Below are 116925 nucleotides of genomic sequence, written 5' to 3' on the forward strand. Positions count from 1 at the left end.
AATATTTTTTAAAAAATGACCGCAATTAGATTGCATATAAAAACAAAGTACTCACCAGAGGGATTCATTACGTCACATCCACCACTTGTTTCAAGTATAGAAAACACCTGAAATCTGGCATCACCTTTCAGCTCCTGACATTTGTCGAGAAGAGGTTTTAGACAACTCCAGGCTGCTTTTCCCTCGTCTCTGAAAAGTCATGAATTAGTTATGAATTATTTTACAAAGGAAATACTTGTTTGAAACTTTTGAACTTTTTAAATGAAATATCTTATGATATGATTGTGTCATTATGGTGTTTTTGTATTTCTTAATTATCTAAATGTGATTGCTAGATGATTTATGTCATGATGGTTGCCGTTTGTACATTTCTTAAAATGTTATTTTATGTAGATCCCTGTCAAACGGCACTATCATAAGCACTATGATAATTATTATTATGAATTTGTCAAAACATCTGAAAACAAACAAAACATATAACATAAGTTGTGTACATTTAACCCAATCATTCAATTAATCTATACGACAGATGTAAATTGATTTCGTACGTGCATAGTTTCACCATGATTTGTGAAGAATCTGCCCCGCTTTGGCCAAGGTTTGCAAGATACGTATTGTAACTATCAAAACAAGCCTTGTTTGCCGCCATTAAATCATCTTTGCAACCAGCTTCGGCGTTATGTACAACTGCTACATCTGAAATAAATAAACATTTGTCTTACAGTTGATACACGGAAATATGGTAGTATATTAAATTCATTTAATATCTCGTAAAATATCAAACTCTAAAAATTTTGATTTGTGAGACATAATAATATTTTAAAAGGTTATTATCTATATATAAGAATTTTAATAAAAGAAGTTAACAGTGTAAGATCAGTTTATTCAGTATTTATATGTTATCTGTGAATACATACACTTTTGTGTGTCTTACACCAAATATAGAGATTAAAAAATTCAAATACAGATATGATAACTTTGGTAACTTTCGACAAAGGCATTCACCAATTTCAGTAAGAAACCACTGTTAGTCTCAAATTCTGATATACTTGAAGATTTTACAGATGTGACTGTTAACAGATTTATTTCTTAGGCCAGATATGTCAGAAAAGTGAAAGTGACTGGAAATAGATGTGTTTCTAAGACCAGAGTACTCAGAAAGGAGACTCGAAATGGATGTGTTTCTAAGACCAGAGTAGTCAGAAAAGTGACTGTACTAGGACCATACTAGTCAGAAAAATGACTGTTTATAGATGTTTTTCTTAGGCCAGCATAGTCAGATAGTTGACTGTTTATAGATGTATTTCTAAGGCCAGCATAGTCAGACCGATGACTGTTTACAGATGTATTTCTAAGGCCGACATAGTCAGACAGTTGAATGTTTAAAGATGTATTTCTAAGGCCGACATAGTCAGACAGTTGACTGTTTACAGATGTATTTCTAAGGCCGGCATAGTCAGATAGTTGACTGTTTATAGATGTATTTCTAAGGCCAGCATAGTCAGACCGTTGACTGTTTACAGATGTATTTCTAAGGCCGACATAGTCAGACAGTTGAATGTTTAAAGATGTATTTCTAAGGCCGACATAGTCAGACAGTTGACTGTTTACAGATGTATTTCTAAGGCCGGCATAGTCAGACAGTTGACTGTTTATAGATGTATTTCTAAGGCCGGCATAGTCAGACAGTTGAATGTTTATAGATGTATTTCTAAGGCCGACATAGTCAGACAGTTGAATGTTTACAGATGTATTTCTAAGGCCGGCATAGTCAGACAGTTGACTGTTTATAGATGTATTTCTAAGGCCGGCATAGTCAGACAGTTGAATGTTTACAGATGTATTTCTAAGGCCGACATAGTCAGACAGTTGAATGTTTTAGATGTATTTCTAAGGCCGACATAGTCAGACAGTTGAATGTTTATAGATGTATTTCTAAGGCCGGCATAGTCAGACAGTTGACTGTTTACAGATGTATTTCTAAGGCCGACATAGTCAGACAGTTGAATGTTTACAGATGTATTTCTAAGGCCGACATAGTCAGACAGTTGACTGTTTATAGATGTATTTCTAAGGCCGGCATAGTCAGACAGTTGAATGTTTATAGATGTATTTCTAAGGCCGGCATAGTCAGACAGTTGACTGTTTAAAGATGTATTTCTAAGGCCAGCATAGTCAGACAGTTGAATGTTTATAGATGTATTTCTAAGGCCGGCATAGTCAGACAGTTGACTGTTTATAGATGTATTTCTAAGGCCGGCATAGTCAGACAGTTGACTGTTTATAGATGTATTTCTAAGGCCGGCATAGTCAGACAGTTGACTGTTTATAGATGTATTTCTAAGACCGGCATAGTCAGACAGTTGACTGTTTATAGATGTATTTCTAAGACCGGCAGAGTCAGACAGTTGACTGTTTATAGATGTATTTCTAAGGCCGGCATAGTCAGACAGTTGACTGTTTATAGATGTATTTCTACGGCCGGCATAGTCAGACAGTTGACTGTTCATAGATGTATTTCTAAGGCCAGCATAGTCAGACAGTTGACTGTTTATAGATGTATTTCTAAGGCCGGCATAGTCAGACAGTTGAATGTTTATAGATGTATTTCTAAGGCCGGCATAGTCAGACAGTTGACTGTTTATAGATGTATTTCTAAGGCCGGAATAGTCAGACAGTTGACTGTTTACAGATGTATTTCTAAGGACGGCATAGTCAGACAGTTGAATGTTTTAGATGTATTTTTAAGGCCGGAATAGTCAGACAGTTGAATGTTTATAGATGTATTTCTAAGGCCGGCATAGTCAGACAGTTGACTGTTTATAGATGTATTTCTAAGGCCAGCATAGTCAGACAGTTGACTGTTTATAGATGTATTTCTGTTACGGACAAGCTTTGTTAGACTTGGCTCGAATAAAGAATGGAGTGCTTAGAAACGCCCTTCAAGGAGTGAAGTAACAGATGTATAGCTCACTTCGTCTTATTACAGTCAATATTTTTGTCTGTAACACTTAAGCTAGTATTTGCCTGTCAAAACTGTCGCCGTATGTTCGTGCTCCATCATGTTCCTTATATAACAACATTATCATGGTTGATTATCATAGATATCAAATAGCCCCTATTATAAAGAAATACTAAATCTATTAAACTATCATGTACTTAATTTAAATTTAAACTTTATTCCCGCTCAGCTGTTTGTACGAGCAAAGTCAGGGGGCATAAAGAAATACCACCTGGTCATTAATACATACTTGTTACAGGTGAACGTATTTATAAATCTTTTCAAGGTTACTCATCTGATATACACGCATCAGATGTTAAGGAAGAAAGTATTTAAAAAGTTCATTAAAGCGATGTTATTTAGTGGTTACAAACGCATTCGAAAACAACGTAAACAAATCTCGATCAAGCTGAGAACTAATTAGATTTTAATTAGAAATATGCATTATGAGTCACTTTGTCATATTTTCGTTTTTTGTTTGTTTGTTTTTGTTTTATTTTTGTTGTTGTTTTTGATGTTTTTGTTATTGGTGGTGGTGTTTTCGTGTTGTTGCTTTTTTTGTGATGCTTTTTCGGACGAAAATACGACATGGCACAAATCAGCCACCAGTATGGTATATCAGCTGATTTGTGCCATGTCGTATTTTCGCTCCGCGGGGCGCAAGGCGAAACTGATTTGGAACATTTTGTGATGAGGTTAGCGACAGCACGCGTGTTGTCGCGATGTCACATTATCTCTAGGCTCAAATCGAAGGATTGGCTTTTTTCATATATATATATATATATAAGCCATGCGGCAGGGCGACATCGCGAGAGCGCGCAACACGACAACGCGTTGTTTGGCGTGCTTCGCTAGCGACAGAACGACAAGACGATAGTGCGACAACGCGCCTTTTGCTTATATGCGATAACGATATAGGTTGTGTTGTCGCTAACGACAACACAAAGCGCATAGTGTACTAAATCAGCCACCATACTATGACAAAGTCACTTCGTGGGTATATTTTCTCTCCGAGGGGCGCTAGGTGAAAACAGGAAAAGTCACCACTTTGTCATATCTTTGTGACTTTTCCTTTCGCCTCGCGAAACGCAAGTACGACAAAATCGCAACTTTGTCCTATTTTCGTTTCTTTTTTCAGCGGCGCCACATGGCACAAATCAGCCACCATACTAAAACTGTTACCACCATACTGTAAAACTATACTGTTACTAAAACCTATGACTCATTAAACACCTCAGATGTTGAGCAAATTATGTTACAGGTATTACAACTTAGTCGGAATATTATGCTGTAGGTTTGTTTTGCTCTCCAGTATTGGAGAATAATACTTAAAGGCACATTATGCGTCAGAAATGCTATAATTTTTATTTCTCAAAATTTTAAATATTTGGTGTCTTGTTACAAGTTTCACAAAAATACTTATCTGCCATATAAATGAACTATCTTTATATCTTTTGCTTTGCTGGCAATTGGTATAATTATAATGATTTAGTATTTTGTATGGAAGTCAAAATACTATTTATTTACATTTTGCTACCTTTACAACACATTACTGCACATTCAGCACTACTTTCTTCAGCTGTTAAATATCCTACATGTTCTAAATCCATTATTAAAACATTATTAAACATGTGTTTTACATTTCTAAAGAATTTAAAAAAAAGGATTTCTGAGGCATAATGTGCCTTTAAATATGCATATCTAGAATGGAGAAAAAAGGAAAAAAGCACTTTATAATAATTGCATAGGCCTGCAGATGTCGCCGCGAAAACTGACGCAGATGACGCATCAATTAAATATGACATTATTTGTACGTTCATCCAAGGACGCTTTTAAATAAGCTTGAAGTGGTTTTCTGATGTAAGTCTTGAAGTTTAAGTGTTGTGAAAGTCTTAAGTTTAATTGTTGTGAAAGTCTTAAGTTTAAGTGTTATGAAAGTATCATCTAGCTGAACCTTTAGTCTCTAATACATGTCGTCTCATACAAGTGAACGCTCTTGAGACGCTGAGTCATAAAAGTTAAATGCGCAACGCTTCGTTTAAATGCCACGTGTAGAGGCTGGTATGGTTTTGTTTTAGCGTATAGCATAGATATTTTGTATGTTAGTTTGTGGCCGGCAAGTTGAAATAAGTGACAGTTTTTTGAGCGAATTTGAGATAATGTATATAAAAATATCTTAAATTAAGTTTGGCGTAACCTCAGTTATTAACTCAGATATTGTTTATATAGACTAAAATGATAAGTTAGTTTAACAAATTTATTTACATCCAGTTGTGATTTAAACAAAAACTAGGCTTGAATCATTCTCAAGTCTTGTTCATGAAATTTACAAATGTCATATGAGTAAAAAAATATTGCATTATTTAGTTCACTATACTCGAAGAAGTTTTTGAATACATTATCAAATATTAAGTCGTTTTTTAATGAATCATTAAACCTTAGAATATGAACGATGATATGGGAACGAAGCCTTCTATATTGTATGGGAACGATGAATGTGTCGCCTTCTATATTGTAGCGCTCACAAGTTAAAAAATATTTATCAATAGACACAAATACAAATCAAACAAAAGCGTTGTAAACGATTTTACTTTTAAGAATATAATAGAGATCATTTTTTACAAGCGCAAAATAATCCATTAAGAAATAATAAAAGGTTTTCGGACGGCAACTGGAACTGACTGGACTGTTACACTACCTCGAATTATTCTTCTTTCTCGATAAGTCGAACTAAAAAAACAATAATTATATTACCGAATACATGCCACTGTATGTCTAGTTAGGTTATATGTAAACTAGCATCATACAGTGATATATATGTCAATATTTCAATATTAACATTTATATGAATCTAAAACAGATGTTTCCTACAATCGATATCCACTACTAACATTATATAGTGAGCTTTGTTCGTATAAAATCATTGGTAGAGTGGTGTCTATCACCACTGTGGGAAATCTGTTTCTTCTCACTTGACTCACTTATATGAGATATGCAGGTGATCAATATAGCTCATAGCAACATGGACCACATAATCTCCACAACTGACACGACCTTTATCTTATCTGTTTCTGTCAAAGTAAAAGTTGTATTGCATTGTGCAATGTTCAGTTGATTATGGTGGCTGATTTGGTATATTGCGCGTTGCCTTGTCGCTAGCGCCAACACGACGCACAAAGGCGTTCCAAATCAGCCAAATCAGTTGATCTTTCATATTATATTATAGTTAATATATGCTTACACTTTTTGTACTCAATTTACTTGCGAAAACATTTCTTTGGTAATGCATCGTTTTTCAGATGATTAAAAAATTAAAAATAGATTAAAAATAAATAAAATAGCGTTGATCATTAAATTGTCATTTTCAGTTGTTTAAATTTGAAATTAATTTAAAGAATTCACGTTTGTTTAGAACGATTGGTGAATGAATTTTGAAATATTTATGCAACTTTCCAATCACTTTTATAACCAATATACGTAATGACTTTTTCTTTTATCTTTTGTTATACCTTAGAATTTGTAACGCAATGTCTGCCCGCGATTTACACCAGGAGTTATAAGCTTATTGCGTACTAATTTATTTTATAATGTACTTGCATAAACTATTCGAAGTTTGCCAATAAAAGACCTTTCAGTGCTTTGATTTCTATTGGCACTAAACCAAACCTCTCTCTCCATGTGTTACACAATCTATGGATAAAATATTTGCAGAACAACTGGCAGTATGGCTTTGAACAATCAATATGTAAAGCATGAAAGACCTTGAATGACTCATATAGAGCTTTAGATATTAATTGTTTTATTGGTTTTATTATTGAATTGGTAATTTTTCATGTTCAACAGTTCAAACATATTGTGCTGTGGAGAATATGTATATCAATTTGTTATGATGATAATTCAACTGAATACATTAAGTCAGAACTTAGATGATGTCATAATGTACATGTATAATCATATTGTTGAATCCACAAATCCCTTTAAGTTGTCAGAAAATGAACTAAATACAAAGTCTTTTTTGTACAAAGTGTAGAAATCTTGGCAATAACTTGGGGGCATTTTATATGATACACCAGTATTGTTCACGATATGGTAAATCTTGCCAAACATGCTTGAAACTAATTTGGCAAAATCATTATTATGGAAATGTTGGTAATCGATCGGTTCTTGACAAAATGTCTGCCATTTAGAATCTGTTTTTGTCCGTAAAAATACTGATATTTTTATGCGATGCCCAGACATCCTGCAATTCATCATAACCAAGTAAAAATTGCTAAACGGCGTCTGACAAATGTACGTCAGATAGAAATATACGAGAGGAATGTTACTTGTGTTACATTGTGTTGTATACAATAGTTTAATGTAATGATGAACATGCAGATTTTACCAGATATATTTTAACAATATGTAAGCACGAATTCATACCCATGACTTGGAAGATTTTGTTGTTTCAAAATTTAAGATTATTTTATATAATAACGTACTTGAAGAGAGCTTATTATGGATTTTTATGACGTGTTGATTGACTCTTTTTTTACACTCAAATTAATCATACAGCTAAATTATAGTTTTTGTAAAAGAACATGAATTTATTTCTTTGTTAAAACTCTGTCTTTTAATCGCCACTTTGACAACAATGGTACTTGAATTCTTGGAATTTTATTTGCAAAAACAAACGTGGGTGAATATAAATAATGAATGTAGTTACAAACATTATGTAAAACCCTGGTAATATTTATATTTTATGTAGCAGTTATATGCTTCAGTGGTTTAACTATATGAATAATATACGCAATAAGCTCAAAAATAATAATAATAGTAAATCCACACATTAAACATAATTTTATACAGAATTGCAATATCCTTGTGACATTTTATTCACAACGATATTTAATGCACATTTTCTATTGCTGAGTGACATATATAATTACACATACATATATTATTTAATAATTTATTTAATCGTTTGTGATTTTCTTTGATCGTAGATAATCGTTACGATGAGTCTGGCTGTTGAGGCAATTTTATAATTATTCTGCTATTTCCCATTAAGTTAGTTCCATGCAAACAATTTAGGTAATTGTTTTATCGGATCTTTCTAAATGTCACAGTCAAGTTTTATCATTACAATCAATACAATAAATTCTATATTGTATGAAGCTTGATATTTCCCACGAGCCCTTCATAAACTAATTACATGTCAATTATTATTATCATGAATTGATGAAATCTTTTTTTACACATATTGTTTTCTACAGTCTGTCCTAGTTGAACCGGAAAAGACTACTTCATTCTCTTTATTTCTAAATAAGGATATTTTGGTTGCAATACGATGGACAAATTTCATATTTTGTAATGTCAAATGAATATTTAAGTACAAATTATCCGATGTTACAAATACAATACAAATATATTATTACATTGTTCTGGACCAATATCAAAAGGTAATAAAAACATAATTTATATATTTTGCTGTGAAGGCAGTGTATATGACATGTATAATAAAATGTCCAGATGGGAAATAACGTTCTTTGTGGTATGTCTAGATAAGGAGTGAGTTTTTCGGATATTATGAATAAAAAAGTTTTAAGATCGGCACAAAATTACCGGAAACACATGGTGCATTATTGTGTATAAAACAGTATGAGTTCGTCGTGCATTGCCTTTCCATGGCGTCAAAAGTATCACCATTATTTAAAACTAGCTTATCTAGGAGTATATAAAATATGATTTGATTCAAGATTTCGCTGGAAGCTGAATGATTTATCTTCATCAGTTTTAAAGGCCTATAATGACCAACTAAAACATTGCACTTTCTCCCCCCGCCACCCTCCCTCCTGCTGTTTTTGGCATAGGCGATTTAAACGATTTGCTTCCTTGCCGACACTATCTGTTGAGATGTTGAAGAAGCTCAGACAGTACAAACAAATGTCATATATTTGCATACCAGTGTAACTTGGTCAGTTGTAGAGATATTAAATATTGGAAAATCAATGCTTCCAACAGACAGACTGGCTAATGTAGAGCGTATATAATTCAAGAAGAAGAAGAATGTACATGTAGTACCAGTCTATAGCACACAATTTACAATATGTAGGAAAACACCAGAATATGTATATAGAGCAAGTTCTGATGGAATCAAAATTTCAAATTATATTTTTCACACAAAGTGTAATACGCGGTGTAATAGAAAAATAGCAATGAAATAATTCTTGGTGACGGTAACCAAATATTTCGATTGAATATGTATATATTCTAATTGGGGAGAAATATTTCAAGTAAAAGCAATATCTCTGGAAGTAAAAATAAATCATGTAAGGTTGATTAAAGTGTTATATAGAAACGTCCACGTGCATGAACCATACATCAGTTACTGATGAGATGTTGAAAACACTGGAAAAGGTCATACATGAAAACACCGTTTTATTTCTTTATAGTCATTTAACCAAACGTTCAGGTCGATAATGCCATAAATTCGTGAATATTTTATGGATATTAGACTGGGATATAAGGTTACAGTCGTGCTAAGTAGACCCCTGGCAATTAATCTAATAGACTTATCATCGATCTATTTGCTGGACCAAATAGAAAGACTGATTTGTGCAAAGTTCATGCGATGACTTTGTGATCCTTGTTACTAACTAAACCTAAACAAAAATGATAACTGAACCTAGACAATAATGATACCTGAACCCAGACAATATTGATAAATAAACCTAGACAACAGTCATAACTAAACCTAGACAATAATGATAACCAAACGTAGACAATAATAATAACTAAACCTAGACAATAATGATAACCAAACCTAGACAATAATGATAACTAAACCTAGACACAATAATGATAACCAAACCTAAACAATAATGATAACTGAACCTAGACAATAATGATAACTAAACCTAGACAATAATAATAACTGAACCTAGACAATAATGATAAATAAACCTAGACAATAATGATAACTAAACCTAGACAATAATGTTAACTAAACCTAAACAATAATGACTAAATCTTGACAATCAACAAAATAATGATAACTAAACCTAGACAATAATGACAACTGAACCTATACAATAGACTATAGTGATAATTGAACTCAGACAATAGTGATAAAATCTGAAATTAAATCATCAAAGTTTGTAAAAGCAGTAAAAATTGTGCAAGAAAAAAGGAAAAACAGTGAGTTATTGCTTTTTGCGTCTAAAGAATTTGGATGATAATCATGAACCCAAATTTTAGAGTTATATTCAATATAAGAAAGTAGGCCTGAATGTAAAATAATTTATCATGAAACATAACAAAATGTAATGTTAACAAAGTACGCTCTTTCTTGAGTTCCATACCAACTGTGTTAACAACAGAAGAAAATAGGCATAATTATTTACATTAAACACGGTGTTAAATGGTATGCACAGAATGTTATATTAGACACGCAACAACAATTATTATAAACTCTCGTGTGTAGATCTAACATCTTTTCTATATTGTGTTTCTTCATTTTCTTGCTTTTCCCTTTTTTTTATTTTTTTTTATTTTATTTTCATTTTTTTTGGTTTTATGCTTTTTTGTGTGTTTTTTTTATTGATGTTGTTTCTTTTAAGTTATGTTGCAAATTGTTACTTGTTTGCGTCACAACAAAGAAACACATTCAGACATTTTACCCAGTATTTACACAGCATATAATTAAACAGGTAAACAGTTAATATTTCCCTATCAAAATAATGATTAAGAAAAAACAATTCATTATGTAAACATTGTACTTACAAGCTATCACACAAATCAGAATATATGATTTTAATTCCATCTTTTGTTAGATAAAAGGTGATGATTCTGTTTGCAGCAAGCAGGCGAACTCTTCCCCAGATATCGATTTATAACTATGGAGGCCGTAAAGTATCACTCTCTAAATACCGAAAGCGAAAGTAAAAAGGATGTGAATAGTTAGCAGTGAACAGTGAGCTAAGCAAAAAGGCATTTCAATTTATATAGGAAATCAATGATCTGTTGTAATGCTCAGCTGTTTTGGAAATCTAGCAGGGCATTGCTAAATATAGTGTATAAATGCTCTGTTGGAATGCTCAGTTGGCTAGGCAATGTAGCGGGGCACTCCTAAATACATGTATAGTGTAAAAATGCTCTGTTGGAATGCTCAGTTGGCTAGGCAATGTAGCGGGGCACTCCTAAATACATGTATAGTGTAAAAATGCTCTGTTGGAATGCTCAGTTGGCTAGGCAATGTAGCGGGGCACTCCTAAATACATGTATAGTGTAAAAATGCTCTGTTGGAATGCTCAGTTGGCTAGGCAATGTAGCGGGGCACTCCTAAATACATGTATAGTGTAAAAATGCTCTGTTGGAATGCTCAGTTGGCTAGGCAATGTAGCGGGGCACTCCTAAATACATGTATAGTGTAAAAATGCTCTGTTGGAATGCTCAGTTGGCTAGGCAATGTAGCGGGGCACTTCTAAATACATGTATAGTGTAAAAATGCTCTGTTGGAATGCTCAGTTGGCTAGGCAATGTAGCGGGGCACTCCTAAATACATGTATAGTGTAAAAATGTTCTGTTTGAATACTCAGCTGGCTAGACAATCTAACAGGGCATTCCTAAATATAGTTTGAAATAATGCTCAGCTAGGTAGGCAATATAACAGAGCATTCTGAAATGTAGTGTAAAATGTTCTGCTGGAATGCTCAGCTGGCTAGGCAGTCTAGCAGGGGGTTCCTAAATACATGTTTAGTGCAAAGTGCTCTACTAGAATGCTTAGCTATCTAAGCACACTAGTAGGGCATTTTTAAGTAAAGCACAAAAGGCTCTGCTGAAATTCCGAGCTAGTCATTTTAACTACATTTCACTCTATATTTTGGAATGTTAAGCTGTATTTCTCTGCCAGCAGAGCATTCAAGTTGAGCCTTTTTACTCTTAACAATTTATTTAAAAATGCTCTGCTAGATTGATCTGCTAGCTTAGCATTCCTGTGAGTATTTTTACACTTTATTTTAGAATGGACTGCTAGATTGCCTAGCCAGCTTAGCATTTTTTACACCTTTTTTAGAAATGCCCCCCTAGATTGACCAGCAAGATGGCATTTCAGCAGACAATGTACACTGTATTTCGGAATGCCATTGTAGATTACTTAGCAGAGCATTTTTACACTATATGTTGATATGTCCTGCTATATTGCTCTGCCAGCTGAGCATTGCACCAAAACATTTCTTGCACTACATTTAGAGATACCCTGCTAGATTGCTTAGCCAGTTAAGCATCACAGGAGAGTATTTTACACATAATTTAGGAATGCCCTGCTAGATTGGCTAGCTAGCTGAGCATTCCAGCAGCAGGGCATTTTTACACGTTATTGTGTAATGTCCTGCTATATTGCTCTGCCTTACCATCTCAGCATTCTAGCAGAGCAATTTTATACTATATTAAAGGATGCCCTGCTATATTGGTATGTCTGCTTCGCATTCCAGGAGAGCTTTTATACTATATTAATGGATGCCCCGCTATATTGGTCTGCCTGCTCAGCATTCCAGCAGAGCAATTTTATACTATATTAAAGGATGCCCTGCTATATTGGTCTGCCTGCTCAGCATTCCAGCAGAGCAATTTTAAACCATAATAAAGGATGCCCCGCTTTATTGGTCTTCCAGCTCAGCACTCCAGCAGAGCAATTTTATACTATATTAAAGGATGCCCCGCTATATTGGTCTGGCAACACAGCATTCCAGGAGAGCAATTTTATACTATATTAAAGGATGCCCTGCTATATTGGTCTGCCAGCTCAGCATTCCAGCAGAGCAATTTTTACACTATTTTAAAGGATGCCCAGCTATATTGGTCCGCCAGCTCAGTATTCCAGCAGAGCAATTTCATAATATATTAAAGAATGCCCCGCTATTTTAGTCTGCCAGCTCAGCATTCAAGCAGAGCAATTTTATACTATATAAAAGGATGCCCTGCTATATTGGTCTGCCAGCTCAGCATTCCAGCAGAGCGATTTTAAACTATATCAATGAATGCCCCGCTAAATTGGTCTGCCTGCTCAGTTTTCCAGCAGAGCAATTTTATACTATATTAAAGGATGCTCCGATTTATTGGCCTGCCAGCTCAGCAATCCAGCAGAGCAATTTTATACTATATTAAAGGATGCCCCGCTATATTGGTCTGGCAACACAGCATTCCAGGAGAGCAATTTTATACTATATTAAAGGATGCCCCGCTTTATCGGTCTGCCAGCTCAGCATTCCAGCAGAGCAATTTTATACTATATTAAAGGATGCTCCGATTAATTGGTCTGCCAGCTCAGCATTCCAGCAGATCAAATTTATACTATATTAAAGGATGCCCCGCTTGATTGGTCTGCCAGCTCAGCATTCAAGCAGAGCAATTTTATAGTATATTAAAGGATGCCCTGCTATATTGTTCTGCCAGCTCAGCATTCCATCAGAGCAATTTTATGCCATAATAAAGGATGCCCCGCTTTATTGGTCTTCCAGCTCAGCACTCCAGCAGAGCAATTTTATACTATATTAAAGGATGCCCCGCTATATTGGTCTGGCAACACAGCATTCCAGGAGAGCAATTTTATACTATATTAAAGGATGCCCCGCTATATTGGTCTGCCAGCTCAGCATTCCAGCAGAGCAATTTTTACACTATTTTAAAGGATGCCCTGCTATATTGGTCCGCCAGCTCAGTATTCCAGCAGAGCAATTTTATAATATATTAAAGAATGCCCCACTTTTTTGGTCTGCCAGCTCAGCATTCAAGCAGAGCAATTTTATACTATATTAAAGGATGCCCTGCTATATTGGTCTGCCAGCTCAGCATTCCAGCAGAGCGATTTTATACTATATTAATGAATGCCCCGCTAAATTGGTCTGCCTGCTCAGTTTTCCAGCAGAGCAATTTTATACTATATTAAAGGATGCACCGATTTATTGGCCTGCCAGCACAGCATTCCAGCAGAGCAATTTTATACTATATTAAAGGATGCCCCGCTATATTGGTCTGGCAACACAGCATTCCAGGAGAGCAATTTTATACTATATTAAAGGATGCCCCGCTATATCGGTCTGCCAGCTCAGCATTCCAGCAGAGCAATTTTATACTATATTAAAGGATTCTCCGATTAATTGGTCTGCCGGTCAGCATTCCAGCAGATCAAATTTATACTTTATTAAAGGATGCCCCGCTATATTGGTCTGCCAGCTCAGCATTCAAGCAGAGCAATTTTATAGTATATTAAAGGATGCCCTGCTATAATGTTCTGCCAGCTCAGCATTCAAGCAGAGCAATTTTATACTATATTAAAGGATGCCCTGCTATATTGGTCTGCCCGCTCAGTTTTCCAGCAGAGCAATTTCATACTTTATTAAAGGATGCCCTGCTATATTGGTCTGCCAGCTTGGCATATCAGCAGAGCAATTTTATACTGTATAAGGATGCCCCGCTTTATTGGTCTGCCAGCTCGGCATTCAAGCAGAGCATTTTTATACTATATTAAAGGATGCCCTGCTATATTTGTCTGCTAGCTCAGCATTCCTGCAGAGCAATTTTATACTATATTAAAGAATTCCCTGTTATATTGGTCTGCCGCTCAGCTTTCCAGGAGAGCAATTTTATACTATATTAAAGAATTCCCTGTTATATTGGTCTGCCAGCTCAGCATTCCAGCAGAGCAATTGTATACTATATCAAAAGATGCCCCGCTATATTTGTATGCCAGCCCAGCATTCCAGCAGAGCAAGTTTATACTATATTAAAGGATGCCTGCTATATTGGTCTACCAGCTCAGCAATTTTATACTATAATAAAGGATGCCCGCTATATTTGTCTGCCAGCTCAGCATTCCAGGAGAGCAATTTTATACTATATTAAAGGATGCCCTGCTATATTGGTCTGCCTGCTCAGCATTCCCGCAGAGCAATTTTATATTATATTATAGGATGCCCTGCTATATTAGTCTACCTGCTCATCATTCCAGCAGAGCAAGTTTATACTATATTAAAGGATGCCTGCTATATTGGTCTGCCTGCTCAGCATATCAGCAGAGCAATTTTATACTATATTAAAGGATGCCTGCTATATTGGTCTGCCTGCTCAGCATATCAGCAGAGCAATTTTATACTATATTAAAGGATGCCCGCTATATTGGTCTGCCAGCTCAGCATTCCAGGAGAGCAATTTTATACTATATTAAAGGATGCCCTTCTATATTGGTCTGCCTGCTCAGCATTCCCGCAGAGCAATTTTATACTATATTAAAGGATGCCCTGCTATATTGGTCTGCCACTTGAGCATTACAGCAGAACATTGATTTCCCTATATAAATTGTATTGCCTTTTGCTTAGCTCACTGTTCACTGCTTACATCTCACATACGGTTTAGTTTATACAATCTTTTGTTAGTTCGATTGTGTAGTAAGCTATAATTTTATTCAAATACTCTCGAATCCGTTCCTTGAACTAATTACTTATAAGCAATGAATGTACAGAATATCTGGAAAAAGTTTCTTGCCAAAAGAAACAACGGCTTGCCGCTGACAGGGTTGGAAACGCGTTTACCACTTGGTCATGCCGCCATTCAAAAAGGTTTACGTTGGGTTCACCCAAGATAATGTTAATTAGATTGGCAACAAATTGTAGCGTATTTGTTGACATTTGCAAACGATGTCGACATTAACCACAAAATCAAATCCAAAACGCATTTGTTGTATCAAAATCCGTAATAAACATAAAATATAAACTTTCTTCTGTTTGTGTTTGAGCGGTCATCCATCAACTTGAGCTGCTTTCAGCAATTTTTTTGAAATCTAAATCAATCCCGATACAGCTTACGAAATATTAATTTTAGTAAACCGTTTTTATCCTGCTATACCACTTTTTATGCGTGACTTCGAGTTAATAGGAAAGACTGTAAAACTCAGTAAACCTTATTTCATTATAGATTCATAGGTAGAACTTAATATCAAAATTCTCTTATTTGTCTTAAACAATATCGAATCGTGTTCAAGTTATGCATTGTGAGCTAAAGATAATAGCTGACCACATATAACTATGCAGTATGGTTACGCAGCATCGTCGAAGTATACGTAGAATCTAAATGTTTAATAGTCTGTCAAATTAAAATCGTTCAACTCAATTTATCTCAAGTCTCAATTCAAACTCTAGCTTATGCAAGGTGGCTAATAATTAATTTTAAGTGTCGACCGGTTATCGACCCGTCTTTCTTTTCTGTGCTTAATGATGGTCCATCCGCCCTTTTAGGCACTAAATGTCACCAGTCATGCCCTTATATAGTATTTAATATTGAAAATGGTGAACTTTTTTATTTGAATTTAGTAATTCACTGAATAATACCACAGAATATGCAATAATTTTCATATTTTAATTGAGAAATTACATGAGAGACCAATGGTATCATTAAATGCATTATATTCATGTGCTAAGTGTGTCGATGTCTAAATAAAGGATTTTAAAAGCGGACTTGCAAGGTGAACGGACCGACTCACGGACAAGCATAGGTGCTTCGGTCAGATGTTTTGGGTCGGTGTCACAGACATGTGTTTCTGACAGAAAAGTTCACCTGCACAACCATATGATCATGGACCGTTTCCCCAATCTGATGTATGTTGAAGATGACCTTCTCGTCTTGGTCCTCGAAAAAATCTTCTTTGACCCCCGTTATGTCTACTTTGAGAGTGCGACATTCTTGGGGCTCAGACAATGTCTTCTCATCCCCTTAGAGCGGTCTACTTCAACCCGTCAGGCTGTTCTTCTCGATCCTCCAGATTTTGAGATAATCGCCTCAAGCGTCACCATCACTCGCATAGTGATCCAGCTGCCAGAATGCCACAGACAATTTTGAATTAAGACTTCAATACAAAAGGTCGAAAAAGTATATGATGCTTTTATCGGTCCAATTTTTATATTAATGTTATAATACTTATATGGAAAGCCACAGACACGTTATGTAAAAAGCCAAAAGTTCAATATAGCCATTTTTTATCCAAAATTTTATAGCCAAGACTGTCACTGAGTATATCCAACATATCGAAGTCACAGACCTCCGTTGCCACAGACAAATTTTGATTTCAAACAATATGGTAGTTTTTTTGTCGGTGCAACTTTGATATTTTTTAAATAAATATAGTCTTAAAGCTGTGCATTTCAGTACATTTCAAAACGGCCCACTCACGAGCAATTTTTAGGGCGATTTGCATTTTTTTCCAAACAAAAAGATAAAATATGCATTACATCAAATAACATTAAAAACAGTAACAGAGTGTGATTCGACAAATGATATAGAATGATGAAAGTACATTATGTGCTTTTTTCTTGAAGGATTGTTTCACTCATGGTTGGCAATGTTTCTTTTGGTGATACAGTAAATTGCAATCAAGCCCCGCCATCTCTTGGACTTAACATGTCGTATGGGATGATGGTGGTTGAAAATATAGCATACATGCAATTAAATTACTAAAAGCGGCTCCGTGGTCGAGGGGTTGGAGTCAATGACTTCTAATCCAGTTACCTCTCTGGCGTGGGTTCGATCCCCGGGAGATGCTTTGGTAGTTAAGCACGGAGGAAGGTAGTCTAGTACTGTTGTAACTCTCAAGGAACGATGGTTAGGAAACTACCCGCCTATATGACTGAAAAAAACAAAAAACAAAACTAAAAGCGGCATTTTATTTCATACAAATGTACTGGTAATTAAACAAATTTATTTTTAAAGGGACTCCACTGAGGTTTTTGACATGATGGGACTGAAAATATTTTTTTCCAGGTAAATGTACCATTTGATGTAGGTGTAGACCACGAATCTTTCTGCAAGCTTTCAGATCATTCGCGACTTCGTTTTTCCATAATAATTATTCTAACTGAAAGAAATGACCCAAAATGAAAAGCGTTTAAACGCTTTTCACTCAAATTAGGCTGAGAAAAGCATAAAACTACGATTTTCGATGTATTCTAAAGGTATATTTCTTAACTATCTTTGCATATAATTTCTGTTTAAAGCGCCCCAGTTCATTTATGTTAGAAATTCTAATGTTATGTTTTTAGGCTTTTAAACCTCAGTGGAGTCCATTTAAAACTTGTCTTGGTGTGAATCCGATGGTAAATTAAGAGAAATTAAAAATTTTATTTACAGAACACACGTGTTTAATATTATTTTGTATATTAGTGGATTATTAATAAATCCCTTTACATATATACAATAAGTGAATGGTACATGGCATAAGTAAGAATACATAAATCATATACTTCACACAGGTGAAATCTTCAGACAATATCAGATTAAATCAAATGTATATGACGATTTTATTTATCATAATCAAAAACCCCTTTTCTTTTTTCTTTTTTTCTTTTTTTCGAGATACAAAGTTTTGGTGAGTAAATTGTCTGTAATTTGATACAAATATTTCGAGTACAGAAGAGTACGAAAATATTGAGTACAAACAGACTTGAAATATAAATATTGTTTCCTCTTAAGTACGATAACTTTTAATATCCCATTTCAAACATTTTTTTTTAAAAGCTTTACTTCAAGTTTTCACTATGTTTTCGATTTACCATGATAGAATTATATTTTAAACAACTTGATGGCAAGTAGAATCTAAAATAATTATTGTATCATAGTTTGAAGACATGGTGTTGAAAATGTGCTAGACCAATACATGCACAGTGCGTCAGGGCTAAAAAAAATGCAAGCTCGTTGATTGGCTAAACCTTTTCTGTGTTTACTTATAACTTATAAAAAAGTCATATTAAGATGCTCGTACAATGGTTACTTTTTCTGGGGTTTCATATTATAACGACATGGAACCCCCTCGTACAAATCAGATAGCCTCGTTCTTCGATGCTCTTTCTATTTCTTAAAACGTTATAAAACTTGTCCATTCTGTATACAGAAGGAAATGTGTTCGTTCTTAAAAGAAAAGGGGACTTGTTACGACAAATATTATACAAAACAAAACCAGCACTGTATTAGTATAACACTTTATATTAGTGGTCGCCAATTTTTCTAAGCCAATCACCGACGAGGATTTTTCAAATTTTCAGGTTTCAAATCTTAATAGAACATATTTTATATAAACTGGACTTTTTATATTATAAAACGCAAGTGGGCGGAGCACTTAGCAGGTTAGAGTGCATATTGGATGTTCTTCGTACATAAGAAAGCTACAGTCGCTTCGCAAGCTCCGCTCCTTTTTAGCTTTCTTATTTACGAAGAACACCCAATATGCACTCTAACCTATACATAAAATGCTGAATATGAAGCTATAAGTGATAAGGAAAAAACGTATATGCTATAAACCGTATAGCTAATGAACAGAAGAATTCTTAAGGAAGATGCATTCAGGTCTTCATTTACCTATCTACATACAATATATCAAGTCTTACATACTCCACTGAATTTTTTAAATTATAAATGTAGAAATTCTAATATAAAATTGTTAGAACCAAGCCGCCGAGCAGCCGACAACAAAGGTTCTGTTCCGACTGTCTGAATTTCCAGGCTGGTCCGACGGTTTTATACTAGTGTCCTATATATGAATTCTTGTGGTCGTTAATGTTCTATGAGTAAATATTTACAATTTTGTTACAATGTTTTTGTTGTTTGGTTGTTTTTTTTTTTAATTGTTACAATATGTAAAACAGAGACGATATAAACAGTAGTAGTCCGAATGACGTCGAAATCACGCTTCCTGAGTTTCCTTTATTTCCGCAATCATCTGGGACTCCCGGAAATATTATGTGTGTGTTGCGAACCAAAAACTCCGCCATTTCTTTTCCACATTTCGGTTGCACGGTTGCAGTGACGCACGTTTTACTGAGATCATATACCCTAAAAAGAATATAATTGTAAAAAACAGATTTATAAACTTATAATCATGTCATTGGCTTTGATTTTCATGTCATTTGTTCAGATTATCATGTCACTGGTTAATTTTATCATGTCCCTGGTTAATTTTATCATGTCACTGGTAAAAATTATCATGTCATTGGTTTTGATTATCATGTCATTAGTTCAGATTATCATGTCACTGGTTAATTTTATCATGTCACTGGTTAATATTATCATGTACCTGGTTAAAATTATCATGTCACTGGTTTATTTTATCATGTCACTGGTTAATATTATCATGTCACTTGTTTTAATTATCATGTCACTGATTAAGAATATTATGTCAATGGTTAAGACTATCATTATAGCGCAGGAACGCTGTCGAATTACTGAACATGTATGAAATTCATTATCATGACACTTGTTTGTATTGTATCATGTCAATGGTAAAGACTGTCATGTCATTGGTTAAGATCATTATGTCACTTGTTTTGATTATCATTATCGTATTGGAAAGAAAGCGAAATACAATACTCGTATTCATTATAATTCCTTGGCTTATTACTTGTCAAAATATTTAGAAATGGTTTACAATTGTCTCTGATGATATACATGTATATAATAAGCAGTACGTAATACATATATCTATAAAACATGCGTAATCTGTCAAAATCAAGAAAACAATAAAATATCATATGTATTCTAACTATTATCACTGGTAGTTTTAAGATTTGAAAATAGATGTACTTACTTTTTGTAAATTACATTACTTACATGTAACAAAAACAAGTCAGAATCTTAAAATGCTCAGCAGTAGTGTACTACGTAAGAAAACAAGACCCTTTATTATGCTCAAACCAATGTTACTAATGTTAGAGGCACATTAAATAATAACATGACAACAAACAATGATAACACCTTAACATAATCAGTATTAAGTAATGCCAAAATTAGAACTTACTTGCAAGTTCTGGTCTCGGCGTAGTTTGGTAATGGCAAAATTAAGATAAAACTTACTTGCATGTTCTGGTCTCGGCGTATTTTGGTAATGACAAAATTAAGATAAAACTTACTTGCATGTTCTGGTCTCGGCGTATTTTGGTAATGACAAAATTAAGATAGAACTTACTTGTATGTTCTGGTCTCGGCGTATTTTGGCAATGACACAATTAAGATAGAACTTACTTGCATGTTCTGGTCTCGGCGTATTAGGATAGAACTTACTTGCATGTTCTGGTCTCGGCTTATTAAGATAGAACTCACTTGCATGTTCCGGTCTCTGCTTATTAAGATAGAACTTACTTGCATGTTCTGGTCTCGGCGTATTTTGCAGCAGCTTCTCCGCTACAATTCACAAATTCCTTGGAAACGAATACATTCTTTACACATGTGCTTGCTGAAAAATCTGATAATGAAATAAACATGTAAGTAAAATTCTTTCAGTCATGAGCAATATTAAGGATATTGTTTCCCGAAAAAAACAAAAAAAATGTTAATATCAAATATGTTTGTTTTATTCTAGCATTGTATTACCTAACACATTTTGTTATATGTATCATTGATATCATTTTTTTTCCAAGTCACTTCTGCTTGAAAGTTAACAATTTCACCTTAAGGTTATTGTAATGTTCAAGGAATATTTACTTTGAGAAGAAACTAAAGCATATATGAAAATGGTACCTTTTGGCATTTTGGGACATTCATTCCTGATAAAAAATTTTGCATCTTCGATTGTGACCGCGCCATATGGGTTCGACATACTCGCCTTCAGAGCGTTCTCAAACTGTTCTACAAATGATTTTGAACATGTTTCCAAAGCATTTAACATGCACGTCAATTGTTCTCTCATAGACCTGAAAATGATTGTTGAATGATGACAAGTATTGACAACATATTCATAGAGGCATTCTCAGTAAAATGTGTTGTAATGTTTTAATGTTATTATTTTTGTACGGACATTTATGTGTGAAGGTTTTATTAAACTTTTTCACTTCAACAACTTGTATACGTCCGATATTAATAAGGACATTACATTTATTAGTACCTCAGGATACTAGTTTCAGTCAGAATTTGTTTAATTATGTCATGTTTACATTCAGAAATCATAATTTGAAGAAAAAAAAAGAGAAAAAAACTTAAGGTTTTAGTTAAGACAGTTTTGTAGTCTGAGATAAAAACTGCAAAATTGACATAAACAACTAAATACAAAACTTGTGAAAATATTCGAATTTTAAAGATTTATGTTTAATTAATTTTGAAATTTAATTCAAGCAACTTACCCACATGTTGTTCCGGCGCTTTTCTGGAAAAGCAGGTAATAGTTATTTGAATTTGGAACAGCTCGTTTTACAATCCCTCCAGTATTTCCGGTCTGGGGTGCTGCAAAACATTTTAACACATCGCTGCATGGCTCTGAAAACGAAAGCAATTCATGTTTATTTAAAACAGACCTAACATAACACGCTAATGTGTATCAATAATATAAGATATTCACCTTTAAGCTGCAGATATTGTGTAATGCTGCCATTGTGTAATGCTGACACTGTGTAATGCTGACATTGTGTAATGCTAACATTGTATAATGCTGGTATTGTGTAATGCTGACCCTGTATAATGCTGACATTGTGTAATGCTGACACTGTGTAATGCTGACATTGTGTAATGCTAACATTGTATAATGCTGACATTGTGTAATGCTGGCACTGTGTAATGCTGACCCTGTATAATGCTGACATTGTGTAATGCTGACACTGTGTAATGCTGACATTGTGTAATGCTAACATTGTATAATGCTGACATTGTGTAATGCTGACATTGTATAATGCTGACATTGGGTAATGCTGGCATTGTGTAATGCTGACATTGTGTAATGCTGGCACTGTGTAATGCTGACCCTGTATAATGCTGACATTGTGTAATGCTAACATTGTGTAATGCTGACATTGTGTAATGCTGACATTGTGTAATGCTAACATTGTATAATGCTGACATTGTGTAATGCTGGCATTGTGTAATTCTGACATTGTGTAATGCTGACATTGTGTAATGCTAACATTGTGTAATGCTGACATTGTGTAATGATAACATTGTGTAATGATAACATTGTATAATGCTGATATTGTGTAATGCTGACATTGTGTAATGATAACATTGTATAATGCTGACATTGTGTAATGCTGGCATTGTGTAATGCTAACATTGTATAATGCTGACATTGTGTAATGCTGACATTGTGTAATGCTAACATTGTATAATGCTTACAGTGTGTAATGCTGACAGTGTGTAAAGCTGACAGTGTGTAAAGCTGACACTGTGTAATGCTGGCACTGTGTTGTGTTGCTGACACTGTGTAATTTTGGCGCTTTGTAATGCTGACATTGTTTAATGCGGACCTGTGTAATGCTGACCCTGTGTTATGCTGACATTGTGTAATGCTGACACTTTGCAATTACTACACTGTGTAATACTTATATTATGTTATAATGACACTGTGTAATGCTGACACTGTGTAATGCTGCCATAGTGTAATGCTGACCCTGTGTAATGCTGACCTTATGTTAATGCTGACATTGTGTAAAGCTGACGCTGTGTAATGCTGACATTGTGTAATGCTGACCCTGTGTAATGTTGACATTGTGTAATGTTGACTCTGTGTAATGCTGACCCTGTGTTAATGCTAATATTGTGTAATGCTGTAATTTGCAATAACTACACTGTGTAATACTTACATTGTGTTAAAATGACACTGTGTAATGTTGGCACTGTATAATGCTGCCATAGTGTAATGCTGACCCTATGTAATGCTGACATTGTGTAATGCTGACACTTTGCTATTACTACATTGTGTAATGCATTGTGTTATAACGACACGGATGCTGACACTGTGTAATGCTCACCCTTTTTAATGATGACACTGTGTAATGCTGACACTTTGCAATTACTACACTGTGTAATACTTATAGTGTGTTATAATGACATTGTGTAATGTTGGCACTGTATAATGCTGCCATAGTGTAATGCTGACCCTGTGTAATGCTGACATTGTGTAATGCTGACACTTTGCAATTACTACATTGTGTAACACCTATATATGACACTGTCTTATGCTGGCACTGTGTATTGCGGAATTTGTATAATGCTGGCATTGTCTAATGCTTACTTTGTGTAAGGCTTATACCGATATTGTATAATGAATTTGTCATGTTTTAATTTGAAACATTCCAAACATCCAATCAAAATGAAGGGATTTCAATATCAGAGTACAAACATGATTTGCCAACAGTATAAAGACATCCTTACCTGCCTCCATACTTGGAAGTAATGTTATCATTAACAATTTGACTGATGGAAAAATGCCGTAAACCAATATAACAAAATACTTTAAAATTAAGAAATAAGGACCAGGGTTTTACATATAATGTTAAATGTTAAGTGATACATATCATTGATTCTTACCAGATCTAATCGAACAGACGACATCGAGTCCATCACTGAGAAGCGACTGTACATCAAACCCGGGTATCTTTCCCAAAACGGCCAGAGTAGCCTCACCAGATGTCAACAATTCCGGACATTGCTTCACGTATCTTAAAACACAGCCTTCCTTCACTTTAGTGCTGGAATGGAAGAGGTACGTCTTTTGAAAACAGAATGTACATGTATCAATGTCCGTTTATGAATAATATGTATCAATATCCGTTTAAGAATAGAATGTATCAATATCCGTTTAAAAAAGAATGTATCAATGTCCGTTATAAAATAGAATGTATCACTATCCGTTTAAAAATAGGATGTATCAATGTCCGTTTTAAAATAGAATGTATCAATGTCCATTTTAAAATAGAATGTATCAATGTCCGTTTAAAATAGTATGTATTCAATGTCCGTTTAGGAACAGAATGTATCAATGTCCGTTTTAAAATAGAATGTATAAATGTCCTTTTTAAAATAGAATGTATCAATTTCCGTTTTTAAAAAGAAGGTATCAATGTCCATGTATAAAAAGTTTCGACATTCGTCTGAATATAATATATCAATGTCCATTTACAAATTATCAACGTCCGTTCAAAAATAGAATGTATCAATCTCCGTTTAAAAAAAGAATGTATCAATGTCCGTTTTAAAATAGAATGTATCAATGTCCGTTTTTAAAAAGAATGAATCAATATCCGTTTAAGAATAGAATGTATCAATGTCCGTTTAAAACAGAATGTATCAATTTTCGTTTTTAAAAAAGAAGGTTTCAATGTCCGTGTATAAAAAGTATCGAAATTTGTCTGAATAGAATATATCAATTTCCATTTACAAATTATCAACGTCCGTGTATCAATGTCCGTTTAAAAACAGAATGTATCAATGTCCGTTTAAAAAGAAATGTTTCGACATACTATTATCAACGTTCGTGTATCAATGTCCATTACAAAAAGAATGTATCAATGTCCATCTAGAAATAAAATGAAACAGTGTTCGTTCAAAGGATAGAGTAAAATGCCCGTTTAAAAAATAGAATGTATAGACATGCGTCTAGGAATAGAACTTATCAGTGGCCGTTTAAAAAAGGGAATGTATCAGTGACCATTTAAAACAAATAGGGTGTATATTCGTTTCAAATCAAATGTATCGAGAAAGTCTTGAAATAAAATGTATCAATGTCCGTTTAAAAATAAAACGTACTTGCATATTAACTGCGCTATGCCGTCAACACTACTTATATTTGAACCGACAGTTCCAGCCTCTGGTTTGTAACCTATCTTCATGAAACATTCTAAAGCATATTCGTCTTCCATTATTTGTTCTTTGCACCCGCCGCTCACAAACGGCACAAGTACTGTAAAAACAAATCAAAGGGAACTAAACACAGAAATAAATGTATCAGCGGCATGCCGGTTATTGTTATTTTTTGCCTGGGAATATTTCGTTTCGTCTAAATATTTTAAAAGTAAAAAAACTTGTTAAATCACGTAAATTTCGTGTTTCATACTAGTTACTTAAAACTCATGGGGAGAGGAACTGTTACACGAAGGATGGAGTTCTTATGATAACTTGTCAAGAGTTCTTATGATAACTGTCACTGTAACTGTTCGGATTTCGTAGGAAAACTTTATTGTATACTAGAAAAATACAACTAAAAATGGTATTTTTATCTTTAAATGGAGAGTTTGAGGTGCTAAATTAAACTTTGATGATTAAGCTTGCCTTAAATATTGTATTATTTGTCAGAAAACTTTGAAGTCCTCTTGTTTTAAAGGGAGACACAGGCAAAATTTTCATTTCTTAGTTTTGAAATTTTCATTCATTATTCTGTAAATGTCCTCAAAATGAATACACTAAACAGTCAAAGGAACAAAACTTTTCTCCATATAAAGAATAAAATGGTGTTTTCCTAACTTGACCCGCGTGGGTCAGGTTAGAGCGCTAAAATTTCACAATAGTTGTCACTCTGTACTCTGGAAACGTTAAAAAACATGTCAAATCAATTACTTAGACTTGTTTCAATCATACAATATCCACAATATTTGTTATTGTAACTTCCAGGGTTTGTTCAAATCGCATGACTTGTTTTTAAACTATTCGGTGATTCTGTTCGCGTCAAAATTTCGTTCAACATATATAGATATATTTAAACTTCAAACCCAAAATATATAGAATTTATACAGAAATTCATGTTGGGGCTTTAGAAATGTCATTTTAGGGTGATTTGAGTACAGAAAATCATTTTTATATTTTTGCCATTATTTTGCCTGAGTATCCCTTTAAATCTAGTAGTTTTGAATAAAATTTCCAAATTAATTGCTCATTCGTACATATTGACCTTTTCATCTGTTACGAGGCACGAAAACTGACCTGTTTGCATGTGCAGTGCTCATAAATGTGACATTCCTTTTGAAAGTATAAAAAACAACAACATGATAACATGATCCCCGTTTTGCAAACATAGAGCATAAAAATGCGGCCTTTGTTTTATAAGTGAAAGTGAAAAACACGAAGACTTGTCTCGTCTTGTAAGTACAAAGCGCAAAAAAAAAATGGCCTATCACGAAGCCTTCAAGTCGTTACACAAAGCAAACTTAGTAAAATATTTTGGCTCCCAAACTTATTTCTTTTCTTAACCATTAATCTGCTCGAACCGGAAGTGTTCAGAATTTGTCAACAGTATCAGTCTGACTAGGCTTTATACTGTTGGTAGTCTAAGTTTTGTTTTTTGATATTGAAATACCTGAAACTTCAAATTGACCTTTTTTGAATTCAAAGAAAGGCAAATCCATAAAACTACAACAGGTTACCGGTTAATTAAAAGCAATCTTCATAACAATTAGTGTTTAATACTCTGTGTGTAGGTCAATCATAAGTGTAACCATTTGCATTCATGTGAGGAAGTTACTAAGCTAGCTTATGGAACTAAGTGGCTCTGCTCAGGTTCCAGCCTCTGTCTGAATAATTACACGAAGGAGCACACAAGGTCTCTGCTAACAAGTAAAACTGGAAAGTCGCAATATGACCTTTAAAGTGTCGGTGTGACTTAAAGCCAAAAACAAACGAACGTATGAGTGGTTAACTTACAATTATATGTTTAAGGTCACAAAGAAAACTAACTCGAGATTTAACTTAGTTTTGTAACAATGAAGTATATTATTGTTTGCATTGCAATTATTTGGCCACTGTATGCTCTTCAGTTGTTAACTTAATGGTACCGGGATTTAGCCTCGTTTTTTTTTAAATGAATTACGTGTAAATTGTTAAGAATATGTCAAGGCCACAGTATTGTAGGTCCCATCATCGTGTTGTTAAGTTGTATGATGTGTTGTAAATGCCACATCATCTAGTTGTATGATGTGTTGTAAATACCAGGTCATCGTGTTGTATGATGTGTTGTAAATGTCATATCGTCGTGTTGTATGATGTGTTGTAAAGGTACCATTATCGTGTTGTATGATGTGTTGTAAGGTCCCATTATCGTGTTGTATGATGTGTTGTAAAGGTCAGATCATCGTGTTGTATGATGTGTTGTAAAGATCACATCATCGTGTTGTTAAGATCACATCATTGTGTTGTTAAGGTCCCAATTTCGTGCTGTATGATGTGTTGTATAGGTCACATCATTATGTTGTAAAGGTAACATCAACGTGTTACAAAGGTCAGATTATCGTGTTGTATGATGTGTTGTAAAGGTCCCATTATCGTGTTGTATGATGTGTTGCAATGGTCAGATCATGGTGTTGTAAAGATCACATCATCGTGTTGTAAAGGTCACATCATATGGTTGTTAAGGTCACATCAACGTGTTACAAAGGTCCCATTATCGTGTTATCATATTCATTTCACTTATTTCATGTAAAACTTCACCGTGCAAAATGTATGTGTCTATTAGTTTTAAAGAAATAATAAAATAAAAACACTCCTTTCTAATGTACGCTATTAAAGTATGTGCGATTTACCTATGAAATTTGATTGACGCATATAGCTACATAACATACATAACAACGTTGTTTTTATTCCGTTGCGTCGCTCTAATAAATGCAATTAGTAAGTAAATCTTTCCCTCTTATATAGGACATAAGATTAATTGTGCTGCAAACAATATAGTTTTTGATAAATGAGCTCTTAATAAAAGGAGAAAACATAGTTTTAAACAATGAGTGTGATATTTTTGTTTGTGCTCCGAAAAGGAAGTATATGATTCATTTAAAGAATACACATACTTCCGGTATAATAAAACACATCTCCTAGCTTATGTCTACTTAACCTTTTACACCGTGAGCTTATTGTGACTGAACGATAACCTCTGTAACAACATGCTCAATCTTAAATTTCCTGTTACCATGATAACGGCGGGACGTCTCAAAATTGCGAAAAATCACTATTTTGCATTGCTTTTTCCATTAAAACTTATTTCAAAGTGCTGAAACTTCTCAATGCAATGAGATAGAGTAAAAGGGATTTCAGCGTTGGTTACACGTCATCTTAAGATCAACCTGAGGCCATTTTTAGCCCGTCACATTTCCAAAATTTTCTTGGCGATGAGGGGGACTATGTCAGAATGATCGTGCAGTTTCACTGTAGATATTTTTTTACAAAGAGTTAATAATGTTTTTCTACACTGAAGTGTATCATATTTCAATGTAAACCTATTGCTATGCGTATAGTAAACTGTGTTTACATGTTTTAAATGTCAAATCGGTTTAAACAGTAACATTTAGTAGTGTGTAGCGTTTATTTTTTTTTGTTGAGAAGAGAATGGAGTTTTGTTGATTTGTTGAAGTTGGTTGAATGCTATTTTTGTGTTCTTCATTTTGTGGTGATTCTATTGATTTGTTTGGTCATAAGTTGTTTAGAGCTTGGGCTCGCCAGGTGTCTAGTTTTGTTTCGTTTAAAAGACGTATACGTGAAAAGATATTTCGTATAAGTGGTTGGTAAATGACGTGTGTTTATTTTGGGTGTAAATAATGATCAGAGTTCTTTGTTTTGGGTGTAAATAATAAATCAGAGTTTGTTGTTTAAAAATATTTATGGATTTGAGATAAAAAAAAGGATAAAATGCCTAAAAAAATAGTATTAACTAAACACTTACATTCTAGTTTTCAAACTGAAAATATTTCAATCTTATATCAGGCGGTGCTGCCTAGCCCCCATATCTTGGAAATTGGTTCCAGTATTTATTATATATATTTTTTTTATTTTTTTTTTGTAAAACCAATTAAGACTCTTTAGTTCATATAAAATTAAATTAACTAAAAAATATTCAAGAAAATGAGTCAAAACCACCGCAAATCTTTCAGTTATGAGATGATGCAATAAACAATGATCGATTTACTTAATCATTATGTATTCTAATTATTCTCTATGAATTTTATTGCTTTAATATGCATTATATACAGGATATTTGATACACGTATAGTTGTGTACTTGTGTTTATTATATACTTATAAATACTTTGAAATATTGTGAACTTTGATAAAATGAAATGCGTACAGTAGAATCCATACTTAAGACCAACTCAGATTTAAGACGACCCCGTTATTAAGACCAGTTTTTAAAAGAACGGAATTTTCTGTTCTATATGCCAATCGTTACATGCTCCAGAATTAAGACCACCCCGGTTATCCACTTTTAAGACCACCATATTCAGTCCCAATTCTTTGATTTATTCTTTATTTGAACTCACTATTGAGACACTTATTTTGAAGTCAACACCAGTCCAACCAAGATCACATATTTGTTGTTATTATCTGCTTGAATGCTCTTAGGCATGACACTTGATTTAACAAGGTGCCAAAAACTGTTATTGTAAGGTTATTGTATGATATAAGGTCTGAAAATTTTAGAGTTACTGTGGTTCAAAATTACTTTCAGCACATTTATTTTGAAAAGAATTAATTTCTTATAATATATTATAAAATGTACATTACATAATAATAAATATTGAAATCAGACCAAAGAGAATGTGATATTAAATTTCTTCAGAAAAATGGTTTGCTCTCATCTGATCAAATATTAAAACATATATTGTAATTGTAGTAAACTAAGATACATATTGTTTTTTTCATACAAAATGACTAAAATAAACATGGTCATAAAGTATGAAAGCAATGATAAGAATACTCAAAACTAAGACCACCCGCAATTAAATACACTTTGGTCCAGTCCCGATATTTTTTTAATTGAGGGTTTTTACTATCATTTTCCGTATTTTCACTGTAAAATTCTATTTTGCACTGCAGTGAAACACATTTTCCGTATTTTCACTGGTATCTTGGCGGACTACTTTCTTCTTAATTCAGCCAATACACAAAAATAAACGAGAAGTCAAGAACTGTAAGGTCAAAAAAGAGAAAAAGTATATGATAAACAGAAAAGCAAGTTCTTTTCTATCAATACAGGATTTATTTTCATCTTGTGATAAGAAAATCACCATATTTCACTTGTGGCTACCCCCACTCGTGAAATATTTATTTTCATACCACTCGATGAAAATAAATACTGTATTTAAAGAAAAAACTTGAATAACCTTTGTATATCTTATGTCTGAAATCATTTTTTTAGGCCCCATCTGGACAACCCCGTTTATTTACCCCGTAATAGGTATGAGGGGGTCGGGGTCATCCTTTATCATACCTACATTGTAAATATACAATATATATATATTGCAAAATAATTATATTAATGTAAATATTGTCAAATACATCTACAGTATATACTTTGTATATAAATATAAACATACATACAATAAACCTATCTATTTTCCAAAATATTTTACCAATAAAAATACTACTAATTATTAAACAATTAAATAATCTGTTATGAGGTAAAGTTCTTTTTCACATATTAAGTGTAGTTTAAACAATTAAGGATCTTATAATTGACCATTCATTATTTTCATCATCTGTCAAATTTGTATTTCGATAGATATTCCATGCTAATTTCAAACTATTTTTAAAACCAATACATGTAGGTAAAAAGTTTTTTCTCTTGGACAAATAAATATATCTTTTCAATTCTAGAAACAATGTGTCATATTTAAAATCTTTAGTTTCTGTACTTAATATGAATGATTTACAACATAAAACATCATCAAAATTATGTAAGTTTCTTCTAAGGTATTGAAATAGGCTTTGAATTTTCTGGCATTTCCAAAATAAATGTAAAAGTGTTTCTTCACAACATTTACAAAAAGTACATATTTAATTGTCAACAATTTTCATTTTAAGCAAAAGTGAGTTTGGAGCTAAAGTTCTATTAATAATTCTTGTTTGGAACAACTGCACATATGAATCTTTAGAACATTTGAAAACATAACTATATATTAACTGCCAATTATTGTTATTGTCTTTAAAACATGTGTTCCACCTTTCTTGACTTGTAAGTATGTATGAATTTTTAGCCATAATTTCATAAACATATTTCTTATTGTTTTTCATACTTAAAATATGTTTAACATAACAATTTATTTAAGGATATTGAACATTAAGCAAAATGTTACTAATAAAAATATTAAACTTTTGCATGTACAATTTTGTTGCCTGTTTTAAACCATGATACTGTAAAAAGTTCACAGGTTTGCCTGTGACATGTTCTAAATATATCAAATCTACAAAGTTACCCTGTTCATTTATAATATCTTTTACAAATCTGATTCCTTTATTATATAATGTCTGAATGTAAATATATCTATTTCCTGCTAAAAAGTTGTGATTGTAAAAAAGTTGCATATGTAATACTTGCTCTATATTATCTATACAAAGTTTATCTACAAACACAATATAAGCTTTTAAAACATCATTCCAGAAAGAATTTGTTATTTTACTAATAATCAAATTACAAAACATCTTTCCAGTGTTAAAATTTTTATTAATATTAAACAATGTGTTTACTAGCTTATAACATTTACTTTTGGTCTTAATTGACCTAGTACTTTATGTAATAGAGCCTTTCCAAATAACCTTAGTTTTGTCAAAATTTATATTTAATCCAGAAATTTCTGTAAACTTACTTAATAACTTTAAAGCATTATTAAGAGATTTTTCTTAACCATCTAATAGAAGTGATGTATCATCTGCAAATTGATTAATTTTATATTCTTTCCCATCTATAATTAAGCCTTTAACATCCTTACATTGTCTTATTTTTACTGCTAATATCTCTGCACATAAAATTAAAATATACGGTGATATTGGATCGCCTTGCCTACAACCTCATCTAACTTTTAAATAAATGGATAAAAAACCATTTTATATGACACAAGTTTCAGTATTGTATAAAAACAGAGATATCCATTTCCTAAACATAGGAGAGAGACATTTCTCAATAAATGTAAAAGGCAGAGTAGCTTTTTTAAAATCTATCATCATTACTAAACCTGGCATATTATTATCTTCAGTAAATTTCATTATATAGTATTCTCACCAATATATCTATTCTTAACAAATCCAGTTTGATCTTTTGACACTAAAATATCTAAAAAAGTTTTCAATCTATTTGCTATACTACCTGAAGCTAATTTATATACTACATTTAATAAGGTAATTGGTCTCCAATATTTTAAAAATTGTTTTAGCATGTTTTCTTTCGGAATACATGTTATGGTTCCTTATTTCTGATTTCTAGAAACTGAATGAACATTATATGCATAATTAATAGCTTTTCACAACAAAATGTCCCATTCTATTCCAAAAGGTTTTAAAAAAGTTAACTGTAAATCCATCACATCCAGGACTTATCATTTTCATATTTGTAATGTAAAAGAGACTTCATCGTACGAAAGGAGACCTTCTAGTTTTGCTGCTTGATGCTGAGACAACATAGTAATATCACAATTCTCTAATTCTTTATCAATATCAGAGTCATCAGTCAAAACAACATTTTTATATAAGAACAAGTTCCTGTAAGTATATCTTTTTGATCATATATAAAAGTTTCATCATCAAGTTCTAGGAAAGGAATTGTTTTAGCTAAACAATGTGATGTTTCTAAATTTAAAAAATAGTTAGTAGGTTTTTCTCCTAATTCAATCCACTGTGACCTGATCATAGCACCTTTAATTTTACCGCATCTAAGTTCATTCAATTCATTTTGTGATACTTGTAAAATTATAAAATTTCCAGAGTGATCAGTTTTAACTGAATTAATTTTAATACCTTAATTTTTCCTATATAAAATGGCTACACCCTTAGCATTAGATCTTCCATGACTTAAAAGACATAATCCATCCCCATCGGAGTTAAATTTTTTTCAATTTCTTTAATAAAATGTGTTTCTTGTAGACAGAGTATATCAGGTTTTTTGGTATGGAATAAGTTAAAAATATCACGCCTCTTAATGTTACCATTTAAACCTCGACAATTATAAGAGAAAATTTTAAGATTACTCATTGACAATTGTTATTTTAATACATTCATCATTATATATCTATTGTACAAAATAACTACACTTGGCTGAAATTAATACATAATCCCAGTGAAACAACTCTAAATAATCTGGCCTCAATAATGTAAAATTATATTTAAGCATGAATAAACTAAGAAAAATTAAAGTAAGAAAAAAGGAACTTGCAACAACATCCATTATGCAAGAAATTACATATGGAAAAAAGAACAGAAGACAAGTTCTCATACAAAAAAGGGAAAAATAAAGAAAAAATCTTTACATACAAGAAAATGAAATAAGCTTTAAGAAAGTCAATGATAATTCATGTGTTAATGTTAGTATAAATAAGTCGGGATTTTTTAGTTGTTTATTCATGACACCTTTAAATTTTTGAACCAAAATTGATATGAACCTGACTTTAATTACTAATTAAAAGAAAATTTTAAGATGTCTTTAAAACTATGAATTTAAATCTAAAGAGAAAAAAGATAAAGAAATGTTATATAGTTAATGATGTTGTAACTAGAATTGCGAAGAATTGTCTTTTATAGTATGATTTTACGTGCAACATCAAGACATCTTTTAAATAAATATCATCAAATTCTAATTTTATAGATGTTCCATAATATTAGTGTCATAAGCAAATGACTGGTTATAATATACTTGTATACTTTTATCCTGAACCAAGCAATTTTTGTATACTCAAAAAAATCACAATTTTTTATTTGAGATTGTGTGAAAAAAAATGGTTACTGTGTACAGTACATAAACAATAATGTATTATATGATTTTATATCACATACATAAATGATTTTATAGTACATATATAAATGATTATGCAACATAACCATAAAAGATTATACAGTTCAAAATATACCTATACAACTGATTGTATAGCACACATATACATGATTATATAGTACATGTACATATGATAGTATACAATGGTATAGTGTACCTTTTATATATACACATGACAGTATAGCACATATCATTCAGTCCAGCGCCGCAACGGGCCAACTCTCATTAGATTTAAAGGGAATTAACCCACCAATGCACCAAGCCAACGACCCACACACAACCATACGCCACAAATTAACACCATCTTTTACATGTAGTACATATATCTTCAAATATACACATGCAATCCAATATTTTACTAATATACATTCATGGATACGCCAAATAAAACATTATATAGCTTAACAGCGTTCTATATGAGATCTGTAGTTGTAAAAACAGCATGAGATTCATGCAATTAAACACAATAAAAGTTTATGTCTGAAATCATGATAACTCACAGTGTATAAATTTAATTTGAATTTTCAAATATAATGCGTTTATAGTTATATTCGAAGAACTGTAGTGAGGTGCTTGATTTTATACTAAACGTAATATTTTCCATATTTTTATAATGGTGTAAGATAATGTATCGTTCTATAACATAGATTGTACGCGGTCTGTAATTTAATAGATGATACATCGCAGTTTTCGAAACGAGTTCCGCGTACTTATATCTTATTTTAAACGTTTAGAACTGGATAGAAACGTGTTTCAAACTTGTACAGAAATTTTGATTTTGATTTATTTTATTTAGACGGAATTACAACGTACTAAGAAAAAGTTTCGTCTGTTTGTTCAAGGGATGAACGAGCTCCAAACTCTAACTGTCAATCGTCGCCTGATTCTCATCACGTTATTTGTTTTGTTGTTTTATTTTCTATTTACTAATCGATAAATTGTAAATATAATTCTAAGTAGTAAATATGACATGTTGAATTTTGTATGGTCCAAATATGAACATAATCCGTCCACAAATAACCTACTTATACTGACAAATGTAAGTGTAGGGTTATAAGTGCCTCTAAGTGTTGTATAGAGTATGTGAGATGTGAGTATATCATGCCTGAAATCATGATAACGCACAGAGTATATAAATGTAGTTTGAATTTTCAAGTAGAATGCGTTTATACTTATATTTGAAGAACTGTAGTGGAGTGCTTGCTTTTATACTTAACGTAATATTATTCCATAAGAAAAATCATAATGGTGGAAGAAATTGTATCGTTCTATTAGATAGGTTGTACACGGTATGTACTTTAATGAGATGATACATTGTAGTGCTCGAAACGAGTTGTGCGTACTTATTTTAAGCGTTTCGAACAGGATAGAAACGTGTTTCTGTAACGTGTACCGAGTGAATTTACAACAAATATCTTATAAATTTTTCTTCGGGCTACCTGCCGTTTGATTAGATACAAATGATTATGAAATTATCATATATCATAAACAATCAGCTTGAATTAACATTCCGAAATACACTATTAAATTGTCAAAAGTCTAAAAATAGTAAATAAAAATTATGTTAACAATATAACACTATGAATAATTCAAAAGCTATAGATATCAAGCTGCAACCTGGTAATTACCTATAGTCCAGCAACAACCTAGCGAGTCTTCTATTAGACAGGAAGATAAGCTGCTGGTAGGGATTTATAACAAAGTTCCAGCTAGAATATATAAAATATTTATATTGTTTTATTTATGTTTGGATTTTAATACTTATACGTTACCAATTCCCTGATAGCAAGGCTTTCAGAAAATGTGGAGGTCTATAAGTAACCAGAGTCAAATGCAATTTCACAAACTTTAATATAACGATACTATATTCATGAAGCGAGGCTTCAGTTGGAAATATTTACTTTGGCAAATTATTCTTTTATACCTATGAAGCTAGGCTTCAGTTAGATAAACACTAGAATAACCTGGTCCAGGTGAATTCCTCTGCATACTGTCTGATTTTTCGCTCTAATCGCCGTATTTATACCTGCTGAGATGATCGCATAAGCATGACTTTATTTTCATTGGCTGATTAGAATGATCATAATCACTGAGACGATTATTACATTATATGATATCAAACGTTTATTGAAAATACGTATATCAAACGTATATTTTAAAGTACCGTAAACTAAAATATATTGTCGCAATATAAACAATTAACATAATAGTAAAGTTACACTAAATCATTTCAGTAAACGATAATATTTATTCAAAACTAGCTTACTATAAAAAATGACGGAATTACAACGCACAAAGAACCTACTACGGCCGAGAAACGTTTGTCTATGAAAGGGGTGAACGAGCTGGTGTAAACTCTTACTGCCAATAGTCGCCTGATCTTATCACGTTAGTGCGCGTCTCCACACGGTAACTGCGTCGTAATACGTTCATCACGTTTTAAGAACGTTGCAACTCCGTCAAATTGGAGAACGGGGTGGCCAACCAAACATTTATAGTAGGCTAAAAGTTCTGGAGCACATTCCAGATCAAACATGTTTGTGTCCGTCCATGAAATTCTTAAATATACCGTGAAGATTTTCATTTTCGCACAGTTTAAGGCCGTTAATCCACATATTTTATAACGTACTTGGAACCTGCTTGGTGTGACAGGAGTATTAAAATCTGATTCATGTTTGTCGGTTCTTAGTTTTGTATACAAGTATATAGCGCTATGTTATAATTCTCTATAAATGCATCTGCAAAATATCAACACCAATTTTAATTTCTTTGCTGCAGTTGATGGAAATATTTTATGTTACATGTGTTATTACTCTCTTTGCAGTTTTAACATACTGTAATATTCCCCTAAATTAACTAATGCCGCAGGCACGTGATCGTTTTATATGTTTTAGTCAACAAAACAGTTAAACTTACCGTCAAAGAACATTTAACTGATTTTTTGAACAGGTTTAAAGACAAATGGACAGAAAATGAGCTAATATTCTTACCTGCAAGACATATTACTGTAATCAACGAGTTTCTCAGTGAAAAATCCATTTTTCAGTTCAAAAGCTACTTTCGCGCATTACACAGAGTGTACATTAAATATTGAGTGAGACTAAAAAAAGGTTTGGAGCACCACACTAAATACTGTATTCCAGTATATACCGGACACGGCGCTTGAATGATAAAATGTTAAAATCTTGGCTTTTTACCCAACGGAATGAACTTTAAAAGGTCTATTTCATCTTTTCACACCGATGTATGTTCGATAATGAATTAAAATTTAAAAATCGGCGAAAAAAACGATATTTGTCTATTTTCTGATAATGATTTCTGCAAGCGTCTAGAGGTACTGCTCCAAATCTGTATTGAGTTAAATCCTTAAATATTGTGGCATGTCATTGGCGAACGGCCGAAACGAAATAAGGCCAGATGCAAAAAGAAAAAAGCAACATTTTGTATAGCACACATGTTAGAATGTGCCAAATTTATATAAATAGACACTAAACAAGAAGATTGCCTTTTTTATATAAAATAATTAAATACGTGATAATTTTTTTATTGTTATCCCTCTAAATGTTTAAAAATCAACAATTTATCATTGACGGCTTTTGTTTGCATTAAAATTAATAGTGTTGTACCTAATATGTAGTCTGAGTTTATCATTTTCTTGCCTGTGTTCTGGTGTTCTGGTATATCTGTCACATTTTGTAGTTGGCTTGCTTGTGTTCTGGTATATCTTTCACCTTTTGTAGCTGACTTGCTTGTGTTCTGGTATATCTGTCACCTTTTGTAGTTGGCTTGCTTGTGTTCTGGTATATCTGTCATCTTTTGTAGTTGGCCTGCCTGTGTTCTGGTATATCTGTTACATTTTTAGTTGACTGACTTCTGTGCTGGTATATCTGTCACCTTTTGTAGTTGGCTTGCTTGTGTTCTGGTATATATGTCATCTTTTTAGTTGACTTGCTTGTGTTCTGGTATATCTGTCACCTTTTGTAGCTGGCGTGCTTGTGTTCTGGTATATCTGTCGCCTTTTGTAGTTGACTTGTTTGTGTTCTGGTATATCTGTCACATTTTGTAGTTGATTTGCTTGTGTTCTGGTATATCTGTTACCTTTTGTAGCTGACTTTCTTGTGTTCTTGTATATCTGTTACCTTTTGCTGTTGGTTTACTTGTGTTTTGGTATATCTGTCACTTTTTGTAGTTGACTTGCTTGTGTTCTGGTATATCTGTCACCTTTTGTAGTTGACTTGCTTGTGTTCTGGTATATCTGTTACCTTTTGTAGCTGACTTTCTTGTGTTCTTGTATATCTGTCACCTTTTGCTGTTGGTTTACTTGTGTTTTGGTATATCTGTCACTTTTTGTAGTTGACTTTCTTGTGTTCTGGAATATATGTCACTTTTTGTAGTTGGTTTGCTTGTGTTCTGGTATATATGTCTCCTTTTGTAGTTAACTTGCTTGTGTTCTGATATATATGTCACCTTTTGTAGCTAACTTGCTTGTGTTCTGGTATATCTGTCACCTTTTGTAGCTAACTTGCTTGTGTTCTGGTATATCTGTCGCCTTCTGTAGTTGGCTTGCTTGTGTTTTGGTATATATGTCACCTTTTGTAGTCGGCTTGTTTGTGTTTTGGTATATTTGTCACCTTTTGTAGTGGGCTTGCTTGTGTTCTGGTATATCTGTTACCTTTTGTAGTTGACTTGCTTGAGTTCTGGTGTATCTGGCATCTTTTTTAGTTGGCTTGCTTGTGTTCTGGTATATCTGTCACCTTTTTCTAGCTAACTTGCTTGTGTTCTGGTATATCTCTCGCCTTCTGTAGTTGGCTTGCTTGTGTTTTGGTATATATGTCACCTTTTGTAGTCGGCTTGTTTGTGTTCTGGTATATTTGTCACCTTTTGTAGTGGGCTTGCTTGTGTTCTGGTATATCTGTCACCTTTTGTAGTTGACTTGCTTGAGTTCTGGTGTATCTGGCATCTTTTTTAGTTGCCTTGCTTGTGTTCTGGTATATATGTCACCTTTTGTAGCTAACTTGCTTGTGTTCTGGTATATCTGTCGCCTTTTGTAGTTGGCTTGCTTGTGTTCTGGTATATCTGTCACCTTTTGTAGTTGACTTGCTTGTGTTCTGGTATATCTGTCACCTTTTGTAGCTGACTTGCTTGTGTTCTGGTATATCTGTCACCTTTTGTAGTTGGTTTGCTTGTGTTCTGGTATATCTGTCACCTTTTGTAGTGGGCTTGCTTGTGTTCTGGTATATCTGTCACCTTTTGTAGTTGACTTGCTTGTGTTCCGGTATATCTGTCACCTTTTGTAGTTGACTTGCTTTAGTTCTGGTGTATCTGGCATCTTTTGTAGTCGGCTTGTTTGTGTTCCGGTATATATGTCGCCTTCTGTAGTTGGCTTACTTCTGTTCTGCTATAAATGTCACCTTTTGTAGCTAACTTGCTTGTGTTCTGTTATATCTGTTATCTTTTTAATTGAATTTTTTTCATGTACATCTGTCACCTTTTTAGTGTTAAGTAACCGTTGATTTGCCCTTTTGTTCTTGATTACACTCATCGGAGCCGGTGTAAATTATGTTGTATTCTTAGTGAAAGCTCATTGTTTCTTAACTCGAGCTGTAACTTTATCGGAAGAGATTGGGTAGTTACCGAGAAGGTATAAATCTGACAAGTGTCAATATTTTATAGAAAGTTAAAAAATATTTTGATGACAGATCTGGCTTTTAGCTAGTTTTTCGTCTCTGTTAAAACACAAACAGCAAACCGATTAACTGTTTTCCTAAAAGTTTAAGAGCATTAATCTTTGTTCCAACTTCACGTATTACTAGTTGAAAAGGTTACATATATGGCCATTCAATGTAGCATGTTATGATTATAATCTGCTGGTGGTGGTGGTGGTGATGATGATGATGATGATGAAGATGATGATGATGATGATAATGATGATGATGAGGAGGAGAAGGAGGATAAGGAGAATAGAAAAGATCTTAGATAACATAAAATAATTTATTGAACCTTTATAGTAATCATGAACATTAAAAGAAACAATCATTAACAAAAAAACACTACTATATTGATATGAGCCATGACATTGCATTTCAAACATAGTAAATAAATTTGACATTTTACTTCTTTCAAAGATTCTCAAAATGCAACCTTTTTTTAATCATTCAAAAAAATAATATTATGGACAATGAAAACTTAATTTATAACGTTTTTGAATATTATTAGTGACTTCGTTTTATTTGACGATAGTGACGATGTCATTAAAAATGCTTTGATTAAACTGAATCATCGTTTTGCTTGACATATACTCCTATATTCATGTATCTTAATACGTAAAATTATTAACAACGAAGCTCCAATTTTTATTGTCCAATTATGTGTTGTCAAGGTCACATCATACTGTTGTATGATGTGTTGTTAAGGTCACATCATCGTGTTGTATGATGTGTTGAAAAGGTCCAATTATCGTGTTGTTTGATGTGTTGTAAAGGTCACATCATCGTGTTGTATGTTGTGTTGTAAAGGTCCCATTATCGTGTGTGTTGTATTATGTGTTGTCAAGGTCACATCATTTTGTTGTAAAGGTCACAGCATCGTGTTGTAAAGGTCCCATTATCGTGTTGTATGATGTGTTGCAAAGGTCAGATCATCGTGTTTATGATGTGTTGTAAAGGTCAGATCATCGTGTTGTAAAAGTCAGATCATTTTGTTGTAAGATGTATTGTAACGGTCCCATTTTCGTGTTGTATTATATGTTGTAAAGGTCAAATCATTATGTTGTAAAGCTTACATCATCGTGTTGTAAATGTCCTATTATCGTGTTGTATGATGTGTTGTATAGGTCACATCATTATATTGTAAATGTCACATCATTGTGATGTATGATATGTTGAAAAAATTCCCATTATCCTGTTGTATGATTTGTTGTAAAGGTCAGATCATCGTGTTGTAGATCACATCATAAAGTGCCCAATTTCGTGTTGTTAAGGTCACATCATCGTGTTACAAAGGTTCCATTATCGTGTTGTATGATGTGTTGTATAGGTCACATCATTATATTGTAAATGTCACATCATCGTGTTGTAAAGGTCACAACATTGTGTTATCATAATCTCATTTATTTCATGTAAAACTTCACCTTGCAAAATTCGTGTGTCTATTATTTTTAAAGAAATAATTAAAATAAAAACACTCCTTTCTAATGTACGCAATAAAAATATGTGCGATTTACCTATGACATTTGATTGACGTATATAACTACATAACATACCTAACAACGTTGTTTTATTCCGTTGCGATATGTAGACAACGCGTCGCTCTAATAAATGCAATTAGTGCGTAAATCTTTCCCACTTATATACGACGTAAGATTAACTGTGCTGCAAACATTACAGTTTTTGATAAATGAGCACTTGAGTTTTAAACAATGGATGTGATATTTTTGTTTGTTGTCCGAACAGGAAGTATATGATTCATTTAAAGAAAGGTTAAAAACCTGCAACAATATACTTTTACGGAGAAATATCGTGTATGTACGATATTATTCATTTTGGGAGCATTTTTATCATTAACGTATAAAAACTAGTATTAACAATGAATCAGTCATTAAAAAAAAAACATTAACCAGTTGATATATACTTGAACTACATTTTATTCAGTCTTTATACAGAAGTTTGAATGTGTGAAAAGACAAACCACTCAACGATATTTAAAACACTCGTTATTTTACGTAGGACGCGTACTGTACTTCCTGTGAACAATACACATACTTCCGGTATAAAAAACACATCTCATAGCTTATGTCTACTTAAAAAAACAATAACCCGTAATGCAGCATTTGTCTATTAAGGTAAACCTTCCTTGTATCATAGTTATGGGACCTCTCTGTTGAAATGTGTCAGAATTAAATCGTATACATATACATGCATAGTGCGTTAACTGGAGTTCAGGTATTAGTTACCCGCACTCCAGAAGATGCCTTTTGATTGGTTCAATTTTGCTGGGGTTTACTTATTGTGACTGAAGAGAAAGGGAAAACGACAGAAATATCATATTCAGATGCTCGTTCATTGGTTACTTTTCCCCGGGGTTTCAGATTGTGACAACAGGGGACGTGTTTTTATGTTTGACTATGATTCAAAAGAGAAAGAACATCAAAACATTCGGCAATCTGATTAATACTCGGGTTTCGATGCTCTTTCTATTACTAATCCTCACATAGGAAGTTTTTTTTTGTAAAACCAATTAAGAACTCTTGAGTTCATATAAAACTAAATTAACTAAATGTCTCATTACTAAGGTATGTTTAAAATTATTCAAGAAAATGAGTCAAAACCACCGCAAATCTTTGAGTTATGAGATGAGGCAATAAACAATGAACGAGTTACTTTATCATTATGTATTTTAATTATTCTCTATGAATTTTATTGCTTTAATATGCATTATATAGAGGATATTTCATACATGTAGAGTTGTGTACTTGTATTTATTATATACTTATAAATGAAATATTGAGAAATATTGATCAAATAAAATACGTACAGTAGAATCCCTACTTAAGACCAACTCAGATTTAAGACGACCCCGTTATTAAGACCAGTTTTTAAAAGAACGAGAGATTTTCAGTTCTTTATGCCAATCATTACATGCTCCAAAATTAAGATCATCCCGGTTATCCACTTTTAAGACCACCAGATTCAGTCCCAATTCTTTGATTTATTCTTTATTTGAACTCAATATTGAGAACACTGATTTTGAAGTCAACACCCGTCTTACCAAAAGGTCTCGAATTTGCGGTGGGTTCATTTGTCCAGACACCCGATTTTTGGGAAAGGCACCCCAATTTTACAGGCAAAAAGGTTTTAACACTTTTAATTTTCCCCAAAAGGTGCAGGGCCCCATTTGGGGGAATGGTTATTTGGGGCGAAAAAAGTGTTCTATAAATGTTTGTTTTTAAAAACCCTTTCTCCGATGTTTCAGGTTTTTGTTCTTCATGTATTAGGGAAAAAAGGTTTTAAACTCCCTAATCTTTTTTAAATCGGGGTAAAGTGGGAAATTTTAAAAAAAGGAAAAAATTATTTTTAATAATTTAAATATAAAATTCTTTAAAGTCTTAGTACTGATTTAAATTTTTTTTAATTTTAATCATTTTGGGGGAAACCGGATAAACCCCCTGAATGGGAAATTTTCAAACAAAGGCAAAGGAAAAAAAAATTAAAATTAGTAATCTTTGGGTAATTTTTAAAACGATCAAAAATCCATTTTTTTCTGATTTAAAGTACTTTTAAAAAAGGGTTTTAAATTTCTTTGTTAAAAAAAAATAAATTTTAAAAAAACAGCCCTGTTATAAAAAATTTTTGTGAGAAAACTCAATTTAAAGTAGGAAATTTTTTTTGTTTATCTTTTTTATTTCATTTTTTAAAAAAAGAATATAATAACTTAATAGTTTTAAATTAAAAAAGTTAAAGTTTTAAAAAAATTATTATTTTTATAAAATTTTAAGAAAAAAAGCAAAGAAATGGGAATAGGGAAGGGAAAAAAGTCATTTTCAAAAGGTTTTCCCCTATTCCCTAACTTAGTTTCGGGAAAAAGTTTCTTTAAGAAGTATGAGAAATCATGGGATTTCAAAAGAGATAATAAAAAACTAAAAAGGGTTAAAATGGCTTACTATTGAAAATTGGGTTTAAATGAAAAAAAAACATTTTTTCCCGTTGTTAAAATTAATTAAAAAATATGTTTTGTCACCAAAAATTTTTAAATTTTTATTCTTCTAAATCTGAATTTTCCTTAAAAACAAAATGGGGTAAAAAAAAGAAATTTCCCCCCTGTTTAGAAAACCACCCGGGTTTTGGGTCCCGTGGGGGCATACCCTCCCAAAATTAGTGGGCGAACCCGTACCCATGATTACGATTTATTTTTAAATTTTCTGCTTTAAAAGCTCTTTTTGGGATGACTTGTTTAAAAGGGGTTTTTTTAAAACCCTTTTTTGTTAAAGGGTTTTTGAAAGACAATAAAGGGCTAAAAAATTTTAGAGGTTCTGTGGTTTTTAAAATTTTGTTTCCCGGGCCTTTATTTTGGGAAACATTAAATTTTTTAAATATATTTAGGTGATGTACATTACATAATAATTAATATTGAAATCAGACTAAAGAGCATTTAATATTAAATTTCTTCAGAAAAATCTTTTGCTCTCATCTGATTAAATATCAAAACATATATTTAATTGTAGTTTAACTAAGATACATATTGTTTTTTCATACCAAATGTCTAAATAAAGCATGGTCATAAAGTATGAAAGCAATGATGAGATTACTCACAGTTAAGAGCACCCCGCAATTAAGACCACTTTGGTCCAGTCCCGATGGTGGTCTTAATTGAGGGTTTCACTTTCATTTTCCGTATTTTCACTGTAAAATTCCATTTTTTTACTGTAGTGAAACATATTTTCAGTATTTTCACTGGTATCTTGGCGAAACTACTTTCTTCTTAAGTCAGCCAATAAACAAAATTAAACGAAAAGTAAAGAACTGTAAGGTCAAAAAAAGAGAAAAAGTATATGATAAACAGAAAATCAAGTTCTTTTCTATCAATACATGATTTATTTTTATATTGTGATAAGAAAATCACCGCCACTCGTGAAATATTTATTTTCATACCACTCGATGAAAATAAATACTGTATTTATAGAAAAAAACTTGAATATCCTCTATATATCTCATGTCTGAAATCATGATAACGCACAGAGTATATAGATTTAATTTGAATTTTCAAGTAGAATGCGTTTGTAGTTATATTCGAAGAACTGTAGTGAGGTGTTTGATTTTGTACTAAACGAAATATTATTCCATATTTTCATAATGGTGTTAGAAAATGTATCGTTCTATAACATAGGTTGTACGCGGTCTGTACTTTAATACCATATCTTAAGAGATGATACATCGCAGTTTTCGAAACGAGTTTGGCGTACTTATATCTTATTTTAAACGTTTAGAACTGGATAGAAACGTGTTTCAAACTTGTACAGAAATTTGATTTTGATTTTTTTTATTTAGACAAAATTACAACGTACTAAGAAAAAGTTACGTATGTTTGTTAAAGGGATGAACGGGCTGGTGTAAACTCTAACTGCCAATCGTGGCTTGATCTCATCACGTTAGTGCGCGTCTCCAGTACGATCTGATCACGGTAACTGCGTTCGTAATACGTTCGTCACGTTTTAAGAACGTTGCTACTCCAAACATTTAGAGTAGGCCAAAAGTTCTGGAGCACATTCCAGATCAAACACGTTCGTGTTCGTCCATGAAATACTTAAATATACCGTAAAGATTTTCGTTTTCGCACAGTTTTAAAGTCGTCAGTCCACATATTTTAGAACGTACTTGGAACCTGCTTGGTGTGACAGGAGTATTAAACTCTATGATTCATGTATGTCGGTTCTTAGTTTTTTGTATACAAGTATATGCGCTATGTAAAAATTCTCTATAAAATGCATTGCAAAATATCAACATAATTTTAATTTCTTTGAGCAGTTGAAAGGAAATATTCAATGTTTCCACTGTGTTAATTCATACTTTGCAGTTTTTAGCATTTATGTATATTATTCATTAATTATTCCCATTAATTTTAAAATAATGCCCGCACGTGATCATGTTATATGTTAATAGTCGACAAAAACACTTTAAACTTCCCGTCAAAGATCATTTAACTGATTTTTTAACAGGTTTAAAGACAAATGCGACGAAAAATAAGCTAACATTCTTATGTCAGAATAGTTACTGTAATCAAAACGAGTTTTTCATGAAACTCCATTTTGTTCAGGTTTTTCTTGCTACTTTGGCAGCCTTAACAGAGTTGTACATTAAAATTATGTGTAGTATAATTCTATAGGAGAGTGCACTGAATGTGAAGGCAATGTCATTGGCCAACGAACGAAACGAAATAAGGCCAGATGCAAAAAGAAAAAATCAACATTTTTGTATAACACACTTTTTAGAATGTGTCAAATTTATATAGATAGACACTAAAAAAAGATTGCCCTTTTGATATACAATAATTAAGTACATGATAATATTTCTATTGTTATTCCTCTAAATGTTTAAAAATCAACACTTCATTATTGACGGCTTTTGGTAACATTTAAATTTATGATGTTGTACCTTATATGTAGCCTGAGTTTATAATTGGCTTGCTTGTGTTCTGGTATATGTGCACCTTTTGTAGTTGGCTTGCTTGTGTTTCTGGTATAACTGTCACCTTTTGTAGTTGACTTGCTTGTGTTTGGTATATCTGCCACCTTTTGTAGTTGACATGCTTGTGTTCTGGTATATCTGTCACCCTTTTTTGGATTCTTGTGGGTTTTAATATCGGTTTTTTCTTCATATACTCCCAATAATGATTTAAAAACGTAAAATTTTTTTAACAACGAACTTAAATTTTTTTTGTTAAGAAATACCCAGAGTACCCTAAAAATTGTAAGCCAAATTAAGCCATTTATTTAAAAGGGGCCTTAGAGACATGGGTCCAAAAATTGGGTTTTTTTAATTAAAAAGGGGTTTAACACAAAAATTTTTAAAAAAAACAAGACAAAAATTTTTTGGTTTAATTTCTTCTCTCCTTTAATTTTTTTAAAATGGTAGAAAATTGGGTTTAATCGTCCCAGTGCCCCCAAATTTTTTACCCGTCCTGGGGTCAAAATCCCCTTCTTTTTTTTTAGGAAATTTTAAAAAAAACAAATTTTTTTTAGGCCCCTACAATAATCCGAAATTTACGGAAAAACGAGCCTTTTCCTTGAAAAAAAGATTTAATCCTCGTAAAAATTTCCTTTTCAAAAATATTGAATATTTACGGTAATTTGCGGAAAAGTAAAAAAAATTTCTATTAGAAAACTTTTTTACCAAATTCCGGGGAATATTTTTCTTCCCTAGAAGGGTTTTTAAATTAATGGCCGTCATTTGAAACCCCTTTAAGGGGTATCTGGCCCTTTTGTGTATTATAAAGGGGAAGGGAAAAACTTTAAGGGGTTTGTGATTGATAATTGCGGATTTTGCAAATAAAACATTCAGGGGTTAAATTTCCCCTAACATTTTTTTGTTTTTTCTTTCGAACCCCAAAAAAAATAAACCCAAGATACCCCCGTGGTGTAATTCTTTTTAAAAACTTAAATTTTTAAAGGGAAATTTTTAAAGGGGAAAAATTGGTTTTAAAAAAAAAAGTAATTGTTTATTACTTAAACAGGGCCCCGGGCTTTTGGTGGTTTCCCTTGCCGAGACCCTGATTTTTTGGGAAAACCCCCGTAATTTTAAAAACACTGGTCCGTCGACCAGTTTGAATTTTGGTTGGGCAGGCTCATTTGGGATATAGTTTTATCTAACGTTGGTTTTATTTTTTTTCCTTTAGTTATTTTATTTGGGGTTTTTAAAGACTAAGAATTGATAATTTAATAGGCTTTATAAAAAATGTTAATCTATAAAAGAATAATTGTCAGGATTATAAGAGTTAGGAGTAACATGTATAGCAATGAGTATTTTGAATAACAGTAAGAAAAATAAAAGCACAAAATTAATGGTTTCATATTCCCTAATTTATATTGAGGGAGTAGTCGTTTATATAAAAAAAACATAAATACGGAACCCTATTTGTGTTTTTTGTAATGAGATAAAAAAAACCCAGATAATTTACTTTACTGATTGCACTCCTACATTTTATTTGATTGAAATATATATACTTTAAATATATTGTTTTCTTTACTGTAAAAGGTAAATTATAACATCTTTGTCATCAATTCAAAGCCATTTTTTTTTCTAAATCTGCAGTCAAAGAGTCAAATTAAAAAAAGAATCAAATAATAATATGGTTATAATAACTGACCACCTGACTTCCGGAAGGACCACCTAAATTTCAAATCTAGTGGTCCGGCTTACCACCTGCCAAAAAAGTTAGTGTCGAGGCCTGCTTAAAGTAAGTACGACCTGAAAGTGTTCCCTGATGAAAGGACATTATATCAAGTGTCGTTTGAACAGATGAAATTAGATTTGTCAACTTGAAAATCTCTTTCTTATGGTACTAAAATACGATTAAGCGAGATTCTGTTACCGAAAAGCTTTATCAGAAAGAAAATGTGATTAACTGCGGAATAACGTCATCATGCGGTGGAAAAAAATGCTACTTTAATAGCACAGTAATTGTCATGGAATTGACTTGAATGTGAAGGCATGTCATTGCCCAACGACCGAAACGAAATAATGTCATGAAGATGCAAAAAGAAAAAGAAACATTTTGTATAGTACACATGTTAAAATGTAACACAATTTATAGACATTAAAAATGGTTATAGTTGACTTGCTTGTGTTCTGGTATATCTGTCATCTTTTTGTAGTGTAAGGTTATCATTGACGTGCTTGTATTTTGGTGTATCTGTCACTTTTGTAGTGTAAGGTAAACATTGACTTGCTTGTGTTCTGATATATATGTAACCTTTTTAGTGTAAGGTTATCATTGACTTGCGTGTGTTCTGATATATCTGTCACCTTTTTGTAGTGTAAGGTTATCATTGACTTGCTTGTGTTCTGATATATATGTCAACTTTTTGAAGTGTAAGGTTATCATTGACTTGCTTGTGTTCTGATATATATGTCACCTTTTTAGTGTAAGGTTATCATTGACTTGCGTGTGTTCTGATATATCTGTCACCTTTTTGTAGTGTAAGGTTATCATTGACTTGCTTGTGTTCTGGTATATCTGTCACTTTTTGTAGTGTAAGGTTATCATTGACGTGCTTGTATTTTGGTGTATCTGTCACTTTTGTAGTGTAAGGTAAACATTGACTTGCTTGTGTTCTGATATATATGTAACCTTTTTAGTGTAAGGTTATCATTGACTTGCGTGTGTTCTGATATATCTGTCACCTTTTTGTAGTGTAAGGTTATCATTGACTTGCTTGTGTTCTGATATATATGTCAACTTTTTGTAGTGTAAGGTTATCATTGACTTGCGTGTGTTCTGATACATATGTCACCTTTTTGTAGTGTAAGGTTATCATTGACTTTCAAGTGTTCTGGTAAGCCTGTCACCTTTTGTACCGTTAGGTAATCGTTGATTTGCTGGTGTTCTTTGATACACTCTTGGCAAGCCGGAGGAAGTTATGTTATTTTACGAGTGAATGTTCATTATAACTCTGGCCGTTATTTTAGCGGAAGGGGTTGGACATATGAGCAGTGATAATGTCATAATAACATAGTATTTTTATTTTTTATGATTATTATAAAGGTCCAATTAATTATTACTAGACGTTATCTAAGTTCTTTCCATTCATCATCCTTATCCTCATCATCCTCCCCCTCCTCATCATCATCATGTTGGAAGTGATTCTTGAAAATATTGACCAAGGATTATATTTTATATGTTACAGTTACAGGTGCCAATATTTTATACATGAAGTTGAATTGAATTGTTATATAGAATAATGATCCAGGACATATTGGGGTCATTTTACTTTAATACATCTGATGATGATGATGATGATGATGAATGAATGAATTAATGATTGATTGATTGATTGAATGAATGAATGAATGAATGAATGAATGAATGAATGAATGAATGAATGAATGGAATTGTCTGACTTTCAGAATTACAGTATATAACTAAAGCGACCTCACAAAATCAAGTACCAGTCTTGGCGACAAGTAAAACGATGCTGACTTACCATCTTATCATCTTTTATTTTCAATTAACTTTCGACAATTTTCGATTACTTTTGATAAATATCCGATTATCAATCGACGCCCTTATCCACGACATAATTGGTCACCGTTGTCCACAACATAGTTGATCGTCCTTATCCAAGGCATAAATGGTCGTCCTTGTCCTGAGACATAATTGGTCCCCCTTGTCACTTGCATAATTGGTCGCCCTTGTCCACGACATAATTGGTCACTCTAATTGGCCCCTTTGCCTTTGTTTATTCAATTCTAACCAACGACACAAGTTTTGAAGAATCATAAATTAAGCCCTAGAAATGCTTTAATTTGTATTCATCAAAAGCTTTTTTTGTTCGGTCAGTAGTATAGGCGTCGGTTTGGCATCACGACTGCGCATGCGCGACGCCATATTGGATTCTATTTTAAGAATGACATCATCGTTCTATTTTGAGAATGTGATCATCCGTCTATTTTTAGAATGACATTATCGTTCTATTTTTAATCTCCCGGAAGTATACGGAGCTGACTCGTATACACGATTTAGGGCTTGAATCGCGGACATTGAGGGTCAGGTCCTCGGCCCTAGACGGAGAGATAATTAACATCATGAAAGATAAAAGAAATGTTTCTAAATAGATACGTGCTTAATTTATAAATAAAAAAACAAATAGTTTTTTTTTAATAGGTTCAAAATAAATAATATTTATAAAATATAACTCGTTTACTTACCTACATTTAGTAAGGAAATGACTGTCATAGCGTAACGTTCTTGTAGACTGCGCATGATCTATTTTTAGTCGCGGTATTTCACAACCACCAGGAGCTATTTCATCAGCCCCACGCGGGTGTCAATGAAAGAAAAAGGCATTAAGTACAGTCGCCGCTCAGTCTAGATTCACAATACCTAGCGGAACTATTTTGAACAAAAACCCTTTATCCTTCGTTACTAAATATAACTTTCATTAATCACAAAAGAATCTATTATCCTTTCAAACGCAGCGACCGTCAAGTACAGTCGCCACTTAGTCTAGATTTACAATACCTAGCGGAACTATGTTGAACAAAAACCCTTTATCCTTCGTTACTAAATATAGCTTTTCATTAATCTTATCCTTTTAAATGCAGCGACCATTAAGTAAAAACTCATTAACGAGAAATTGCTACGCATGCATTAACATATTTTAACACTTCATATATTGTACCGTTCCTTTTAAGTGCATGCTACGGTAAACTGATTGCATATTTTAAACACGGTTGCCCTTAGCAACTGGTCAAATTTTGTGATTTTTATGAACACTTCAGATTCTTATTTTTTATACAAAAATAAATTTTGAATGAATAACTTATGTATAAGAAAGTTGTAAACTGATTTTAAATGAAATTTATAATACATTTAAGCTATAAACCGGTTTTTCATCGTTTGGGCAACCGTTTACGCTCAAAATTTTTGAGATAAAGTCGTTATAAGATAGAATAAACCGAAAGCTTTCGTTTTGACCCGGGGTTCTCGATTCGATTTTCAGCCGTTTTTGAGTTATGACGCAAGAGCGATTTTAAACCCTAAATTGCGAAAGTCAATAAAAACGTTAGAACTGTTTACCAATCGATTCGTCTCGTCGCGCTGATTAAGAAAATATATAGTTTTATGGGTTTATCTTTTACCGTTTTCGAGTAATTCGAGTTTAAAGTCACCGGAAGTGACGTCACAGAAATTTCAAAATCGATTTTTTCCGTTATTACTTGACCGAATATATACGTGTTTGGTATCGTTGGAAAGCATTTTACCACACCTGTTACCTGACGCTATTCAAAAAGCCATTGGACCGGAACTGAAATCACTGAAGCGTAAAAACGTGTTTTCTGTACCACGTCCGGACCGAACTAAGGCGTGTTTGGTATCAAACGAAACGTCTTAAGCCGCTCTTTATGAATACGGACTAAAATCGAAATTAAAATCACTCATGCGTAAAAATCATTAAAATAACTAAAATAAGCTTACCCCCAGTCTTTACTCCTTGCCTATCAAACTATTTATGACAAGTTACTATAGCCTATCGTTAAACGGTCCAGTTACGACAGGTTTAAACCGGTATTGCTATTTTTGATTAGCCAATGAAATTGAAGAACGAGGTTTTTAAACCATTTTTTAAAAGTTCATAAAACCCTTAGAATTATATGCCGTTTGAAAGATCTCTGCGAGTAGATACAGAAAATGTATTATTATATGGATCTATCTTTTACTGTTTCTGAGATAGGAGAGTTTCAATATGGCAGACAAAATCACTCATGCGGAAACACGCGCATAACTTTTTCGTTTATGAACGAAACATAGTTATGTTTGGTATCAAATTGAAGGTCTTGACGAGTACATTTTAGTCACGCGATCAAACCGGATGTGAAATCACTCATGCGTAAAAAATATATATATTGGTTACTAGAGCAACAGAATACGATATGATTTTTAATTGTTGACTACCAATTGAAAGAACAGTTCAATACCTTTAATTTACACCCCACATTATCGATTCGATTTTCAACTGTTACAGAGTTATTACGTAACAGCGATTTTTAAACCCAAATTTTCAAAGTTTACAAAACCCCTTAATTTATATACCGTTAAAAAGATCTCTACGAGTAGATTCAAAAAATGTATAAGTTTATGGGTCTATGATTATGAGTTACTGAGATATTACAGATATAGACTTAGTGTATTTTAACCACCAATGTAAGATAAAGCGTTATTGCACTACATTGTTTGAAAATATTCAAACGACTGTGGTGTTCTTATTTATGGGTCGATTTTATCCATCTTGGTATCAAATTAAAGGTATTTAAGAGTACTTTCAGACGCTGTTGATAGTAAAGTTCATACTGGAAGTCAAAATCACTCATGCGTAAAAATATATATATTTTTATATTGAACTTACTATAATTCACTTATGCATGAATCGATTTCAATAATTTTCTATTCATAGGTCATGAAGTCATAAGCTAAAAATAACTTGCAATCAAATGCTTGAATAAACTGACCAATCAGGAGAAACCTTCATGTATAAAGAAATACAGAATCTAAGATTTTTCTCATTCTGTCTTTAGAATTTTAACCCTCAAGATGGACTATGATGATTTCGGGACTGAATATACACCTACAGACTTGTGTCAAGTCGACCAAATGGAACAAGCATTTATGACATTAAGCTCAAAAACTACTATGGAACTTAATACTCGGGCAGAACTGAAAAGTTACTTTTTAAATAACGCGGTACCTAGTTCATTGTCAATGTTGGCAATAAGTATGGGTGTTCCTTTCCGGGTGTATGACTGTATAGAGGTCGATTTTCAACGCAAGTGTTTACATAGAATGAATGAACTGTTTAATGTATGGTATCCACGCGCAAAAGAAATAGGACAGAAGAATGGATTGTTACCTGTACATATACTGGTTCATGTAAAGTATACACACCCCCATTTTTTATATTCAATGCCTGTATCCGATAAAAATATGAAAGAATTCGTTCACGAAAATGGACAACAAATTTCTAAAGTTATTGATCATATTCACAGTGTGTTGGAGAAAAGAAGCTCTATCTTGAAAGAGAACAGTTTAAACTGAAAACGACATATATAAAAGCCCATTATGTAAAATGATATATAACTTTGTAATTATATATGTTACCATATAGAAAATAAACATATTTGACTTGAAGTAGTATTTGTCTTCTTTATATTTTAAGCGTATCAATCAATTACATTTACATGGTATCATTATACATAACAAGGCAATATTTTTCTTTACAACCTTTTATTGGGTACCTTTACATTCATTATACATGAAACTAAAATAAAATCGAATAAAATCGTCATTCAATTTCCTGCATTGTACATCAAATTGTGTTAAAAGGTCTTTTATGTTTCTATACATGATGTAATATACACAATATAGTCCGCATATTTTCGAATTTGAATCCTGTATTTGACTGCAATTCATCCAGTAAGGCTCTTTGCAACAATTCCTCAAAGTGAACAGTATACTGACTGGGTCGTTTACTCAATGAATTAAAAGACTTGTCTGGTCCACGACCTAATATTTTCCAGATCCTTCACTCGTGTCTGTATTTGAAATCACAAATCTTCCTTTTTGTTTATGAATTTCAACAGCCGCACACACTGTCACTAGGTACTAGTATCTTTTCAATATATTTTCTAGCTGGTAATTATCCATTTTAGAAAGTGAACCGAGTCCAGTCAATATCCGTTTTACGCCTCTTAGGCGCCGACTTTTCTATATTGGAATCACGTAATCGTTTAACTTCCGACTTTGCCATTTCAACCGCTTGTGTCACGGGGCTAACCATATTGACCACAGGGCGTTGTGCATTTTGAAGCTTCTCTTCCGTTTCTTTAAGCTTTTTCTCCGTTTCTTTGAGTTTCGTTTCTAGTGTCACGAGCCTTCTACGCGAATTACCGCTACCGATAATGTAACGGCCTCTATGATCGGGTGTCACGTAACCGTCTCTCAAATCTTTAAAATGCTGATACCATTTCTCTGAGTCATCTATATACGGCACCCATTTTTGTTGTGTATGATCGTACACCTCTATGGAACCCATGTTGTGTTTTGAAAGTAAAGGAGCAAAGATCATTCTTACGGTATTTTTATTCTTCATCTAATAAGTGATCTTCATCGTCATCATCTTTATTATTCTCACCATTACAATCCTTGATGTCGTGATTGGCCATAACGTCTCAAACAGGTCTTTTCTAAGTTTAACGGCTTGTCGGATAGATTCTTCAATTGTCATGTCATGCTGATGTCTAAGTTTCTTCGCTGACTGGAGAACTTGTTGCTGAGAGGGGTCCTCTTGTAATGCGTAAAAGTCAATCAAAAACTGGGCATAATTTTGTCTCATCTTCTTTCTCAAATGTGGCAACACATCATTAGCAGTGCGAGCATAAGCCTCATCAAAAGCGAATTCTTGATCTATGTAACTGTTTAGCCCGTCTTTAAATTGTTCTTTACAAAACTGTCGTAAAGGCTTTTGAAATCTTCTATCCCATATGTTATGACGTTTGCGTTCTTCTTTGAGCTCTTCTTTTATACGCTTACCAGGGGGTCCCGTAAAGAAAGACTTTCTTTTCATTCCAATATTTTCGTCGTCTGATTCATCCACCTCCTCCTCCTCATAATCATCATCAACATCATCATTTAAAGTATTGTCAGACAAGGTTTCTTCTTCACTAATCTCATTTTTCGGAATCATCCGCAGGCTGTCTTTTCCTACCTTGACTTTCAAAAATGTTTTCGCGCAAACGGTCATGTTCTGGAGTAGAGGATTTCAAGTCTACACTAGATAACCGTGAGGTCTTGATGTTGCTTGTTCGAAGCGTTTCATAAAGATGTTATAGGAGGAAGGATATATTCTTCTCGCTAACGTAGCCACCTGCTGTCTGTCAATGGGGTTATTAAACAATACTAGGTACTGCGTATTCAACGCGATATCTCTGCAGGCTTTTCCTTGAGGAAATAAATTTTGAGTTAGATACACGATAGATATGTTCCTGTGGTGACTGCCTTTGGTAAAAAGATCGGCGATTCTCTGGTCACATTTGGCCTCTGTCATTAAATCGTCAAAAACGATCAGGTTCCTTTTGCTGGCGTTGATGTACTCGGGATTATTCAAGTAGTCGGGGATACCGTGTACATATTCTATCCAAGGTATTCTACGCTTAAGTTCGTCATACAGAGGTTGCCATTGTCCGAAACACCATATGATGCGTTCAGGCGGCTGACGTACTAGGTTAGATAACAGCAGTGTTCTGGTCCATTCTGTTTTTCCACTACCACTGGGTCCGGAAAACAACCATGGAAAAAGGGTGGTGAAATGTCATCTTTTCTGAAGTTTTCCCTTGAGTTACTTCTTGTAATAGAGAATTACTTTTAACTGTGTCGTTACTGCTATGCATATAACGTTCATGTCTTCGCATGTTGTCAAGCCTAGAGAACACCTGATTACATACAGAACACTTATTCATTTTAGTAGCAAGATTTATAAAAGCCGAAGAAATCTGCCTTCTTACAAGTTTATTTAACGATTCTTACGTTTGCAGATACAGGAAAAAAATTCCTTTCCTTCTCCTCCGCCACCACCTCCTCCTCCTCCTCCCCTCCTTCTCTCCTCCTCCTTCTCCACCTCCTCCTCCTCCTCTTCCTCCTACACCTCCTACCCCTCCTGCTTCTTCTTTTTCTCCTCCACCTTCTTCACCTTCTCCCCTCCTCCTCCTCCTCCTCCACCTCCTCCTCCTCCTCCTCCTCCACCTCCTCCTCCTCCACCTCCTCCTCCTCCTCACTTGTTTTATGTATTTTTTACACATTTTAAGGAACGGTTGTCCAACCTGCTTTCGAGTCAATCAGAATACTGTCTTATCAGTGACCAATCCGAACGCTTCTTTTACTCCATTTATTACGATTAACCGTAGCGATTCATTCATTGCCGATTTAGATAGCGAGGAGTAAAGGTTGGGGGTAAGCTTATTTTAGTTATTTTAATGATTTTTACGCGTGATTGGTTTCACTTGCGGTTTGTTAGTTTCAGCTTGTCGCATTTGTCAAGACCTTTCGTTTGATGTGCAACATACCCATGTTATGTCCAGAAATAAGCGGAGAATTGTCATTTAACGCATGAGTGATTTTGACTTCCAGTATGAACTTTACTATCAACAGCGTCTGAAAGTACTCTTGAATACCTTTAATTTGATACCAAAATGGATAAAATCGACCCATAAATAAGGACGCCACACTCATTTGAATATTTTTCAAACAATTTAGTGCAATAACGCTTTATCTTACATTGGTGGTTAAAATACACTAAGTCTATATCTGTAATATCTCAGTAACTCATAATCATAGACCCATAAACCTATACATTTTCTGAATCTACTCGTCGAGATCTTTTTAACGGTATATAAATTAAGGGGGTTTTGTAAACTTTGAAAATTTGGGATTAAAATCGCTGTTACGTAATAACTCTGTAACAGTTGAAAATCGAATCGATAATGTGGGGTGTAAATTAAAGGTATTGAACTGTTCTTTCAATTGGTAGTCAACAATTAAAAATCATATCGTATTTGGTTGCTCTAGTAACCAAAATATATATTTTTCACGCATGAGTGATTTCACATCCGGTTTGATCGCGTGACTAAAATGTACTCGTCAAGACCTTCAATTTGATACCAAACATAACTATGTTTCGTTCATAAACGAAAAAGTTATGCGCGTGTTTCCGCATGAGTGATTTTGTCTGCCATATTGAAACTCTCCTATCTCAGAAACAGTAAAAGATAGATCCATATAATAATACATTTTCTGTATCTACTCGCAGAGATCTTTCAAACGGCATATAAATCTAAGGGTTTTATGAACTTTAAAAAAAATGGTTTAAAAACCTCGTTCTTCAATTTCATTGGCTAATCAAAAATAGCAATACCGGTTTAAACCTGTCGTAACTGGACCGTTTAACGATAGGCTATAGTAACTTGTCATAAATAGTTTGATAGGCAAGGAGTAAAGACTGGGGGTAAGCTTATTTTAGTTATTTTAATGATTTTTACGCATGAGTGATTTTAATTTCGATTTTAGTCCGTATTCATAAAGAGCGGCTTAAGACATTTCGTTTGATACCAAACACGCCTTAGTTCGGTCCGGACGTGGTACAGAAAACACGTTTTTACGCTTCAGTGATTTCAGTTCCGGTCCAATGGCTTTTTGAATAGCGTCAGGTAACAGGTGTGGTAAAATGCTTTCCAACGATACCAAACACGTATATATTCGGTCAAGTAATAACGAAGAAATCGATTTTGAAATTTCTGTGACGTCACTTCCGGTGACTTTAAACTCGAATTACTCGAAAACGGTAAAAGATAAACCCATAAAACTATATATTTTCTTAATCAGCGCGACGAGACGAATCGATTGGTAAAAAGTTCTAACGTTTTTATTGACTTTCGCAATTTAGGGTTTTAAAATCGCTCTTGCGTCATAACTCAAAAACGGCTGAAAATCGAATCGAGAACCCGGGTCAAAACGAAAGCTTTCGGTTTATTCTATCTTATAACGACTTTATCTCAAAAATTTTGAGCGTAAACGGTTGCCCAAACGATAAAAAACCGGTTTATAGCTTAAATGTATTATAAATTTCATTTAAAATCAGTTTACAACTTTCTTATACATAAGTTATTCATTTAAAATTTATTTTTTGTATAAAAAATAAGAATCTGAAGTGTTCATAAAAATCACAAAATTTGACCAGTTGCTAAGGGCAACCGTGTTTAAAATATGCAATCAGTTTACCGTAGCATGCACTTAAAAGGAACAGTACAATATATGAAGTGTTAAAATATGTTAATGCATGCGTAGCAATTTCTCGTTAATGCGTTTTTACTTAATGGTCGCTGCATTTAAAAGGATAAGATTAATGAAAAGCTATATTTAGTAACGAAGGATAAAGGGTTTTTGTTCAACATAGTTCCGCTAGGTATTGTAAATCTAGACTAAGTGGCGACTGTACTTGACGGTCGCTGCGTTTGAAAGGATAATAGATTCTTTTGTGATTAATGAAAAGTTATATTTAGTAACGAAGGATAAAGGGTTTTTGTTCAACATAGTGCCGCTAGGTATTGTGAATCTAGACTGAGCGGCTACTGTACTTAATGCCTTTTTCTTTCATTGACACCCGCGTGGGGCTGATGAAATAGCTCCTGGTGGTTGTGAAATACCGCGACTAAAAATAGATCATGCGCAGTCTACAAGAACGTTACGCTATGACAGTCATTTCCTTACTAAATGTAGGTAAGTAAACGAGTTATATTTTATAAATATTATTTATTTTGAACCTATTAAAAAAAAACTATTTGTTTTTTTATTTATAAATTAAGCACGTATCTATTTAGAAACATTTCTTTTATCTTTCATGATGTTAATTATCTCTCCGTCTAGGGCCGAGGACCTGACCCTCAATGTCCGCGATTCAAGCCCTAAATCGTGTATACGAGTCAGCTCCGTATACTTCCGGGAGATTAAAAATAGAACGATAATGTCATTCTAAAAATAGAACGATAATGTCATTCTTGAAATAGAACGATGATGTCATTCTAAAAATAGAATCCAATATGGCGCCGCGCATGCGCAGTCGTGATGCCAAACCGACGCCTATACTACTTCGGTCATAGTTTCCAAAAAGTAATTCATTGGTCATTTACTTGAACCATCTTTTGCTAATGTTGCTTATTTGCAATTAATACAGTTATAGTGATTTAGTATTTTTTTATGGAAGTCAAATTACTACTTAGTTCATATGTTGCTAATTCTATGACAAATACTTTCACATTCCACTCTGCTTTCTTAAGGTGATACGTGTCTAACAAGCTCTAAAATAATTATTGTATCATAGTTTGGAAACCTTTCTGTTAAAAATATGTAAGTAAGAGCCATACATGCACAGTGCGTTAACTGTAGTCAGACAGGGCTAAACATAGAGCATGCTCGTTGATTGGCTAAACTTTTTCTAGTGTTTATTTATAACTTATAGAAAAGTCATATTAAATGCTCGTACATTGGTTACTTTTTCTTGGGTTTCATATTATAACGACATGGAATCCCCTCGTACAAATCAGATAGTATAATTCTTCGACGCTCTTTCTATTACTTAAAACGTTATAAACCTTGTCCATTCTGTATACAGAAGAAAATGTGTTCGTTCTTAAAAGAAAAGGGGACTTGTTACGACCAATATTATATAACACGAAACCAGCACTGTATTAGTATAAAACTTTATAATAAAATGCTGAATATGAAGCTAAATGACGTAACATCAATATAATAATCTGTGAATTACAAAACATCTACACTGTACTAGAAAATAGTCATAGTTTGTATAACAGTGTACTATAAAGTCATAGTTTTAAATACCCCTGTGCATTGTTTACAGTTTTTTGATACTTTGTTTACAGTGTTTTGAACGATTTTATATTACATTGATCAGGAAAACATATATTAGACATGTGTTAACAATACTCTAAACAATTATGCTTAGGTGCACTGCAAAATATAGAAAACATATTGCGTAGATATTTAATGATACAATAGTTCTATTAATAAGTGATAAGGAAAAAACGTATATGCTTTAAAACCGTATAGCTAATGAACAAAGAATTCTACCGGATGTTGCATTCAGGTCTTCATTTACTTATGTCACATACAATTTATCAAGTCTTACATTTACTCCACTGAAAATTGTAAATTATAAATGTAGAAATTTTAATATAAAATTGTTAGAACTAAGCCGCCGAGCAGCCGACACCAAAGGCTATGTTCCGAGACTGTCTGAATTTTCAGGTCTTTCCGACGGTTTTATACTAGTGTCCTTTACATGACATCTTGTGGTCGTTAACATTCTATGAGTAAATATTTACAATTTTGTTACGATGTTTTTGTTGTTTGGTTGTTGTTTTTTTTTTAATTGTTACAATATGTTAAACAGAGACGATATAAACAGTAGTAGTCCGAATGACGTCGAAATCACGCTTCCTGAGTTTCCTTTATTTCCGCAATCATCTGGGACTCCCGGAAATATTACGTGTGTGTTGCGAACCAAAAACTCCGCGATTTCTTTTCCACACTTCGGTTGGTAAGTTGTAGTGACGCACTCTTTATTGAGATCATATTCCCTAAAAATGAATATAATTGTATAAAACAGTACTATAAACTTATAATCATGTCATTGGTTTTGATTATCATGTCATTTGTTCAGATTATCATGTCACTGGTTTAGATTATCATGTCCCTGTTTTAAATTATCATGTCACTGGTTTGTATTATCATGTCATTGGTTTTGATTATCATGTCATTTGTTCAGATTATCATGTCACTGGTTTAGATTATCATGTCCCTGTTTTAAATTATCATGTTACTGGTTTGTATTATCATGTCATTGGTTTTGATTATCATGTCATTTGTTCAGATTATCATGTCACTGGTTTGTTTTATCATGTCACTAGTTAATATTATCATGTCACTGGTTAAAATTATCATGCCACTGGTTTTGATTATCATGTCACTGATTAAGAATATTATGTCAATGGTTAAGACTATCATTATAGCGCAGGAACGCTGTCGAATTACTGAACATGTATGAAATTCATTATCATGACACTTGTTTGTATTGTATCATGTCATTGGTAAAGACTGTCATGTCATTGGTTAAGATCCTTATGTCACTTGTTTTGATTATCATTATCGTATTGGAACGAAAGCGAAATACAGAATCATTCCCTGGCTTATTACTTGTCAAAGTATTTTAGAAAGAGTATACAATTGTCTCTGATGGTATACATGAATATAATAAGTATTATGTGACATAGACATCTGTAAAACATGCGCAATTTCTCAATATCAAGTAAACGATATAACATCATATGTATTCTTTGGTAGTTTTAACATTTAAAAATACTTACTTGTTGTTAATTATATTATTTACATGTAATAAAAACAAGTTAGAATCTTACTGTACTACGTGAGAAAACAAGGGCCTTTATGATGCTCAAACCAATGGTACTAATGTTAGAGGCAGATTAAATAACAACATGACAACAAACCATGATATAGAGGATATTTGTTTAGTTCAGTGTAAGATCGGAATATATTTCACCGAGTGAGCACCAAAAGGTATATTTCACGAGTGGCGCAGCCACGGGTGAAATATGAACTTTTGGTGTTCACAAGGTGAAATATATTTCGATCTTACACTAAACTAAACAAATTTTCTTTTTATTATATGCAAAGAAACGTTTTAAAAAGACATTAAACCTAATACTGAATGAAAAGCGCGCCAAATTATAATACAATATGACGTCATTTACGACGTCACGTCATTAAGTTGGTACCCAGTACTGTGCACGCTTGTATTTCACTGAAACAACGTAAGGGGCTTAAATTCAAAACAGTGAAATTATCACAGTGGTAATTTCACTGTTTCAAACAGTGAAATTACCAGTTTTATATCACTGATATATTTCTATAAACCACCGAAAAGCATGTAATAAAACATCTTAACATAATCACTATTAGATAATGACAAAATTAAGATAGAACTTACTTGCATGTTCTGGTCTCGGCGTATTTTGCAGCAGCTCCTTCGTAACAATCCACAAATTCTTTGGAAACGAATACATTCTCGTCTTCACATGTGCTTTCTGAAAAAATCTGATAATGAAATAAACATGTAAATAAAATTCTGTCTGTCATGAGCAATATTAAGGATATCATTTCCCGAAAAAGTAAAAATAATTGTTCATATGAGACATGCTTGTTTTATTCCAGCAATGTATTTTCTAATAAATTTTGCAATACGTAACATTCATACCATTTTTTCGAGTGTAAAATTAAATAACACTTTTGCTTGAAAGTTGACAATTTCACTTTAAGGTTATTGTAATGTTCAAGGAAAATTTGCTTTTAGAAGAAAATGAAAAATATATGTAAATTGTACCTTTTGGAACTTTGGGACATTCATTCATGAAAAAACCTTTGGTATCTTCGAATGTGACCGCCCCATATGGGCTCGACATTCTCGCCTTCAGAGCGTTCACAAAATGTTCCTGCGCTTTCTCTACAATTGATTTTGGACATGCTTTGAACATACACGTCATCTGTTCTCTCATAGAACTGAAAATGATTGTTGAATAATGACAAGTATATATACCATATTTCACGAAAAACGAAAAAATAATATTTTTATTTAATTTCATTATCAAAGAAAAATAGTTATGAAACCCTTTGCTTGCTACGCAACTGCAAGTATACAGCATGCATTAACATAATTATTGTCTTGTTTTCCACGGGATATTTAGCGCTACATTGTGACGTCACGTAAACAACTCTTTAAACGTCTGTACAACGTTATTGACTGAATTAAAGATATTGGTGTTCGGATTTATTTTCTTAGTTAGACCATTTTCTATCATTCTAGATAGTTTTCAAAACAAAATTCAACAAAAAGTTATTTTGTATTTATCAGATTTTCAAACAAAATTGCGAAAGAAGTCCCTTAAAATAAATATGAGTTATGAGTTAAAAATGAATATAAAAAACAAGCAACAAGTATTTGATCTTTAAATGAATATACATTCAATCTCGAAACAGTACTGTTAGTTAAAAATTATCTATTACACAAACTTTTTTTCTCCAACGTTTCGAGGGGTTAAACCCCTCTTTTTCAAGGAGTTTCTGTTTATTTTTATAAATCACATATTTATTTCTTATCCTGTCACTTGTATCAATTTCGGCCCGATAACAAGGTGCCGTATATTTTTACTGATCTAAGGCACTTGATCACGTGGTATGCATGTTTGCCGGACTACTTTTCAAGAAAAAATATAATTATTATTATAATGTTGGACTTTATGTTTGGTGGTTAAAATTGTTTTCGCCTCAGAGTTTCCAACAGAAACGTTCTTTACAAGCCGTTCAAGTGGAATGAAAAAACTGTCGTTAAATCTTCTGTGTGTAGAATAACGAATTTAGGAAACGTTGATAAAACTTTGTTTGTTTATTTTATTTCACTCTATAATTTTTCAAGCGAAATAAAAAATTATTAAAAGTGAAATAAATGTAAAACTTAACTCGTTTGCGACATTAAAATAGCGTACTTATTTTATTGTTTTGCACGTGCTGTTTGGCGCTACATTGTGACGTCAAGTAAACAATACTTTAAACGTCTGTACAGCATTAACGACTGAATAAAAGATATTGGTGTTCGAATTCATTTTCTTAGTTAGACAATTTTCTTTCATTCTAGATAGTTTTTACAACAAAATTCGACAAAAAATTGTTTTTATTTATCACATTTTTTAAACAAAATGGCGCCCTCAATGTGAAAATACATAGGGAGATAATAAGAACGGCGAGTGCATTGTTGTAGAATAATGCACGCTTCGGGCCTTCTTTGTTTATATAGAAACATGATTAAAAGAAGTTTGCCTAATAAAATTCTTTAAAAAACGGTGACAGGATAAATAGAATAATAGATTGGTGCCTTCGGCTCACCCAATAAATTCCTCCGCCTCGCCAGATAAACTTTATCCATCCACGGCACCAACCTATTATTCTCTATTTACATGTCTTGATCATGAAATGACGTCGTTGATGTCAACAATTATTGTATTGTTATTGTATTATTATAACAATTTTTGTTGACGTCAACGACGTTATTTCCTGTATACATAACATAGTGTAAGATATAGAGGATATTTGTTTAATTCAGTGTAAGATCGGAATATATTTCACCGAGTGAGCACCAAAAGGTATATTTCATGAGTGGCGCAGCCACGAGTGAAATATAAACTTTTGGTGTTCACAAGGTGAAATATATTTCGATCTTACACTAAACTAAACAAATTTTCTTTTTATTACATGCAAAGAAACGTTTTAAAAAGACATTAAACCTAAAACTGAATGAAAAGCGCGCCAAATAATAATACAACGTGACGTCATTTACGACGATTTGGTACCCAGAACTGTGCACGCTTGTATTTCACTGAAACAAAACAGTGAAATTATCAAAGTGGTAATTTCACTGTTTGAAACAGTGAAATTACCAGTTTTGTATAACTGATCAGTTTCTATAAACCACCAAAAAGCATGTAATAAAAGACATGTAAAAAGATAAATATCTGACTTATAGAAATAAACAGAAATTCCTTGAAAAAGAGGGGTTCAACCTCTCGAAACGTTGGAGATAGAAAAGTTTGTGTAGTAGATAATTATAAATAAATGCTAATTAATACCACCGGATGCTACTCAACAAACCACCTTTGAGGAAGCTTAAAGTCAACCGTTGTTAGAATTTTGCCATGTTTACATTCAGAACATACTTTGAAAATCAAGAAAATAACTAAAGGTTTTAGTTAAACCAGTTATTTAAACGCAATTCTTAAAACAAATATCCGGTTTATTAATAAAACCCTTCGCCGTTTTGAATTGCATACAATCACAATTTACAATTTCTTAATTTGGGCTTCTACGACATAACAGAAATTATCAGTTTTCAGCAGTAAAATATATTTTACTGCGTGATGCACATATTCCTGTTTTTTGTGCCCCCACTTTAGTGGCGGGCATTTAGATTTACCCTTGTCCGTCCGTCCATCCGTCTGTCCGCACTCACAGGAGAGTAATTATGTGGCTAGAGGGACAATAGGTAACTGTTCTTTCTCTTTGATGTCATTCATTCCGTAATGCTTTTATGTGGCTATTTTCTTTTGTGTGGCTAAAAAGAACAATAGAGAGAACAATAGAGTAGCCACATAATTACTGTCCTGTGAGAATGTCCGTCCTTCCGTCCGTCCGTTCTCTTTTGTGTCGCACGTAACTCAAAAAGTATTTGACCTAGAGTCATGAAACTTTACAGGAATGTTGATCAGCATGTGAAGTTGTGCACCTAGGTATTTGAGTTGGGATATTTTTAGTATTTTTAGAGTTATTGCCCTTGACTTAGAAAAATTTTACAATTTTCAAATTGTGTCGCATGTAACTCAAAAAGTATTTGACCTAGAGTCATGAAACTTTACAGGAATGTTGATCAGCATGTGTAGTTGTGCACCTGGGTATTTTCGTCTGGATATTTTTAGTATTATAAGTGTTATTGCCCTTGACTTAGTAAAATTTTGCAATTTTTAACTTGTGTCGCATGTAACTCAAAAAGTATTTGACCTAGAGTCATGAAACTTTTTACAGGAATGTTGATCAGCATGTGTAGTTGTGCACCTGGGTATTTTCGTCTGGATATTTTTAGTATTTTAAGAGTTATTGCTCTTGACTTAGTAAAATTTTGCAATTTTCAACTTGTGTCGCATGTAACTCAAAAAGTATTTGACCTAGAGTCATGAAACTTTGCAGGAATGTTGATCAGCATGTATAGTTGTGCATCTGGATTAATTTAGTATTTTTAGAGTTATTCCCCTTGACTAAGTAAAATTTTGCAATTTTCAACTTGTGTCGCATGTAACTCAAAAAGTATTTGAAATAGAGTCATGAAACTTTACAGGAATATTGATAAGCATGTGTAGTTGTGCACCTGGGTATTTTCGTCTGGATTTATTTAGTAATTTTAGAGTTATTGCCCTTGACTTAGAAAATGTTTGCAATTTTCAACTTGTGTCGCATGTAACTAAAAAAGGATTTTACATAGAGTCATTAAACCTTATGGGAATGTTGCTCAGCATATTTGGTTTTGCACTTGGGGTTTCGCTTGTGGATTTATCCAGTATTTGTAGAGTTATTTCCTTGACTTAGTAAAAACTGTTTCATTATGTTGTTATTTGTTCCTTGAGTGCTTGGGTTAGAATCGACCAATTTTAAAGGAATAATGATCAACATCACTAAATTACAGGAATAATGATTCACATCACTGTGAAGCTATGAACCTGAGATTTTGCATGTGGATTTTTTTCAGTTTTATTAGAGTTATTTCCCTTGACTTACAGTAGTATAAATTTGCAATTTTAAACTTGGGGTTTGCTTGTGGATTTATTCAGTATTTGTAAAGTTCTTGCCCTTTACTTAGTAAAAGATTTTTAGTTTTCAAAAAATATTTGACCTAGAGTCATAAGATTGACAGAACAGTTGCGCGGTGGGGGCACCCGTGTCATATGGACACATTTCTAGTTTTACTTATTTTCACATTTTAGCCAATCAATTCACACCGTACAATCAAATGGGCTGGCAAACGTTCAACCTGACGACAGGCGTACTAGTATATACATGTCGATGTAAAAAAAAACAATTGACGGACGGTTACTATTCATCTACTTTTAACATATCCCAACTGTGCTCGAGTAAATCAATGTTATGGATTTATAGCCAACATCCAAAGGAGCATGCTGACAAATTTCTGGCCCTGTGCAAACTTTACGGGAATTTTGACTGAAAATAACCATAACGTCGAAATTCTCGTAAAGTAAAGCTTGCACATGGCCAGAAATTTGTTAGCATGCTCCGTTTGGAGCAAAACATTGATTTACAGTTGGGATATGTTAAAAATAGACGAATATTTTCCCGCCCGTCAATTGTGTTTTTTACACCGACATGTATATACTAGTAGTTGAACGATTGTCTGCCTAGTGTGCAATTAAATAAACATTTTCGACGTTCAAGTCATATAAGCATGTTGACCGTAAGCCCACAGGCAGATGATTAAGTACCGGATTATAATAATTTAATGTTTGAACACTTCGGCCCAAAATTGCATGCCACTGAACAAACAATATTTCAGCCCAGTTCAAAAACGTTTATTCGGGATCAGTTTGGAGAGATAGTGGTTTGGAAGGCTATAGTTCAGACCAGAATAGGTGGCTTCATGATCAAAATTGTGTTGAAATTGTCATAAACAACTAAAAACAAAACTTGATCGGATTTTAAAGAGTTGTGTATATTTTTAATTTTTTAATTCAATCAACTTACCCGCATGCTAATTTGGCGTTTGTAACGAAAAGCAGGTAATAGTTATTTGAATTTGGAACACTTCGTTTAACAATCCTTCCACTATTTCCGGTCTGAGGTGCTGCAAAACATTTTGACACAGCGCTGCATGGCCCCAAAAACAAAAGCAATTCATGTTGTTGTATAAATATTATGAGATTTTCACCCTTAACCTGCTAATATTGTGTAATGCTGTCATTGTGTAATGCTGTCACTGTGTAATGTTGGCACTGTGTAATGCTTGCCCTGTGTAATGCTGACATTATGTAATGCTAGCACTGTGTAATGCTGACATTGTGTTATGATGGCACTGTGTTGTTATGCTGGCACTGTGTAATGCTGACATTGTGTAATGTTGACAATGTGTAATGCTGACATTGTGTAATGCTGATATTGTGTAATGCTAACATTTTGTAATGCTAAAACTATGTAATGCTGACATTGTGTAATGCTGAAATAGTGTTATGCTGACATTGTGCAATGCTAGCACTGTATAATGCTGACATTATATTTTGCTGATATTGTGTGATGCTGACATTGCGTAATGCTAATATTGTGTAATTCTTACATTGAATAATGCTACCACTGTGTAATGGTGACATTGTGTTATGCTGACATTGTGTAATACTGATATTGTGTAATGCTAACATTGTGTAATTCTGATATTGTTTAATGCTGGAACTGTGTAATGCTGACATTGTGTAACGTTGATATTGTGTAATGCTGACATTGTGTAATGCTGGTACTGTGTAATGCTTACATTTTGTAATGCTTATATTGTGTAATGTTGATATTGTGTAATGCTGGCATAGTGTAATGCTGATATTGTGTAATGCTGACATTGCGTAATGCTGACATTGTGTTATGCTGGCATTGTGTTATGTTGACATTCTGTAATACTGTGACTGTGTAATGCTGACATTTTGTAATGCTGACATTGTGTAATGAATTTCCATGTTTTAATTTTGTAACAGTTTTTTTTTAAATTTAGGGATTTCAATAATAGGGAACAAAAATGATCTGCCAGCAGTATAAAGACATGCTAACCTATATATTTGGAAAAATGCCATAAACCAATATAACAAACTAGAAATGTGTCCATAGGACACGGGTGCCCCCAACGCGCCACTGTTCTGTCAATCTTATGACTCTAGAGCAAATATTTTTTGAAAACTAAAAATCTGTTACTAATTAAAGGGCAAGAACTTTACAAATACTGAATAAATCCACGAGCAAACCCCAAGGTGCATAAGTACAACATAATGGAACGGTTTTTACTAAGTCAAGGGTAATAACTCTACAAATACTGGATAAATCCACAAGCAAAACCCCAGGTGCAAAACTAAATATGCTGAGCAACCTTCCCGTAAGGTTTAAAGACACTATGTCAAATACTTTTTGAGTTACATGCGACACAAGTTGAAAATTGCAAAACTTAAAGTCAAGGGCAATTCCTCTAAAAATACTAAATAAATCCAGACGAAAATACCCAGGTGCACAGCTACACATGCTGATCAACATTCCTGAAAAGTTTCATGACTCTATAATGTATCGACATGTGTCTAAAAATAAATTGTGTCAAAGTCCGTTAAAAAAAGAATGTATCAATGTCCACTAAGGAATGAAATGTATAAATGTTCGTTTAGAAATAAAATAAATCAGTGTTCGTTCATTAAATAAACTAACATATCCGTTTGAAAAATAGATTGTATAGACATGTGTCTAGAAATAGAACTTATCAATGACCGTTTAAAAATAAGGGAAAATATCAATATCCATTTGAAACTAATAGAATGTATATTTGTTTCAAATAACATGTATCGATATGAGTCTGGAAATAAAATATATCAATGTCCGTTTAAGAAATAAAACGTACCTGCATATAAACTGCGCTATGCCTTCAACACTACTTATATTTGGACCGCCAGTTCCAGCCTCTGTCATGTATGTACCTATGATCCTGAAACATTGTGAGGCATTCGCGTCTTGCATTATTTGTTCTATGCACCCGCCTCTCACAAATGGCACCAGTGCTGTAAAAACAAATCAAAGGGAACTAAACACAGAAATAAATGTATGAGCGGCATGCCGGTTATTGCTATTTTTTGCGTGGGAATATTTCGTTTCGTCTAAATATTTTAAAAGTAAGAAAACTTGTGAAATCACGTAAATTTCGTGTTTCATACTAGTAACTTAAAACTCATGGGGAGGAACTGTTACACGAAGGATGGAGTTCTTATGATAACTTGTCAGGAGTTTTTATGATAACTGTCACGATGTTCCTGGAAAACGTTACGAATTTCGTCGGAAAACATTATTGTATACTGGAGAAACACAACTGAAAAATGGTTATTTTTATCTTTGAATGGGGAGTCTGAGGTGTTAAATTAAACTTTGATGATTAAGCTTGCCCTACATATTGTATTATGTGTCAGAAAACTTTATAGTCCTCTTGTTTAAAATCTGGTAGTTTGAGTAACATTTCCAAATTACTTGCTCATTCGTACATATTGGCCTTTTCATTTGTGATGAGGCACGGAAACGGACCATTTTGTAAGAGCAAAGCTCATAAATGTGACATTCCTTTTAAAAGTATAAACCACAACATGAAAACACGATCCGATCCTCGTTTTGCAAGCATAGAGCACAAAAATGCAGCCTTTGTTTTGTAAGACGAAGACGTGTCTCTCCTTTTATAAGTACAAGACGCAAACTGTGGCCTATCACGAAGCCTTCAAGTTTATACACTTTGAAAACTTAGTGAAATATTTTTGCTCCTATACTAGTCTGATTTCCTTTCTTAACCATTATTAATCTACTGGAACCGGAAGTGTTTAGAATTTGTCAACAGTATCAGTCTGACTAGGTTTTATACTGTTGGTAGTCTAAGTTTTGTATTTGAATATTGAAACACCTGAAACTTCAAATGGACTTTTTTAATTCAAAGAATTGCAAATCCATAAAACTACAGCAGGTTACCGGTGAATTAAAAGCAATCTTCATAACAGTAAGTCTTTGCAATCATTTGTCAACTGTATGCTCGTCAGTTGTTAACTTAATGGTACCGGGATTTAGCCTGTTTTTTTAATGAATTACATGTAAATTGTTATGGTTATGTAAATGTCTCAGTATTGTAGGTCCCATCATCGTGTTTTAAAGCTCACATCATCGTGCTGTTAAGGTCATATCATCGTGTTGTATGATGTGTTGTAAAGGTCAGGTCATTTTGGTGTTTGATGTGTTGTAATGGTCCCATTATCGTGTTGTATGATGTGTTGCAAAGGTCACATTATTGTGTTGTAAAGGTCACATCATCGTGTTGTAAAGGTCCCATTATCGTGTTGTATGATGTGTTGCAAAGGTCAGATTATCGTGTTGTATGATGTGTTGTAAAGGTCACGTCATCGTGTTGTAAAGGTCCAATTATCGTATTGTATGATGTGTTGTTAAGGTCAGATCATCGTGTTGTATGATGTGTTGTAAAAGTCCCATTATTTTCGTGTTGTATGATGTGTTGTAATGGTCAGCTCATCGTATTGTATGATGTGTTGTAAAGGTCAGACCATCGTATTGTATGATGTGTTGTAAAGATCACATCATCGTGTTGTAAGGTCACAACATCGTGTTGTAAAGGTACCATTATCGTGTTGTATGATTTGTTGTAAAGGTCCCATTTTCATGTTGTAAGCTGTGTTGTAACGGTCACATCATCGTGATGTAAAGGTCCAATTATCGTGAAGTATGATGTTTTGAAATGGTCCCATTATCGTTTTGTATGATGAGTAGTAAAGGTTAGACCATCGTGTTTTATGATGTGTTGAAATGGTCAGATCATCGTATTGTATGATGTATTGTAAAGGTCACATCATCGTGCTGTATGATGTGTTGTAAAGGTTAGACCATCGTGTTGTATGATGTGTTGTAAAGGTCAGATCATCGTGCTGTATGATATGTTGTAAAGATCACATTATCAAGCTGTAAAGGTCCCATTATCGTATTGTTTAGGTCACATTAACGAGTTACAAAGGTCACATCACCATGTTACCATATTCATTTCACTTATTTCATGTAAAACTTCACCGTGCAAAATTTATGTGTCTATTAATTTTAAAGAAATAATAAAATAAAAACACTCCTTTCTAATGTACGCAATGAAAAGTATGTGCGATTTACCTATGACATTTGATTGACGTATATAGCTACATAGCTAACCCAACGTTGTTTTTATTCCGTTGCGATATATAGACAACGCGTCGCTCTAATAAATGCAATTAGTGCGTAAATCTATCCCACTTATATAGGACGTTATATTAACTGTGCTGCAAACATTACAGTTTTTGATAAATGAGCACTTGAGTTTTAAATGGGTGTGATATTTTTGTTTGTGGTCCGAAAAGGAAGTATATGATTCATTTAAAGAAAGGTTAAAAACCTGCAAAAATATACTTTCACGGAGAAATATCGTGTATGTACGTGTAATAGGACCGTATTTTGATAAAATATTTAGTTGTCAAATTTATACCATTCAATTGTCGTCCATTTTGGCTTCTTTCCCTAACGTTAATCTGTTAAAGTCCTCTTGATTGGCTCTTTCGATTTAGATTTACATTTTTATTGGTCCACTGGATTAATATAATTCGATTATTATTATGTAATGTACATCACCTATAATATATTATAAGAAATTAATGCTTTGCAAAATAAATGTGCTGAAAGCAATATTGAACCACAGTAACTCTAAAATTTACTTTCAGACCTTATGTCATACAATAACCTTACAATAACAGTTTATGACAACACCTTGTTAAATCAAGTGTCATGCCAAAGAGCATTCAAGCAGATAATAACCATGGTACAGGTCTCGACACTAACTTTTTCAGCAGGTGGTATGCCGGACCACTGGATCCAAAATTCAGGTGGTCCTTTCTGAACACAGGTGGTACATCTTTTTTTTACTCATTTGTTTTTAAGGAAACTTCAGATTTAGAAGAACTACACTTAAAATTGGTGACAGAGACATATTTATTATTAGATTTATAACAACTGAAGAAAACATGTATTTTTTCTATACCACCTGCTGAAAAAGTTAGTGTCGAGACCTGTACCATGGTTATTATCTGCTTGAATGCTCTTTGGCATGACACTTGATTTAACAAGGTGTTGTCATAAACTGTTATTGTAAGGTTATTGTATGACATAAGGTCTGAAAGTAAATTTTAGAGTTACTGTGGTTCAATATTGCTTTCAGCACATTTATTTTGCAAAGCATTAATTTCTTATAATATATTATAGGTGATGTACATTACATAATAATAAATATTGAAATCAGACTAAAGAGCATTTAATATTAAATTTCTTCAGAAAAATCTTTTGCTCTCATCTGATTAAATATCAAAACATATATTTAATTGTAGTTTAACTAAGATACATATTGTTTTTTCATACCAAATGTCTAAATAAAGCATGGTCATAAAGTATGAAAGCAATGATGAGATTACTCACAGTTAAGAGCACCCCGCAATTAAGACCACTTTGGTCCAGTCCCGATGGTGGTCTTAATTGAGGGTTTCACTTTCATTTTCCGTATTTTCACTGTAAAATTCCATTTTTTACTGTAGTGAAACATATTTTCAGTATTTTCACTGGTATCTTGGCGAACTACTTTCTTCTTAAGTCAGCCAATAAACAAAATTAAACGAAAAGTAAAGAACTGTAAGGTCAAAAAAGAGAAAAAGTATATGATAAACAGAAAATCAAGTTCTTTTCTATCAATACAGGATTTATTTTTATATTGTGATAAGAAAATCACCGCCACTCGTGAAATATTTATTTTCATACCACTCGATGAAAATAAATACTGTATTTATAGAAAAAAACTTGAATATCCTCTATATATCTCATGTCTGAAATCATGATAACGCACAGAGTATATAGATTTAATTTGAATTTTCAAGTAGAATGCGTTTGTAGTTATATTCGAAGAACTGTAGTGAGGTGTTTGATTTTGTACTAAACGAAATATTATTCCATATTTTCATAATGGTGTTAGAAAATGTATCGTTCTATAACATAGGTTGTACGCGGTCTGTACTTTAATACCATATCTTAAGAGATGATACATCGCAGTTTTCGAAACGAGTTTGGCGTACTTATATCTTATTTTAAACGTTTAGAACTGGATAGAAACGTGTTTCAAACTTGTACAGAAATTTGATTTTGATTTTTTTTATTTAGACAAAATTACAACGTACTAAGAAAAAGTTACGTATGTTTGTTAAAGGGATGAACGGGCTGGTGTAAACTCTTACTGCCAATCGTGGCTTGATCTCATCACGTTAGTGCGCGTCTCCAGTACGATCTGATCACGGTAACTGCGTTCGTAATACGTTCGTCACGTTTTAAGAACGTTGCTACTCCAAACATTTAGAGTAGGCCAAAAGTTCTGGAGCACATTCCAGATCAAACACGTTCGTGTTCGTCCATGAAATACTTAAATATACCGTAAAGATTTTCGTTTTCGCACAGTTTAAAGTCGTCAGTCCACATATTTTAGAACGTACTTGGAACCTGCTTGGTGTGACAGGAGTATTAAACTCTATGATTCATGTATGTCGGTTCTTAGTTTTGTATACAAGTATATAGCGCTATGTTAAAATTCTCTATAAATGCATCTGCAAAATATCAACACTAATTTTATTTCATTTCTTTGCAGCAGTTGATGGAAATATTCAATGTTACATGTGTTATTACATACTTTGCAGTTTTTACATTCATGTATATTATTCATTAATTATTCCCATTAATTAACTAATGCCGCACGTGATCATGTTATATGTTATAGTCGACAAAACACTTAAACTTACCGTCAAAGATCATTTAACTGATTTTTTAACAGGTTTAAAGACAAATGGACAGAAAATAAGCTAACATTCTTACCTGTCAGACATATTACTGTAATCAACGAGTTTTTCAGTGACAACTCCATTTTGTCAGGTTTCTTGCTACTTTGGCGCCTTACACAGAGTGTACATTAAAATTATGAGTAGTATAATCTATAGAGAGTGACATGAATGTGAAGGCATGTCATTGGCCAACGAACGAAACGAAATAAGGCCAGATGCAAAAAGAAAAAATCAACATTTTGTATAACACACTTTTTAGAATGTGTCAAATTTATATAGATAGACACTAAAAAAAGATTGCCCTTTTGATATACAATAATTAAGTACATGATAATATTTCTATTGTTATTCCTCTAAATGTTTAAAAATCAACACTTCATTATTGACGGCTTTTGGTAACATTTAAATTTATGATGTTGTACCTTATATGTAGCCTGAGTTTATAATTGGCTTGCTTGTGTTCTGGTATATGTGCCACCTTTTGTAGTTGACTTGCTTGTGTTCTGGTATATCTGCCACCTTTTGTAGTTGACATGCTTGTGTTCTGGTATATCTGCCACCTTTTGTAGTTGACTTGCTTGTGTTCTGGTATAACTGTCACCTTTTGTAGTTGACTTGCTTGTGTTCTGGTATATCTGCCACCTTTTGTAGTTGACATGCTTGTGTTCTGGTATATCTGTCACCTTTTGTAGTTGACTTGCTTGTGTTCTGAATCATCGTTTTGCTTGACATATACTCCTATATACATGTATCTTAATACGTAAAATTATTAACAACGAAGCTCCAATTTTTATTGTTCAAGAGTACCGAGAGTACCGTATCAATTGTAAGCCATCTTAAGCCATCTTATTTAACGTGCCTTAGAGACACTTGGGTCCAAAACTGGCATTTCAATAAAGGAGTTTAACAGCAATAATTATATAAAACAAGACAAAATTGTTTCGGTTAATTTCTTCCCTCTAATTTTATATATGGTAGAAATTGCTTATCGATCGTCGAGTGCGTAAATTTGTACCTGTCCTAGAGTCAATATCCTTACTTTTATTTTCAGAAAGTCTAAATAACAAATGTTTATTTAGGCGATCACAATAATCCGAAGATTTACGGAAATAGCCGAGCAATTTCCATTGATTAAAATGATGTTAATCCTCGTAACAATTTCCATTGTCAAAATGATTTGAATATATTACCGGTAATTTGCGGAAATGTAAAAGAATTACATATTAGAAATCTTTGACCAGTCGGGAACTATTTTTCTTCCCTGAGAAGGTTTTGAAATTAATGAGCCTGTCATTTGACAACCTTTACGGAGTGATCTGGCGTTAGTGTACTTATAAAGGGAAGGAACGGCTTCAAGGAGTTCGTCTTCCGACTTCCCTTCGTGGCGTGCACGTCGCTCGGAAGGCATAGGTCACACCAGATGGGTGACCTAGTTAGGTCACTTAGCTGGTGTGACCTAACCAACGACGAAGGGTGTGGCCCTAAAGAGAGCTGCTGCTCCCGGAAGAGGTGCCTTTCCTCTATTGTTATTTGTTCATGAAGCGAGGAATTTGGTCCTAGAGAAGGTCTACGACGATCGACAGCTTGAAAAGACCTCCGTCGCGGCTCTACGACATCGACGACGTTGCAGGCGAGTAAGTCCTCCGTTGCAGGCTCTACGTTACCAGCAATCGTAATAGAGGCCGACTAGTCTGGGACATATGGGAAACCGGCGCCCAGTATAAATAAAACCAAAAACAACAACACAAGGAGTTCGTGACTTGACTAATTGCGGATTTTGCAAATAAGCATATCAGGGTCTGAAATTTCGCTAACATTATTTGTTTGGTCTTACGACCCAAATAAATAAACAATGATACCCACGTGGTGTAATATCTTCTTAGAACATCTTGACATTGGAAAGGAAATAATAACCGTGTGATAATTGTGATAAATGTGATAATTGTTTAATTACTTAAAGTAAGTAGTGTTCCCTGTTGAAAGGACATTATATCAAGTGTCGTTTGAACAGATGAAATTAGATTTGTCAACTTGAAAATATCTTTCTTATGGTACTAAAAATACGATTAAGCGAAAAGCTTTATCAGAGAGAAAATGTGATTAACTGCGGAATAACGTCATCATGCGGTGGAAAAAATGCTACTTTAATAGCGCAGTAATTGTCATGGAATTGACTTGAATGTGACGGCATGTCATTGCCCAACGACCGAAACGAAATAAGGACATGAAGATGCAAAAAGAAAAAGAAACATTTTGTATAGTACACATGTTAAAATGTAACACAATTTATAGACATTAAAAATAGTTATAGTTGACTTGCTTGTGTTCTGGTATATCTGTCATCTTTTTGTAGTGTAAGGTAATCATTGACTTGCGTGTGTTCTGATATATATGACACCTTTTTGTAGTGTAAGGTTATCATTGACTTGCTTGTGTTCTGATATATATGACAGCTTTTTGTAGTGTAAGGTTATCATTGACTTCTTGTGTTCTGATATATATGTTACCTTTTTGTAGTGTAAGGTTATCATTGACTTGCTTGTGTTCTGATATATATGTCAACTTTTTGTAGTGTAAGGTTATCATTGACTTGCTTGTTTTCTGATATATATGTCACCTTTTTGTAGTATAAGGTTATCATTGACTTGCGTGTTTTGGTATATATGTCACCTTTATGTAGTGTAAGGTTATCATTGACTTGCGTGTGTTCTGATACATATTTCACCTTTTTGTAGTGTAAGGTTATCATTGACTTTCAAGTGTTCTGGTAAGCCTGTCACCTTTTGTACCGTTAGGTAATCGTTGATTTGCTGGTGTTCTTGGAGACACTCTTGGAAAGCCGGTGTAAGTTATGTTATTTTCCGAGTGAATGTTCATTATAACTCTGACCGTTATTTTAGCGGAAGGGGTTGGACATTTGAGCCGTGATAATGTCATAATAACATAGTATTTTGTATTTTTTATGATTATTATAAAAGTCCAATTAATTATTACTAGACGTTATCTAAGTTCTTTCCATTCATCATCCTTATCCTCATCATCATCATCCTCCTCCTCATCATCATCATCATTATCATTATCATTATCATTATCATCATCATCATCATCATCATCATGTTTGAAGTGATTCTTGATAATATTGACCAAGGATTATATTTTATATGTTACTATTACAGGTGGCAATATTTTATACATGAAGTTGAATTGAATTGTTATATAGAATAATGATCCAGGACATATTGGGGGTCATTTTACTTTAATACATCTGATGATGATGATGATGATGATGATGATGAATGAATGAATTAATTAATGATTGAATGAATGATTGAATGAATAATGATTGAATGAATGATTGAATGAATGAATGAATGAATGAATGAATGAATGAATGAATGCATCAATGAATGAATGAAATTGTCTGACTTTCAGAATTTCAGTATATAACTAAAGCAGCATCACAAAATCAAGTACCAGTCTGGGCGACAAGTAAAAACGATGCTGACTTACCAATTACCAATCAAATTCATTTACCAGCCTGTATTTTTTGTGTTATACAAATTATTATGCTTTCAACAGCTAGGGGACAGGGGTACTTTAAAGCGCATTTTGCTGCCACAAACAGTCATTGTTAGGGCTTAACTCATCTTTTTTTTCAATTAACTCTCGACAATTTTCGATTACTTTTGATAATTATCCGATTATCAATCGACGCCCTAATCCACGACATAATTGGTAGCCGTTGTCCACGACATAGTTGATTGTCCTTGTCAAAAGGCATAATTGGTCGCCCTTGTCCTGAGACATAATTGGTCCCCCTTATCACTTGTATAATTGGTCGCCCTTGTCCACGACATAATTGGTCGCCCTTGTCCTGAGACATAATTGGTCACTCTAATTGGCCGCTTTGCCTTTGTATATCCAATTCTAACCAACGACACAAGTTTTGAAGAATCAAAAATTAAGTCCTAGAAATGCTTTAATTTATATTCATCAAAAGCTTTTTTTTGTTCGGTCATAGTTTCCAAAAAGTAATTCATTTGTCATTTACCTGAACCATTCTTTGCTAATGTTGCTTATTTGCAATTAGTACAGTTATAGTGATATAGTATTTTTTTATGGAAGACAAATTACTACTTCGTTCATATGATGTTACTTCTATGACAAATACTTTCACATTTCACTCTGCTTTCTTCAGGTGATAAGTGTCTAACATGCTTCAAAATAATTATTGTATCATAGTTTGGAAACCTTTCTGTTTAAAATAAGTAAGAGCCATACATGCACAGTGCGTTAACTGTAGTCAGACAGGGCTAATATAGAGCATGCTCGTTGATTGGCTAAACTTTTTCTGGTGTTTACTTATAACTTATAGAAAAGTCATATTAAGATGCTCGTACAATGGTTACTTGTTCTGGGGTTTCATATTATAACGACATGGAAGCCCCTCGTACAAATCAGATAGCCTCGTTCTTCGATGCTCTTTCTATTTCTTAAAACGTTATAAAACTTGTCCATTCTGTATACAGAAGAAAATGTATTCGTTCTTAAAAGAAAAGGGGACTTGTTACGACCAATATTATATAAAACAAAACCAGCGCTGTATTAGTATAACACTTTATAATAAAATGCTGAATATGAAGCTAAATGACGTAACATCAATATAATAATCTGTGAATTACAAAACATCTACTCTGTACTAGAAACTAGTCATGTATATCAGTGTAATATAAAGTCATGGTTTTAAATACCCCTGTGCAGCTTTGTTTACAGCATTTTGGTACTTTGTTTACAGTTTTTTGATACTTTGTTTACAGTATTTTGACCGTTTTTATATTACATTAATCAGGAAAACATATATTAAACATGACTGTGTTAACAATACTTTTCATAATTAAGCTAAGGTGCACTGCAACAATATAGAAAACATACAGTACAATAGTTCTGTTAATTAGTGATAAAAAAGTAACGTATATATGCTATAATACCGTAGCTAATGAACAGAAGAATTCTACTGGAAGTAGTTTCAGGTCTTCATTTACTTATGTCACAACATCAAGTCATACATTTACTCCACTGAATTTTGTAAATTATAAATGTAGAAATTTTAATATAAAATTGTTAGAATTAAGCCGCCGAGAAGCCGACAACAAAGGTACTGTTCCGACTGTCTGAATTTTCAGGCTGGTCCGACGGTTTTATACTAGTGTCCTATATACGAGGGAAGATCAAAAATAAACTGGACTTGGACTGTCAATTCAAGAATTTTCAACCTATCATTTATTGTGATATATCACACTTAATCGGAAAACAATACTCGAAACTGATGCTATATCTAATATGATAACGCAAATAGCTTGTCCGTAACAGCGTATTTAAAAACCATGGTAACGCACATCCGGCGCAGTGCATAAATTTACGCTTACATCGGGCGCTTTATGATGCGTATATTTTACAATTTATCACATTTAGATTTCAAAAATACGCAAAAACTTCATGAGCTATATCCTTGAAGTTGTCAGAAAAATGATTTCATTTAAACCATATTTATATTTGCAATCACAATTCAAACGTCACTTGTTAACTAAAACTACGTCGTCGGAACGTTTCGAAAATCGGTCAATAAGAACAGTTTGTCAAAAGTAAGGCGAGAAACTGTTTTTAACATAGAAAAAGATTATAGCTATCAAGGGAAAAGTTGCAGAAAGCCACAACATAGTTTTTGAATAGCATTAACAATAAGAAAGGGTAATGTAGAAATGGAAAACAAGTAAGGGTGAGACAGAAAGAAGAAATTTTCAAGAACGTTAGTCACGTCATTTGCCGGGACGTTGAAAAATGACAGTTAATTGACTGCGGACATTGTCAACGATGTTCGAGGGTAGTTACGGGACGGTTATGTCAACTCTAACTTAGGATATTTTTTTTAAATGTTAATGCATTAATTACATATATAACATTCTTAGTTTACAGTTGAATTAATAATTCTATTATTTTTCATTGTAGTCTTATCGAGAAAATGTGCCAACAATTTAGCAGTCACGGTTCTAAATCGGCCATGCGTTTTATTTATTTAAAAATAACGACAATATTGTTTTTAGTTGTATTATTCTTTAATTTTATCGTATGTATGATACATTATCATTCAGCCACATGAAATAAATGCAATACATAATATAGTTCATTGAATGTGCGATCTGTCCAGCAATCAAGTTACAGAATGAAAGAACGGATTTTCTTGTCATTACAGGAGCTCTTTAACATCAATACAATATGATACCGACTTATAAAGAGATATATAAAGGCAGTGGATCTGCCGCTATCAACAACATGTGAAGCATGTATTGGCCTTCTTCGAGAATGAGTAAAAAGCTGCGCCGCAAAAGACAATATGCTTGTGACGTCGTTAACGTCGATTTTAAAGTGAAAACGTGCGCCGCATTGCTTTACATGTACATGGAAAAAACAGCATAACTTTTTTATTTGTTAATATTTCTTGTTGTTATTTTTTGTATCATTTAGGGGATAGATTCCGAAGAATCATCTACAAAGTCCGGTTAATTTTTTATCATCCCTCGTATGACATCTTGTGGTCGTTAACATTCTATGAGTAAATATTTACAATTTTGTTACGATGTTTTTGTTGTTTGGTTGTTTTTTTTTTAAATTGTTACAATATGTAAAACAGAGACGATATAAACAGTAGTAGTCCGAATGACGTCGAAATCACGCTTCCTGAGTTTCCTTTTATTTCCGCAAATTATCTGGGATTCCGGGAAATATCATGTGTGTGTTGCGAACCAAAAAATCCGCCATTTCTTTTCCACATTTCGGTTGCACTGTTGCAGTGACGCAGTCTTTACTGAGATCATATACCCTAAAAATGGATATAATTGTATAAAACAGTACTATAAACTTATAATCATGTCATTGGCTTTGATTATCATGTCATTTGTTCAGATTATCATGTCACTGGTTTAGATTATCATGTCACTGGTTTGTATTATCATGTCATTGGTTTTGATTATCATGCCATTAGTTCAGATTATTATGTCACTGGTTAATTTCATCATGTCACTGGTTAATTTTATCATGTCACTGGTAACAATTATCATGTCACTGGCTTGTTTTATCATGTCACTAGTTAATACTATCATGTCACTGGTTAAAATTATCATGCCACTGGTTTTGATTATCATGTCACTGATTAAGAATATTATGTCAATGGTTAAGAATATCATTATAGCGCAGGAACGCAGTCGAATTACTCAATATGTATTCCTTATCATGACACTGGTTTGTATTGTATCATGTCATTGGTTAAGATCATTCTGTCACTTGTTTTAATCACCGTATTGGAAAGAAAGCGAAATACAGAACTCGTATTCATTATCATTCCCTGGCTTATTACATGTACTTATCAAAATATTTTAGAAAGAGTATACAAATGTCTCTGATGATATACATGTATATAATAAGCAAAATGAAATACAGATATCTGTAAAACATGCGCAATCTGTCAAAATCAAGTAAACGATATAACATCATATGTATTCTTTGGTAGTTTTAACATTTAAAAATACATACTTGTTGAAAATTATATTATTTACATGTAATAAAAACAAGTTAGAATCTTACTGTACTACGTGAGAAAACAAGGGTCTTTATGATGCTCAAACCAATGTAACTAATGTTAGAGGCAGATTAAATAACAACATGACAACAAACAATGATAAAATTTTAACATGATCAGTATTAAGTAATGATCAAAATTAAGATAGAACTTACTTGCATGTTCTGGTCTCAACGTATTAAGATAGAACTTACTTGCATGTTCTGGTCTCGGCGTATTAAGACAGAAACTTACTTGCATGTTCTGGTCTCAGCGTATTAAGATAGAACTTACTTGCATGTTCTGGTCTCGGCGTATTTCGAAATTACAAAAAACAATGATAGCATATTAACATAATCAGTATTGAGTAATGATCAAAATTAAGATAGAACTTACTTGCATGTTCTGGTCTCGACGTATTAAGACAGAACTTACTTGCATGTTCTGGTCTCGGCGTATTAAGACAGAACTTACTTGCATGTTCTGGTGTCGGCGTATTAAGATATAACTTACTTGCATGTTCTGTTCTCGGCGTATTTTGACATGACAACAAACAATGATAACATTTTAACATAATCAATATTGAGTAATGATCAAAATTAAGAAATAACTTACTTGCATGTTCTGGTCTCGGCGTATTAAGATAGAACTTACTTGCATGTTCTGGTCTCGGCGTATTTTGACATGACAACAAACAATGATAACATTTTAACATAATCAGTATTGAGTAATGACCAAAATTAAGAAAGAACTTACTTGCATGTTCTGGTCTCGGCGTATTATGACATAACTTACTTGCATCTTCTGGTCTCGGCGTATTTTGACATGACAACAAACAATGATAATATTAAACATAATCAGTATTAAGTAATAATCAAAATTAAGATAGAACTTACTTGCATAATGCAGTTCTGGTCTCGGCGTATTTTGACATGACAACAAACAATGAGAACATTTAACATAATCAGTATTTAGTAATGATCAAAATTAAGATAGAACTTACTTGCATGTTCTGGTCTCGGCGTATTTTGCAGCAGCTTCTCCGTTACAATCCACAAATTCTTTGGAAACGAATACATCCTTTACACATGTGTCTGCTGAAAAATCTGATAATGAAATAAACATGTAAGAAAAAATTCTTTCAGTCATGACCAATATAAAGGATACTTTTCCCGAAAAGGCAAAAAAAATGTTTATATGCTTATTTTATTCCAGCAATGTATTATCTAATACATTTTGCAATACGTGTAATTCATACATTTTTTTTTGTTTCGAGTGTAAAATTTAAAAACACTTTTGCTGGAAAGTGGACAATTTCACCTTAAGGTTATTGTAATGTTCAATGAATATTTACTTTGAGAAGAAACTAAAGCATATATGAAAATGGTACCTTTTGGCATTTTGGGACATTCGTTCATGATAAAACCTTTTGCATCTTCGAATGTGACCGCGCCATATGGGCTCGACATACTCGCCTTCAGAGCGTTCTCAATCTGTTCCTGTGCTTTATCTACATATGATTTCGGACATGCTTCCAAAGCATTTAACATACACGTCATCTGCTCTCTCATAGAGCTGAAAATGATTGTTGAATGATGACAAGTATTCACAACATATTCAGAAAGGCAGACTGAGTAATATTTGATGTAATGTTGTTATTTTTGTCATTTATGTGTGAAGGTTTTATTAAAGTTTTTCACTTCAACATCTTGTATAAGTCCAATATTAATAAGAGAACATTACATTTATTAGTACCTCAGAATGCTAGTTTCAGGAAGATTAAAGTCAACAGTTGTTTAAATTATGTCATGTTTACATTCAGCAGTCATACTTTGAAAAAAAAAACAAGAAAATAACTAAAGGGTTTAGTTAAGACAGTGTTTAGTCCAAGCCTGAATAAGAATTGTGTTAAAATTGACATAAACAACTAAAAACAAAACATATACGGATTTTAAAGATTTGTGTTTATTTTGAATTTTTTAATTCAAGCAACTTACCCGCATGCCAATACGGCGCTTTCCTGGAAAGTCAGGTAATAGTTATTTGAATTTGGAACACCTCGTTTTACAATCCCTCTAGTATTTCCGGTCTGAGGTGCTGCAAAACATTTTGATACAGCGCTGCATGGCCCTGAAAACAAAAGCAATTCATGTTGATTTAAAACAGACCAAACATAACATGCTAATGTGTATCAATAATATGAGATATTCACCCTTAACCTGCTAATATTGTGTAATACTGACACTGTGAAATACTGACATTGTGTAATACTGACATTGTGTAATGATGACATTGTGTAATGCTGATATTGTATAATACTGACATTGTGTAATGCTTACATTGTGTAATGCTGACCCTGTGTAATACTGACATCTTGTAATACTGACCCTGTGTAATGCTGACATTGTGTAATACTGACATTGTGTAATGCTGACCCTGTGTAATGCTGACATTGTGTAATGCTGACATTGTCAAATACTGACATTGTGTAATACTGATCCTGTGTAAATGCTAACATTGTGTAATAATAATATTGTGTAATGCTGACCATGTGTAATACTGACATTGTGTAATGCTGACATTGTGTAATGCTGACATAAGGTAATGCGGAAATTGTATAATGTTGGCATTGTATAATGCTTACATTGTGTAATGCTGAAATTGTATAATGCTGACATTGTATAATGGATTTGCCATGTTTTAATTTGAAACAGTCCATTTTTTAGATATTCACCCTTAACCTGCAAATAATGTGTAATACTGACACTGTGTAACACTGATATTGTGTAATGCTGACATTGTGTAATGCTGATATTGTGTAATGCTGACATTGTGTAATACTGACATTGTGCAATACTGATCCTGTGTAATGCTGACATTGTGTAATACTGATATTGTGTAACGCTGCCCATGTGTAATGTTGATATTGTGTAATGCTGACATTGTGTAATGCTGACGTTGTGAAATGTTGACATTGTGTAATACTGACATTGTGTAATGCTGGCATTATGTAATACTGACATTGTGTAATGCTGACCCTGTGTAATACTGACATTATTTAATGCTGATATTGTGTAATACTGACATTTTGTAATGCTGACATTGTGTATTGCTGACATTGTGTAATACTAACATTTTGTAATACTAATGCTGACATTGTGTATTGCTGACATTGTGTAATACTAACATTTTGTAATACTGACATTTCGTAAAACTGACATTTTGTAATACTGTCATTGTGTAATGTTGATAGTGCGTAATACTGACATTTTGTAATGCTGACATTAGGTAATGCGGAAATTGTATAATGTTGGCATTGTATAATGCTGACATTGTGTAATACTGATATTGTGTAATGCTGACCATTGTGTAATGCTGACATTGTGTAATGCTGACATTGTGTAATACTGACATTGTGCAATGCTGACATTGTGTAATGCTGACATTGTGTAATGCTGACATTGTGTAATGCTGTGTGTAATGCTGACATTGTGTAATACTGACATTGTGTAATGCTGACCCTGTGTAATGCTGACATTGTATAATGCTTACATTGTGTAATGCTGAAATTGTATAATGGATTTGCCATCAGTCCATTCAAAATTAAGGGATTTCAATATCAATATAGTATAAAAATGATCTGCCAACAGTATAAAGACATGCTAATCTAGCTTTATACTTGGGTCAAAGGTGAACAACTTACAATGCCTCATTAACAATTTAACTGTGGGAAATATGCCGTAAACCATTATAAACAAAATACTTTACAATTAAGAAATAAGGACCAGGATTTTACATATAATGTTAAATGTTAAGTATCATTGATACTTACCAGATATCATCGAACAGAAGCCATCGAATCCATCACTGAGAAACGACTGTACATCAAACCCGGGTATCTCTCCCAAAACGCCCAAAGGATTTCCGGTAGCCCCAGCAGATGTCAAAAATTCCGGACATTGCTTCACGTATTTTAAAACACAACCAAAGGCTTCCTTCCCTTTAGGACTAGAATTGAAGAGGAACGTTTCTTTTGAATACAGAATGTACATGTATCAATGTCCGTTTAAGAAAAGAATGTATCAATGTTCGCTTACAAAATAGAATGTTTCGCCATGCGTCTTGAAATACAATGTATTTATGTCCGTTTTGTGTGTGTTTGTTTTTAAAGGTAGGGGTTAGATTTAAAAATCGACATGCGTCTAAATAGAATATATCAATGGAGTAAAATCGAAAAAAATTCTAAGTTCAAGGGGGACATAATTCTGGAAATAGTCTTGCTAGAGTATTTAACCTTCTCAAAAATGTTGAGTGAAAATAAGAAACATATATATGAAGTTTGAAGTAAATACATTAGGAAATAAAGAAGTTATTTAAAAAAGACAACATTTTTTTTTCATAAAAACTCTAAGTTCAAGGGAGGTAATACTGATAATTTTTGTGCTAGAGTTGTAAACCTTGTCACATATGATGTGGTTGATGTCCAGAAACTTATATTTAAAGTTTGAAGTAAACACCTTAAGAAATAAAGAACTTATAGTGAAAAAGCTGAAAATTTTAAATCAGAAATCTTACAATTCAGGCTATTTGTTGCCATAGCAACCAGAATTTTCAACATAGGAACAAAAGAAAAAGACGTGCATAATCTCCATACTGCCATCTATCCATATATCAAGTTTCATAAACATATTTTTAGTACATTTTGCGTAATCTCGGGATCCAGTTTTGCGAACGGACGGACTGACGGACTGACAGACAGTCGGACGGACGGACGGACGTGCCAACAATTGGGGTTTATGTGCTTTTTCTTTGATCTTTATGTGGCATTTTTTCCCATAAACCAGTTAAATTACCACATAAAACAGTCGGTTTATGGGATTTCCTTCTTTTTCTAACCAAAATTATGGACGGAATGAAGCTCATAGACCATAGAATGTTCGCCCGGACAGACAGACGGAGGGTAAACCTAAAGTTCCCTCCGGTTAAACCGGTAGGAGACTAATGAAACCTACCTGCATATTAACTGCGCTATGCCGTCAACACTACTTATATTTGGACCGCCAGTTCCGGCCTCAGTCATGTATGTTCCTATGTTCATGAAACATTGTAAAGCATTTGCGTCTTGCATTATTTGTTCTCGGCACCCGCCTCTCACAAACTGCACCAGTACTGTAAAAACAAATCAAAGGGAAATAATCTAAACACAGACATATATGTATGAGCGGCATGCCGGTTATTGCGTGAGAATATTTCATTTAAAAAGTAAGAACACTTTTGAAATCACGTAAATTTCGTGTTTCCTAACAAAAAACTCACGGGGGGGGGGAGAAACTGTTACATAAAGGATGGAGTTCTTATGATAACTGTCACTGTAAATGTTCGTGGAAAACATTCGGAAAAATTTATTATATACTGGAGAAATACAACTAAAATGGTAATTTGAATCTTTAAATGGGGAGTTTGAGGTGCTAAATTAAACTTTGATGATTAAGCTTGCCTTACATATTGTATTATATGTCAGAAAACTTTATAGTCCTCTTGTTTGAAATCTGGTAGTTTTGATTAAAATTTCCAAATAACTTGCTCATATTGGCCTTGTACATATTGGTCTTTTCATTTGTGATGAGGCACGAAAACTGACATTTTTGCAAGTGCAGAGCTCATAAATGTGACATTCCTTTTGAAAGTATAAACCACAACATGAAAACACGATCCTCGTTTTGCAAGCATAGAGCATTGGTTACCGGTTAATTAAAAGCAATCTTCATAACAATTAGTGTTTAATAGTCTGTGTGTAGGTCAATCATAAGTGTAACCATTTGGATTCACTAGAGGAAGTTATTCAGCTAGCTTATGGAACTAAGTGGCTTTGCTTACGAATAATTGCACGAAGGGGCACACAAGGTCTCTGTTAACAAGTAAAACTGGAAAGTCGCAATATGACCTTAAAAGTGCCGGTGTGACTTTAACCCAAAAACAAACGAACGTATGAGTGGTTACCTTACAATTTTATGTTCAAGGTCACAAAGAAAACTAACTCGAGATTAAACTTAGTAATAAATATGTTACAACTTCGTTTCACTTTGTAACCAATGAAGTATATTATTGTTGGCATTGCAATCATTTGGCCACTGTATGCTCGTCAGTTGTAAACTTAATGGTACCGGGATTTAGCCTCGTTTTTTTAATGAATTGCATGTAAATTGTGAAGGTTATGTAAAGGCCTCAGTATTGTAGGTCCTATCATTGTGTTGTAAAGCTCACATTGTTGTGTTGTAAAGCTCTCATTATTGTGTTGTAAAGCTCATATTATTGTGTTGTAAAGCTCACATTATTGTGTTGTTAAGCTCACATTATTGTGTTGTAAAGCTCACATCATCGTGTTACCATATTCATTTTATTTATTTCATGTAAAACTTCACCTTGCAAAATTTATGTGTCTATTAGTTTTAAAGAAATAATAAAATAAAAGCACTCCTTTCTAATGTACGCAATGAAAAGTATGTGCGATTTACCTATGACATTTGATTGACGTATATAGCTACATAACATACAAAAAAACGTTGTTTTTATTCCGTTGAGATATTTAGACAACGCGTCGCTCTAATAAATGCAATTAGTGCGTAAATCTTTCCCACTTATATAGGACGTTAGATTAACTGTGTTGCAAACAATATAGTTTTTGATAAATGAGCACTTTAGTTGTTTTTATAACAAAGGAGAATACATAGTTTTAAAACAATGGGTGTGATATTTTTGTTTGTGGTCCGAAACACAAGTATATGATTCATGTACAGAAAGGTTAAAAACCTGCAAAAATATACTTTCACGGGGAAATGTCATTTACTTATATCATGTATATACGATATTATTCATTTTTGGAGCGTTTTTATCATTTAACGAATAAAAACTAATATTTACAATGAATCAGTCATCTTAAAACATTATCCAGTTCATATATACTTGAACTACATTTTTATTTAGTCTTTGTACAGAAATTTGAATGTGTGAAGGTAAAAAATTATTTAAAAAACGATTTAAAAAAAAACAATAACCAGAAATGCAGCATTTGTCTATTAAGTAAACCGTCCTAATCCTAACATAGGAGTTTCCTTTGTTGTTTTTTTTTGTAAAACCAAATAAGGGTCTCTTTAGTTCATATAAAATTAAATCAACTAGATGACTCATTACAAAGGCATGTTTAAAAACGATTCAAGAAAATAAGTCAAAACCACAGCAAATCTTTCAATTATGAGATATGTTTAAAATTATTCAAGGCAATAAATCAAAACCACCGAAAAGCTTTTAGTTATTAGATAAGACATCAAAGTAAATATGTGTTCTGTACACATATGTGCCATGTAAATATGTGTCCTGTACATATGTGCCATGTAGATATGTGTCCTGTACATATGTGCCATGTAAATATGTGCCTGTACATATGTGCCATGTAAATATGTGTCCTGTACATATGTGCCATGTAAATATGTGCCTGTACATATGTGCCATGTAAATATGTGACCTGTACATATGTGCCATGTAAATATGTGTCCTGTACATATGTGCCATGTAAATATGTGACCTGTACATATGTGCCATGTAAATATGTGTCCTGTACATATGTGCCATGTAAATATGTGTCCTGTACATATGTGCCATGTAAATATGTGTCCTGTACATATGTGCCATGTAAATATGTGTCCTGTACATATGTGTTATGTTAATATGTGTCTTGAAAATATGTGTCATGTAAATATGCCATGTAGGTAAGGTAGGGAGTGACTGCTACCTATACAGAAACTGTTAAAATGTTTATATTTAATCCAAAAATAACCCCAAAAAGTTGTCACAATGATCAACCAAGAAAAAAAGGGATATAAAAACATTTTCATTTCAAAAAGGTAACATTTAAGTGAGCAATGTTTGAATGCTAAACTTAAACACATCTTATTTTCATGGCCTTTGAAAGAAAAAATTATGTACCAAAATAATAATACAAGAGAAATAAATTACAAAAAAGACTAAGATAACTACAACAGTACAAACAATCACAAGCAAGTATATATGGAAACACGTGATTATCAAGTGGTATAATTAAACAAATAAATTATTTTTAAGAGGAGTCGTTGACATGTTAGTATTTAATGTTGTAACATTCAGTTACATGTGTTTAAGAAAAACTTCAAACTTCGTATAAACGAAAAAAAAAACGCTTAAAATATGTCAAACGAAAAGGCACGTAATATTAGATTCATTATTATAGAAATCGAACTTTATTTTAATCAAGAAAGACAGCATGAATAAGGAAGCAATAACTGATTTACCTAATCATCATGTATTTTAATTATTCTCTTTTAATTTTATTACTTTAGTGTGCATTACACTCAGAGGCACTTATATCCCGACACTTACATTTTTCGGTATAAATTGATTATGTGTAGACGAATTGTTTCCAACTTTGGACCATAAAAAATTCAACATATCATAAATACTTGGGGAATATTCTCCATTACTCAATAAGTTCCAGCAGCTCCTGCACTCAAAGTCACCAGATCTATACATCACACTTGTCGGTTGAATTGAACAGACTCGTGAGAAAGCGACAAGAAGCCCCTCGCAATTGGCTGGAACTCGAGCAAGCTCATGTTTAGGAATAGAGAACTATGAGGCAGAGGTGTTTACGTTGTTATAGTCAATTGGGAGGACATTCAGTGTTAGAACTGGTTAACATACAGATTTAGTGGGATTCAAAGACTGTTCATTTTGTTAGAATTTTAAGTCATTCTGTGATTTTTCATTTTACAATAGCCTATTTGTTTTGCTTTTGTTTTCTATTTTCTTATCAATGAATTGTAAATATAATTAATCTAAGTAGTAAATATGATATGTTGAATTTTGTATGGTCCAAATAATATTAAGAACATAATCCGTCCACAAATAACCTATTTGTACTGAAGAATCGGGAAAGTGTCTCTAAGTGTTATAGAGAGGATATGAGATGTGTGTATGATAACGCACATAGTATATAAATGTAGTTTGAATTTTCAAATAGAATGCGTTTGAAGAACTGTAGTGAGGTGCTTGATTTTATACTTAACGTAATATTATTCCATAAGAAAATAATAATGTTGTAAGAAAATGTATCGTTTGTACGCGGTATGTACTTTAATGAGATGATAGATTGTAGTGCTCGAGTTGTGCGTACTGATAACTTATTTTAAGCGGTTAGAACTGGATAGAAACGTGTTTCAAACTTGTACAGAAAATTTGATTTTGATTTATTTTATTTAGACAGAATTACAACGTACTAAGAAAAAGTTACGTCTGTTTGTTAAAGGTATGAACGAGCTGATGTAAGCTCTAACAGCCAATCGTCGCCTGATCTTATCACGTTAGTGCGCGTCTCCAGTACGATCTGATTACGGTAACTGCGTCCGTTATACGTTCATCACGTTTTAAGAACGTTGCAACTCCGTCAAATTGGAGAACGGGATGGCCAACCAAACATTTAGAGCAGGCCAAAAGTTCTAGAGCACAATCACGATCAAACACGTTCTTGTCTTTTCATGAAGTTCTTACATATACGGTAAAAATTAACTGCGATACTCAATTTTCGCTCAGATTGAGTCAGTGAGGCCATATATTTTAGAACGTACTTTGAACTTGCTTTATGCGACATGACTATTAGAATCTGATTCATATTTGTCGGATGGAAATATTTAATGTAACGTGTGTAATAACATTCTTTGCAGTTTTTACTTACATATATTTAACTCATTAATTATTCCCATTAATTAACTAATGCCGCAGGCACATGATCGTTTTATATGTTATAGTCGACAAAACATTTAAACTTACCGACAAAGAACATTTAACTGATTTTGTAATCAGGTTTAAAGAAAAATGGACAGAAAATGAGCAAATAATCTTACCTGCAAGACATATTACTGTAATCAACGAGTTTTTAAGTGAAAAATCCATTTTGTTTTTTCAGATCTCTAGCTTCTTTCGCGCCTTACTAAAAATTGTGAGTAGTATAATCTATAGAGCGTGACATGAATGTAAAGGCATGTCATTGGCCAACGACCGAAACGAAATAAGGTCATGTAGATGCAAACAGAAAAAAAAAACATTTTGTTAACACAAATATAATGTTAGAATGTGACAAAATTTATAGACATAAAAAATGAAGATTGTCCTTTGGTTTTAACAATATTTATTTCTTCATCAAAATTTACAGACAAATAACAATATATAAATTGCATTCAGGATTGAGTAGAAAGACTGGAGCTTATATGAAACTCTCTCCTGATTTACTGTTTTCCCAACCTGCTCTTGGTTAAAATAAAATTAATGATGTTGTACCTTATATGAAGTCTTGAGTTTATCATTGACTTGCTTGTGTTCTGGTATATCTGTCGCCTTTAAAGTTGACTAGCTTGTGTTCTGGTATATCTGTCGCCTTTTAAGTTGACTTGCTTGTGTTCTTCTGGTATATTTGTCGCCTTTAAAGTTGACTAGCTTGTGTTCTGGTATATCTGTCGCCTTTTTAGTTGACTAGCTTGTGTTCTGGTATATCTGTCGCCTTTGAAGTTGACTAGCTTGTGTTCTGGTATATCTGTCGCCTTTTTAGTTGACTTGTTTGTGTTCTGGTATTATCTGTCACCTTCTGTAGTTGACTTGCTTGTGTTATGGTATATCTGTCACCTTTTGTAGTTGACTTGCTTGTGTTCTGGTATATCTGTCACCTTTTGTAGTTAACTTGTTTGTGTTCTGGTATATCTGTCACCTTTTGTAGTTGACTTAATTGTGTTCTGGTATAACTGTCACCTTTTGTAGTTGACTTGCTTGTGTTCTGGTATAACTGTCACCTTTTGTAGTTGACTTGCTTGTGTTCTGGTATAACTGTCACCTTTTGTAGTTGGCTTGCTTGTGTTCTGGTATAACTGTTACCTTTTGTAGTTGGCTTGTTTGTGTTCTGGTATGTCTGTCACCTTTTGTAGTTGACTTGCTTGTGTTCTGGTATAACTGTCATCTTCTGTAATTGACTTGCTTGTGTTCTGGTATATTTGTCACCTTTTGTAGTTGACTTGCTTGTGTTCTGGTATAACTGTCACCTTTTGTAGTTAACCTGCTTGTGTTGTAAAGAAATAATAAAATAAAAACACTCCTTTCTTATGTACACACTTGCTTGTGTTCTGGTATATTTGTCACCTTTTGTAATATTAAGTAACCGTTGATTTGCTTATGTTCTTGATAACATTTTTCCTTAAAGGGATACTAAAGCAAATTAATTATAAAATATTAAAAAGATCATTTTTACTCAAATCACGCTAAAATGACATTTTTTAAAGTCTCAGCATGAATTTCTGTATAAATTCTATATATTTTAGGTTTGAAGCGTAAATATATCTATATATGCTGAACGAAATTTAGACACCGACAGACTCACCGATCGAGTAGTTTTAAAACAAGTAATGTGACTCGAACAAACCAGATATTGTGGATACTGTATGACTGAAGCAATTCTAAGTCATTCATTTGACATGTTCTTTCAGTTCACTGTGGCAACTATTGTGAAATCTTAACGCTCTAACGTGGGCCAAGGTAGGAAATTACCATTTCATTCTTTGTAAGAAGAAAAGTTTTGTTCCAATGACAGCCTAGTGTATTCATTTTGAGGTCAATTACAAAATAAAGAATGAAACATTCAAAACGGAGAAATGAAAGTTTTGCTTGTGTCTTCCTTAAACTCGAGCCGTCACTTTATCGAAAGAGATAGTGTAGTTACTGAGAAGGTAAAATTCTGACAAGTGTCACTATTTTAAAGAAAGTTGAACAAAGTTTGATGACAGATCTGAATTTGAACAAGTTTTTCGTCTCTGTTAAAACACAAACAGCGGACCGATTAACTGTTTTCAAAAGAATTTAAGAGCATTATCTTTTGTTCCAACTACAGTATTACTTGTAGACCTTGATAAGGTTACAAATATGGTCAATCAATGCAGCGATGATAATAACATCTTTGCTTGTGGTGTATGTTTTGATTATGATCTGCTGCTGCTGCTGATGATGATGATGATGGTGGTGATGATGGTGATGATGGTGATTAAAGGAGAAGGAGGAGGCTAATGGTGATGAATGAAAAGAAGCTAGATAACGTCAAGATATAATTTACTGGAGTAACCATGAACATAAAGAATAAAAAACATTTACAAAGAAGAAAAAAAGCATATATATACTGTATACACGTATATACAATATACTATATATACTATATTGAAGATGAAATCGTAAAATTATTACCGTTTTTGATTAACTGTAAAACAACAACACATACACTGAATTAGAAGTTACTTATGTCATTCACAAATCAACAAAATTACAATCATTGTCGCTGAAGTAGCTGAAATTATCATTGTACTTAATAAGACAAATAAAACAGTAATATATACGACAATATGACAATTCCTAATGGATGTTTCTTGAAGTCTTTTCCGGAGATATTAAGTGCCGCTTCAATAAAGTCTGTACCGGAAATATCAGTGTTGTTGCACTTGTCGGGTAGCTTTGGGAAAACCAAGCACATTTTCTTAAGCAAGAACGAAGCTGCCACAGTTGGGTTCAACATATTCCCAGACAAATATTTTACCAAATTCGTTTATGCTGAAATATATAAAATGAGTAAATGTTATCATAGTCGTAGAAAACATTGTCACGCCGCATATTTAGATCTTGACGAATAAAGCACTCAGGAGATCCGTTGCGTTGTAACGCATATAGCTCTCCAAGACGTCTTATAACACGAATGGTCGATGGTAATATACTGATAATAATAAAATTGTTCATAATGATAATAATTATGGAGTGGTGATGATAATTATAATGTTGTATTGCTTCTGCTTTTGCTGCTGCTGCTGATGATGATGATGATGTTGATGATGTTGATGATGATGATGATGATGTTGGTGAGGATGAGGATGAGAAGGATAATGATTTTCTGGTGATAATGATTATGATGTTGGTGATGACGACCATGGTGAATGTGAATGATGTTAAAATAACATTACCTCATGTAGATCTATGTTATATGAGAAAATACAAACATTTGATAAAAAAATTAATATACATGTATATATAATTGTATTCTTATACTTAGCGAGTTTTATTCGTGAAAATGAGGCATTTTTACTAATTTAGCTCCACTATAGTGGGAGATATATTCGTTGCAATTGTGGTTAGGTGTCAACGGATACCTTTATTCGTTTAGAGCTTTATGCGGTGTAACAAAGCACGACATAACCTTACAGTCGGATGACGTAAGCGGGTCCACAATGGCCGCTTACATACGCTTCAGATAATAAAAAATCCGTTTCTTTTTTTTTTTCAAAAAATGATTATCATTTAAAATACTTCCATATAAACAGTAGCCATGTTTGTTTTAAAAAAAGTCATTTATTTCCGTTTAAGCATTTACTACAACGTTTATAATAAAATGTCAAGTTATTAAAGAAGTTGTTATACTAACTTGCACATTATATCTGAGTTATTGATATTGGGATTCATGCAGGCTGATGACGTCAGAGGTACAAATGTTCCTTTAATACATGTATCTGTTCCTCCTTCATTATTGTCTATAACATAAAATGTATGAATTCTGAACTAAAGAGAGTTAATATGTATTATTTTCCCTAGAAATAAATTTGTATATAATGAGAGATATCTTATTTTCCCAACAAATACATTTGTATATTATGAAACATGTTTTACTTTCTCACAAATACATTTGTATATTATGAAACATGTTTTACTTTCCCTACAAATACATTTGTATATAATGAAACATGTTTTACTTTCCCTACAAATACATTTGTATATTATGAAAGATGTATTTTAGACGACTTTCTGGTAATTGATAAAGAGCTATTTACTCAGCACTAACGTTTAAGTTATTTTAGTTTTTAGACTTCAGAGGTGGACTACTCAATAATGAGGGCATATACACAAAAAACTTTCAAATTTAGATTTAAACAGGATGCAGTAATCAATCTTATGTTATTTAATGATATTGTTAACAATAAAATTTGGAGAGAAAAGAATGATGTTATAAAGAAAAGAGACATACTTTGATGGACACTACTTGAACAGTCCGACACAATAAATTTATCTTGAGTTGTAGGGGGTCCGGCTATATTCACTGATTTAAAAAATTCTTGTTCTATTCCAGCAGGAGGATGTTTCGAACATTTTTTCACAATATATATCCCACAGCGCATTTCTTTATGTTGCTGCCTACAATAAATATCTGAAACATTAAACCAATAATTTTATAATAAAAGAAGTAATACTCATACATAACCCGAACAATGTAATTAACGAAGTGAGTCAATTTATACATTACCCGAACAATGTATTGAACGAAGTGAGTAAAATTATACATTACCCAAACATAGTATTGAATGAAGAGATTAAATTCATACATTACCCGAACATGGTATTGAACGAAGTGAGTAATTTCATACATTACCCGAACATTGTTTTTTTTCGAAGTAAGTAAATTTATACATTACCCGAACATTGTATTAGACGAAGTGAGTAAATTCATACATTACTCGAACATTGTATTTAACGAAGTTAATTTTATACATTACCCGAACATTGATTTTTACGAAGTGAGTAAATTCATACATTAACCGAACATTTGTAATCAGCGACATTATTACCCAAAACTTGGAATTAACGAAGTGAGCAAAACTTGCAATAAAAAAGTGAGTTAAATCAATGATTTACCCAAAGTTTGTAAATAACGGAGCGCACATTTAAAAAGACAAAGTTGATAAAGATCATTTTACCCGCACATTGTTACTGTAAGCGACAGAAATTGTGATCTATGTTCAATGTTGACAAAACTTAAAGGAGTTGTTAAATAAATGCTGCGGAGGTCATCTCGAACAGGCATATTCCCGCCAATAGACATGATGTGACCTCCCATACGCAAGTTGTTCTCTTTCATGCTCATGTTGGTCTCATCTGATGGCAAACTGTCACCTCCCGCGGGCATGTTGTCACCTGCCTTACGTTCAGCATTTTCACCATCAGCAGCGTTATTATCGCCAGATACAATGCTCAAAGGCAAATCAGTGGTATCATTTTTATCGCTTTTTGTACTAGAACGATCATCTATAGTTGATCTTGGTAAACTTGTACTAGTTTTAAACCACCAAATTGTACTACTATTTTCATCAGTCTTCCTAAACAAAGTGTTCCAATAAGTGCTAGTTGATGTTAGTTTATTTTCTGTACCCTCATTCACGGTATCTTTTTCTCCATCTGAGAGTACTGGGTAATTATTTTTGTCACTGTCTGTTGATGTTATATAATCTAGGTCATTATTCACAATTCTGTAGCATTGCATAACTTCATCACAGGGACCTACAAAACAAAGTCAGGGAAATCTTTCAATGGCAATTGTATATAGAAAACATACTTATTCCAAGAAGATTGAACAGTGATTTGGTGCACAAAAATATGAGGTGAATGCCGCTTTAAATGAAAACCGTTTATATTTTGAATATGTGATACTATAAAGAGAATATTTTATTATATACAGTAACTTATAAATGAAATATTGGAAAATATTGATTAAGATTAAAATCAGTTTCTACTGACCGTCAATCGCAACACGGTGAAATTGGTGGTCATTTAATAAATAAAGGGTATGTTCAATACTAAATTTACTGAACTCGAGGAATAAAATTATATCATATTCATCGAGTTCAATAAATTCAGTAATGAACCTAAATAAATGAACAAAAAAATAAAGACTTTAAAGTGAAAAAGAATCATTTTTTCATTGACGCGTCTATAGAGTAACGCTAACAGTCGGTGCTTCTTTACACTTTGTATGACGCAAATGACGCAAATGACGAGGCAGTGCAATACCATTTTTACGGAGTCGCAAAATCGGCACAGGTAAGTGATAAATAAGGTATAATTGCGACGTTCAAACTTTATGCCTTAAGTGGAAAAGGGGACAATTCTTTTTTTCTGTTCGGTTTAAATATTTTGTAGGCTATAACGTGCATTAGAACCATCATTAGCTAGCAATATTATATCCATACATGACCGTTACTAAAACATTTAGTAAAAATATACTTGCCAAGCAATTCACAATTACTAGCCAGTCCTCCATCATCTATAGCCATATTTAGATCAAACCCATCGATCTTAACCATGTCAAAAATTGGAATGAACTTTTTAACATCTAAATCCGGACATAACTTCATAAACCAAAAGAGACAGTCTAGATCATACGTTACATTGGGGCTAAAAAAGTGAAAACACAAAATTGCTTTGAAATACCTTAGAGATGTGATAATTGCCAATTATCTATATAATATTATTATTTATACATTATTGTAATAACTTCTTGATAAATGTAACTCATATTACTTTACTTTAGAACAACTGTTTTATTATTCAATCTTATAACTAAATTATAAAAGAATTTCTGTTATATAAGTCTCGATATAAATTATTTATCTTATTATAGAACAATTGCTGTTACATTATTGTATGTAATCACTATATTTACTAACACTTCATCGGTGGTTCTACTCAGGTGCTTGTTCGTACCTGAAATAATATACAATGGGGCACCTGTGGTCTTCCTCCACCAGTAAAGCTGGAAAGTCGCCATCTGATCTATACTGTGTTGATGGGACCCAGTTTCAATATGATATATGGTGGATTCACTTAAGACTTTAATCAGCACACAGATCCCTTTTATCAAAACCACATTAATTAGACACGTAGAATCACTATAAGCAAAACTACTCATCAACAATGTAGAACCTATTTCAATAAAACTACACACAACAAATATAGAACCTCGTTTTATAAAGTACATTAATCACATTGAACAACCATACGCAAAACGATCCACGTAGACCTGTTATTAGTAAAGCAACAAATTTGACACGCATAGACCCTTCCAACACAACCACACATCAGTCATTATTGCCAAAACCTCTCAACAGCCCCGCTAAACCGCTTTGTACAAAACCACACATCAGCCACGGTTATTGTTAAAACCTCACGTTAGTCAAGAAGAACCTTTTTCAACGAAACCACACATTAGTAATGTAGAACCAGTATCAGTACCAGTAGAATCACTTCAAAAACACACCAACCACAAAGAAATAGTATAAGCAAAACCGCACATAAGCCACAACACTTTTAGCAAAATGTTACATTATCCACAAAGAATCTAAATAATCTTTACTTATCGCAAGTCACATTGTACACTGCAATTGTTATCATTTTTCTAGTTGTCTATCGTAAACATACTTGCAAAGCTCTGCGATGCCTTCTTCACTCGCTAATTCGATTCCTGCAAATTCCAACTCAGAGAAGAAATATGTCGCGTTAGAAGCACATTCTTCTATTTGACGATCAAGGCCTTTGCAGAATCCTTCAACAAATGGAAGTAATATTGCTACTGAAAGTAAAAATATAATAAAAATAAAATGTTCATGATATTGGAACACGTTCAACCTAATGTTAAGTTATATTACATTCCAATAGACTGACACAAAATGTCTCGACGTGACAGAAACATACCAAATGTCCCAACGTGACAAAAACACGCCAAATGCCCCAACGTGGCAAAAGTACACCAAATGTCCCAACGTGGCAGAAATACACCAAATGTCCCGACGTGACAGAAATACATCAAATGTCCCGACGTGAAAGAAACACACAAAATGCCGTGCCAGAGCAGAAGTACACCACATGTCCCGACGTGGCAGAAATACACCAAATGTCCCAACGTGGCAAAAATACACCAAATGTCCCAACGTGGCAGAAATACACCAACGGTCCCTACGTGACAGAAATACACCAAATGTCAAGACGTTACTGAAATACAGCAAATGTCCCGACGTTACAGAAACACGCCAAATGTTCCGACGTTACAGAAACACGTTAAATGTCCCGACGTAACAGAAACACCCCAAATGTTCCGACGTGACAGAAACACACCAATTATTCCGACGTGACAGAAACACGCCAATTGTTCCGACATGACAGAAACACGCTAAATGTACCGACGTGACAGAAACACACCAAATCTCCCGACATGACAGAAACACACCAAATGTCCCGACCTGACAGAAACACACCAAATGTCCCAACTTGACAGAAACACTCAAAAATGTCCCGACGTGACAGAAACATCCCAAATGTCCCGGCGTGACGGAAACACATCAAATGTTCTGACGTGACAGAAAAAAACATCAAATGTTCCGACGTGACAGAGACACGCCAAATGTTCTGACGTGATAGAACATACCAAATGTTCAGACGTGACAGAAACACATCAAATGCCATGATGTGACAGAAACACATCCAATATCCCGACCTGACAGAAACACGCCAAATATCCCGACGTGACAGAAGCACGCCAAATGACCCGACGTGACAGAAACACACCATATATCCCGATGTGACAGAAACACGCCAAATGTCCCGACTTAACAGAAACACACCAAATGTACTGCCGTTACAGAAACACACCAATTTTTCCGACGTGACAGAAACACGCCAATTGTTCAGACATGACAGAAACACACCAAAATGTCCCGACGTGATAGAAACACATCAAATGTTCTGACTTGACAGAAACATGTCAAATGTCCTGACGTGAAATGCTGTGAGATACGAACGGGTTCTTCCGGCCTTCGGTTACCAAACTCGACGACTTCTGCACTGAAAGTAAATACATATGTGTTTTTCTCAGTTATATATGTGTTTTATTTAACAGGTCTTTGTCAGTCAAAAAAGTGATACCTTAATAACCTACAAAACCATTGTTAAGATCATAGAAATAGGTTTGACCATAATCTTTTTTAAAAAGTCAAAAATATAATTCTGTATTGTTGTTCTTGCTTTACAAAGATGGCATGAATTAACAAATGTATTCTCATGACTATGCGTTGCTTCACGTTTTTTATATGCTTGACTCGCGATGCAATATAAAAACAGCTAAATTAGCCCCAGTCACATTACAACTTACGACCAGTGAAGACCAGTTCACGATCACCAGTGACCTCTGGTCGCGGACAATTATTAAAACGTCTTACGACGGTCATCGGTGATCTTTGACAGTCGCAGGCTATCTTATTTAGGTCCCACGACCAATTTCAGTCGTAGAGAGGTTTTTGAGCTTGCACAAAAACCTCCTTGCGATCAAACAGGTCGCTAGTGATCTTATTAGGTCTTAGGCTGTCGCACGATGGTCGTTCAGAAGTGCGACAATCTTACCACAGTCTTTACAAATTGCCACTAGTCACTGATAATCTTGAGTAGTCTTTAGTAATCGTGTGATGGTCGTACGGCTAGTTGTAGGTGATCGCATGACAGGTCACGGGTAGTCGTAAGTAATCCCACACAATCTTGAGACCATCGTACGTTTGCTTATGACCTGTCGTGCGATGGTCAATGTAACTGGTCTCACGATAGTTGCAGAAGTAAATTTATACGTGCAAAAATGGTTTTGGTCGCAGACAATCGCTGATGGTCGTCAGTTTTACAAGTCGCCGGTGGTCGCAAGTAATCTTAAGCTCTAGTGTGACTGGGGTTTTATTGCAATGACGACCCTAATAGTTTTACCGTCAAATGACATCGCACTAGCATGTGGAAAGCATAGCACAAGCAATGGTTCTTTTATGTCATACTTAATTAGCATAGCTATTACCAATCTTGACGTGCACCATTTTTCATGCATGAACATATGCAGTAGCCATCGGACTCATATGCCGTACTTTAGGGGCTCGAGCTCTAAACACGTCCTCGTACAAGTTTCTGCACATAAAATATATTGCCTATAAAATACTAAAAGTACTGCCTATAAAATACTCAAAAGATCTCGCTGCATGAAAAACTCTCAAATTTATTACAAAGATCAAAATTGAACAAAAGAAACATTTTTTGTTGCTGTTGCTTTCCTTATTATTGGCTTGTCTTAAAATAATAATAGAGAAAGATGTTGACGGAACTTTCAATACATGGACAATGAATTAACTTATCCAATTAAATAGTAACAATTATAAGTGAAAACTCTATAAACATTATTTTATGATTATATGGCACAGAATTGTATAGATTGCATTCATTTATAACTCTAAGATAAAATAAAATTTTGACAATTAATTATAAAAGTTAAATTAACAGGTACTTTATCTATGTTGACACGCGGACATTCTAAAGAGCTCTAAAATTCATTATTCATTTTCGAAATAATGAATAATATTAATATTTCTTTTATACATGTAACTTGAGATTTCATTTATAGATAGGGTCGTTATAATATAAAGACATGATAATTGGCAAGATATTGCTGCCAATCCATTTATATTGATGAGTAATACAAGAACACATGACCTCTATCTTGAGATAAAAGAGTAAAAACTGTGCTTGGCCTTGACCCGATCGACATGAAACCTTAATCAAGGTCAAGGACAGAAGTCAATGGAATGTACAGACATACCAGATATTCAAGACCATTGCCAGCAGCAATGAGAAACAGTATGTTTGAAATGTAGAGACTGTGTTGTAAGACACTCTCTCCAAATCAGTTCATGTATATGTTGTCAACATCATTCAGTGCACCCGACATACATGTATATCAACCTGTAAAATGTTTTCGAAAGCGCAATAAAATAACCGGTGATATAGACTATCGTTTTAAAAAATAATAATAAATTAACGTAATTATATCTGAAATGTGGAGGATGTAACAGCGTTGTGCAAGCTCGAATAATCATATATGAGGACAATGTTCTACTGATGTTCTACAAACGTTCTGCCGATGTTCTGCCGGTGTTCTGCCGATGTTCTGCCGGTGTTCTGCCGGTTTTCTGCCGATGTTCTGCCGAGGTTCAGCCTGTATACTCCCGATTTTCTATCGACGTTCTATAACCGAAGTGCTACCAACGTTCTACCGATGTTCTCCCGATGTTCTACCGTTGTTCTCCCGATGCTCTCCCGATGTTTTCCCGATGTTCTCCCGATGTTCTCCCGATATTCTCCCGTTTTTTTGCCGGTGTTTCACCGATGTTCTACCGATGTTCTCCCGTTGTTCTGCCGGTGTTGAAACGGTGTTCTACCGGTGTTCTGCCGATGTTCTTCCGATGTTCTGCCGGTGTTCTGCCGATGTTCTTCCGATGTTCTGCCGGTGTTCTACCGTTGTATTACCGATGTTCTGCCGATGTTCTTCCGATGTTCTAACGATGTTCTGCTGATGTTCTACCGATGTTCTGTCTAGGGTTAGGGTTAAGCCTAACCCTACCGATGAGAAAATTAACATTTGGTTGAGCTATCGTCATTATTTCAAAGATTAATGTAAACTCCAATATTCCAATCATATTGATAAGACTTAAACTACCAAAAACTTGATACATATTTTGATTAACTGTCGCGATATTTTGTGTAGCAATTTAGCAAAATAAGTTATTTCTGCGATGCTTCTCTAAGCAATGATTGTTGCAAAAGCCCCAAGTCTCCAAGGTATTTGTTATTTATTGAAAATATGATGAATCATAAAATTTACAATATTTCATTTTTAAATTACATGTATTTAAATTACAATATTTCACTTTTCAATAATAGAAATTACAGAAAAGATTATATGTAATAAAATTAATACTGAATTAAGACCAGATAACATCTTTAAATTTGTTATATTGTAGAGAAAAGCCCTTAAATTCACTAAAATTACACTAAAATTATACAGAAGTTGGCATTTAAGAATACTCACACCGTATAAGTAACTCTTGAAAATAATTTCAAATACATAAAAATACGTATAATGAATATTTTAAAAATATTCGCATTAATTCTTAGTTTACAACTTTTAAACACAATTTTGTAACACTTTTTTGGATTATTTCATACTCATTTTTTATTAACCAAATAATGATCTTATTTCAGATATTTCCTTTTTTAAAATTCACTTTCTTATCGTTAAATTTGTCATACAAAATCAATATCGTTACAAGCAGTTATAAAGACTACTGAAGCTCATCTCCAACTTCACTTGAGTTGCATACAACACAAAATATTCTGTATCAGGCTTAACTACGTATTTTATAACCACCAATATCTATTTTTTGTAAACATGAACAAGTTATCTTTATATCTTTATACTTGATGAATGATAATTGCTAAATAAGGTTTCCTATAGAAATCCTTTAAAAAATAATGTAAATGTAGACCTACGTGGATTTCCATGATTATAACCAGCACTTTTCAACGTATCCTTATATTATGTTTTTTCAAAATTGCACAGCATTTCTTCTGGTATGATAATATATAAATTCTTATAACTGTAATGACTTTTCAGGTAAATGATATTTCATTGCTTTAGCACGTTCACTTGATAACCAAATATTTGTTTTACCGTGGTGAAACCTTTCACTTTCGACACAAGCATTTTTTACAGCTCACTAACTCGAGTTTCGGTATAACGTACTTGACTTATACTTAATATAACTGAGTCTATAAAAACTTCATTTTTATAATAAACAGAGTTTATAGTACAATAATATATTTTTTTAAAGATAAACTACTTTCTAGAAAAGTAAACTATACAGTATTTTCAATGCATGTAAAAAACGATTATACATGTACATGAATTATCATATATTTCATATATAAAATCAAATAAAAAATGTCTTACGTAAACTAATCAAGACTGGCAGATACATCTTTCACGTTAATTCACTTCTAGATCAAAATGATTATCACAGTGAAACGCATTATGATTATGTTTAAAAGGATTAATTTGTCATTGGATAAGAAATTCTAAAGAAAAAGACGGCTGATTTTCATTGGATGCCTGAATGTTGGATATTTACTCTAAGGTATTAATTGTATTTACTTATTCCATTGGTGAAAAATACGCCTCATGTCCTCCCGTTTTAAATTTTAAAGGTAGTATAGTCACGATTAATCAATTAATGAAATACATCCTGGCACATTTGTCATCCTGTGGTCGCAGGTTCGATCACTTAAGAGACAAATTGTCTGTGGTGTTAGTGTAACTTTGTAGATTACACTCAGGATCACGGCAGCTAGCCACATTGTATTCACCAGAGTACAGTTCAGTCACCACACCGTTTTTGAGCAAGCTGTGAAGCAGTTTACCACTCGAAGATGCCTTCACTATCGCAAGGAACCGCAAGATGCTTCTTGCAGCTCCAGCAGTGCTACAAGGCGAATAACATAGATTAAAGCTGTCTTATCACAATGAAAGTAACCTGCACTGTCCAGGAATCGAATTCACAGTCCAACGCTCTGGCATTTGAGACGATTTGTCTTTCGGATATGTCATTAAAAACCGAAGGCCCAGTTATCGGTGCTTTACACCGGTCATGTTAAACAACCGCTGTCGCCTCTGTATATGAAATAAGTCATACATCAACGTGAATTATTGTTGTTATCTAATGATAAGAAAAATCAAACAAACGCGACAGTATAAATAATGAAAGAAAGCTATACGGCTAACAATTTCTGATTCATAAACATTGAGAAACTTTTGTATAAAAATTCATAAGTATTCGTCAACCATATTTGTATTTATAAGATTTATTATACGTCTTTCTTTTTATTTTAGAATGATGTTACTGTAATTAAAAATATAGACGATATGTTGAAATATTTACGATTTTGTCAGTTTAATAAAATACGGTATATGACTTATTACAGAAACTAATGTATTGTTTAATATATTATGGTACACAACTGTTCACTTATTAACAGAATAAGTAAGCGACCAGTTAGTAACTCAATCGCAGCAAAGCTTTCAAATGGTGCCGGGTTCAAGTCTTGGTTCAAGGCTTGATCAGGTTGCATATTTCTCTCACCATGTAACACTTTGGTAACAAGTGCAGCATGTATTGGAGTCATCAAGGTCAGTAAGAAGCCTGGAAAATATCAATAAAACAAAGCCTTTTCCTCCCATTTGTAGTATAATACACATGACAACAATGGCATACAATTTTTCATAGTTACTAATTGAAGAAGTATATTATTTATATAGATATATAGTTCAGAAATTTGAAAACGTTTTCATACTTACTTTTACAGATACATATTAAAATTTCACTGATTTTACGGGTACTGATGGAGGACGACCTCAGGCCATTCCGCGCATTACTTCAGTATGGAAAAGAATTAGTGCATTTATTCCATCTTGCTTTATGATATTGGGACTTACATTATACTTGCTTCTATACTTTTTTATGACAATGAAAACCTGCGTTTTGCTGAATTCAATCATGCCTTATTATTACTGAATGCACTTTCATGTAATTGCAACCTTATGTGTTCCCTACTAAACCATCAAACTCACATATTTTAATATGCTATATGTTTAATTGCATCTTTTATAAAGATCAACGTATTATGTTTGGTGTTTAAGATAACATTCTTTGCTTGTTCTTGATATAACTAAATGTCGCATGGTTAGTTTCTGTCAGTACCTTTAATTTGCCTTATATTGTCGACATTATGTCACAATAAATTATTAATTTTGATCAATAATTGGCGAATTTGATGTGTCTTAGCATTCATATGCTTCAATATATTCACTGATTACAAATATAATGCAATATAGGATCACTGCGCATCGACAACGAAGATGACAACGATAGCGATATTATAGTCGCATGTGACAGTACACACTAAGCAGTTGGCAGTAAGCATAAGGTAGCACTCCACAGTTAATTTCAAGTTCCTGCCGTCAATGTCCTACAAGCAATACGTCTAATAATTCTGATACCAAACTACACAACCTGGAAAAAGAAAACACATTTTGTTGAGAACATATATGACATAAGTTTGCAAATCTACAAAGAAATTATCCCATCTGCAATAGGCAGGCAGTCAAAAAATTTGCAATTCATTCCGTTGAAGCCCAAAATCTACAGTGGCCCGAGACCCAAAACAACACATTTCGACCCTCTGGCAAAAAATATCTGCAAATATACAGGCTAAAGGAGCACCGTCTCTGCTTTAGCAACTCCCTATACATGCAAAATATCACAAAGAAACTAGTCCTCAACCTTGTAGATTTTTTGCTACTGCTAAAAGTTTGTACCCCCCCTGTAAAATGACTTCTTTTTACCGTGCATGCTGTATAAAAGCAATGTTTACAAAAAATGGCGGCCTTGACATTCATGACAGCATGTGATTTCTGGCCATGTTTTCGAATCATATTAGCTGTCACAAAAACAAATTTTATGCTGAAAATGCATTTTAAAGACAACCAGTCATTTAAATCCAGAATATTCACTATATCCAAGAAATCCTCCCTGGCCATTCGAAGCTGTGGCTTACATTACTGTGGTGTGCTACCTAATGCGAGTTGCAATAATTTGTGTTCGTATTATGACAGCAGGTGTAGCTTTATCGGTGCATTCCGTTATTTTCCGGATGATCCCGTATTTTGGCACGTGGAGTAAAACAAAGTTACGTCCCCTTTATACAGTGGCGTATACAGAACAGTGTTAGTTAGAGACTGACATGTAAAGGGAAAATTTACTGGAAAACAAGAGAACACGATGCGACAGACGAAAAGTGCGTGTTTTTGAAGATTCCGCCAGCATGTGAAAAAAATGTTATAGATTTCTCTAAAAACTCATCCTACAAGTGGCAACTCACCTCTTATATAATTGTTTACATTTCTTTTTGTGCGTGTGTGATAGTCGTTTGAGCAATAGTGAAATTGAATTTTAAGATATACTATGCTCAAACTTACGGTGGCACAAAGGTGACATGTGTGTGTTTTTATTTATCTCATGCGCACGAGATACTATGTCGTGGCCACGGGTTACTAAGTCGTGACCACGAGATAGTTAAGTCGTGGGAACGAGATACTATATTGTGGCCACGAGTTACTTAGTCGTGGCCACAAGATAATTAAGTCGTGGGAAGAGGTGACTAAGTCGTGGCCACGAGAGGAATAAGTCGTTGGAACAAGTTACTATGTCGTGGCCACGAGAAAGTTAAGCGGTGGCTACGAGAAAGTTAAGTCGTGCGAACGAGATATTTAATAACCAATCAAATTACACTATTTATATGAATTTTCCTAACAAGGATGCCCCTACTTCTCCTGTCCGTAAAAGTACGTACATTCATACAAGTTATTGATTGGTCAAAGATTTAGCGTCATTGTGACCCTGATTTCTGACCAAATTGCCTAAAAATTATTAGATGTCATCTACTGATCTTTTTAGGTTATATAAACTACAGCTTATTCTTTCTAAATCATTCATCGATCAGACAATGATTTTACATGAAGTGTCATGTTTGTCTGACCCGTGACCTCAAACATCCTCATAGGATATCTACTGTCCATGGGCAATGCCCCTACCCAATAAAATTACCAGGACTAAGTCCCTCTCAAATGTTAACAGGCCGTTGTACGTACAAAATGACCAATTCTATCATAGAATTATTCCAACAAAGGGCTATAACTAAGTCAAAATTAATGTATGGTTTATGGGCCTGATGATCCTTAAGACATGTATCAAGTTCAAAGTGAACACTTCAGTATTTTCAAAAAATTAATGTTGCACGTAAATCTTTAAACAGAAATTTTCTTAGTTTAGAAAATCATGGTGTAATCTGATTTAATTATTTCGTCTGCACGACACAGTTTTCTCGTTCCCACGACTTAAACGATCTAGTAACTCGTGGCCACGACTTAGTAGTTAGTACAGTACAAACTTGATTTTTTTAGTAGAATAAAATAAATATAATTTGGCTTCATACAAATATTGTGCTTTCAATCCTAATTTACACTGTAAGTGGGCAGTATGAATATACATTCGTAAACGTATAGTGTTATTAAAAAAAAAATATATGGAAGTTTCTTTTAAAGACAGACACAACTTTACTTGACCCGTAATAAGGAAAGCAGATACCTTTATATTATGTGTATGTGTTTTTGTATTTTCTGATCGCAAGATCAGTAAATACATAGCTAACATCCATGGTGTAACACAAAATTTTCTCACAGACCTAACAACGCAAAGTAGTTCTCACTCAAAACTGCTTAAAAACCAGCAATTTAAAGAAATAATAATTTTTAATGTAGGCATTGAACGAATTACAGTGCATTAAAAGTTTACATTTGTCAATAGAAATATGAGGTTACAATCACAAATTTCGCGGATGAATATCTTTTTTACCCAATGAAAAATGTTCCACTATTTCCGTAAAGCTTAATAAATGAAAATGCTATTTTTAGCTATGTCGATTACCGAATACTCCAGAGCGTAGCACACAAATAAATCTGACTGTCGAGTAATGGAATATATACATGTCGGACTGTTTTTGCGAGAAGATTTTCGCTAAATTATTTTCATCAGTGTTTAACAACAGGTTTATCGTGAACAAAATACCTCGAAATAAATAAGGATTACAAATACGAAATGAAAATTCTCAATTTTAGAATTACAATATATTTGTTTTTATTCACGCTACATATATATTACTTCACTGTGGTGCAGAGGTAGCGCGCTCGTTTAGGGTGTGAGAGGCCTGAGGTTAAAATCCTTGTCGAGGCAACATTTTTTTTGAAGTGGCTTTTTTAAGGAAGTTGCCACGATATGCAAGGATAAAGAGAGGCTGTAATAAAAAATGAAAAATGATTTTTGATGCAACTCTAAGCATGCAAAATTCCATATGTATCAATCACAAACTGCATGTTAAACGCAGTCCCTGCGTAAGATGAATAATAGTAGTAAAAAATAAACTTATACAGGAAAGATCAGAAAATACCACAGAGCATGCAGCCTTTTGATTATTTAAATAAAACATATTTAGTAAGAATTTTATAGATTTCAATAAATTTCTGTGATAAAATATGTTACTGAAAGATGTGCATAGTATATCATTAAGCACAAATGTATGTGAATGTGGTGGTGTGTGCGGGATGTCTGATCTATAATCAGACACACATATGCCCAACATTTGAGCCGCGTCACGACAAAACCAACATAATGGGTTGCGACCAACATGGATCCAGACCAGCCTGCGCGTCCGCACAGTCTGATCAGGATCCATGCTGTTCGCTTTCCAAACTCTTTTACAAGTAGAGAAACTGGTAGCGAACAGCCTGGATCCTGATCAGACTGCGCGGACGCGCAGCTGGTCTGGATCCATGCTGGTCGCAAACCCATTTTGTTGGTTTTGTCGTGAAGCGGCTCATTTGTAATTGACTATGCACATGTTACAAAAATAAACAACTTCCTTCTTTCCTTATTATACATGTATATTTTAATGCGTTACATACCTATTCGCCACCACTAGTGACTCTGAGACATTTATTAAGTTAAAAGGCCAATAATTTTTGCTTTTTAATGTCCAAGTCATTAGATAAGACCTTCGCAGTACCTAGGCAGGTGCTAGACAACTGGATGACAGCATAATATGTTTTGGTAAGGGAGTACACTAAGAAGACTATTGCATGAAACTGACACGTATATATTCCACGTATATTTGGGGGTAGGTGCAGCCCTTAAGCCAGGGCCTGAAACCGCCACTGACTGTACGTGTAACTGCCCCATTGCATCACTTTTTACGAGCATATTTTTTTCTATTAGACTGTATACATATATAAAATTATATTGCATAATCCTTTACTACTTGTATTTATATTCTTTCAACTGCAATGTATGTATTAAACGCTTACGTATTATATATACATGTACGCAGTATCTATGCGGAAAATTCCGATGATAGGCGAATCGTGGAAAAAATTCCGTTGACATCGATAACAGAGTTCTCGCCCCTTAACAGTACATAGTTTTAATTGTTTATCATAATGTAAGATGATCAAACATTATCCACAAAGCCTCAGACACCGAGCTTTATTAAGCATAAACACTGCATAATGGATATAAGCGAAAGCTAATAGTAATCACGCCATGCGAGCTATAAGTCATATACAATGTATTATAAAAAATACATCAGGGAACATTAAATAGTTAATTTTAAATGACTTATACATAAAAGTAATACAAAAAAACTAAACCGTAAATGGTTTGTATAGAGCATGAAGAAAGGTAGCTTATGCATAAAGGTATATCACGTTAACATTTTAGTATTCCAAATGGCTTGTTCCAGTTTATTAGTTATCACTCAATGAAAGAATTGGTGACTACGAAATGTTTGAATGAAATAACGAAAAATGCAAACCAGCATAATGCAAAATTTAAATATCATAAAGCAAGATGGAATTAAGCATAATGCAAGTTCTAATGTCATGTAGCAAGATAGAATTTAGCATAGTGCAAGTTCCAATGTCATCAAGCAAGATGGAATCAAGCATAATGCAAGTTCCAATGTCATCAAGCAAGATGGGATTAAGCATAATGCAAGTTTCAATGTCATCAAGCAAGATAGAATAAATGCATTAATTCTGTTCCATACTTCAGGCATGGACGGGCACCGTAAGTGGCGAGGGGCAAGTGTTTGCAAGTCGGCATTGATAAAATAGTATAAGTAATCAAATTAGTTCTGTCCTCATTCTATATAAATAAAAATAATAATCATGAATACACTTGTAAAGTTTTAACAATTTATGTGTTGTATTTTATTTCAGGTATGATGCTGACTGATTTATACGAATATTATGAATAGATATGAGAAAAATTTATTTGTTGTTATTTGTAAATTATTAATAAAAGTAAATCAATTTTAAAATACGGCGTTTTCATTTATTATATATTGTGTTATTTCTATCTAATTTAATATTGAATGGATGCTCAACAATACAAAGAGTGATTTATTCCAATATAAATGGATGAAGCGAGGGAATGCCGTTTGGGAAAAGTCTGCAGAATATGGCGATCTTTCGTTTTTCCTCGAATAAAAAATCAATTACATTGTGTGCTGGAGCGTTACTATGCGGAAAATACAGGCCTTTCATACCAGTCGAAGGAAGAACCGAAAAGATGTGTTTAGTTTTGTTTTTATTTTAAAATCTTTGACAGTACGGCATCTAGAAACAGGAAGATGGACAACTGTTCCACGGGTATTAAAAAAAGAAGTACGTCCATTATTATGTTCTTTACATTTGTTAAAATCGCTGTAAATTGCATGGTCGACGAACAATTTGGAGTCCTCAATCTTATAAACTAGCATAAAATAGTGAAGCTAGATTTCATCACCAGTCTAAATCCTAATAACAGACATATTTAGGAAACATTTTTAGTTATTCTCTAGGAAACAATTTAGTATTTAACTCGCTCCTCGGTCAGATGTTAGCAAATGGGGTATCCTTCTGGCAGTTATTCTCTTAACTTTCAAGTGATTCTTCAGAATATTATAACTTGATCTTTTGACATCTGACATCTTTGTCAATGATAATTGCTTTTGTCAGTAACTAGGGAACGTTTTCTACCAGACTTAACGTCATCTTTCATTGACTCGTGCCTTTTTTTTAATTAATTCAGCCACCTAAAAACAGTTTTGATACTTCATTGTTGCCATAAATATTACAAATTTTATTATAAACATTTATAGTAGACTTTACTAGTTTTGCACGAGTTTTTATGTAAACTCTTATTCCAGCACTTTTTTTCTGAGCGTTTACCAGCCATATTTTACATGGAGGTACTCGTGTAAGGAATTTTTAAATGTGAATTTATTCTTATTCGGTTGACTATGGTGACAGATTCGGAATGCTTTTGTGCGTCGTGTTGTCGCTAGCGAGTGCACGACAAGGCGCCAAACGGCGCGTTGCCGGACTTTCGTCCTGTTGTCCTGTCGCTAACGATGCACGCCAAACGGCGCATTGTCGTGCGGCGTATTGTCACGATGTCACATTGTCGCTCGGCTCAAATCAAAGGATTGGCGACAGGGCGGCATCGCGACAATGCGCCGCACGACAATGTGCCTTTTGGCGTGCTTTGCTGGAGACAGGACGACAAGACAACAGTGCGTTAACGCGTCGATGGCGTTTTTCGCTAATGACATGACGACAATACGAAAAGGCGATAAAGATATAGGTTGTGTTGTCGCTATCGACAACACAACGTGCAAAGTGTACCAAATCAGTTGACAGTTGACTATACGCATGGTTTTCTTATCATTTGAAAGCAGATGCTTTAAAGCAGAGCATAGTTTATACAAAATACTAGAATCAATCATCAGCTAAATTAGAAAATATACTTCAAAATTATTGTATAACATATTGACCCATCCTCATACATTCTCTAACAAATACAGATTTCTCTGATTACAGATTTTCATATTTCATTTTTTTTTTAGAATTTTCTTCTTTTATAATTATGATGCTTGTCCTGGATTTTGGCACGTTACCTCTTACAATAGGTTCCTAATTTGAACATAGAATATTGTTATACCACAGAACATATTTTTTCTGTCTTGAAACTTGTTAAGTAAATGACAGGGAGTGGAGGAAATTTGTCAAAAAACCCGTCTGAAAAGCTTGGTCTGTCGAGGTTAACAATTGTGAACTTTGTGGAAGGTCTATACAAATAGTTAACTGACTGTCTATCTCGTGATGTCAAATTATTGACCTCACGCAACAAAATAATAGATTTTGATGTTTAGGACCGCACATCAAATTATAAAATTATTAAAGAAGACACATCAGACATTTATGTCCATTTTATATCTATTGGGACATAAACTGCCACAACGAAATTATAAGATTTTCACACGCAATGGTAATAGAAATGCACTAAATAATCCATTTGGTACATGTACTGTATTATAAATGAATTATTGTAAAAAGGTCTTACACTTTAACCTAAATTGTATAATGACTATATGCAGTTTAATGCCAAATAAAATATTGAATTGAATTGTATTGGAATATACTGCAAAAATATACGATATTTGATAATTATGTAGTTCTTTGTTACACGGGGAGGAGTACTTCTTACAATAAGGGTGATGGTGACATAGAACTTTGCATATAAATTATGTTTGTTAGATACATCGCCTCGCAGAAATTAGTTTATTTATTTGTTTGTTTGTTTCTTTGTTTACTGTTGTTTTTGTGGATGTTATTTTTGGTTTTGTGAATTTCTCGGGAACTTTTGACGTTGACGTCACTATAAGAAAACTTCAATATTGTACAGTCAACCTTGATATGGTTGAATAAAAAACAAAACAGATATTTGTATAACTGACATTTAATATACTATATAGTATACAATACGGAAAATATACACATCTTTCTAACATAACTCAGACTGGAATATAATTTCAACATCTATTTTTAACATTTCAGTTTGAATGTGTTAGAAGTTTTATCATTTTACAAGGTTATTGCTTCAACTAAGTTTTGGAAGAATAAATTTACATTCCTTTTAATGTCACATTTTATGCATTTCTGTCAACTCATCTTTAGAAAGCCAAAATCAGTGTGTCTGTTTTTTGGTTCTAAACAAATCAAACATTAATTAAACATTACTAAATCTGAAGATATTTTAATTTAGAACAAAATGATTTAATTAACATCATTTAGATCTTGTAGTATGAAAAAAAAGTTTTATATTCATACTAAGTTGAAAGATATCATGATACACAAGTTCGTTTTTTTATTTTCAACAATCAGTAAATATTGCATATATTTCACAATTTTACATATGGTAACATGCTATAATAACATGTATGTATATAAGTTGGGATAAAATACAAACAAAAATATACTAGTGCATGTATGGATTAATTGTGTATTATAGCTACATTATTATACAAGGTACAATATTTTGTTTGTTTTGGATTTTACGTCACATCAACACAGTATAGGTCATATCGCGACGTTCCAGCTTTACTGGTGTAGGAAGACCTCAGGTGCCCTTCCGTGCATTATTTCAGGCAGTTCCGTAAGCTGGATAGCTACAAGGTAGAATATAAGAAAGTGTGATATTATTATGTAAAGAATTAATGGAAAATATATAGAAGTGTTATTGCTCTTTGATTTTGTCACTCAACTCTTATTTTAATTTGATCTTGATAAAAAAAAACAATACAGTGGCAAAATAACACAATTTCATAATTGAATGGACGTGATTAATATTTCACGACAACAAAAAGGCACATAGAGTAAAACAAGAATACAACTTGAGCTAGTATTATTTTACAGTTTGTCTTGCCATATTTATTTCACCAGCTCTAGATATTTTATGAATCTCACTAGATCAATATTTATCTCATTACCTCTTTATCTATCTCACTAAAACTGTTTCATATCTCACTAGCGCTTAATAAATATCACTAGATCTTTTACATATCTCACTAGATATTGATGTGTCTCGTAAGTTCTATAATTATGTTTCTCACTAGATCTTTAACATTTCTTTCTAGCTTTTTCAATATATCACTAGCTTTCTACGTATCTATGAAGATTTAACAATTCTCATTTGATCTTACTAGATCTTATATCATGTTGTACTTTGAATGTTCACCATAAAAATATTTTAAGCTAGATGTTTTAAACATTATAACCAACATTTGCATTGAAATTGTTTGTTCATGAACACAATAGGAATGCAAAAATAAACTGCTTAAAGGAGGGAATTTTCATCAGAATTATGGTAAATTTTAAACTTTACAGGTAAAGGGAAACAACTCTAGAAAATCTATATGTTAGCACTGATTCAGTAACTTTCCTACAGTAACTTGTAGTTGGGTTAGTAAGTATGAAAGGATTCAACATGATATTGTTAGTGTTTATTATATATAGATAGCTTGGCTATGTAAAGCACTTGCTGGTTAATTAACATATAATTATACACTTATACAGTTATGAATATGTGATACCTCACAAATACATCATATTTCTTGTGCATTTATTTAAACAAATACAAAGAAATCTACAAATAACTATATATCATCTCTCAAACACACTAAGTTCAGTAAAAAAAAACATATAAAAACGACTCTTCATACTGAGTATATAATTCAGAACATAAACTTTACAATATAAACTATTGTGTCCTTGAAAATTACTAAATTACTAGATCTACATTTCATTACCATTACAACTTGAAAATTACTAAATTCGTATATATTCTTACAATAACATATTGAAAATTACTTTATTTTCTTACAATAACATATTGAAAATTACTTTATTTTCTTACAATAACATATTGAAAATTACTTTATTTTCTTACAATAACATATTGAAAATTACTATATTTCCTAACAAGTGCATCTTGCAATTTACTAAATTACTTGAGTTCATTGAAATAACATCTTGAAAATTACTGTATTTCCTTACAATAACAGCTTGAAATTTACTACATTACTTTAATTTCTTAAATAACAGCTTGAAAATTACTAAAAACCATTATTTCCTTACAGTTTTATATAGCTATCAGTTTTATAAACTGTTTTCATGGTAATGGGATGTATAGATGTCAGGTAAAAATCAATTGTCATAATATAAAAAGTTGCTAAAACAAAGTTTTAAATAAAATAGATTATTGTAAAAGATGAACAGTTCTCTTTTAACTTCAGACATTTTACATTTTGTAACTTTTGACACTATGCAAACAATCTTTCAAAAATAAATGATACAAATATTTAGAGGCAAGAAAGTTTTTTTAATGGTTGACAAAAACATA

The 116925-nt window shown here is 33.3% G+C and overlaps 4 protein-coding genes across 10 annotated transcripts; all 4 read right to left on the minus strand.

The window, feature by feature from the left end:
* Window positions 1–55: 55 nt before the first annotated feature.
* On the minus strand, window positions 56–10927 carry LOC132720628 (uncharacterized; the record flags this gene model as incomplete). Its single annotated transcript, XM_060704789.1, is given in 3 exon segments — window positions 56–189; window positions 549–696; window positions 10766–10927. Coding segments are annotated over 3 exon segments (322 nt in total), but the record flags the coding sequence as incomplete, so codon positions are not given.
* Window positions 10928–17680: 6753 nt separating this feature from the next.
* Window positions 17681–21725, minus strand: LOC132720629 (uncharacterized). The gene is made up of 3 exons (XM_060704790.1): window positions 21536–21725; window positions 21158–21260; window positions 17681–19855 (listed from the first exon to the last, which is right to left on the minus strand). Exons 1-3 carry the CDS (start codon window positions 21702–21704, stop codon window positions 19651–19653), a joined length of 477 nt encoding a protein of 158 aa, XP_060560773.1. The 5' UTR covers window positions 21705–21725; the 3' UTR covers window positions 17681–19650.
* A 386-nt stretch (window positions 21726–22111) lies between these two features.
* Window positions 22112–74793, minus strand: LOC132720632 (uncharacterized). Of its 2 annotated transcripts, XM_060704800.1 has the most exons (5): window positions 74672–74793; window positions 36145–36225; window positions 25529–25682; window positions 24311–24471; window positions 22113–22267 (listed from the first exon to the last, which is right to left on the minus strand). In XM_060704800.1, the coding sequence occupies exons 3-5, from the start codon at window positions 25639–25641 to the stop codon at window positions 22131–22133; spliced, it is 411 nt and encodes a 136-aa protein (XP_060560783.1). In that variant the 5' UTR covers window positions 25642–25682; window positions 36145–36225; window positions 74672–74793; the 3' UTR covers window positions 22113–22130. The 2 variants fall into 2 exon arrangements, with proteins under 2 accessions (XP_060560782.1, XP_060560783.1); XM_060704799.1 differs by lacking the exons at window positions 36145–36225; window positions 74672–74793 and adding an exon at window positions 37507–37664 and having other exon boundaries at window positions 22112–22267.
* Window positions 60015–92290, minus strand: LOC132720630 (uncharacterized). Of its 6 annotated transcripts, none has more exons than XM_060704793.1 (7): window positions 92182–92290; window positions 87262–87418; window positions 86082–86257; window positions 84247–84379; window positions 83640–83824; window positions 83253–83343; window positions 60015–60927 (listed from the first exon to the last, which is right to left on the minus strand). In XM_060704793.1, exons 1-7 carry the CDS (start codon window positions 92228–92230, stop codon window positions 60723–60725), a joined length of 996 nt encoding a protein of 331 aa, XP_060560776.1. In that variant the 5' UTR covers window positions 92231–92290; the 3' UTR covers window positions 60015–60722. The 6 variants fall into 6 exon arrangements, with proteins under 6 accessions (XP_060560776.1, XP_060560775.1, XP_060560774.1 ...); XM_060704792.1 differs by having other exon boundaries at window positions 83253–83346; XM_060704791.1 differs by having other exon boundaries at window positions 83253–83355.
* Window positions 92291–116925: the final 24635 nt, after the last annotated feature.

The sequence above is a fragment of the Ruditapes philippinarum genome, unplaced genomic scaffold (genome assembly GCF_026571515.1).
Source record: "Ruditapes philippinarum isolate M1 unplaced genomic scaffold, ASM2657151v2 ctg1677_1_1_1_1, whole genome shotgun sequence".
Taxonomy (NCBI): Eukaryota; Metazoa; Mollusca; class Bivalvia; order Venerida; family Veneridae; genus Ruditapes; species Ruditapes philippinarum.

What these genes read in the sequence shown, in the direction of transcription:
- LOC132720629 (XM_060704790.1), bottom strand. Translation starts at nt 21,704, where the DNA reads ATGAGAGAACAATTGACGTGCATGTTAAATGCTTTGGAAACATGTTCA. An exon ending in ATGTCCCAAAATGCCAAAAG is followed by an intron (nt 21,261 to 21,535) that starts GTACCATTTTCA and finishes TTTCATTATCAG; the next exon opens with ATTTTTCAGCAAGCACATGT. An exon ending in GCCGAGACCAGAACATGCAA is followed by an intron (nt 19,856 to 21,157) that starts GTAAGTTCTATC and finishes TATTCTTTTTAG; the next exon opens with GGTATATGATCTCAGTAAAA.
- LOC132720632 (XM_060704799.1), bottom strand. Translation starts at nt 37,555, where the DNA reads ATGGATTTTTCACTGAGAAACTCGTTGATTACAGTAATATGTCTTGCA. An exon ending in TACAGTAATATGTCTTGCAG is followed by an intron (nt 25,683 to 37,506) that starts GTAAGAATATTA and finishes TTGTTTTTACAG; the next exon opens with TACTTGTGCCGTTTGTGAGC. An exon ending in CGTCTGTTCGATTAGATCTG is followed by an intron (nt 22,268 to 24,310) that starts GTAAGAATCAAT and finishes TTTCGTTTTCAG; the next exon opens with AGCCATGCAGCGATGTGTTA.
- LOC132720630 (XM_060704791.1), bottom strand. Translation starts at nt 92,230, where the DNA reads ATGGATTTTTCACTTAAAAACTCGTTGATTACAGTAATATGTCTTGCA. An exon ending in ATAGCGCAGTTAATATGCAG is followed by an intron (nt 86,258 to 87,261) that starts GTAGGTTTCATT and finishes CTTCAATTCTAG; the next exon opens with TCCTAAAGGGAAGGAAGCCT. An exon ending in GCCGAGACCAGAACATGCAA is followed by an intron (nt 60,928 to 83,252) that starts GTAAGTTCTATC and finishes ATTCATTTTTAG; the next exon opens with GGAATATGATCTCAATAAAG.